General features: G+C 39.9%; 1 protein-coding gene across 1 annotated transcript; it reads right to left on the bottom strand.

Moving 5' to 3' along the window:
- Window positions 1–2,943: 2,943 nt before the first annotated feature.
- Window positions 2,944–80,000, bottom strand: LOC120568596 (netrin-G1-like). Its single transcript, XM_039816209.1, has 8 exons — window positions 79,682–80,000; window positions 72,885–73,531; window positions 46,031–46,206; window positions 45,675–45,899; window positions 21,180–21,352; window positions 13,620–13,646; window positions 12,616–12,660; window positions 2,944–4,774 (listed from the first exon to the last, which is right to left on the bottom strand). The coding sequence occupies exons 2-8, from the start codon at window positions 73,128–73,130 to the stop codon at window positions 4,539–4,541; spliced, it is 1,128 nt and encodes a 375-aa protein (XP_039672143.1). The 5' UTR covers window positions 73,131–73,531; window positions 79,682–80,000; the 3' UTR covers window positions 2,944–4,538.
- Between the last annotated feature and the right edge of the window lie 44,240 nt (window positions 80,001–124,240).

Raw genomic sequence — 124,240 nt, 5'->3', positions numbered from 1 at the left:
CCTCCTGAGTCTTAGAAGTGAAAGGAGGAAGGACAAGGTGTTGCTGTGACAAGGAACAGTGGGGAACATAACTAATGAACAAAATCCTCAGGTCTTTTTTTTTTGTGCACTAAATTTCGACCCCTGAAATAAAGCCTCATGCTGCACTCCAAAATTGTACCAAAAAACATTATCATAAAATGTTCCACTGCTGCCAGGTTCGAATATCAGCATTTTTGTTAAGCTATTTATGAAAGAAAATATATGCATGCATACTGTATGTTCAAAAACAAGTTGGAGTTGCCACAACTTTTTCTGTCTCTAAATCTGGTGTAAAAGAATAGATTGCTTTAAATACCTCCGATACTTCAGCGCAGTAAGCGGGCCATGTAGAGGAATTATAACACTCATTTTCCCTCCATGGCTAAGAATGCCTATGTTGGCAATTTGTTGAACTTGCTCTAGAGGCAGAGCAATGGTTGTTCATCAACCTTTTTTTTCCCCATAATCTGCATTTAATTGCAAGACACTTGGGTTTTTATTTTTGTTTGTGCCAATAGCTAAATACAACCCAAAGCCAGGAGCAAGTGTAATAAAACACCAACTTTATTGCACTAACGTGTCATAAAGGTAATCGTCTTACACACACACACACACACACACACACACACACACACACACACACACACACACACACACACACACACACACACACACACACACACACACACACACACACACACACACACACACACACACACACACACACACAGACACACACACAGCTCTAAAACTTCCTTTTCTCGAACTGTCACCACAAACCGTCTCAGGAGTGCCACTACACATTCTGCAGAGCCAGTTCAGAGACAGGAACCTTGAACAAAACTGTTAAATCAAAGATGGCGATATAGCCTAATTGTAATGCTTTATAGATGTCGTTACTGTATTTGGGGTAAGAGCATAGTTATTTGTCAGTTTTAGTCACATCTACAAGCATAAAAGAGCAATTGACCTTTCACAAAGTCCCCGCCCCCCTTAGTTACTGTTACGGCTATCAAGCTTCCTGCTCTGGCACGTATGCAGTTTACAATAATAACCGAGACAGATTTACCATTGTAATTTTTGGTAATCCTTGAAACAATGGTTCAGTCAGGAACACTGTCGTCATAGATTTAACCATTTATTACAACAAATGGAAAAACAGTTATGCTTTGCACTGATGTCTCTGCTCTTAATAATGCTCCCTGGATTAGCCAAGCAGCATGCTAAGCTGAAACAGGGAGCACAATTCAGAAAACCCCAATTGGTATACAAGAGTGGGCCCAAAAAAAGGTGGAGGTTTTGGTGGTGGAGGCAAAGAACAGGACAGAGGCGCATTAGTCTCATATAGTATTTGGGACTCGCTTCCACATAGTGAATGTGTTATTGTAAACATAGCTTTTGTTTTCCTTTTTTTAATGCAATATGTATCCCCATAAAATATTTTTGGCTTTGGAGCAATGCTAGCCGGACATGCTAATGTTTGCAGGTTAGGTTAGAGCAGAAAAACACAGTGTTTAATCCATTTCTTAGACTTTTGCTCTTGTATTTTTGGTTTGGAAAGGCTAAAAAAAAAGCAGTATATATAATCACTCTTAATACAGCCCAATGCTCACCACTTCAACATGTGGAGAAATTAAAAACACTTGACAGTGCCTATTAGTTACAGTTGCTAACCTATGATTGAACAATCACTGTTTTGGGGAGACGTTTATCAAAGGGTCAATCCTTTAAAGGGCCCATATTATGAAACAAAATCACTTTTTCTGAGATTTGGGGTGTTATTTTGCGTCTCTGGTGCTTCCACACGCATACAAACTTGGAAAAAAAACCATCCATGCTGTTTTGAGTGAGATACGGGTTTCTGAATGTATCCTGCCTTCAGTCTCCGGGTGAGCTGGTCAAAATCGGCAGGGCTGTCTCCGTCATCGTAGATTTGGTGTGTGCTAACCACTTTAGCTAATACCATATCAGCTAGCGGTTTCTCTAACTTCGGTCAGTAAAAGACAAGATTAGCCAGGAGACTTCTTCTAAACGAGGGCGCACTTCCAACTTTTTTAAAGATAATTATTTGGGGGTTTTCCCTTTATTTTGAAAGTGGAAGAGAGATGGTGGATGACACGTAGCAAAGGGTAGCAGGTTGGATTCAAACCCTGCGCCGCTCCAGAACTCAGCCAACATGGGGCTAACACTCTTACTGGGTGAGCTAGAGGTCACCCCGCATTTCCAACTTTGCGTGGAATACCTGCAGATGAGGGATATGTAAGTAGTTCTATACAATTTATTTTGTAGATTAGGGTGAACTCGTGTGTGTTGTAGCAGTGTTTTGCCATTGAGAATGAGGTGGCTAACCGTTAGAAGCCCTAGCTTCTATCTAGTAGTCCTTACGTAGCTACTGCGCATGTGCGACTCCCAACAAAGATTGGATAGAAGTGAGATGCCTCACTCTGTAGCTAAAACTGAGAGCTCAACACACAGGGTCAAAAGAGGAGCTACAGGAGCTACAACAAAAATATGGTGTTTTTTGAAAATGAAACCATGTAAACCTATTCTGGTACAACCTCAAAATACAATTTGAACCTGAAAATGAGCATAATATGGACACTTTAAGGATAATTTTTTTTATTTTCTGAAATTAATTGGCATCATATAATTGCTTCTCGTTTTTTCTCCAGCATATCTGGATGACCATGAGCTTTTTTCTTCCAAAAATGTAATATTTGCTCTGGTAAATAAATACCATCCATTCCTCTCCAATTATGTCACACACTGTATTAACCCATATAAAGTACCTCATTTTAGTTTCCAAAAGTTGCTTTATCTGTCAAAAAATGCATTTGCTACTCTTTTCATCGACAGTGTCATTTAATGAGAGGCACTTACAGTAGACTCTAACACAATTAGGTGTTTCATGACGACCTCGGTAAAGAAATTAATCTCTCAAATGAAATTGGTCTCAGTGCTCAGTATGTCACCCAGTGGGATGCAACTTCATTTCTATTCATTGACCCTCCATGAATTAAAGCTCATTACCTTAGCGCTTCGCTTCTCTGAGGCTCCCGCAGCAGGATGCAGGCTTTTAACCGTACCAGCTCAGAAAACCTTCCCCTTCTTCCATTTGATTCAAGGATTAGATTTGATTACAGATTTGAGATGGACAACCTCTGCGACAGCCATGCAATCTCCTTTTTGTCAAAGTCTTTTCGTTAAATTTACATATAGCAGATGGGATTTTGGCTTGAGATTTTTTATGTTTCATGAGCACAACAAGGATGGTTACAACACATAAAAAAGCAACTGTAGTTATAGAACTAGGAATTAATTTGTTGTTGATTGTTGATATATTGCTACCAGCAACTGTTGCTTCAGTGAATAGGTCAACGATTGGCATTGATAGCTTAAAAAAATCCTTTAAAATGACATTCCGCTATTGTCATTGGCTTGTACCTATCTACAATCAATACACTGTTTTATTCTACACATCTTGTCTCAAATGTCATGTTACTACTTAATAAGATTACTACTGTTCAACAACAAGACAAAGACATGTTTTTTTTCTTTTTCCCTTTGGTGGAAGTGTATTGTGTAAGTGTGTATGTAAACATAGTTTTGACAGCAGCTCTCAAATAAAGAGAACCATGTGCCACACAAGCAAAGAAATAATACAGCCAAACTCTGCACACTCATAGTCCACATCTAGGACAGGTTGGCAGCAATAGAAAACAAGTAATACATCTTTTTGTTTTGCGTAGTCATGAAAATATCTGTTTTATACAAAAATTAAATACAGTTACAGTATGTTACAACTTTCCCCCCCACGAACAGGTGAGCTCAAGCATGACTACAAAGCCTCTGAAAAAGTAGGCCAAAGGATTACTAGAAGTACTACATTGGTACTTGTCAAGGGCCTTGATGATAATAATACATGTGCAGCATTTGGCAAAACAACAGACACCCTTCAGCAAATTAAAATCACCAGAGTCAACAAAGCGCAGGGAGGAGAAGGTGAAGGAAAAAGGGAAGAGTTAGGAAAGGAGATGAAGAGGATAGCAAGTAAGGAAAGAGGCAGTGAGGCAAGATGTTTTAAGATGTCCCCGTCCACATAATCATTTTTTTAATAACTTCAGATGATACTTAGAAATCATGTGTCTAGTTTTGTACAGTACAGTACAGTCTCTCAGTGTGGGTAGCTCTATCTGAGTCTCCAGTCTGCCTTTAATGAAGTGTCAGCCAATGACATAATCACAAAGCGAGGGCTCCAACCGCTTCCTCTGTGACATTATAAGACAGTAGTCCAAGCCTTTCACAAATCCATCTAGCATTCAGTATATGATCAGTGCACAACCTGTTGCAACACTGTCACTCACCACTGTCACCTTGGATATACAAAATAGTTGCTTATATTGTATGCTGAGCACATTGTCACAGCCTTTGTCCTTGATTTGCTTAAGGTTGAGAGTTCAGTCTCAACACATGTGTACTTAGGGTTTTGTTTGAGGATGGGAGGCTGTTCAGGTCTCTCAGCAAAGGGAAACTATCAATAGCAGGAGTACTACAAGGGTAAAAGCGAGCTGGCTGATGGGGGGATGATGGAAGGAGGCCCGTCCAGACAAGTGGTCATCACACTCCTCAGCGCCCTGGCAGCGAGCTCTCTCACACAGGACACCGGTGAAGCCAGGGGAACAATGGCACCGCTGATGGTGGTGGCAAGTGCCACCGTTCTGACAGCGCAGCATCGCGTTGTCACACACCCGAGCTGCGGAGACAAAGCAAAAAGGGCAGGGGAGACAGGAAGGGGTGATTAATAGAGCACTCAGTGATAGGGCGGCAGAGAACATCAACAGGCAAGTTCACGGGGCACAAGCTGCCTCTTCTTGTCCTGTCTGCATCGCTCTGTGTCCTTAGAGCACAGCTGACACATTAGGGAGGGTGAAGCCAAGGACTTTTGTGGAGAAGTGTGGTGGAGAAAGAGGAGACGGATAACCAGGGCACATACTGTTTGCAGCCCATAGCCTGTGAAAACCCTTTTCATGAGTGACTGTTTATGACAAAAGAACACAGAAAGACGTTTTATGGATTTATGGATATTTTTAGGAGCACCAAAGGGACTTTAGAGCAAATAATCCTGGCAAAACAAAAGACCAAAGAAACCATGGCAGTGATGAGGTGAAATTAATGATTAGTGAATCAAAGGATGCCAGAGTATTGTGAAACAGCCTCCCTGAGCAGGACAGGATAATTCAATTTTGCTTCCCTCTGGCACAATGACACTCAACAGAAAGAGGAGAAGACATTGGATGGATACCTGGCTCCACCTGCACCACCACTACTTTTGATATGCAAATAAGCATTTCTAGTGATTCAGCAATTGCTCTGATTTTCTTCTCTGCCTGCGGTTAACCTTACAACAAAAAATACAAACTGGTAAGAGGAAAATAATGTAACATCCAGGACTGCATTGTTCTAGTGGCCACCAAACATTTCTTTGTTTTCATATTGATTGATTAGGATTACAAAAGCTAATATTCAGGATTCTAGACAAAAACTCAAGAATCAATTATCCCAGGAAGCCTCTCTGCTGGCAGAAGTGAATCTTGGAAGAGGCAACATTTGCCAAGTGATTTCATTGTAATTGGATATCTCTCCCTGCATAAATAGAAATCACATTTTTGGTTTTCAGTAATGTGGCTCATGCATCCGAATAAACTCAACAAATAGCCATTGCTTCTGCCAAAACTGATTATAATGGCATAGGTATTGCATTAAACTTAATAGTATTCCCATCCCCCTTACACAGACACCACTGCTGTTTTATGTTTTATAATGTACGTAAAATGAACTCTATAGTACCCTCAGCTCTACGGAAATTTTTGTGACTTTGCAGCTTATTGTTTTGGTTTTCTGGCCTGCAACTTTACTGTTTTGGTTCACTTTCACCGCTCACCGTTTTCGGCAGCAGCAGGCTTTTTTTTAGGCTGTTTCAACTGTTTTTAGCAAAAAGCACTCAAAAAGCACTGTACACTAACTGCCCAGCAGGTAGACAGACAGTAAGCAACTTACTGGTGAACAACAGTGGAGCATTTAGCAGCTAAAGAGCCAGACATTTCCCTCAGAAGTTGGTGGAGACCAAACACGAAGCTAAAAGAAGAGTTAGTATTGAACACCAAATAAATGCCAACGTTGATTTGTGTCTGCTGGATGTGTAAATACAGTAAATAACTGTTTAATAACCAGTTTGCAATATTAACTTAAAGTGTGATAATATGTCAGCATTGTGTTAACAGCTTGTTTTCACTGATCCTAGGTGGCAATAATCAATTATTGCAGGTTTGATCATACTTTAATTGTAATATTTATAATCAAGCCTAACCCTAACCTAAACCTGCCCCACAACACTGCATGCAAAATGAGCTTAAAGGAACACGCCAACTTATTGGGACTTTAGCTTATTCACCGTATCCCCCAGAGTTAGATAAGTCCATACATACCCTTCTCATCTCTGTACGTGCTGTAACTCTGTCCGACGGCCCCACCATGCTCCACACTTAGCCTAGCACAGATCCTGGAAGTAACAGGTTCCAACTAGCCTACTGCACCGAACAAGTGACAAAATAACGCCAACATGTTCCTATTTACATGTTGTGATTTGTATAGTCACAGTGTGTACCAATAAGAAGGTCACATGAGACACAGCCATCTTCTAACCGTATATAAACTGGGAACTATATTCTCAAAAAGGCGAAGTATTGCTACTCTCTGCTCGGGGCTTCTCAGGTGCTGCAAGTATATCACTCCGCCCAAGTAGCAGAAGTAGCACTGCTTCGCCTTTCTGAGAATATAGTTCCCAGTATGTATACGGTTAGAAGAGGGCTGTGTCTCATGTGACCTTGTTATTTGTACACGCTGTGACTATACATGTAAATAGGAACATGTTGGCGTTATTTTGTCACTTATTCGGAGCAGTAGGCTAGTTGGAACCTGTTACCTCCAGGATCTGTGCTAGGCTAAGCTACCGGTGGGGCCGTCGGACAACACGCAAGGAGATGAGAAGGGTATGTATGGACTTAACTAACTCTAGGGGTTACGGTGAATAAGCTAAAGTCCCAATAAGTCGGCGTGTTCCTTTAAGCCCACCTGAAATATGTCTAAGGCTCTGACAGACATTCTCCAAGTCTGACAGTACCAATACTTCTAGTCAGTCCACTCATACCCAATGAACAACTTACTGGTGTAAAAGTGTCTTGAACTTTGTGTCTTGAACTTTGCATGCATGAAAAGAATTATGGAGTGCTGCTGTCCTGTCCTCAGTGGGTTCAAGCATTAATGGCCTTCTGGCTACACCCTAATCAGTAATGTCAAAGCAGCTCATTTTACAGCTAATGGAAAACACCTGCTCTGTGTGTTTTGGTTAAAATTAACATGGGATCAGTTGAGTCTCCATTGTCTAGTCTACACATTAACTTTGTTTCCTGTGGCCGAAGGATAATCTCTGCGTCTTTCAGCAGACCCTTAGGACCATTGTCTTTCTAAAAGCATCGGTAGCCCAATTAGTTTGCTGATGCTGAGGCTTAAGCCTGCGGTGTCTTTGTGGAGCAACAGGGCCCTTCTGTCATGACAAAATACAGAGAAAAATAAGTCAATTATTCTGTGTTGTTTAGAAAAAATCTCACATAGAGACAGGGTATGTGTGAAATAATAAAATGTTGGTATTTTCAGAGTACTATCTATTATAGAGATGAACATGTCGGTAACAGTTTGTGTTGAAACAACAAGTGAGACAAATTTGAGATTTTAGGCTCGACAATGTGCATTTACACGTGCATAGTAATCTTCAATATAACTAATTCAAAATAATAAAATTTAAACATTTACATTGAGATATGAAATATAAAATGTTATCTCATGAAAAAAATATTTTTTATTTGTCATTGTTATGAAATCGTACAGGGTGCAATTCCAGTACAAAGTGTTATCACATCAGCTTCTTCAATTTGTGCATGATTCATCATTAAGCAGAATTTGGGGGTGATAGATAGGAAGGACAAAGAGCTGAATTCAATTTCATATTACTGTGTGTGACTGGAGGCATGATGCAATTGAAAGGTGTGTTTTCTAAATATGATTTTGTCTTGTTGTACTGTACCACATTCTGTAACACACTAGCCTGGGTAAACCCTGACGACCTTCCGGCAAATTTTAGATTTGCTCTGCAGGTCAGTCTGGCGAAAAGCCCATTCAAACCCATTTCCAATGTCCTCAAAATTGAGGCACCAATCACAACCGCTGAGGTGGGCTTTACACCAATCACAACCGTTGAGGCGGGCTTTACGCGACGAGGATAGCGCGGCGACGGCGAGCAGCTTTTTGTTTACATTCAACATGACGGCCACCGAAGCCGTGCTTCACCATGACCAGGCAGGGACCGGCAGGTCAGTCTGACATATGCCGATTTTATACCGGTCAATGGTATAATTAACTGACAACATAAGTTATACGAGTTACAGTTCTCAAGGACGCACGCACACGGACAGAGACACTGGGCTAGATTTACTAACACTAGCGCAGTTTGCGCTGCGTCCGTTTATGCGAGTTCGGTAATAGCGCACGCTATGCTTCCACAGTTTGCGTAGTATTTATCAACCCTGACACCCATCAGGCAATCAGCGTCTTTCTCCGCCCACTATACCGTAAATTGCGCTGTAGCAAAGCGGTACTGGTGCTATGATATGGCTGAGTGCAGACTGCGATATTCCCACTGCTGATGCTATGACTGTTTGAAATGATCCTGATGCCAATATTTGTAATGTAGCGAGGAGTTTACGCTGAGTGGGAGATTCAATTTCATCTTTGATTTCTTCCAGTAACTCTAATATTGCATGTCTGCTTGATCTGTGACGCTAAATTATGTTGTGTTCACTGACAAAGTGTGATTCTTCTGTTAAAAATATTTTCAGCCTCGCCTATGTCTTCGTCTTGCTCAAATTGCTGTTGCCATTTCACCAGCGGCATAAAGGTCTACGAGGAAACTCGATTGCTGGGGTTTAAAGAGGCGGAGAATTTCCCCCGCAGAATAGAGGCGCGCTCTTACTGACAGTCTTTGTAAATACCACGGAATATATAATTAGGTGCACTTTGCGCTTATCCTCCCACCTTTTTGGGTGGAACTCCCACTTTCCCCACGACCCTCCCACGAACGCATATTGAAAGCGCAACTTGGCTCTTCTCGCTCATGTGGCAGACAATCTGCGATTTTACCCAAGTGCGCCCTGTTTGTAAATAGCCCGCATCGGTTACGTCCGTCTTTGCGACCAATTAGCGCCTGGAAACAGGCGCAAACGGCTTGATAAATCTAGCCCACTGTCTCTTTCTCCTTTCTCTCAACTTCTCCGCCGAGTGTGGCGTGTACCCGCTCGCGGTGTGAAGCGCGTGTCCGCGCTATTCTTGCACATGTAGGGAGCCTCGTGAATTAACCTGCAACATATCAGCTGTTTGGAAATTCTTCAGCGTGTGTGCAGAAGATAACAAGTTAGCAATATGCAACACCTGCAGGAGAAAGTAGGGCGTGGAGGGACGACACCAAAAACCAGAATCACATTTTTTTTGTTGGATGTGAAAAGCGTTGGTCTGATTGGTTGAAGGACTATCCAATGGCACCCAGAGGTATTCGAGTGGCGTCCGTTGGTGACGCCCCTCTGGAAATGAACTGTCAATGAACCTTTCCCAGACCCACTCTCAGTTACAGCTGAGAAGGGTCTGGTGTTAACCAGGCTAGTAACACACTGCTGATTGGATTGTTTTGTCAATTAGGACACAGTTAATCCACTATGATACTGAAATACTGGATATATTGTTCCTTCTATTGTGACTTTTTTCAGAGGATCTGGCAGTCTGTTTATGTCGTAAACATACTCAGGCAGTTCTCTAATCCTCTCATCTCAGTGAACTCTTGATGTCCTCAGATACTCTGCGACTGAAGTTTCTGAGAAACAGCTTTTTGCGAAAAATATATTGTATGTGGTTGAAATAAGTTCTAAAATAGCCAACCTTTTAAAATGCATCAATATCAAAAGGTCTGATATTGCACATTACTGAGTTTTGTTGGTCATGCAGAGCCTGAAACTGAGCAATCCTCCAAACCATACGAGCCCAATTAATTCCTACCCTCTAATATGAACCAGGAGTGTTATATTAATTAGAGAGCCCCTAGAGGTGGTAGGAAATACAACCCACAGGGGCGTTTTCCGCTCTAATATCTAACCAAAGAACATGATGCTTAAGTTTTTAAACACGTCGTTTATAAGCGGTCGCAGTTTTGTTAGGTTGAGGCACAAAAACTACTTAGTTAAGTTTAGAAGAAGATCGTGGTTTGGGTTCATATCTGTACTTTTTTTTTTTCAAATGGGACACAAACCCCGGTCTCAAAGTCCTGTGTTTGTTTGACCCATCCACCACTGTAACACAGCTCCTAGTTTTGACGCTCTTTACTTAGTCACCTTACTTCTAGTCTCGCTTTGCCAGACCATCCACACGCTGCGGAGCAGAGGAGGGTCTGGCTAGTCCACATAGCATTGCGGGATGGGAGAAAAATGTGGTCTGGTTTATTGGCATTTCTTTAAACCAATCACAATCGTCATGGGCGTCATAAGCTCCACAAAGAGCTGCTGTAAAAGAGTTGTGCGAGAGAAAACTCAGATTGGACAGATAGTCTAGCTAGCTGTCTCAATTTACCCTGGAGTTTAAAATTCCAACACAAAGAAAGCAGAAGGAAACAGACATCGGCGAAAATACATGCATCCGGCGGAATTTCCTGCGGCACCGGAGCTATTCCCAAAGTGGAACGTCATGGATAGACGGACATAGACTACCTTACTTCCTGCTTTGTTGCTGTCATAGCTACTACGGCCACTAGAGGGCATCGCTGCTATAAACATAAATATGAGTTGAATTGCTGCTTGAACAAACAACTTATGGTGATGTTTTTTTTTCAGGGAAGCACAGTTTCAAACTAAGTCATAGTATTAAAGTTCCCTCTTTTTTCTTTTTACAAGAAATACCCCACAGAGAGAGCAGCACCTCCATTTAATTAGAGCCAGGGAAACGATATAGTAGTTATTTATACTATAGCTATTCATAGTGATTCATTTAATATTTAAAAAGCCTTCAGAACTATAGATTCACCAGTGCAATTAACTATAACTGGAGACAGTTTTCAGATACAGGATCTGCTAATTATATGCTTTGAGACAGAATAGTGTTGCTTCAATTACATTAGATCAATATCTATTGCCACAGTGTCAGGGTAAGCTCACACCATGGCACCATGCCTCCTGTTATTATATTAACATGAAAGCTTTGTCATTAGTCATGACTCAAGGATCTGAAGTTCAATATAAGGTTTCAGCTGCAAAGTAACACTTGACAGTGGCAGGGATACAATACTGCATCTAAAAAGAGAAAGTGCCTGATTTTCCTTTCACTCAAATAAACGTCCTGTGTTAATAAATGTGTGTCAAGTTTTGGAGGATTAGAAAGTTACATTTAAGGAGCAGTTAAAAAAAGGGAAATATTCTCTTTCTTGCTGCGAATTAGATGAGAAGATTGTTACCACACTCGTGTATGCTAAATCTGAAGCTTGAGCCAGCAGCCTGCTAGTTTAGTTTAGCATAGACTTAAAGCAGGCTAATTTGGCTTTGTTGAAAAATATGCACCAGCACCAACAAAGCTCACTAATGTACACGTTGAATCTTGTTTTTTTTGTCTGTACACAACACGCCAAGAAATAGTTACAGCATGCAACCATACAGGGTGTTTATTAATTAGCTTAAGAGATGCTATTAGGCATATGTTTCCCGCGGCTTCCAGTCTGTATGCTAAGCTATGCTATAGGCAAGAAAGCAAATAAACATAAACATATTATATGGATTTGATGCAGATTACACAGGAAAGCAGAGTTGTTTGTAATCCACTCCAGTACTACTGGTTTCTTTTCACCTCTGACCACAGCAAGCATCTTGTTCCCAGCTTTGTGAGTCCAAAGAAGAGAAGGAAAAACCCTCTCTTGATTGTGGAAATCCTGAAAGTCCTCTTTTAATTTTTTGTTCCTCTTCTGGCTGTGAGAGCAGTGGTGCAGATGCAACTTAACACTCACTACACAGGATATCTGGGCCTGAGGATTATCTGGAGATAGCTTGAGATCAATCTACATAACCCCCCCTGCCTCTTCTTTCATTCTCTCTGCTTCTCCTCTTTCCTTTTTTCCTTGTCAACATGGCCGAAGGAGTACACCCCCAGAGAGCATTCTGGGTAATTAAAAAGAGGGCATGATCAAATGGGTTAGGAGGCTGTGGACTCGGTGATCATGAGGCATGTGCTCCATTCCCTACAGTGTTCTCACAACAAAAGGTCTGTCTTGTAAGGACCTGCGTGTTTTTTTGTGCATGCAGGATGAAAGCATCTGGGCTTTGGGAAAACAACCTACTGCATACCTCTATTTGCATATTCTACATTACACTTTTTTCAATTTGCCAATCAATTAACAATCAGTTCTGTCTATGGATTGTTAATGTCATGCTGAAGTTACAAAGCCTATAAGCCTACCTTGGTTACGATTTGCAACACCAAGAGATGAAGCATTTGCTCGATCTGTGTAAAAATGGGAAAGGTTATATATTACACTGAGTTGTCGTATAATTATTAGTTATGTAGTTAAAGCACAGGGACAGCATGCACAGGTTCTTTTTTTTTTACAATAATCTGTGAGTTATCTGGGTTGATATGCCTCAGAACTATTAGTGTTTTGGAGCTGTAAATGGACTGATGTAGAATAGTGTGCATGCAGCTTAAATGAGTGAATCTTCCAAGACATAAGCAGAGACATGTACATATGGTAGCTGCTTTTGTTATCCAGTATGAGGAGTAACCTTCAGGCATCAACATGCTTAAGGATGCATGGTGGGAGCCATGTCTTCATAAAAAAAATTCTTTGGCTTTGGGCAAATATCTGTCTGTGCACTTAGAGCAAATATTCTAGTGTGGAAGGGAGATAATGATTCTCAGTAGTGGCTGCTGATGCAATGGCTCAAACATGCAGGACTCCTATAATATTTAATGAACTAGCAAATTATTTAATCTTAAACCATAGTGTTTTTACAAGTTTTAGCTTATCTACAAACTAAACAGGTATTATCCTGCTGACCATTTTGCAAAACCTGCTGCAGTAGGTATTTCCTACCTCATAGCAATGGATGCCTGGAAACATGACAAAGACCTCTCGGGCTTCCATTGTTTTTAATTGATGCATTACATTCATTTCTGTGCAATATCAAAATAAGCCATTGGTTTCCAATTATTTCCAAGAAAGGCAGAAAAACATCATTTCCAAAATATGAAACAAGACAGCATGGTTTTCAAAACTGTTAGCAGGAATGTGAAGTATATATATGATTCGTAATAAAACATAGTCCTTACAGAAAGATAGACATTTTTTCAATGGGATGAGAAAACTGTACTTGTTTCAAGGGCAGTGTCAGACAAGAGTTAGTAAACACTGAGGGAGAAATCAATTAGTCAGCATGCCAATTTAAAAAGGTTGATCAACTTACGCACTGGTCCATGATTACTGGGAATACCTGTGGAAAGAGCAAAGACACAATGTTTTCATAAAAGCATGGACTCATGTCATTTTACCAACAAGTCCTTCAAGCCATACAACCACATAGGAGTGTTTTCCGTCGTCATACCAATGTCTGGGTTTTAAACACGTTTTTAACGTTGTGAAGCGGTCGCAGTTTGGTTAGGTGTAGTCACAAAAAGTACTATGGTTAGGTTTAGAAAGAGATTGTGGTTTGGGTTTAAATCAGTACATTCTCAAACAGGACACAAACACGGCTCTCGTGGGTGAAAGTCCTGTGTTTGTTTGACCCATCCACCACCCTAACTTTCCTTCTTATGTGGAGTTTTCTTATACATCGTCACCTTACTTCCTGCTTTGTTCCCGTCATAATTACTATGGCTACTAGAGGGCGCCGCCACAATAAAGTAAACATGGGTAGTACTTGCTGCTTGTACAAAAGATGGGGGTGTTTTTCAAGGAGAGTCTCCAATTTACTCTTGAAACTTTACTCATGAAACTGCAAGAGAAAACATTATTGTTTGCCTTGAATAATTCAAAGCCCATCAGCACTTATCAAATTGGTCTCCACTGTGTCCACTGATTAACAGCGGCCATGGCTCTGCAGAGAACCTAGCCACTGCATAGGCCAACACCCGCCTACTTCTGATGATAATAACAGGTCTGCCAATGACAAAATGTCAACAGAATCAAAACTTAATAAAAAAAAAAAAAAACTGAAAAAAGTATTTTCATCAGCGTTTTAATTTATGTTTCGAATAACATGTTGTCAACAGTCTGCTTTTCTTATCTGCTATTTGCCTTAAAAGGTAGTTTTTTTTCCTATCATCTTTGAATCAACAAATCTCTGAATCAAACCAGTCAAACAGCATCTGCAAATAATCATAGTTTTTTTTGTAATCTTCTCAGATTGTCAAGATGGTTGCCAATCAAATAAACCAAAGAATAAGAAAAATGCTTTCAAACATACCTATGATTGATTGTAAAGACAAAGACAAAGACACAGACTAAGACAAAAACTAAAACTCAAAAAGAGAGTAAATCATGGCTTGTCTGTGAGCTGGAGCTGACTTCGGCAATCCTGTTGCAGCCTTTGTCTGAAATATGTGTTATCAGTATCTGGCTGTGGCATTAATGTAATCAGCGGGGGAATTCAACCCCACAATTAGTGCAATTTCTGATCATTTTGTCATGCTTTAGCAATTTATCCTTCTGTGATTATGTTTCAGTGGGGTTTTCATATTTTTTTGCACCCCATTCCTCACTTCATAACCAGTGTGGAGCTGTCACAACAAGTGTTGGGAAGTGCACAACATTGCAGCAGCAAGGAAAGTACAGATTTTATGCTCCAATTTGCCAGAAAGCAACAAGCCGCAACTCCTAACCAGTAGTTCTATTTTGTATAGGCTTCGTCCCTCTAAGAGCTGTCACTATTGGGTTAATCCCTTTGCGCATGCGCAGTCGTGAAGATTTCTTTCGCACCCTTGTGCCCTGCATGGGGCCTCTATTACGTCCGCAGTTACTGTATATCACAGTTGCGCGACCATAGAACTGCTCCCTATTTTTCTTCAGCGACAAGCAGTTTGAAGACTTCGAAGAACAGCGGTGTCCGCGGTGTACCAACCATGGACTGGCTATATCCTGCCACCGGCCCTTCACCCGAGCTGCGAGGTGTGCCTCGACCCCGTTTGCCGGGCTAGCACCTCGCCGGCCGCTGGCAGTTCTGTGGCTGCTTACCGCCGGAGGAACTGAAGTGGCAGACGATGGCAGCCGAGCGGACAGTCGGGTAAGGTAAGGTTACCACTGACACCCAGACAGCCAGGGAGGGGATCTCTTTGGTGGGCATGAGTCCACTGACTCAATCCCCCGAAGACGATTCCCTTGCCGGCTCTCCCTCCTCCCCGTTGGGAGGACTGGAACTCGTAACAATGGAGGATTACGGAGTCCCCGCCGCGGCGACTGTCTTCGTTCCAGGAGGGGAGCACCACACTGCAGCTTTCTCCCTTTTTCTCCCTGCCCACCGCTAGGTTTTTGTTCTCGACCTGTGTGAATGCTGAGTAGCATTCCCCTCTGCTGGGAGATGGACAGTGGTCCCGCCACAGTGGCAGAGCTTGGCCTCCATTCCGCTTCCAACTGCCCCTTTTTTCAGTCGACGGAAGCCCACACCGCCTACCCCTCGAAACCAGGTCCATGCTTGCTTCACTGACCGCACGTACCAGTGTACAACCTAGGTGACCGCGGCACTGAACAATACCGCTTTGCTAGCATGACCGCTAGCTCTGCTGTCTCCGCCATGACTGCTAGGTTTTGGCTGTTCCCCAAGGCTGGGGCAGTCACGAGCTGTAATGTGTAGTGGAGGGGATGCGGTAACACACCTCCTAGAGAGCGGCGCTTCGGCCACAACGGCGACACCGTGATGTCGGCTCAAGGAGACGGCGCCCCGCCGCCTGTGCCTCGCCAAGCCCCGGTCTGCTAACGGCGGCGGCAGTGAGAGTGACGGGGCGCCGGGAACGCGTGTCTCACTCCAGCTAGAGTTGGAAACATAATGGCGCTTTTAAGAGCCATACAGTTCCCTTGAAAAAAAGTCAGTCCGCCTTTGTCCCTCCTGAACATCTTGTGGCCGCTGAACCTCATGTTTCACCTCACACACACGCAGACAGGCTCGCCGCCACGCCCACGTGCAGTGCACGGTCGGAGCCAGCCACACTGTGTCAGAATTAACAGGCTCACACACCCACTCAAAGTGTGTGTTTATAGCCTACTCAGTCTTTCTTTCTTTCTCCAGCTCCCACTGGAATGGTGAGAGTGTTGAGTGAACGGCTTGTGAGAATCGAACTACCATTTTTCACAGCGGCGGGAGTGCACGATACTCACTGCTGTGTAAACAGCTGACACATAAGCATGCGCATGCCGCTCTCTCGGTCACGCTCTACCATAGGCTGTGATGACTGTTGCTATGGCAACAAACAACACGTCATGCATCCCCAGCATAGCGGTGTGCAACACACACGGATGTGCGCACGGCCGCTCTCGGAGCAGGGCGCAGTGTGGGAAAACTTGCTACCCAGGAATGCATGGCTGTCAAAGCTTATCACAAAAGGCTATACGCCCCAGTTTACCAGCCCTCCACCTTTTTTCGACTGTGTGTGGGAAACAACTGTGTCAACTCCGGGGAGATATCTGCTCCGACGTCAGAGCTGGCAGAGCTGCGGGCAAAGGATGTTTTTTTCCCGTGTCCCTCCAGGAGGGACAACAACGGTTTCTATTCCCGTTACTTTTTCACACCGGAAAAGGCGGCAGATTGAGACCCTTCTCAACCTGTCTCAATTCAACCGGTGTATTATGAAGCACCCATTCCACTATGAGAGCCAAGCTGTCAGCGCCAAGGCTGGACGCACTGAGCTCTCTGCTGTCACGCATCACAACACACACAACAGTGTTGGCTCTGTCTGTGATGCATCTCCTGGGCGTGATGTCTGAGTCATGTGGTGGTTCCCCTGGGTCTCCTCTACATGAGGAAGATTCAGAGATGGTTCTGTCGAATGCACCTCGACCCTATATGCCACAAGTGGCGGATGCTGACCATCCCTCCTTCCCTACAGTCGGACCTGGCATATTGGGGAAACTTCCGGACCCTTTCATCCGGGATTCCCCTGGGCATAGCGACGTCACATGTAACAGTGTACACAGACGCCTCACCGGCTGGGGAGGCATGTGCGAATCACAGGTGGTGGGAGGGAGATGGCAAGTTTCTCCCCTCCCCCGCATAAACTGCCTGGAGCTGTCCACGGTGCTGAAAGTGTTAAAGCACTTCACCCAAGTGGTAGCAGGGAGACAACTGTGGGCCCACAGACACCTTTTGTCTCTCAGAGGGTTCTACATTCCCAGGGTTTTGAACCGGCGGCAGACCTAATATTGAGCGCTTCTCCTCGACTTGACATCGGCTAAAAGGGTAAGTGATTTATGCGCGCTGTCGGTTTCACCGTCCTGCCTCTCCATTAAGGTGGACGGGAGCATGGCCACATTGCAGCCAAACGCTTCTTTTACACCGAAAGTTTTAACTAGCTCCTTTCGTTCGAGGATGTTCTCCCTCGAGGGTTTTTTCCCCCTGCCTCATAGCAACGACGCAGAGTATCTGCAGTTATTAGTCATGATCAGACATGGGCCTTACAATCAGTATTAGGCCAATGCATAATCATGACTTGGTTTTTATCAAAATAATATATTATTTGATACATTAAACTGGTTCAGTGGGAATAGGAAGAGCAATTAGTCTATGTTCTGCTTGTGGACCTTGTGTCGCAGTTGGCATTGACTACATCAGCTTCGCCCTTGACCCAATAGCGACAGCTCTTAGAGGGCGAAGCCTATACGAAATAGAACGATAGTTACGTATTGTAACTCCAGATTATATGAGTATAGGCGTAGCCCTCTAAGATTCACGCCACCTGCTTCACCAACCTTGGCTGAAGAAAAATGCTGATGTTGGGAGCAGTTCTATGGTCGCGCAACTGTGATATACAGTAACTGCGGACATAATAGAGGCCCCGTGCAGTGCACAAGGGTGCGAAAGAAATCTTCACGACTGTGAATGCGTGAAGGGATTAACCCAATAGTGACAGCTCTTAGAGGGCTACGCCTATACTTATAGAATCTGGAGTTACAATATGTAACTATCATTGTTCTGTGTGAGAAATGGAGGGCAAGCAATATTGCCCTTTGAAGCCAAGGCACATTCAACAGTCTGATCAATCTCTCAGCCCCAACCCCTCTTAACCCGTTAACCTGCTTTGGAACACATGCTCCCTGCAAAGTTGAGTGTCAACATAATTCTCAAAGTAATTCCTCTTCTGCTCTGCAGGCAACTAACAACTTACTTTTCTCCTTATTTTAGGGAAGTCTTGGATGTGAATCACTCTCAGTCCCTCTCTGCTACAGACAGCTATGGCCCATAGCAATGCAGGGCTCCATTTCAGGCTTTAATTTATTAGATGAAGGGTCACGTATGTTCATATATCTGTACGTGCAGGGATTTGAATATGTAATAGACCTCGCCCTGTTCATACCTGCGAGATAAATGACTTCCATGATTAAAGAGGAAGACTTGATGACAGATGAAAGCTATTAAACCATAATTACATTTTGTACGTTCAGCATATTTGTCTTGATACGAGGCCTGTATGTTTAATATCCTCATAGGAAATATGAGCTTCACATAATGTATAAAGGCATGTTGCAGGACCTGGGCTTTACTTATGAGAGAAATAAGAATAATTCAAGACAAAAGTGTGTTCATTCAACACCTGGGGACCAATATGTTTACGTCACTTCCATGTGCGACATTATTGCATGTTATGCCACTGCCAAACAAGTGCTAATATTGCTTTTGATATAGCTAGAACTTGGTTTCATCAGTTCAGTGCAGATGCGGCCAAGTGTTGGATTTTTTAATAACGGCCTGTCAATCTGATAGTGAGCACCACATTGCAGGGAGACTCATAACACAGAAGAGGTGCAGGGGTAAATCCAGCAATATCTCCTTAGAGTCCACAGACGCTCCAAAAAACAAACTCCCACTCACAATCAAATGTGTTGCGTGTGCAAGAAACAGAGACTCATAACACATATAAGACTTATACAAATGACGGTGTAATCCTTCAATTCATCAACAACAAATAGCCCAAAGAAGAGCAATCAAAAGCACTGTTACTGCACAAATGTACTGACACCAAATCAGTAGATCAATAGCAATAACCCATCTCTGTACAAATCTAATCAGAGCAAAATGTCTGAGAATTCAAGTCAGACAATCAAACTAAGCATCTGAAAAACCTGCTGTCAATCCCAGCAGACTGCTGCCATGCGAGTTTCTGACTGCAAGGCTGAATCAGTGTGAATGGAGGACCAGAGGGCTAGATCTTCCACCATCTGGCCTCGCCAGGCCGTCCACCTCATGTCCCTGAGTGGCTGTATTAGATTTATTGAGGCAATGAGCCCCCTGCCTCAGGCATGGGATTTGATGAATGTGACTCAACTCCCATCCAAGATTATAATGGGGATAATGCAAAAAAGCACCTTCTGCCTCAGAGATACCACGTGAACAGGCAGGAAAATATCCAGCATTAGTTCCCACTTGTAATGGAGTTGAGGTAGGAATACTAAATTCATTGTTAAAGTATTGGAAGGTAGTTATGTTCACTTAATAATGAATGAATAAAACACATCATGATTTATCAATTATTAAATCCCAATAAAACAAACCCAACATGCTTAACAAGTGCTCATATCTAAATAACAAAATAGCTCACCAATATAACTGTTCTAAAAATGACTCTTATGAGGGTTTTCTGATTGGCCACCACAATGGTGAGCAGATGGACTTTGCTCACTTGTCACAGAGATGGCTTGGCTATCATCATGTGACCTACCTATGGAACTTTAGTCAGGTTATAACAGGTGTTCCTGTGGTGGTGGTGGGGGGGGGAGGCAATCGTGAATCCTGTGTCTGTTCAAAGATCCTAGGTGTGAAAGTGGCTTTACTATTCACACAACACAACTTGCTGTCTTGTTTTCACACTACCTGACTGACCGGCGATAGGGGCACACTACTAGCTCTTTCACCAGGAGTAATCCCAGAATGTAGTCCCCAAACTAATGTAAACTCACACAAGAAGTGACACGGGACATGGCGTAATACCATTTGCGAGACAGAATTTTTTTATGTCCACCAGAAACAAGCACTCTGAGTTGTTGGTGGCTGATTTGCAGCGATAAAACAAAAAAGAAAAAGAATGATCAGACAGAGTGCTTTTAGGGGGTGTTGAAGTTGGCACATGTACAGTACATGTACACATACGTAAGTACAGGCGACCCATCCCCTGGTTTCCCCTTAGCCTGTCTTGCGCTCTCATTGGCTGTAGCTTCCACGCAGAGTCCCCGACAGCTCCAGATATTTTAGCCTGCTAGATATCTGGAATGTGTCTGCTTGGCACCAGCGAGCCTCTGGTCTCGCATTTTTTAACAGTTCACACTTTGCACTTGAGCGTGTGCATGTGAGCATCAAGCCAATGGGATGTGCCTCCAATATGGGGCTTTTTTTTGGGGAGCTCCGAAAACTGTTGACAAGCGGAAAATCAGGGCTTTGGTGGGCACTTGCCATAACACGGCAGATGTTTTGTTACACAGAACTGTTTTTTTTTTATTTAATACAAAGTCAATGTAAAGACACGGTTATATGCACATTCACAAAGCAAAAATGATTATACTTATCCTGGAGCTTTATGAATATGCTTCAGTAAAGTACAGAGACAAAAGGAAAAAGGAGAGAAACTAGAGGGAAATAACTGAAAGAACGGTAGTTTCTGGTGAGTTCTGAGTTCAGTCAGAGACTAAGCTTAACACAAGACACATACAGTAGCCTACTGGCACACTCCAACAGACACAAAATGGTGTGCTACTACCAGCACCGTCATACTAGTAAAGCTGCATGGATACTATATCTACTGAACATTATAAATACTGATATACTTACATATATTTGCCGTTCCTTTGGGTATAGGGAGGTAGGAGCCCACACTCCAGGCTCTTCCGTGGTAGTGCCTCTTACAGCGGCTGCAGTCTGGCCCTGTGGTGTTGTGTTCACACTCACAGCCCAGCTTCCCCTTGTCAAACACACAGCTGTTGGCATGCAGGTTACACTTGCACCTGAGACAGAAAGATAACAACAAAAGACGGACACATGAATAGGCATTATTCTGTAGTCATTGAATCAATACCCTCTGGAGGGAACAAAGTCTGCCCTTGCTGCGATGTGTATTTGTGGGTCTCAAATTTTTTGAGAGGGGTAAATTGAAATCCTGGTGGGTTATCTGACTTGGATCGTGCCTCCACAAAGCTTCATTATGCTCTCCTTTAAAAAAAACAAGGCCTCATTTGTCGCTGCCTCTGTGGAGAGAACAGTAATGCAAATAAGGTCACTTTTGCCACTCTGCGAGCTAAATGAAAGGCACTTTGTAGGATTCACTAATTGAGCATAAAACAGGGATCTGATAGAGAGATGATAGCATAAAGAGAAGCCGTGTAGCCTGAGAATTCTCTTTTTTCTTACTCTTCAAAGTTACTCTGTTATTCGGCAAAGGAGCCTTCAGGCAGGAAACCCTACTGGTCGACCGAGCTAGTTTATTAGACAGAACTCTAGCAGAGCTGACAGACACTTGTGACCGGAGAGGAGAGAAGGCCTGACGGCTTTCAACACTCAATCAAATCCAAACCCTCTTTTGACCACATGGAACAAGCATGCTTGTATTTTCAAGCTTGTGAAAAAAACAAAAACAGGTGGGTTGCAGTCTCACTTTTGTGTTTCTAACAACCTGAATGAGCATTATAAATTATGTATTATGTTCTCAGAATATATTTTTATTGTAGTGAGAGTGTTGTTTACTCCCAGTGAAGAGCCCTGACAGAGGCAGACCAGGCTGTTTGTTGTCACATGGGATTTTACAGTTTCATATTCCACGTGTATTCCAAATATAATACTCTGTATTTGATTTTACTCCTTAGAGGGTAAAAGGTTACAACTAGTAACTAGACCTCAGCTTCTTGGGAGATCGGGGGGGGGGTGATACAGAAACAGTTGGAGGGGGACATTGGGTGGATCGGACACACTACCCGTCCCCAGGTGTTTGGGCGGCTCATGGTTTCACATCATGGCTGTTTGTTTTTACGAAGTGCTTCCGAGGGAAGATTTCTCCTGTTTGAGACTGAGGAGCCGGGTAACTGTTGCCTACTATCAGCAGTGAACATGAGACTGAGAAATGACAGCAGCAGTCAGAAATACATCCATTCTAATTGACTTTCTGGCCTTACTATGACATCTTACATTAATGATAGATAGCTGCGGGAAACAAAGGAAACTGTAGCCTGTTCTGTATAGCTGATAAGCAGCAGTAAAACGTCACTGAATAAAGTCTATAGTAATAGCCAAGTAAGCCAACATCTACTATGGTACTATGTATGGTACTATACTACAAACAAATACTAATTATTTATAACATTAGAACACGACTATTAAGATATGTATTTCAATGAAAGATATCTTTGTAACAGCGCATTGCAATTTTATAGTGTATAATCATCATTTACTAAATTATTATGCATACATATTTTTATATAAACAGTGTTTTATAAAAACAGTAAGATATTCATATACATTACAGTGTTTTAAAGCATGTATTACCTGTTTGTTTACATAAAACTGTAACTGTATTTAAACATACAAAATATATATGTTAAATGTTAAACTGTTAACAATTATTCAATAACTGTTTAGTTATTGATGTGTAAAGAAAGGGTTAAAATCCTTATCTGTTAACAACTATATAACAGTGTGTTACAAAAATACATTAACTGTCTGGTACCGATTATAAATGCTAGATAGAGGGGGTTCAAAAGGTGTTGCCCCAAAAGGCAAAATGGGGATAATTAAAGTTAATTGGGAATGTAAGTAAAAATCCCTATTTTTTAAGGGGCATTGTGAGTAATACTTTCTGTGATGAGAGGTGCTCCCTGGTAACAGAAGTGCCTAAAATAGCACAAGCATTAGGAACACCAGAATTAGTATGTAAAAGTATCACGGCAATTTTAGAAATTTTACAGAAGGATGTTGACTGTTTTAATGACTCAAAGTACACACTCACTAAAATCTTCCGCGACCATGCAGGAATTTCCATAAACCTTAGATGACCATGCAAACCTTTCAGCTCAAACCAGTTTACAGTTTGCACCATCATTTGCAGTAACATGGATTTCCACAGGTACAGCAACATCAACGTTGAAAACAACTTCTATCTGTAAAAGAAAATCACCATCTTTCCTTAGGTTAAATGCTGTCTGACAACATTAGCAGCCATAATGGATGTGACTGAATACCAGCTTGCAGTCACAGCAACTAAATGCTAGTGCCTCTCACCCCACATTCCCTATAGTCCTTAACTTTTTAATCAATTAAAGTCCCTTCTCCATAAAATTAATGACTATGTGTAGCTCTTCTGCCATGCAGACAGCAGCAGCTCCCTGAAGTCAAGAGCAATGCGATTTGACCTTCCACTTAATTAAAAACCAGCAAAATCTGGATCATCGAGCCCAACTGGTGCACGTAGCACGCTGATAGAGTAGAGGATGTGCGCTCAGTGGAGCTCTGGGATGTGATGCTTTTGCCGCTGGCATTGTCATATTGAAATCAGAGAGTTTTTGTGTCCCCGGTTTGGGCCACAAGAGAGAAGAGATCCCCTGTACGTCCAGCCTTTTCAACCGGCACCATTATGAATACTCATAAAGTTTTAATGACCTTTTAGCCATTGTACAGCCCAATAACAATTGGTGTTATCCATTATACAAACAAGTGACCCTCCCTTAGGAGACAATAGAGATCATCAAGCGTCTTTGTCCCTCCTTCCTCAATTGTATGTCTTCCGCTGGTGTGGTCAAATGCTCTTGGAAAGTGTGCAAAGAAAAATGTTATGAATGCCTTTTTTGTTTAAGTGTATGTGTGCGCAAGTAATGGGTAGTAGGAATCATTACTAGACACTACTTAAAGGATCAGATCATTAAAATCACAAAAAGCATATTTTCATATCGCTGTAGTTAACTATAAAAATACTTTAGATTTTATTTGTTCAGCAATATCTTTGTCCAGAGAAAAATCCCAATTATTATCAATGTGTTGTCAACAGTTGTTATTGGGGCAATAGTAACAAGGACATCAACAAATCAATCAATCAATCAATTTGTATTTGTCACATGAAATCTTATGAGGTACAAATCCAGTGAAATGTAATCCCATCAGCACCTTAAACCATGATTCATCATAAAGCAGAATGTGGCCATGAGATTGGCACACAGAAAAAGAGTCACCTGGTTAAATGGCACTTCCAGGATCCAGCCAAGTCTCGGCAAAAGGACACCACTGATCCCAACATCCCGCTGGAAATGAATGCAGGCACGGAGGCCACCAAGTCTCAACCACATTGCCTCTGTTAAATTGTATACATTAAATCTCTCAGTGCTGTGAACACTACAAATGAAATTGCCTTTACCTTCTTTGAACTGGTATGGAGGAAGAACTATCAGAAAGAGATTTCTCCAAACATGGGCAAATAAAATCAAAACTATCTGCAATGGTAAATCCCATTCTAGGTAAGTAAGAAAATATAATTTTATTTTGTTTTTGTTTTTTGTATGGACCATAGCTTTTACATTTAAAAGGGAAGACTTGAGGCTTCATATAATTATGAATGTTGGCACAATCTTCTTAGTTCTAAATGACCTTCCTTAATCCTCATATTGAAAAAAAGAAGACACTATAATGTTCTGCATTTGATTTATGCTGCACCTGATGAATAATGTGATACTAAATTGTGGCCTGCGAATTGGCATGGTAAATGTAACAAAGGACAAATCTTTGAAGTGAAGGTGAGGCGAGGGGCTAGTTTATGTTGATATTCTGGAGTAGACAGCAGCAGTGCCCTGTGTCTCCTGCCTAACCTTGATTTTTCCTGGCTGCTTGGCACTGTGTTGACAAGCTCACTATGTCTAACACAGCTTTTCTTCCTTATGACAGCTTCTACTGTAGCATCTCTGATTCAAGACTAGAGAGGAGAACATAACTCGTTAAATAGGAACCTCAAAGAAGAAGAGCCTCAATTGACAGATAATGAATACTTCGGGCCCTATTTTAACGATCTAAGCGCATGGCGTGAAGCGCCTGGTGCAGGTGCGTTTAGGGCGTGTATGAATCCCCTTTTGCTAGTTTAATGGCAGAAAAAAGGGTCTGTGTGCCAGGCGCATGGTTCAAAAGGGTTGTACTTAGTGTCTTAATTAATCATAGGTGTGTTTTGGGCATAACATGCAATAAACCAATCAGTGTCATGCCAGGCATGTTTGTACCTTGGTGCATTGCTATTATGATGGCGGAGAGATTTTCAGGAGACAAAACTGATCTCTTTGTGTGTGAAGTGAAAGCGCGCAAGCAGATCATATACTCCATGAGGTGAAGCTGGCGTTAAAATAACAATTAAATGCTGCGTTATTGACTTTAGACCAGGTTTTTGTTGGTCAATGGCGTGATCACTTTCTGGTGCCTCAAGATAGCAATATGCACCTGAACACACCTCCATGTAAAACCAGCACGCCCATGGGCGCACAGATGGGCACAGGTGCATTTGCGGTTTAAAGGAATTGGGCGCTGGACGGGAAATTGACAACTGCATCGGTCTTAAACCAGCAAACACACTTGTGTCCGGCTTTGCGCTGTGCCGGGTGCAAGATAGGGCCCCTAATTTTTTGCTTTAAAGTTAAACCCTACAGAGAATTCCAAGAAAAATCACATTAAGGCCACTGATTTCATAAAGTGTAAGTTTTGCTCATTTCTGTAAAATATTTGTTCTGGTCTTGGCCACATTTACAGTTATCAAACTTTTAATGGAATAAACTGCAATTTTGCCAAAGTATAATAATCTTTGTTATACATGTAAAGGATACAGCCCTGAGGTAATTGTGGAAGACTAAGAATATGATATGACTTCCATTTGTCGCATTACCTCTCAGAAAAAATTAACAGCTGATACATTACATTGAACTCAGTGTCAAACAATACAAATGTTTGAAAAGGGAGAAATCACAGTTATGAAAGCCATAATACAAGTCTAATAGTCTAAAAAGCAGATTGAGAATGTAGCAGAATTAAAGTTAGAAGTGATTAGTTATGTCCTGTTAACTGTTGCCTTCAAGTAGACATCATTATTTGAAAATCTGCATAAAAAATATAGGGAATAATATGGCTTTGAGAGCTGTATCAAAGTGGATTGATTTTAGCCGATATCTTCCTTCAGATTATCTTACATGCCCTACAAGTCCATCCACACAAGTGTTATTAATAACATAATTAGTTTCCTAGTTAGACCTCTCAAGGTCACTTACTCTCCTGTAGTAGGCCTACCTGTAAAGGTTTGTATTTGTACAGGCCTTTTTCTCAGAAGACATTTTTGACAAAGCACAGGTGTAAATAGCAAACTGTGCTGAATATTATTTTGCTGTGTTGGTTTTAGTGTCCTTGTATTGTGGGACACTTGAATAGAACAGAGCCATCATTAATGTCATTAGCAACACCGGGGCTTTTCCTACTTTAACAAGACAAAGTGACTGCTGTAAAAAAGTCCTGTGGTTTGGTGACCTTTTATAATTCCTAGCATAGCTTTGCGAACTTCAGCCTGAGGTCCAATTAATAGGAATAAATATAAACACCTGTGTGTTGTTATTAATACATGTGTGCAGACCATTGGCATTAAAGGAGAATATAAGCATTGATTGATGTTTCAATTATAACTGGGCTAAGTTTAGATGAGAAGTTGCTTTGACGCCTTGGTTTTTTTAACCATCGCTTCAACAGCATTTCAGTGTAGGTCCTAACTACACATTGATATTATGCTTATGAGATAAAGTCTGCACTCAATGTTTTTTGCACTTAAAAAAAAAATATTAAATGGCATTTTAGGCCTTTATTTGTGACAGGAAAACTTAGACATGAAAGGGGAGAGAGAAGGGGAATGACATGCAGCAAAGGGCCAGAGGTCAGAATCAAACCCACGGCTGCTGCATCGAGGACTGAGCCTTGGTATATGGGCGCGCGCTCTACCAGGTGAGCTACCCAGGAACCCAATCTGAGAATATTGTATGTGAATAGTTGCTGACGCTGACTAACAGACAATACCATACCATATGTGCCTGGTATTTTGTCTTGGTGCCTATAGTTCATCTTGGATTCTCTTTCACTTTGTGGAGGCAATGGTGTGGGTGACCGTATTGATTGTTTGCACCTGTGGTAGGGTATACATCCTGAGGCTCACAGGGCCAGGTCACACACTGATGAAGGGCTGATAGTTAAATGTCTTTCTGTACATTATTCCCCACTGCTATGAAGATAAGGAAAATAAAGATAATAAGAATTGCATATTTTCTAGTATCATCCTACAAAATGTTTTCTTAAAAAAAAGACTTCTCCTAAGCCATTGCTTAAAGCCTGCAAATGTGTACTGTATGCAGACATTAGTTATTGAGAATTTTATAAAATGTCTGTGCAGAATTTTAGACTGGAAAGCCCCTTTTTCCATTCTATTTCCATACCATGACCGCTACTCTGACTGCTAAGACTGACTGAGCAAGACCAGTCTCCCTCAGCTCTATATCTCACCTGTTACCTCATACAATTTGCCCATGGTCAGAACCTGTAATGTGCCTCCATGCTGTATAAATACATACTGAGGTTTCCTGAAACTTTACCCGACAAGACACTTTGAGAGCCTCACATGTGCTGACCAGTGATAGCTCTGACAGATATGGAGAGATCAAGGCTGTTGAGGTGGAAACTTTGGCCTTGCTGAAAGTTTTAGAGAATACTCTGCCAACACCTAACATGAAAAAGAGGCTGTTTGATGTCTTTAAGATAAGAGGAAGGAACACTGTGATACATTTAAGCTACACAAGGACCAAGATAGGAGAATTTATTTTAAAAATCAGGAAGTTGGTCCTGTTTCCATGATGTTTATTACAGTAGTTGTGGGATCTTGTCTCTTACTGTCCTGTAGGAAATGGCAATATATCCTCTAGCTAAACAAAGATAAAACAGAAAACCGAAAAAGCAATGATTATCATGGTCAATTTGAATACTGGTCCGCTGCTATGTGATGGTTATCCAGACCTCTCAGATTTCCTGGAAAAGGAGGCCTAAACCCTTTTTATTTGCCACAGTTTTTTATTCAATTAAATTTGATCCTATTTTTTGTTGCTCTTTTAAAATATTGTCTTAATGCCTTGGTTATGCCCTATGTAAAGCACTTTGGATTGCATGGCCAGTCTACAATTAAAAAAACCAACATGTTTTGTGTTTTTGTCTAAATAGATTTAAAGGGGCTGTACTCGAAATACAAAAACTTTTTTTCAGTATTCAGTTAAATGGAGTTGCTCGCCTGACACATAGAAGATTCTAAGCTTCCGGCTTTATTATATGACATTGTCCGAAAGGATGCCAATACAGGTTATTTGTGCTCTGAGTAGTTTATTTACTCCACAGCAACGTCATTAAATGAGCACACAAAGTGCCGTCAACCAACCTTGCTCACTCATTTAAAGTGCTTGACAAAGTAGCTGCTTATTCTGGCTCTCTGATTGGTTACACGGTATGTTAGTATACGAGGTGAGAGACCACACCGACGCTGCATTATTATGAATCCCACTGCTTTTCTTAAGAACGTCAACAGTGTTTGTGTAATTACTCTCACTACCAGAGAGGGGAGACGAAAGTTCCACACTCCAGCTTTAAAGGTACAATATGTAACATTTCTGCATTGTCTAAAAACGACTATACCTATTTTAAATATTTTAATGAGTTGTGTACTTACACTATCCCAAATGTTTCCAACAATTTTCAGAAATCTGTAATTTTATTTCTGACACGGGATGTTTCGTTTAGTCGCTTGTCACAACTTTTGACCCCTCTAGTGCATACCAGCTTCGGACACCTGCATTATCCCATTCTCCAGCAGAGACCGAGAGACGGGTAAAAAGCTTCTGACAACTTCTTGCCATCCCATTCTTAACCAGAGAGTGGTACACGTGCAGACTGGACTCTGAACTTTTAACCAAGGTACCACACTTTATTTTATATGCTTTTTTTGAGTGAAGTGAACGAAAATACAGTGGACTTCTCTATTTACTCTCAAGCGTTGCAACAGGCCTGCAACAGGGTTTGATATTTTAAACCCGACCATGTCAGCGCTTTCACCTGCGACAGAAACACGTACTTCATATGTCTTATTTAATTTCTCCAGATCAATACAGTGTAGAGACTTACTTTTTTTTCATCCAGAAGCTTTCTTAATCCATCATGGAATTACAGTGTCTTTGTATCCAATAAATCCAAATTATGAATCCAAAAATCAAATCACAAATCTCTGTTTCGCTCCGCAACCTTTCAACCCAGCATCACGTCTTGTTAGCCTTAGCTCCAGCTTTCAGGCAATATGTTTGGTGTCTTTGAAGCCCTTCCAGAAGCTCAGTAATCTGGCCTGGAAGACAGTGATATTGTTTTGAGACTTTGCCCAAGTATTTAATTTAACAAGTATATACAGTACAGGCCAAACGTTTGGACATACCTTCTCATTCAATGCATTTCCTTTGTTTTTATGACTATTTACATTGTAGATTCTCACTGAAGGCATCAAAACTATGAATGAACACATATGGAATTATGTACTTCACAAAAAAGTGTGAAATAACTGAAAACATGTCTTATATTTTAGATTCCTCAAAGTAGCCACCCTTTGCTTTTTTTGATAGCGCTGCAAACCCTTTGTGTTCTCTCAATGAGCTTCATGAGGTAGTCACCTGAAATGGTTTTCACTTCACAGGTGTGCTTTGTCTGGGTTAATTAGTGGAATTTTTTTCCCTTTTTAATAAAAAAAGCAAAGGGTGGCTACTTTGAAGAATCTAAAATATAAGACATGTTTTCAGTTATTTCACACATTTTTGTAAAGTACATAATTCCATATGTGTTCATTCATAGTTTTGATGCCTTCAGTGAGAATCTACAATGTAAATAGTCATGAAAATAAATAAAAAAACGCATTGAATGAGAAGGTGTGTCCAAACTTTTGGCCTGTACTGTATAACTTGATTGTGCATAACAGGGTTGAGATTATACAAGCATTATTACACAAGGAGACCAGGCGAACCAAATATGGGTAAAACTGGCTTTGACCTCTAAGGGTTTTAATATATGACGGCCTGTGTGTGTGTGTGTGCTTGGAGTGTGGGCCCACTGAGTTTAGTGTGAACTTGAACTTAATGTAACCTGATTTAAGGTGTGTGTTTACAACCCAGTCTCACGGCAGTTCGTGATGGCATCACGAAAAGAACGTTTTTTTAAACTAATGTATTTCAGTGGGAAGCATCTTTCGTGATCACAGCACGATTCTTTCTGCCAATTGGACTGCAGCAGAGAAGCTATATATAGCTTTGCTATTATTGGTATTTTTAGCTCAATAACCGCTGTTTTAATCAGCATTTATTCACGACATCTTATCATCTTTTAATGTTATTATTTCGGTCTTATTCTAATGGAAGATGGATTGCTTTTTTTTATTGATATTTTTTTTAAACTATAATGCTACATCTATCAACATTTATTTAGATGTTATCATGCTATGCATTTCTTTTTTTTAATAATATTATTTCGGTCTTATTACCGTGAAATATTACAGTATATAAGACAGAACAGTAGGCTACGATATGAGCCGAGCTGGGCGCATTCAAAGCCGATATCCCACAATGCAATGCGAGCATTCATATCAGAGAATTGGACAGCGATCAGCGGGTCTTTAATGCCAGTATCGCTTCAATGTACACATTTAATCAGTGGTTTTGTCACCAGCAACAACACGTTGCTCAGTTTTGTTCCAGTAAGTTATACACCGTTATAACGTTTACAAAAATCAGCTGAAGACTCCGGAAGTGATGTAGTAATTACCGCTTGGCGGTTAGGAAAGATACAAATACATAATATTCGTAATATTGATGTTTTTGTCTAATGTTGTATTTGAGGATTTAAACAATAAAGATAACAATAATAATAAAATACAGTTTCATGTATTTGTCTCATGTACTGTTTGTCCGGTCGGCCGGCGGCGGCAATCTGAAATGGAATGAAGCCCATTCACGGCAGACAGCAGAAACACAGGAGTCGAACAAATCCAGCCACCCACCCCGGAAGAACTACAAGTACAATAGCTTTATAACAGGTTCTGGGGCGCGTCTCTAGTGGGAGTTGTAGTTTGTAAATATAATGGTATATTTCTCATAAGTAGAAGTTGGCAGTGTAGAGTAGTGTAGTGGTTTTTTGGGATGGGGAACACACTGGTGTCATCAGATTTTAAAAATCAAATCGTTTAACAGGTGAAAATAGCTTATTACCATATTTGACAGTGCTTACAGTGGGTAAACTTTGGAGACCATATCTACATGACAGCTAAGGTCCAGAGCTTTCTATAACAGCTGGTCTTATGTGTATAGAAACTTCTGTTGCTAAATGACAAGCCTTCAAACATGTAGTGGATTCAATGTCCAGTGGTCAATATTTCAAAGCAGGAGTAATGTATCCTCTTCAGACTGACATATGTTACTGTCAAGGTTGAGACCTTTCCAACAATGTGTTTGCTATAGTCCTACGACAACGTTTTAATTTTTACATATGGAGACAACTTTGCAGGCGATACTTTATTGTCCCCAGAGGGATATTTGCATTGAGTTCAAATGCTTCACACATAACGCTTGACATATTGTTTTATCATACAGCTGACATACAGTATACTTACAATAAAAAATCAACATGAACAAAGTGATATGTAGACAGACTGAAGCACATCACATAGCAATAATCTATTGCTGATCTTTCATAAACAGTGACAAGAGCAACACACCACCCTATATCATGAAGCTATTTCAAAATCCCTGCAGCCTCAAGCAACATTATTTAAAGTTATAATTGAGGTAGGTCAAAATTAGGGCTATAGTTTTACTTTACATTGGGGTACCCTATTTCTTCTGCCAGATGATGGCATGGAGAATAAAGATGGATCAGACCATATTCTCTGTACGTGCCTGGAGAGACTGGTTTCTATTCCTCTACACAACCCTTCATGACAGTCCCCCTGACTTTAGATATTGCCATGCTTTCTGGCATAATAAAAAGCTCTGTAATGCAACCTTGTGTAAACCCTCTGATTCACCGTGAGTATCTGCTCTAAATGATAACACACGCTTTGAACACGGGCCTTCCAGCCAAAGGTGTTGTCCATATGAACACCACGGTGCCTATAGGAGCAGAGCTGTTAGATTGGTTCATCATTTATGACCTCTGATACCCTCTGACTCATGTCACAACCCTTTCCTCAGTTTGTGAAATGGTTGAATGAGATTGTTGGCATGGCTCCACAGGTCCCTATTTTAGCAGAATATGCAAAAGTACTTTTGTCTGTGTGTAGTATAGGCTGAGGTAGAAGTGTGCCAAAAATGCCAAAACACATGTTGTGTATGTACACATACCAACAAAGCTATATACATATGTTATTTCAAAAAAGTCATTTATTTAAAAAAACTAATAATGCAGTGTGATGTTAAATCAAACAAAGTCCCACACATAAATATGCTCATGTTTTTTTTCCCTTTGGTCTTTGCTATAACATTCATCAACCGTAAAATTAGAAAATTGTGTTTTTAAATAACGATGCATGGAAAATAAACAGGTGTGTGTACCTTGGTAAATGTTCTTATTGTATAAATTCTCATGTACAACGTGCAGCAATCTTTCACAGATAAACAAAGCATTCCAGCTTCCGTGGCAATAAGACTGAAATAATAACATTAAAAGAAATACATATAAACCATGATAAGATGTCGTGAATAAATGTTGACTAAAACAGCGGTTATTGAGCTAAAAATACCAATAATAGCAAAGCTGTTTACAGCTTCTCTGCTGCAGCCCAACTGGCAGAAAGAATTGTGCTGCGATCACGAAAGATGCTTCCCATTGAAATACATTAGTTTAAAAAACTTGACCCCATCACGAAAATCTTCAAAATATCGTGATGGTATCACAATCTAATAGATTTCTTTTCGTGATGCCATCACGAACTGCCGTGAGACTGGGTTGGTGTTTACAGTTAAAGGGAATAATTATTGTGATTATACAGTAATTGTGTATTATTTTTTGCTGTAACTCAAGTTATTGAAGGGAAAGAGAAAAACAGTTTAAAGGAGACTGTTGTAACTGATGTAATTTCATTTTATATATTTTGTCATTTTCAAAAGTAAATATTGGACGTTAACTGTCTCTAAAAGTGAATACAGTGTGATGTTTGGTCATTTCCTTTACTAAAGGTTTTCAAGTTAAGGTGCTAAAGGTTAGTGTATGTGTTACTTATATCTCATTGCCATATGCTTATTCTTTAAAAGCCATTTCAGTGCATTCTTTTAAGTGGGTTAAGTAAACTAAGTCTAATAATAGTTATTACAGATGATTTAAGGTGGCTAAAGGAACTCAAGACATTTAAAAGGTAAATAGGTAAAAGAGAAATAGTATGACATTGCTTTAGGTATTCTTTATTGTGAATTACGTTAACTGATACAAACTCAAGGCCCTCCAGTGACTAAACTGGGGATAGGTGGGCTACACATGCCACTTTGCAACACAGTAATACAGCAGAGACCTAACGATACTACAATGTGCTGGTTGACAAGTTGCTAATGCTTGTTGGGTAACATTATAAGGTTACAACACCGTTCAACACGCTCAAAGTTATTTTTAGTATGACTGTTTTGGCCACGGTTAACAGCACTGTGCTAACCCACGAAAGTTCTCCAGTAACGTTAGCTGTATAGATAGATGTCTATGAGACTAATCTAATGCTAATTTAGCCAGCTAGCACAACCCGGTCTGTCTGCCTCACTCCGCTGGCACTAAGAGACTTGTCGGGATGAGAGCTGACAACAGCCCCGGGGGACACATCTACAGTCAGCCCCCAGCCAGCTAGCAGCCAGCCCCTATCATTAGGCTACAGCAATCCAAGCCCGGCCAGCACTTAACTCCACGCTAACGGCAGTTTAATGAACCGTCGGGAAACGGACCATATCAGACCCAGGCATCCGAGTCAGAACAGCGGCCATCCGTACGTTACGTCTCCGTTAACATTACCAGTGTTCGTGCCGAAAATCTCCTCTCTGCCAAAATTCTCCCCCCTTTGTTTAGCTGTTTTTACAGTTAAATTTACCCAACAAAAGGTGGGTTAGGCACCAAAACAACTAGTTAAGATTACGAAAGAAGTCAAGGTAGAGATAATTCCGGGCAGGTGCATCCTCTGCACAACAACGGCTATCGGACGTCCTCGCTGCCCCGGAGATTATGCCAGCCATTCCCACCCACACCCGTCTCTCAGCGTCGTTGAATAACGTTACAACAAAGCCCTTTCACCCCGGTGTTGAAAACATCCAAAAGGTGACATTGACATGTGAAATATATTGTCATATAGTGGTTTTAGCTGCTGGCTAATGTTAGCTTGCTTGCTCACTAACTGGGCAGCTACTAATATAAATCAAATCAAGAAAAATGCAATTATGTTGGGGAAACTGTAGCTATTTTATTAGAATGACATGAATAAACATTACTAAACGTAACTTGAATAAAACTTGAATGGGTAATGTTAAACTCATCCGTGAACAGATGCATTCTAATCGGCAATGGTGTTTAACAATAAAAACTACAATTCCCAGAATTCCACGCAACTTCCCAACGTCATCAAAAGTCCTTGTTTACCATCCATTGCTTTGATTGAGAGACCCCTAGTGACAGAAAATTACATATTGTACTTTTAAGTTTGGATATGGTTTAGAAACAGCATTTAGACCTTATTATAAATATTTACAGATAAATACAATATAACAATTAACTGAATAAATGAAATATGAATGTGGGAGGGAGTTTGACTCATGACCTCAGTATTTCTAAAACCCTGTGGTCCATTTGTTGAAAGGTGCTAAACTGGATACTTTCTTGTATTTAAAGAAAATTTTTTTTTATCTGGTTTACTCTTTTGGAATAAACAAAATGAATGGACATTCAAAGAAATAATACAGCTTGCATAATGTGATTTGAAAATACATATGGAGGATAACACAGTTAAATGTTTATAAAAGTTTCCCTGAAGATAAGGAAAGAAAAGACTTAAGGTCCTAACATCAACAACAATAATTTGAGCAGGCACAAGGCATATCCAACATAATGAGTTTGATGCGCTACTTTACATTGACTCCTTTTGCATTCTGCATGGCATTGAACTCTTTTTCGAGGAGAGGAAGGGAGTCACAGAGTTACCTCATTACACCAGGCTATGTCACCGTGAAATTGAAGAGTCCGATTAGGCTTGTTTTCATCGCGCTGTGCTGTGGCCAATTTTGTCATTCTTCGGGATGTAATGTTATACATCTCAAGCAAATTGTTCTCCATCCAAATATAAAGTAGCTACGCCAATGCTGCCCAAATTGTTGGAGAAATATTAGGAATGGATCACAAGTTAATTCCCCCTACTCCAATTTTCTGCCGAGGCAAAATTAAATTTAAATTCACGTGGCTTGGGCCACTGCCACTAAAAGACTGTGATTTATTTCAATGACAGGGCCTATTATTGAGGTTGTGCATTGATGTAGGCATACCGTATGGTAATGTCTACCCACCCAAGCTCTAGGAGGTCCGTCTCATTCATGTGTGATGTAAGCCACTGAGACAAGGAGGAAGCCGTGAAGAAAGTGTGTGTGTGTGTGTGTGAAGAAGCATGCAAGTGGTGCTTACTGCATGTGCTTACCTATTACTGTGTAAAGGGTGAAAGTACACACACACAGACACACACATAAACACACGTATACACCATTTGAACTCATGAAGCCACAGCAACCTTGTCAGTAGCACTGCTCGTAAAGCTTGATCATACAATAAGTGTAGCAAAAGGACATGTTGATGATGATTTTACTATTCATGGCTTCCTGCCCACCAGAGACAGCTTATGTTGATATAATTTCTCTCCATATATTATTTACAAAGAAAGCCTGGGCCTTAATGAGCACTAATTAAACGCTGGAGACTGGGAGATGACTGGCAGAAAACATCGCAGCATGTGACAGACATCTGGTGGAAGATAAGTTAGAAGGCATTGCCAGAGCCAGAGAGAGCCTTACGGAGGTAGCAGAGTAACGCTGGGGGTCATGTGAACCTGCACTTGGAATCTGACTTTCAAACTCTGTCAATCAAGCTGGCTACAGCTGTCATGGTTCACAGGGCACGGGCTTGGAGGATTGGAGGCATGTATGTGTGAGTGTATACTATATGTGAGAGGCTGGATAACAGGCAGTGAGTTTTTGTGTGCATGTGTGGGTGTGTGCAGTTTGTGTTAGCTGATACTGGTATATGTTATGTGAAGGGCAAGACTACAATGTAGCCATTTAAAGGTAGATTCCAGTCCAGTACTAAAAACTCAGTTTACTCTGGCTGTCTTCCCAACTAGTCTTATTTAAAAAAATTTAAAGGTGCTCTGCCACACGTATTTCATTACTTTGTGGTAATGTCTGAAGTTCTACCATGGACTCTGTAAAAAAAATTGTGGAAAAAATGGTTACCTTGTTTCAAGCCATGGTATAGAAAGCCTACAGGAAGACTCACCTCGATTTCTGCCAGTTCTCATTAATATTCAACAAGCTAAGCTGTTTGAATCTGATTGGCTAACAGCTAGCCAATGAGAGCCTGGCTGTCAGAATCCTTTACCCAGCCCAACTGGGCGAGCTAATGAATAGTAATGAGCTCAGGCAATATGATGTCAGACTGACCAGCTTTTGTAATTGGCCTGATTTCTCTGCTTATTTCTTTTCAGTGGCTAGAGCTGACAAAGGAGGTAGCAGTTAATTTTCACATTCAAGACATAACACAAACACATATGGACCTAACATATTTCAAAAAATACAAGTAAAAACGGTATTGTATGGCAGTTAATAACTGTATGGCAGTTGTAATAAGTTTGTATTATTTGTATTACTGTATCTAATTTTTTTTTCTCACATTATTTACTGTTTTAACAGTGCAATTACATTTTCCATTAATCATATCGCACTAAATGCTCTAAAAACTGTTCACAACTTCAACCAGGGCCACGTTCAGCCCCGACAAAACGTAGCAACAAGTTTTTTTTAAACTGAAGCGGGGGTGCGTTGAACACCCTGTTCTGTGCGCAAACACTCTGCCTTTTTTCACATACACGTCTCTGCTGATTGGGTATCACCTGTGACACAGCCAATAAACAAGAGACACATCCAACAAATGAGAAAAAAAAACATATCTCAAAGCCGTTTCATACCGTTCTGAGGAAATCTGTCGTTCAACCAGGAAACTGTAGCAAAATGATGCACATCGCTTTGAGATTGAACGTGCGTATTTGTCATAGACAGTTAAATAAACAATGTGACGCCGTAGATTTCCAGGGAGACCAGTGAAGTCTATTAGAAGCACTTCTCTGGTGATGGCTGAGCGTTACTGCATAGCCTCCAACTGAGCTTGAAGACGTAGATGTGAAGTGAGCAACCAGTCTGAAAGTTGTAAGTCTTCCGGTATTTTATAGAAGATACATATCACAGCTATGTATATGTATTCGTTAGCCTATTTTTACAAGAACACCTGCTACGGAGCCATAACGTGAGATACAAGGTAATGGAGCCTTTTATACATTGTCGTGTTTCTTTAGAAATAAACAATGGACAAATAGAGTCTTTAAACGCTTCAGATGTAAAGTTATTCGCTGTCAAATTGGCGCCAAAATGAATGGCAGTCAATGGGATGCTAACGGCGGGTGATGGCTTGTTAGCAACAAAATGGCTCCATAGGAGGTACGCTTTGAGGAGGCTGGTTTACCCCCTTGGTATTTGTAAAATGTAAACTCCTTCTGCCTTTAAAACCCCCACATTTCCATAAACTGCCTTGATAATCGTTACTGACTTGCTCGTTAGCTATTTAAAAGTCTGTGAAATTCAGAATTTGTACTGCTTACTATTCTGCACGACCTAACCATGAAGTCAGTCTGGTAACTGTCAGGGAATGATTTAAAATGCCAATAGTGGATCAACAATTTAACTTTGCCAATGGCTGATTCACATAAACAGCAGGCTTTGACACAGTGTTCACCAGGCATCAAAACAAAAAGCATCCATCTGAGGCAGCAAATATCCCAAAAGGGACACAGAAATTGCTCAAAGATGAGGGCGAATCTGGGTTCAAAAACCTTTTTGAATGTGAAAATACTAAGGGAGGAAAAAGATGAAACATGGCTGGGTTAAAAACCCAGCTACATGCTGTGCAACTGTGGACCCTCTGCCATATTTGCAACAGTAAAAAATATATGAAATCATTTTCACCCACTGAGCTAAAAATTTCAAACAAATTTCATCAAACTACTCAACAACATCTTTTATGGCGAAATATCAATTTATTTCCTCATGCTGTATCCTGTCCTGCCATTTATAAGTGGCAAGCTCTAGAGAGAAAGAGGGAGAGAGACACACAAACATAGTAAGGAAGGCTATTTCTTCAGAATAGAAGGGTATTTAAATGTGAGTAGTTTAAATGAGGGAGGAACATGTCCTGGCACATTATGCAGTCCATCATATGGTGTAATATCATTACACTTCTTTACTTTCGACAGTTGAAAGGCATATTGTAGATATCCTCAGGGGTTAAAGTGCTCATATTATGCTCATTTTCAGGTTCATAATTGTATTTAGGTTATATCAGAATAGGTTTACATGGTTTCAGTTTCAAAAAACACCATATTTTTGTTGTACTGCACATTGCTGCAACTCCTCTTTTCAACCTGTGTGTTGAACTCACTGTTTTAGTTACCGAGTGAGGCATCTCACTTCTATTCCATCTTTGCAGAGGTGTATAAAGTATTAGAGACCCATACTTGAGTAAAAGTACAAGTGCTCTATCAAAAAAGTGACTTGAGTAGAAGTAGAATTGCTCTTTAAGCACCCCACTTAAGTGGAAGTACTAAAGTATTCAACATTTTTGTACTTAAGTATTGCAAGTAGTTTATTTTAAAATGTACTACTCAAGTACTAAAAGTAAAAGTACAAGTATTGTATTATGTAGTTATTAAAGAAAACAGTCAATTTTTGAATATCATATTGTTGGAGTTCAACTTTTTACTTGGTATTAAGACGGTGCATTACAGGCAGTCAGGGGCATCGGACTGGGGGGGAAAAAAGGGGACTGAGTACCCAGGGCCCTCATGTGAGGAGGGCCCAAAAAGATGCTAGAATTAATAGCTGTGGATGCAGGGAGGGGCCCATAGAAAATGCCTTTCTACAGGGCCCAGAATTTTGAGCTAAGCCCCTGCAGGCAGTCACAAGCTGTACATTGCTGGATATGAAGGAAGTTTCTGAAATAAACCCAAAAAGGTACATTAATGTCACAGCTGTTATAACTTCTATTATCTGATATAACAGTGGGTTATTAATCACTTATTAACAAATACTGAAATAAACTAGCAGCTTCACATCACAGGGTCAAACGGTTAACATTCAGTACTCACTGCAGACTGAAACAACTCAGGAATAGCTTCATCTGCTGCAACAATAGCTAAATAGAAAGAGTACAAAACATCATCTCTGACTTCTGAACAGGCGATCGCCGTAATGAAAAGAAACGCGAGGCGATCTCGGGGATTTCTTTTATATAATTATCGTACGTAACTAACGTAGCCGTAACTAACGTAGCCGTAACTAACGTAGCCGTAACTAACGTAGCCTTAACTAACGTAGCTGTAACTACACACACCGTAACCTACACAGTCTCCGTAGCGCAAGGAATTCACAACAGTAACGAGTAACGATGCAGCACATAAAAAATGTATCAGAGTAAAAGTATTTCATACATAAATATTTCATATCTTATCTAAAACTATTCTTTTGTATCTAAATTGCCTTTGATTATCTCTCATGTATACCTCAGGAAAGATTCAGGATATTTTGAGAGAAATAGCATATTAGCACTTATGGATTAGCTGCCTCTCATTCCCAGGCCCAACTGCAGCCCTGCAGATGTGCAGCTCTGACCGCGCAGCCAGCCGGTAGCGGTTATGTCTTAATTAACCAGCAGACATCTGATCAATAAGTGAGGAACGATGGCGAGGGAGACGTGAAAGGTGGGACAGCCTGCACGGTTCAAGGTTTTTGTTTTCCGTCGATATGGAATAACAGAGATCGATAGCACGGCTTGCCCCGCCACACACGACTCCCTACTCAGGAGAGGTGGGAAAAAAAATATAATAATAATAATCCCCCTTCTATCTTTTCTTTTACTCATAACTTTTCTATCATACAAGATCACCGTGCAGAAAGATTTTTACACAGTTGTTAAAGTGCAATGTGATTCTAAGCCTTGTAAAGCCAGTTTTATAAACTTGTGTTCTTTAACCATTCTTAGATTATTTAAGGAGACATCTACTCTGGTTCTTTTATTTTGTCATGCGTGGCATCTAAAGCTTCCCAGGATTTATTTCTGCATGAAATGTTTTTTACTTTTATCGATGTGCCTGCTTTGATTTCTACCTGCCTTGGGCACTTAAGTCTGGAGTTTAATTATGTTTTTCTCAAAGGCTTCCAAGAGCCTGCAGGTTATGAGCCTCATTCTTAAAGAGACATAAGAGGAAGTAAGAGGAAGTTGTGTCTACGTGCGTGTTGACTCAGCAGGGATACGACTAAATGAGAAAAGTTTATCTACAGGACAATAAATATTTGAATGCAATAGAGCCTTATTCAATTATACTTATATTTTAAATTGTCACATGGTGCCCTTTTGTGTTTTTCCTTAGATATTTCTACCATAAACTGAAGCAGAAAAGGCACAAATTAATGCATAAAAATTCTGTGTTCAAGTGGTTGATGTTGATATTTAAAGGGACAGTTAAAATATAAAACATTCATAAGTTACAAAATGATCCTCAAAAAGTGTTTTGCTTATAGCTAGAGGTAAATCAGATTGATGATGATTGATTTTTCTTCCAACAGTTTCCCCAAATTAAATGATTTATTTTTTTCTGACAAAAGTTTATATATATTGGCAAAACTTCTCATGAACCTTACACAAACTCGGCAAATTCATATTACTTTTGTCATTTCTGAAATATATAATATATACATATTCATAAAATGAAATATAAGTGTACAATGAGGCAAAACCATTCACAGATTATTGTGGAAATATAATTTGATGTTTCTAAAGCATGCCGGTCTCCATCCATTCAGAGCTGTGACATTCATGAACATATCCGCAGGTTACCTGACACTGCAAATATTCAGCATATGATTGAAAGTTAATCAGTGTTTGTGGAGTATTCTGGGAATTCTCGGACAGGATGGTCATTCTGTGATAAGGCTTTCACATTTGGTTGTAGCCAGAAGGCTGCTGAGGCTGGTGGGAACTCTAATCAGTCTCTCCCCACCCGTCTCCATCACCCTCTTTCGAGTGAGTTACTGATCCACCTCTGGACAAAAATCGCATGTTTATTTTCTTTTCTTTCTCACTGCAAACTTTTGGGGGAAAATTGAATTTGATGCCCAGGGGCAGGATGGGAAATTGAGCAAAATAGCTTATTTTCCTCCCATCCAACGTTGCCACTTTTTTTTTAACGAATGGCAAAATAAGATATCTGTGGGAGATGCTGTGCTGGGTAGCAAGCCTTGCAATTTAGAACTCATCAATTCATGTTTACAGTATGAGTGTGAACATTGGAAGAGTGTGTCTGACTGCACAATATGTATCTCTCTGATATGGCTAAATAGCAAATATAACTTGCCACCATTATGAATGAATGAGTGAATGGCATGTGTTCATGGCATGTGATCAAAGACATCAAACATCATGAAGTGTTGTGTCATGTTTTTTGCAGTTATGACAGCTCATGTTCAGTGACTTGCAAAAAGCAGTCAGATATTATTAAAACATACTAGAGATGTCTTAAAATGTGTGTTATTAGAAGCATAAATTGAAGCAAAAATAGCTTGCTCAAAAAAGGAATAGATTAAACCATCAACCTATTTATTATTAAACAGGGCAATGCTATATTTGGAACCACGGCCTGGCAATTCTGAATGTCTCCACGTTTCACTAATGTGTCTCTGATGATTACCATTTAATCAGCTGCAAATGCTCTTAATTACAAGATTAGTCTCCTACCAATTAGCCAACATGCTAATGGTTCTAATCTGCCATTGAAGTCGACTGAATTCTAATTAGGGACTAACTGTTTCAATTCACCGAGGGCCCATCTGATGGGTCATTATCAACCAAGTTATCCTCATATAAACCAACTGCAGCAAGCAACACAGGTCCCATTTGGAGAGCAGCTGTAGAGGCTTTATGGCTACCATGTGGGCCATTTCCATGCATCATGAAACAACAATGTTTCCATTCCCTGAAATTCACAGAGGCATTTTGATGACTCACTGATGAATATATTATACGCTGCAACATTGCAAGCTGCGTTAATGACATAAGGGAAGGTTTTAAAATTGGAAAATTAGGAAAACTTTTACCTTAAGTGGAGATGGAGGAGTACCCAAATTCAAAGAGATTACATACTTTAATTAAAGCTGCACTAATATGTATCTTTTATATCAACAATTAATCAAATTAGTATGTGTAATATGAAAGAGCAGTAACAAACCAACAGAAATCACCCACCTCTGCAGTCCCCATCAGCTCTACAAACATTTTAATACAGTTTTTCTTTTTTTTTTGGTTTTCTGGCCCGCAAATGCATGATTCCATCATCCTCATTTACCAGCTATAAAATCTGCAATTAGCAGCTAGAAAGTTGGATTTTCCCCTCAGTTGACCAGACCAGAGCTAAAAGGAGAGTGAAAATTTGACTAACATTAATTAGAAACATGACTCCAAATGGATGCTAATTTTGCTACGTGTCTGGTGGAATACAGCTGTTTGCTATAAATTTAAAACATGTCGTGTTTGTACTGCTGCCCCCAAGTGCCCAAAAATCACTTAGTGCAGTTTTTTTTTTTCGTCGAGGAGTAAACCTCTATATATGGGCGCGCGCTCTACCAGGTAAGCTACCCAGGTGCCCACACTTAGTGCAGCTTTAATGAAACTGAAGCCATATACGTATCATGTGGTGTCAATTAATCATACAGTTATTCATGTGTTTATTATTATGTGAACATAACTTTACACTGAACTTTACATTGCAAAAAAGTCTCCTTAACCAGGCTATGGAAATAAAATTAGCCACACAAAAGGTTCCCCTCCTAAAACACAGTTCATGTTTCTTATAATCATTCATCCAGAAGAACTAAAAAATTAAGGACATTTCTCTAAAAAGAGCCATTAAATCATCATAATGAGCAATAAAACTTCAAAACTACTTTATCAGTCTCACCTAAATCAAGTCTTTTGTCTTCAGGGAGACCGTTAAACCTGCCTGTTTCTATAGCTAATGGTAATATACCTGTGCACAAAGACTTGACTTGTAGCTAAATTTTGCTTCACAGACTAGTTGTTTTACATCCGACAAAAAATAAAACAGATAAAAACACTTTCAATTTCTATATGTTCATGTATTGTATTCTTATAGCTTTTCTCTGCTGTCTTGTGTCCTCCATGTCCCCTGTATTGTGTGAAGGTAAATAAGCTAAACTGAACTGGTTCCATTAGACTAACAAAAAACATTATTAAACATTGTATCACATATGATTCTGTTAACAACCTTAGCAGCTGACTTCTGCTTGCGATTTAGGAGACCACTGTATATTGCAGAAATGTGTGTTTGAATTGTGGATTGTGATATTTGTGGGTGTAATACATCTTGAAAGAGTTAATTAATTACAATAACAAACTTTGTGTAATTATACAAAGTTTAGTAGTGATGTAAACATATTCATCAAAAGTCGAAGTAATCAAAAGAAAACATATATGTTATTTAAACTGAAAATGTAACCAAAGTTACCTGACCCAATAATCATATATTATGGGATTATGAGATGTCTCTGGAATCTTAATGTGTGTCTGCAATAAAAAATGCAAAGAGACATGTATTAAAACTCTTCTCTTCACCACACCTCACAGGAGGCAACCTCAGCCCTCTGTCCTTGTCGAGTTAGGGTTATAATAAGTAATTTAGGGGAGTAGAGTTCAGTATCTGCTCAGACTGCTCCTTTTTTGCCTTATTCAGGCTAATTTTAAAAACAGAAATTTGAGCTGTGTTGAACTTACTCTGGGCCTTAAACAATTGCTGATTCGCTTGAGAATTATCCTTATCTAAATGCATTTATACAATTCCATTTGTGTTTAGACTGTGGCAGTTCAATTTTCTGGTCAGTTGATGGTGCTTTCTAAAATCATAATCAGCAACATTTTTGATGTCCCTTTATGGAAATGGGAAAACACATCAGATTTTGTTGTGTCAAAACTGGACCATTAGAACAGCACCAAGAGAAGGCAACTTTTTCTCAAAAGAGAGAAAGGGTAGGTTGGTTCATACCAGAGGTGGTGCCATGTACCACGGAGAAGCCCCTGTCTTCAGGTTTTCATTCTAGCCGATCACCTCAGCAGGTGATTTCAATAATGAGCTCTTCCTCGCTACTTGGAGTAGTGTTAATTAGTGTGCGGTGTCTTTTTTTGGAATGAAAACCTGCAAACGGTTGGCACTCAATAGCACAAGGTTGGCCACCCCCAGTTAATACCGATATTCCGTGATAATTATAATGCCATAAATTCTGTAAATCCATCCATAACATCCGTCAATATTGGTAGACTTTATCTGATGCTGAGGACTACAGGAATCTCAGGAGTATTGAAACAGTTCCTCATCACATAATTCCAGCTATTTGAAAAAAGTATTTTTCCGTAACAAAGGACAATTTTAGTTTACAGTAAATTTGAGGCTCTTTTTGTAAAAAAAAAAAGACCTCCACTTAGGTGTTCAGGTTTTGTCAACAACTGTGCAAAGAAGTGCAGCATGCACCAGCAAAGATGAAGAAGCATGCAAACAGGTAAACATGGATGTAACCCATGCATGATTTAAAAGATTGAAATATCAGCTCTGTAAATGTTTCATGAGGAAGGATTTGAACTCATGTTTGTTTAGACCTTAAGGATACACAGTGGTTTTTGGTGAAAAACACTCTATGCAAACATCATTTTAGTTTGTTTACCAGCAAAGTCAAAACCTTTCAAATAGGTTACAAACGTATAAAAAGTAACTGCAAACTGAAGCTGCTGTAAAAGACAGCTTAAGCTTTTGAAGCAACCAAACTTCAAGACTTGATTTTATTCAATGCAAAAACCAGTAGGAAATATAAATGGGTTTACCTGCCCTGCACCTTGATGTCAGAGATGGCGTAGAAGTATCTGGACAGGTTATTCTCATCCACCATGGTGGCTCCAGTGGCTGGCTTCAGCAGCTTAATCCTCAGATCAGTGATGGTGAAGAAGTCCCTTAGGTTCTTGGTGGTATCCAGTTGGCCGTAAAGTGAGGCCATGTTGTGTAGCCGAGGCCCGGCAAAGAGGGCAAAGCGGTCCTTTATCTCAAAACGTACTGTTATTTCCATCAGTCAGTGGAATAGTGTAGTGGAATGGTTCTGGGTTCCATGGTGAAGGCATCCAGGCAGTCGGGTGGGATAGTGGTAATTTTCAGGATGTCGATCGGTCAGATGGTCGATGTTTGCTTGTTGTTCCACGACAGCGTGATGTTAACCTGGAGGGGCTTTGGGTATTTCTTCCATGAAGTGGACTGCCAAAATGTTGTGGGATTGCGACCCTCAAAGTCAAACATCAACTCTGGAGGATGAGCCAGCTCCTCTGTGGTAGCATCACATTCATTGTTGCACATATAAGGATTCTCCTATAAAGAAACAAATAGATACACACATGTAAGTACACATTGCAATCAGGGTATAAAATATGTATGGTGCAACTCTTAGGTATTGTATAGTTATATTTGAAATTTGAAGACTAATTTGAGTGAGTTGTTACAAGATATCATATTTTCAAAGTGCAATGCCCAAGATAAAAAATGTATCTGGGCTTAAATTCAGGGACACTAGCCTATACAATACAGAGAGAAATATGAAATCCAGTGAGTAAATTTTTTTCATCTTAATGCTGTTGAACTCTGGGGATGTGATTGAGTGCTGCTTATTTATTTATGAAAAGTTATCAATAACCAAAGACAAATTACATTTAGATTTTTTTAATATCACAAAAATTGCAAAAACTTTCTTTTACTCTCCTTTTGGTTTTATGAATGGAGGAAACATTCAGATATGTGGATTGTACAGTATGTGTATGCTGTTATATATTAGCAAACTCATGTCTGTCTTTTCAAAAGAAATGCAAAAACAAATATGTTACACCTACAGTTATTATACCTGAAAGCCAGTGTATGTTTCATTAGCTGACAAGTGGTTTAGGGCATGATTTAATAGATTTTTGTGTTAGACTGCTTGAGATTCTTGTTGACTCCTTTGGATTGTAACAGAGAGCAGCCCTCGCTGCTAGTTGTGGAGTAATTAAGTCTAAAAATCCATGCCCATGCTGAAAATATCTGGAATTTTAATCAGTACACCATTGTGCAAAAAACTAGGAACAAACTATGCTTTGTAATTTAAGGAAGGGAAATTAAGCAATTAAAATATCAAAAAGGTATTTAGTTTTGCATAAAATATTTTGAGTGAAAGTGAAATGCTAGGAACACTTGTTGGTTATAAAGCAGCTCGGTGTACTTGTCCCACTCTCACCATTACAAACCCTAAAGCATCTCCCAGGTCGGGTGTTGGTCCAATTTCCCTCGAAAAGTTATTTGCTTTTCCACTGCCTTGTCGGCTGAACATCCAATCATGATTCAAACACCGTACTCAATAGCACTACTATCACATTCAGGCAAACGTGTATTTTATAATCTGCGCAAGCAATGTTGGCCCTAGAGCTGCAGGAGACAGTGACCCTCTCATTATCATGACACTGTGGATACCATATTCTCGTTCAGTGCCATTCCTGCCTACACTGTCACCCAAATTGCCAGTGTAATTGATATTCCTGTGTGGTGTTTCAGCAGAGATGGGAATGGAATCCCAATGAGTGTTTCTTATGAAACACGCAAAGGGACATGCATTTTTCATGGGCCTGTGTCTGCTCTGTACCATAGACATGCACTGAGTCTGGATGTTTGTGTGAGCATGTTAGTTGGGGAGAAAGAGGAGCTCTTGATGTGTTTGTGTTTGTTTGTGAGAGGGATAGAGAGCTCTGAATGAGTTTACTTATGTGTGCACATGCAGTATGTATCTGTGTGTGTGTGTGTGTGTGTGTGTGTGTGTGTGTGTGCGTGTATGTGTGAGTGAATGGCAAAGAGGGAAAGAGAGCGAGAGAGAGCTGAAACAGAGCCAGAAAGCACAAGACACACTTCAATTGACATTCCTCTCACCTCTGCTCCAGGAACAATGAGGTTAAGTGCAGATGAGATTCAGATCAACTGTAAAGTGGTTCGATAATCAGCAATCATCTGACACTCGCACACGCAAAATTATCTAAAGGTGAGAACAGTGCTATCTGCAACATTACTCGCTCATCTCTCCAGTATTGCAGTGCATTCATAGGAGACTGCAACTTTGTTGAGTGAGGATCACTGGCAGGAATACTGATAAGCAGACGCCATTATATTTTATTTGAAAAGACCAATGGCTGCATTTTGTCTTTGAGTAAGGACCCTAAATTTATCTCGCCCAAAGAAAAAATGTATTTAATATTTTATCTTCTTCACAGTAAGACCTTTGTATGACTACCCTGTTTTAGATATCTTGTCAGTCCATTTTATTTCCTTTGGGACTGTGACATGCTATCATCTCCTCAGCACAGTAGAAGCGATAACTATGGGGTGAGGTAGAACAAGACTAAGGAATTGTGGGTCACTAGGACTGATCAGCTGACTCAAGCGTTGCATGATCCAATTAGGAGGGTAATAAGGGTTATGCTGCTAAGACAGAGAGCATAAGAGAGAGTGGGAGGGAGAGAGAATGTATAACAAGTAAACCTTTTTTTTTTTTAAATCTTAGTTGCTGAAAGTATTCTCTCACGCCCTCGCACACCCACACATGCAAAGCCAACATGTAGCTTGAAAGTCCATACTGAAAGCAGAAACACAGAGTAAGAGAGACAGTGATCTGAAAGAAAGAGAGTTAAGGGGTAATAGGGAGGATGTTGGTTGCTTGAGTTTGACCACAGGGAAAATAAATTGTGTTAGTCAACTGTTTGCCAATAATGTGTGCTGAGGCTCGTTATATTCCCTAGTTGTGCTTGAACAGCCTTGGAGGTCTACTCAGAGCTCAGACCTTGATTGTACATGGAGAGGGAGGGAGGAAGAGTAACACAGACGTGTAAGAGAGAGTGATTTCTCTGTTGAAGAGCATACATTTTCACTTATATTTTTTTCATTTGTTGTCACGGTAAGGTTCGGGGGAGCAGCGGGGTGGCTGCCTGCATCTTCTGAAATGGGAGCCTTAGTCACAGACGATATAAAGAAATCAGGGCCAGATGTATGTACATTTGCGAATGTAGCTTTATCAGCGCCATGGCCAACCCGCAGAAAGCGTACGCTGTGAATCTTCAGCTCACGTCGTATTTACCAAATACCAATATTTGTAATGTAGCGAGGAGTTTAACAACTGCTGGAATGGAATGTGAACGGTGAGTCGGAGATTCGATGTCATCTTTGATTTCTTCCAGTAACTGTAATATTGCATGGCTGCTTAATGTTTAATGCTTAATGATTTCGTGTTAACTTAAAAAGTGTGATCCTTGTGGCAAAAACCTTTTCAGCTCATCTCCTTGGCCTATATCTTCGTCTTGCTCGGATTACTGCTGCCATTTCACCAGGAGGCATATGCGAGGAAACCCGCTTACGGCTGGTTTACAAAAGCAGAGAATTTTCACCGCAAAATAGAGGCGCGCTTTCACCATGGAATAGATAATTAGGCGCACTTTACGCTTCTCCTCCCATCTCTTTATGGGGAACTCCCATTTTCCCCTTCACCCTCCCATGAATACATATGCATGCACGAAAAAGCGCAATTTGCTATTTTCAGTCCCTGCGACAGGCAGTCTGCGCTTTTACCTCAGTGCGGCCTGTTTGTACATACCTCGCCATGCTTTTATGCGCATGTTGCGAAACAAATACGCCTGAAGTGGCCGCAAAAGCGTTAGTACATCTGTCCCTCAGACTGCAGCATTGGTGGCTAATGAGAAAAACTATTTCCTGACTAAACAGTAACAAGCAGAGTAGATAGAAAAAACTGCTTTAAAAGCAGATAAATTAGCTTCATCATGCCAGCAGAAATGTTTAGAGACTAGTAGAAAGCAAATATAAATTCAATCCATCATTCTCTCAATGCCTTTCTAACCGTTCACATATGGGAGCTGGCTGTGGACAAACCTTTCATAAAAGCCCTTTCCATCATTAATAACACTCAATAATGTGAAGGCACTTTTCCAATCTAACAAAAAGTGCATGTAAAGTATTTACTTTCTCCTATTAAGGCCCACCATACTGGAATGCCTTTATACAGCCCAGTGAAGTTGGAATGATAGAAGCTTAGACAAAGGTCAGGACCTTTCATTGGATTTCCTGTTGTGGTTATTTAACAACAAAAACAGTACCTTATGAACATCAATACCTTCTGTGGTCATTTAAGACCCAAGGCTAAAGTACTCCGCCGCAGGGCAGCTATTGAAAAACAATAAACCCTCTCAGCTTGATCCTTTACCTGTGATCATGGCTGTGGGAGAGGGATATAGTCTGCAGAGAGTTAAAAAGAAACCAGAGTTTTGTACCAAAATGAGATATCGACCAATTGAAAAACGTTGCCCGCCACATTACAAAAGAATAACTGCCATGAAAGTATAATTTAGCATGGATTACTATTGAAGTTAAAGGTTATCGTAATGCCACTTTTAATCAAAATTTTATATTTTGATGATGTAATTAGATTATTGAAAATACATTAATGCGTTTGAAATATTATAAATGTGTGTTTGGATGTTTGGATGAAAGCCCCTTGCAGATAAACATACACTTACTCGTACATTCTATCATAATTGTTAATGGTAGTTAATAGTAGAATATCATATCACATGCCGTACGGCACAAGTATATGATCCTTATGCAATGCTGCTTTATTCAGTTATTATGTTAGTTATCTCATACAGCATATTTAAAATGTTACATATTAATACGTATTTGTTCTAGGTTTGTAAGTTTAAAGGACCCTTATGAGGTCATGTCATAGCAGTCAGATAGTCTTCCTTAGTCCACACCTATTGACATTACATACAGCACTGCAAGGGCTTCTAATGGCCTGTCTCTTCTTTGTATTGCTGACATCTCTATTGCCACCATGGCTGCTGTGTAACTGAACCCAGCTGGTTTCTATCAGTGCTATATGATCTGTCCGGGGGCAGTGGCTTAGTGCAGCAGGCCTGAGCAGCAAGTCTGTGGCTGGTCGCAGCTAATTATGTCCCGATCTCTGCAGCCTGTAAGGTCAATTCAATATCAGGGTGTCACACAGCAAGAGAGCAAGAGAACAAGGAAGAGAGAGAGAGAGAGACAGGGACTTGAGCTAATAATGTGCATTTAAATGTCATTGTCAATGGAATATAATAATAACAATACATAGTTTAAAGTTTCTATTATAGGAATCAATGAACAGTGACAGATCAAACAACACAGCACAGAATATATCTTTTGAAATATTGACACAAATATGTACTAAAAGTACAGCAATTGATGTTTTCTCTCCTAAATGGACTACACTGACAAGACCCACTCAGAAAACATCCAAGACAAATGCAATGCAATTGCAGTGCAAATACACACATTATACAAAACTCCATGCAAACACTTAACACATTAACACAGACACAATGATGTGATGCGAGGAAGATGTTCAAATGAGGGGCATATAGCTTATGAGACTGACAAAGCATAACCTCTTGTTGATGTGATAAATGATAAATTCTCTGGCCAACGACAGCTCCAGTTGAAGGATGGGTGCAGGCAATCCAACCAATCAGTTTACTTGACAGATTTCTGGACTTGAAGCTCAGATCACAGATTGAATTCACCGCAGTTTTTTACTCTAGTCATCTCCTTTAAGCCGAGCTTGTTATTTCACCATTGTGACATTTTAAAGTTTGATATGAGCTCACTGCTTTGTTTCTTAATAAATCACCCTGAGACACTTTATACTTAGTAAATGCTTTTTAAATTAATTTGGCTTGACTTTTTTGACTGATGCAACCCTTTTCAGGAAAAATATAAATATTGTGCTATCAATAACTCAGTAACCAAACATCCTGGAGGAAATTTATTGTGGGTATAATCAGAAGCCCACAGCATATAAAGAGTTCTCTCAGTACATAAATTGAAAAGCAATTCAGTCAGAAGCCACATCACTGGAAGGGTATAATAATGATAATATTTAACACAGTTTGTCAGCAATTATAACTTCAAATTGAAGGTCAATCCAATAAATACTCATTTAATTTTTATTAATTCTGTATTTGCGAGTTTCCACCAACTGTCCCACCTACATAAAAACAACACATACACATAATTACACCTACATTAATACTGTATATGCATGAATACATGCAATAAATACTGTATAGATAGGTGAGATGCTTGTTTACGATTAAAAGTAATAGCAGAGCCCTTCCAATGCACAGGTGGTTTTTAGGAATCTGAAGTTGAGGATGATAATAATGAAGATGATTGAAAGTATATCCATCCTCTCTCCCTCTTTATCCTCTATTATTCTCTTACCTGACGAGGAATACACAACTCTGTAGCCTTGCATACATTGCATGTTCTTACTAATGTAATGCTCTTATAATAATTTTTAGATTAAAATACAATACATTACTTTAACACAGTACAATTCTGGAAAATGAGAAGTATGATTTGAACTATTACTACTTTCCTGGTTTGTTATTGAGCCCTCTACTGTAACTTACTCGCTACAGAGCCTCTGTGGCTATGAGAGAAGTCTCTCCCACTGGGCCTGAGGTGTTGCTGGATTAATCAGCACGTCATCCCGCTCGGCCTTACACCTCCTAACCTGTCGCATGCCACCTGCAGACCTGTCGCTGGCCCAAACCCCCTCTATCACACCTCCTGATGCCCATCCTTATTCATGGGGTTCACCAGAGGAGCAGAATTTGACAAATGACAGCTTGGCGATATCACTTGTCTGTGATTCAGTGTTTAGGAAGTTGATCCACATCAACAAAAATGGCGATTATATGAGCTCAAGCACCACTTGGCAAAATCACAAGGTGTCGATTTTAAGACCACAATAAAATCTCAACGTTCAATCAGTGCAAAAGGGCAAGCTCTCTGCCCTGCACTCACATGGAACTTCAATATAACTGAGGATGATATGTTGGTGATACACAGAAGCCAAGCCAAAAAGGATGATATCAAGGTAGATCTCGGTGTTTTTCTTTTTTTTTGAAGAGGGAATGCTCAAGTGTACGGCAAACATAGGGACTGGGTGTTGATCCTTTCAGGGCTTGGTATAAGCCCTGACGGAAGAGACAGCTCAGATGAGCCATGGTGAGATATTGGGAGAGTCAGAGCTTTGGCAGAAACTCAATAGAGCTTTAATGACCTGCAGTCAGGGCCAGCAGTGGCTCACAACAGATCCAGGCATTTCATTCTTCTGACCTTCAGAAGAGTGAAGGACAGGAGGATTGCTCATCTGACCTGTGAGCGCACCATCAAATCACATCTCAGGTTGGAGGGTTATGAATGTGAGACCTGACAACAGATAATGCCCATTCGATATCATGCATGTACAGCACAAAAGCACTATTCCAGCCAACCATTGGCTTACATTCATTTTTGTATAGACTGATAATCAATTAGCCCAAACTTTATTGAGTATTGTAATCCAGTGATGGCCAACCTAGGGGTCCTAGGATAATTTTGAAGGGTCACAAGAAGGACTTTTCTTGTGAGATATTTGATACATTAAGCTCTTTAGGCCTCGGACAATTTAAATAATCACAGAAGGAAAAACTGTTCAACTGCTCATAAATGGCAGTAAACTGTGATGATGTTGATGTTTCACATTAATAAAGACGAATGGTCAAAGTTGGTGCTATAGAGATTAGTTTATCTTGACTTTTATTTTCTAGTATGGGTCAAAGGTTGATCCTGTAGAGAAAGATCGCAATACCAATATTGCTAGGGTTTTTATTTGTAGGTAAAAGTTGAAATGACAAATCAGGTTCCTCCAAGTGTCATTTGTGAGGCTGCACACAGCAAACACAATGAAAATATATGCATCAGGTGGTTCAGTAAACAGCACATCAGAGGGTGCAGAGATGATGGCTGTAACGGTGCCATTGTCTGATCAAAACAAAAACACAAACTTCTCCTGGTGCTCATGTTTCGATTTGTCACATGCCAAGCACTCCGCCCTTTGGAACATAGCCCTTGCCAAAGCAGTCCCTTTGAGAACTGCAGTACAGCCAGTCTGGGCTTTTGAAGTACACTGCTTGGCAAATAAACTGCGCCGCGATCCAGCCTTGATTGGAATTCACGGGGCGCCAGTAGACGAGGGGAAACGCACTCCACATTAATTAACACCTGGCCTCATTATCTGTCCCATGTGGCAGAGTCCCACTGGGGTAAATTTAACACAGCCTTATTTATTATCATGGGGGATGGTGGGGGGCTTTCATGTGTGTGCATTTGCTTGCATGTGCTTCACATATGGAGAAGTGAAGCAAAGTAATTTGTACATGTGTATTTGTTGTTTTGTGTGTATTTTTTCATCTGTATGTATGACCATTCCTGTATCTTCCTATATATTAGTGTGTGCGTGGCTACATGATTCTGCATGTGTGAGCTTGGTTGTTTGTGGGGATTAGATTTCCTCTGATGTCAGGATTTAATAAAAAGCTTTAACATTGCTGTAATGAGAGGGTGTTTAATTCTCTTTGCTGGATCTTTCCCTCTCTTTGCGGTGCTCTGTATTCCAAATTAGCTTTAGGATGAAACACTGCCTGCTTGTGTGGTAAAAATTGATATCTCTCTTGTCAAGATACTTTAGAGGGAATACTTAACAAGTGCAGATATTTGTGTTGAAAATAAACACATCAGATGAGTTTTACAAGCATCTCTTTTGATCCTGTATAGATAGATCATGGCACTCACATTCAGGGGCAATCTTTATTTTTGGATAAAACCCATTTGACAAGATTCATGTTATAAAACGTATAACTAATGTAAAGTTTTAAGTTTTATCACACTGCACAGTCTTTGAGAATGTTTTCTAACAATTTAACTTCCTTAAGAACTATTGTTTACATTATGGTTTGTGCATGACCATATATATACATGTTAATTAGTGAGCTTTAGAGCTGTTGGTAGGCATATAGCGAGAGCTATGCCAGCTGTTTTCCCGCTTTTAGTGTTTAGCTAAACTAAGGTAATCACCCCATCCAGCTCTAGCTCCATACTTGATCCTCTCGTATGACTCTTGTTGTGAAGAAAGAAAATGTAAGTTGTTAATGTAACTATAAAATGCTGAACACCTTTAAGATGATTTGCAATTGGTCATCGCTCCAAATTTGTGTGTCAGTGTTTCAAACTATTTTAATCCCGGACGAAAGCACCGTATAAAATGACCATTGTCTCCACGAGTGACTAAACTGATAACTGCAAGGTTAGCTGTCCTTTGCTAAGCTACCAGACTTCTGTGTGGTCCAAATCTTGATTGTCATTTATCACATACGTAAGTAACAATTTACTATGTAACCCAGAATTGTTTACACAAACCCACATTTCGTGATCTACTCTATTTCACTCCTATTCGGCCTTATAGTGTGATACAATTTAAAACAAAATGAAAATCAAAGTGTAATACTTTTGTTACCCCAGAATACCTCCACCCTAACAATACACTGATATTCTAAAATCATTGCATTATTGATTTTGATTCTTGCTGGTTTAATATAAGCAGCTTTAAAAAGCGCAGAGGGATTCTGAGTGCTCTCTCATTAGGAAGAAAATCAGAGGACACAGACTCAGTTCTCAGCCTTTTACAATGAGATGCAGGGGTCATCGCAGAGAAATTGATAGAAACTGGGATGAAATTGAGAGAGCGAAAGGAAAAACGAGAGACAGCAAGAGTGAAATTGCTGCATTGTTCATCAGTGTGTTAGCTCATTGTGTGTGAACTCATCCTCCATCTTTTCAATCTGCATAGTTATTAGAGGCTTTTATTAATTTGAAATGCCAACGCGACGAATAAAGCATTACTGAAATGTCAACCCTTTCACTAAGCATGATAAAATCGCATCAGCCACTTTTGGAAACGGACATTTTTCCCTTCTGCACTTTTATTCTTACCTCTCCCTCTCTACAGCACAGTGTCTTTCACTCTTCCTCAGAGATCGATATGGCCTGACAACATGATGGCTGGGTTTCCTAAGGGGTGGTGGGTCGCAACAGTTGCCTGTCATCTCATCATTATTTCTCTCTTTCAAGTCTTACCTCTTCGACTCATTTCATGATTTCTCGCAAACAAAATTACAAAAACATAAAATTCTGCCGTGTGATGCTTGACCTTATCTAGGGGATGTTAGAGGGAATACAGTGCAAAGTTAATGTGGTACACGTATTAACAGCTGTAAGGTGTAGTTCAACATTTTGGGAAATAGGCTTATTTGCTTTCTTTCCAAGAGTTAGATAAGAATATCAATGTTATGTCTGTGTGTTAAGTATAGAGCTGCAGCTTAGATGTATTTAGCCTAGCTTGGCATAAAGACTGGAAACGGTGAGAAAGAGCTAACTTGGTTCTGTCTAAAGACATTTATCCATGAGTATTTTTTTTTTCATCGGCCTTTCTAAAAACAATTACACGTGTTCTTGCAGTTCCATATACTGCAGCACTTGCTATCTGAAAATGAATTAATTTCTTGATTTCAAGAAAGTTTAACAGTGATAGATTTTTTTTACATACAAAAAACTAGGGTAGTTATATCATCAAAATGTGTTTCATACATACTAGAAACATTTTTCCAACAGACATGTCTGAACTACGGGAGTGTTTGTGATTTATTTAAGGGCCACCGGAGGAGTTTCGGGACCTTTAGTCAAAATAGTCATGACCCTCCCCTCGCCGATAAAATTTTTTCGATGACCCTCCAAAACGATTTGGGAAAAAGGCATGACCCTCCCCCAACAATTTAACGATACCTTCTGCACTGGTTTGCGCTTGGCAAAGATATACAGATTACCATTATTTTTTTACAGCAATGACATACATGATTTAACCTCTGCATTCTCATCTGACGCATCCCACTCCTCTGTTATGGTGTGGTGGTCATTTCAGTAGATTTACTCACTAACGTTGTGGAAACACAATAAGCATGGAAGCTAAATGCACACTTCCTGCATTACTGCATTAGTTCAACACACAAACTGGTTGCTATGGACTCGTCACTAGGCTTCCTCCACGTCACCGTTTAAAGAAAGTGGAATAAACGTCCAAATCTACACAAAACCCGCAATCAATTAGTAAGCTGACATCAAATGTGGCATTTAGGAAACCTTCATTGCAACCTTGGCACGGTAAGATGTCCAGACTAGCAACAGTCATTTTAATTTTTTACATCCTGCTGCTCCCGTCGTCAGCCAGGAAATGTTTTTTTTACTAAAGCAGTATATAAAATCAGATATATTACCTACCACCATTTAGTTGTTTTGTGTTATTTAGCTAAGATATTTATAAAATATCTGGTCATGCTAGACGTAATTATTCCACAATTGTTTTAAACAATGCAATTATCTGTTTCAGCCACCAGGGGGGGCAGTGCTCCCCGTGCCCCACAGCCAAATCATGGGTCAGACCCATCTGGTAGCGAAGGAGGGCTGAGACTAAGAGCTACTTGGAAAAATATGCACCAAACAAGCCACTTTGAAATTTTGCTGTTTCTATGAATACAAAAGTTGGGTAACTCCCCCCAGACTAAAACATGTTGGACGACCCTCCCCTCAACAAAGAATAAAAAGACATGACCCTCCCCTATTTTCCTCCGGTGGTCCATTCCATAAATACCGAACGATCCCTAGCTGCATTTGTTAAGTTGTGACCTTTAACCTGGTGTTTGTTAAATGTGGTTCAGCCGCTTAAAACAGAAACGTTGAATAGACAACCATATTAGACTAATTTAAATATAAAACAACTAGAATCCATACCTAGATTTATCAACATGTTCCAAGGCTGGATTTATACTGTAGTTATTTGCATTACCGGATATGTCAATGTGATTTTGAATGTGTTTTTAGCACATCACCAAACATGTTGAATTTTTCCTTCGCTTGAAATTTCACTACTCAACATTAAGCCCCTGCAAGAGACACTACAAATTTGTGTTATCCTACAATATCCTAATGAATATCACATTCTAGCTATTCTATTACATTCAGGAATAGGTTATCTGCTGTGTTTCCATGTTAAAGAGGCAAGTGTGGCCTTTTTAAAAAGGCTGTCTTGTAACACATACTTTTGAGGTTAAAGCTTTGAAAGAGTTCCTCTCCCATGAGAGAAATGCCTGATTGCTTGACACTTCTCAGTCTGGCCAAAATTATAGACTGTCCTGAGGGAGGGGAAGTCCTTCACATTCACATGCACTTCACTGCTAAGAAAAAAAAAAAAACCTTTGGCAGATGGGTGAGCCAAGTTGAGTTTTTTTGGGCTGCAACAGAGAGCAAGCCTGCCAAATAGCTTTGGAGTAATTCAATTACTGTATCTTTTACAGGAATCCCATTCAGCTTGTCAGACATAAAAGGATGCTGAATGTGTGTACAAACACTGAAAGCTTTATTTTTCAAAATTACAGTGTGGAAAGTCCTGTTACCCTGTTATTTCTTTATTGAAAGGTAGAGCTGAGATGGACATGGCAAATCAGGAGGAACAGGAAGCTCTCTGAGGGGGGTGAGTCAATATCAAGCTAGCTGAGGCCCACGGGTCACCACAACAACGTCATCACTAGGAAAGTACTTCATTCAAAGCTCTGAATTACTGTCACTCTGATAACTCCTGTCTCACTGGTATTGACAGGCACCACACATGCTGAATTAACAAATTGTTGAGGTGTAAGACAAACACAGTAATTCACCAATGAATTTTATAATACTTGTATATAGTATGCCTTTGCCAGGCAAGTGGAAAATATGCTTTGGCATGTGAGTCTACAGCAAATTATTTGAATGTTTCTGGATTACTGGAAGGAAGGAAGCTGAATCATAGTGAGGTGAAAGGATTTCCTTTGAATCATTTCAAAATACTATCTAATCTCCTCCACACTGTAAGAAAAGATACACCATATCTACTCAATAAAAATGAGGCAACAAATTACAAGAAATATTATTAATTAAATTTCACATGGTTTGGTATTGAGTAAATATTAATTAAATGAGACCCTTAATAGTTATCCATTTAATATGAGTATATTCAAATAGAAAACAGTACATAATTAATTATAACCTAAACACAAATATTGAGTTGATTTGAAAAAGATAAACTCCCTAATGTGTAAATAGTACTAATAAAAATGTATTTAATTCAACATATCAATGATATATAATTGAGTAATAATTATCTACATTAATCTGCACATCGATTTGAATTTAATCAATGCAATGAATTAAATCTAAATATTCTTTCTTAGGAATAACTAGTCTATGGCCCAGAAAGTACAGAACTTAACAAATACTCAAATAATAATTTTATTAACAATTCACTTTTGTGCTTTCGACTCATTGCAGTAGTGCTGGGCAGTATACCGGTATACCGGTATTAATTTCCCATATGATATGAATTTTTCATATACCATAATACCGGTACAATACCGCAGAGAATGCTATGGCAGAATTGATCTGCGAGTGACTTCAGAAGAATTGATCTGCGAGTGACTTCAGAACAGGAGCCGTGTTAACTTCGTACCCTTCTCACTCATGGTTGTAAATTTATAACGACAATTCATAACCCACAACTAACTCCCTGTAACAGGATAAAACACCATAGCACACAACTATTTGGGACTTTAACAATTTCTAACACTAATAATTTTACATTTAGCCTACAAATTTACACAGCCGAACGGCATGCTGGGTAACATTATAGCTGCTAGCTAGCTAGGTTGACAGGAAGTGCTTTTCAATTAAAATTTGCCTGATTACATTGATTTGAATTAACTCAATATTCTCTCTATTTGGGATTAGATAAATACAATGCTTATGTTTTATTTAACTACAATGGGTGGATTTTATTCCAAACATTTTCATTTGAAATTGAATTAAATATTTGCCTCAAAATCAAAAACACAATCATATTGAATATATTTTACCTAATACATTAATTCAAATCTACATGACCACAGAATCATTTCTTACAGTGTAATTTGGGTCCCATATAAGTAAATACTACTGAGATTTGTCTTTGTCATTGTCCTTTAAAATTCAGACCTAATGGGAATAGAAAATATCTAATCCCTTATGTCCATTGATCTAGAATAAGAAGTAGTGATGCAGTCAATTCACTTTTAGTTGTCTGATGTAAAATTAAAACTACAATTGGCAAACGTGTGTAGAAATACAACTGTCCAAATCACACAAAGAGAGTTCCAGTTTTGGCATTGTATGATTTAGAAGGCTAGTCTCACAACTAATACTATATGACCTTTACTTTGGTATGAGCAATCCCACACTGTGTGGTTTGGTGAAATGAGCACACTGTGTTTGTTTATTGATGACACAATTTCTGAGTACAAAGTTTTTAATCAGGTACAAATTAGATAGACAATATTAACAACATGCCATGCTTTTTTTCATAGCTTGACCTTCACACCCAATGGAAGCGTCAGTCTGATTGCAGCCATTGATACAAGTCCAGCTGGTCAATAGCTACATTGAACTCGATGCATAGGATAAAATATGTGTCCAAAAGCTGCAAGCTGTGATCACTACCTAATTGTGACTGATAGGGCTGTTTATCTCTACTTTTCCCAACTTGTAAAAACTCAAGTTTTCTTTTTTCCCAACATTGCAACACTTTGCTCTAATTAACCAAAGCGACGTGAAAGTACAATGTGAGATCAATCAATCACCTGCTGGGCTGAATCTGACACATCCTGGTGCATCAGCTTGTTATCAATGTGATTATCAGTGTCGTTTCTAGACTGTTTAAACAATAACCTCACTAAATCTAAATACTTTGCTTTGGAGTAGTACTGCTCGTTTTCCTTAAAATAAAAAAATAAAAAACTAATAATGGATTTTATAAAAGATTAATATTTTCTTCTGACATTAGGGGAAGCACCACAGCTCTTAAACACTGTGGGGAAACAAGACTTCAACTACAATTATGTTGGTTTTACCATGTCATAATAGTAAAATGTGTTCTGATATTTCTGCATCACTTGAATTAAATTAGCCTGGCCCCAGCTGTGTTAAGTGAAAACATGTGTCACAGTTTGACTACATCATGTCAAACAGTGGGCAAACATAACATTAAAGTCCATAAATGTTTGACGTTGTGCCATGCCACCCAGCGGTTTCATAAAACTTGAGTGTAAAATAGAATATGAGAACTGTGCAATCTGTTTCACAGAATGATAGCTGTTTATTATTAATAATATGTATATTGGAGAACTGAATAAGTAAGATAATGTATATATTTGACAATGATTGTATTAGTAATAGACAGTCTGATGTTATTTTAAGTTCAGTTTACAGCAACAAAAGGAAACCTGCATTTGGCTGAGAAAGCAAAAGTCCTGACACCTACGAAAAAATATTCTAACCTGGCTTTTCAAGTATTATGTCTACTTAATTTTTTAGTTTTTAAAGGTTATAGGCTGTCATTTCAGACAGCAACCATGCATTCAAATGTTAAGCTGTTCAGACAGACGGTCTAGTCAAACCACAATGCCCATCACTTTCTTTTATACTGTATCTTTATGCATAATTCATCTGTGTTTGTATTTACAACCCTCTAAGAATTAACCTGTCACAGATCCCAGGGAATAATGCCGACATATCTCTATTTGTCAAGTGCTCATCTCATATGGAGCATCCAACCTCCACATGTTCAAACAAGGCATGGATATTATGCATCATCAGCTGACAGAAAGCAAGGGACAGGAAAATTAAAAAGCCAGGAGACAAAAAAAGTGGCAGGCGAGTGAAAGAATAAATCATGACACCCCCCTCTCCTGGAGTCAGGGGACATGTTGCATGTCATCTCGGTGTCTTGGTACGCAGTGGTGCGATGATGATGTGCTGGGCAGGGCCAGTTCAGAACAGAGTCAAGGGCACGGGGTTGACGGGAAGCTAAACGCTCCAACTGTTTTCTGTCCCCAAACAAATAAATGGATGAATGACACCCCCCCTCCCCCCCTTTAAGTAGAGAGGGTACAGGGATCAAATAGGCAGTTTGTGGCCACAGACAAATTTGTTCCTATTTACTATGTAAAATAACTGTCCGCCAAATTATTTGAGTTTCTGTGAAATGAAATGTATGTGCCCTTAAAAAAGTCCACGATAGAATGAAAAAAGTAGTGTTTCCAGCACGGACTATTTATGGTTGTCATAAATCTCCATTCACTCTACACTACAGAGTAAACTACTTAGTGTCTATTATACTGTATAGGGATTAGTGAATAAGCAAACAATGGACTGATGTTTACAATATCTATACAGTAGGTTAAAAATAAGTTGAGTTGGCTAGTTGGATGAAGAAGTAATCCTCACAGGGTTAGGATCATGTTTAGTATAATTAGGGCACTCAACCCTGTAGCCTAAAAATCACGCTTTTATGCAACTAGTTTGCATTAGCAAATACATTTTTTCAGATATTCGTTTAAAGTTGAGATGACAAATATGATGAAATACAAGTGATGTCAAACGATTAAAATATTTAATCGCGATTAATCGCATTAATGTCATAGTTAACTAGCAATTAATCGTACATTTTTTATCTATTCTAAATGTCCCTTGATTTCTTTTTGTCCCATTATTTTTTCTCATTTTATTGCTCTTATCAACATGGAAAAGTGGATCAGCTTGCTTTGTGCAAATGTTTTTTTATTGAAAACAACATTGGCATATACTGTAGTGTTCAATTTCACACTAACATTCTCACTTGGACCCATTTAGCTATGGCTGCAGTAAGTTTGTTCTAAGTTGTGGTATCCATGTGCTTCTGTCTGAAGTCATCCATTGTTGCCTGGCTTTGACGAGGGGGCGGAGAAGCATCAGCTGTGTGCTTGGCCATCAAGTGGTATTTCAGACTGGACGTGCTGCGATGATAGCTCAGTTCACAGCGACGAAACACACAGATCACTTTGGTCTTGTTAATGGAACCATTTGGCAACTTTTTAAAAGTAAACTTTCCATTCAGAATCTTATTGCCATCCATTTCGGCATCTCACGCTCGCCATCCACTCAAAACGTAACGTTAGCCTACTACTCTTTGGCCGGCTCGCAAGCCCAAACAAGTGTGTGCCTGTTGTTTTGTTTCCGGTCTAGCTAGATCCGGTGTGGTGTTGTAGTTTTTCTAACGTTACTAGTTGTTGCAACAGCATGTGAAAAAAACTACAAAGTTTGCTAGGCCAAAAAGTACGTTAAAGGGGTGATAGAATATAGATAGAATAGATAGAATAGTTGAATAACGACAGTTCGGTGGGTAAATAGGACATACATAGAAGCTCAAAATCCCATTGACACCCCTTTACTATGAAAATCTCATATTTTGAAACTGCCGCTGAAAACGGGCGAATCTCAACAAAGCTGGAAGCTTACGTAAGCATCCCAAGACTTTGTCACGACCACGGGTGTATTAAGAGAATTGTCACGCCCCAACATTTACATAGGCTACACAACTGACCTGAGATCAGGTAGTCTTCTGAATCTAGGTCACGCAGATCTCTGCTATTCCATTACAAAATTCACTTCTGAAACTTTTTTATGCGAGAAATCAACTATGTAAAGCTCAAATATGGGCCGTTTTACGAAAATTGATGGCTAATTGCAAATTTTGTCCGACTGTGTGTCGGAGTTTAGCGCCCGGTGCTGCCTGGGTTGCTACATCGCCGCCCTGCCTGTCCTCCGTCACAGACCCCGGCCTGCTGTGAGCTTGATTGAGCTCGGCCGCGGTCAGCGAGCTTGTTACGCCCGCAATCTCTTACTGCAGCCCGCAGGTTCCAGTTAATCTTATAATGTGTTGAGTTATTTAAACAAACAATCGGGGAAATAAACACCTCTTGTCCGGGAGTCTCATTGATAGAGCCCGCGGTTAGCTGGAGTCCATAAATGAGAGCTAGCTAGCCTCCTCCTAACGAGACCTCTGACATTCACAAAAATGCATTCAATTGAAATCCGAAATCGGACAAGTGTTAGCTAAGCTTTGTAAGACCTTGGGGAACCTGTAATATTCATGCTGTGACGAAATTCAAACTGTAAATATTCTATAGTTATGCCGAAAGTCTAGCTAGCTAGCTGCAATCATTTCCCATTGTATTCAATGGGACACATAGCTAGCTTGCTGCTCCTCCTAATAAGACCCCTCAGTTCATAAAAATACCTTAAATTCAAATCGGACACAACGGTTAGCTTTATAAGACATTGGGATAGATGTTATATAAGTGGCGTGACGAAATTCAAACTGTAAATATACTATAGTTATGCTGAAAGTGTAGATAGCCAACTGCAATCGTTTCCCATTGTTTTGAATGGGACATATAGCTAGCTAGCTGCTCGTCCTAAGAAGACGCTTCGCGTTCATAAAAATGCCTTAAAATCAAATCGGACACAAAAGTTAGCTTTATAAGACATTGGGGTAGATGTTATATAAGTGGCGTGACCGTAAATATATTATAGTTATGCCGGCAGCTGGCCGCGGAGCCCCGTAGTGCAGTATCCAAAAAGGGTGACTTTGCCCTGGGTATAGAGCCCAGCAGGCTGCCACTTTCTCATCAGACTGTGTCAGAGGTGTATAGTCCAGGTGCCAGAAAGTAGAAATCCTGTCCAGCAGCTGTCCCAACCATCACTAAACCAGCTCCTCTACCAGGTAGATGAGCTCGTTAGTGAAAACACCTGTTCTAGATGTAGAGGCAGATCCAAAAACATGGCAGGATTTTTACTTTCTGGCACCTGGACTATACACCTCTGGATTGTGTGGAGCTCCTAAAGTCCGACACGTCTCACCAAATTTGCAATTAGCCATAAATTTTCGTAAAACGGCCCATATTTGAGCTTTATATAGTTGATTTCTCGCATAAAAAAGTCTCAGAAGTGAATTTGGTAACGAAACATTGCAGTGTCTGAAATATGAGATTCTGTCGCATCTCTAATGTGTGTGTATTGGGGATTATCTCAACCACTCAGCGCGCGTCTCTAATATGTGTGTATGGCGATTTGCTCAACCAATCAGCACGCATCTCTAATGTGTGCGTATGGCAATTCGCTCAACCAATCAGCGCGCAACTCATCTAAATATTCAAGAGCATACCATATTTGGAAGAAAAGCTCTTGTTACAAATAGGGCCAAAACACAGGGCTGCAATGAAGAAGGGCCAATAAAATATCAACCAGGCCATTTTCAGCCCAACCAATGCTACATATCCCATTAAGAGACCATAAGGAACAGTGTGAAATACCCTATATAATCATTCTATCACCCCTTTAATCTCGCGCTAATAGAAATGTACGCCGTTAAAATGGGTTTGCGCTAACGACGTTAATAACACATTTAACTGACAGCACTAATATATATATATATATATATATATATAGCGCCTATAATATTAAACAAATGATTACAGCAGCTTAGATAGATAAACCTAGATCAACCTAGACAAAAACTCCTGTCTCTAGATTCTCTTCCTGAACTTTCACGGATAAAAAAAAAAAATCCTTAATCCAGGCAGCAATTACATATCCTCCACAATGTAGCTGGCAAAGCAAGTTAGTAGTGTATAAACAATTTTGTAGGAGAGTTGAGGTTTTAGCTCTTCAGATTTACTACTTATGTCAATGACCTCACAGCCTATGTAGCAAAGGTTACTTTCCTTTCTCTTGTCCATAATCATTTTCTTCATTCATTCAATTTCTCATACTAAAGTCTATTAAATCAATTCTTATGGGCATGTAAGACACAGATTGAAAGTTGACAATGACTCCCGTCATCTGCTGCATTGACTGTCAATAACGTGGCAGTCTCCGAGCAGCTTAGTGGGAGCTCTCGTCTTGTCTTTCCTTCCTAAGCCTCCGAGGGGGCCGTGTGGTGAACTGGCAGCAGCAACTCCTTTCATCCATTCTGAGAGAACTGAATAAAGTTCAGAGGAATTACAAGAATCTTCCCAGTTAGACTCAGAATAGCTGGAATAAGCACCATTACTGAATCAGTCACACAAATGTTTATACAATTGCCAACGTGACACTGATGAATCAGCATGGCTGCAGATACTGTGGAGCATGTGGGCAACTGACACCTAACTCAAAGCTCACATTCATTCATTTAGATCTACTGCCTGATCACTGTAGATGTTGTGCGAGAAAAGAGTGCCTCACAACTTCTTCCTCCAAGATATTTCCCTGCCAGGTTTCAAACCACCAAACCACTGTGTGAAAGGTTCTCTAATCAGCAGGATACTAATCCAAACACTTCTCCACCATGGCAGTCTCAGTTAGAAATGCTTAACGGGGTGGTCTATTTAACAAAACAGAATATATTTACCCAGCAGATTCAGATTGGGGAAATTTTAAGACCCTGTGGCAGCCATCTGCCAAACGCTTATTTATGTTTTGTGGATAAACACGTCCATGCCCATTACTTGGCAACTACAAATGATTTAGTTTAACTCTGAATTGCATGAAAATTAAGCCTCCTCTCTAAATGAAGTCCACGTAATGGCCTGCCACTTTTGCGAATTTGCCATTAAATCCACCAAAGCAAACCTGATTTGGACTTAAGAGAGGGAGAAAAGTGCTATAATTAAAAATACTCTCATGTCTGTTAACCATATCCAAAATGATTATGAGAGGTTTTAGAGACAGATGACGTTCAACAGGCGTTCTTCTGCATTAACAGCTATTGTTCATTAGGGCCCATATGGTGCAATATTGTAATAATTGTCTCGCCTATGACCATTCAAATGGGTCTAATTGGATAATTTGTATTAATCTATAAAAATATTGAATGTCGAAAATGTCTTTTTTCCTTACAACAGAATGCATGACTTAGAAATAATATACATATTTGGAAAAGTAATGCAACTAATCCAACCTTCCCCAAATGACATGTATTTCAATGTATGAGTTTGCATACTGTGTGAGTTGAAAAAGACCTTAAACCGGTGTTGAATGATAGTGAGTGACAATGCCACAGTGCACCACAGGAGAACAGCTTCAATACCAACACATTTTGAAGAGCCCCCGAAGGTCTGCGGCTAAAAATAAAAACAGGGCTAACTCTCTGATGTAGAACACCTGTCCTGTTTATCTTGGACTCTATTACTTGTTCTAAACATTCGAGAGAAAGCAGGCTTAATATTAGAACCAAAACCAAAAGGGTAGCTTTACCATTTCATCCAAAAAGTAAACAACCTCAAACCTTTACTTATAAAAGATCCACTCTTGAATGATTATTGCCCTTTCCATGAGCAAAGGCTGTCATAACTATATTCAGCAGAGCTTAGTTTGGACAAAAAAACATCCTTGAGCGACAGAAATGGGAATCATAAGCACAAGAAAGAGTGAAGGGAGGGGGGACGAGCCATCCAGAATTCTTTGACCATCCGTGATGAGGGAAACCAACTCCTGGGGAAAGTGATTTGACTACTAGGCAACTTGGTGATTGGCTAAAAGAGCTAATTTGCATGCTGCTTTCATCTCCAACAAACTCTCAGGGAGCACCGGTGGATAAGGTCACCAGTGTCTGTCTGCCTGTGTGCCAGCCAGGAACGTAAACAGATCAAATGCACTAGCCGTTTGAGCCAGTGCGGGAGGAACCTGTGTTCTTGATCTTCTGGACAATGATGACCTCAAATTCATGTCAGAGGTGATCCTGGCACCCTGACAATCAGGTGTAGGGACATCTGAACAATCGCATAACAAAACCATTTAGTCAAGTCAAGGTACAGCTTGAATGTACACATGTTAAGCGGTGTAGAATGCTATATTCTATCCATGAGGTGAACAGGATCTTTTAAGCCTAGTTCAGACCAAAGATTTACGTTGAGACTAGTTGAAACTTGCAACTTCTAGCAATGAGCCAGATTGCAGCATTCTAAAACCTGTGACTATCATCTCCATAGCAACCACTCTTTGTACTTCTGTTCTAACTTCCGCTTTTTTTGGAGCTGGATATACCATTTGTTTTGTCTAAATATGAATGTAGATAACGTTAGTGATATTGAGTTGCATTTCTAGTGATGAATTGGTGAAAACGAGTTTCTTTTCTCTGATTCACTGCTTTGCTCTAACACCGCTCGGCACACCCTCTCTTCAGTCACTCTCTATCTCGCTTGACCATATGACGTTACCGTCCTTTCTAGCGGTCGTTGAGGCTCCGTCTAAAAATCTGCCATTTCGACCAGCTGTTTGTAACATAAAAATAAAACAGATTATGGATAATTTTATTTCTATAGTTTGTAGCTGATTTTCCCAGCTGGCTTCTCTATTAGCTGTTGAAAGCGGTAATGTCCCTTACGTTCTAAAACCAGCCTCTGCGACTTGAACAGCTGAGTCGCAGTTAGTTTGAGTTGAGCTGAGACAAGCTGGTTTAGACTGCTGCCAGTTTTCCCTGCAATGTTCTGAAATGGTTTTGTCTCCCAAATCTTTGGTCTGAACTGGGCTTTATGTCTTATGTCGATAATCTTTGTTTTCATTGACCTGCAGTGCTTACTTCAATATCTAAAACACAAATAGTGCATTTATTTAATATGGTGATTTAACTGTCTACTTATGATTGGAATTAGATTTTTTAGTTGACCATTAAACTATATAATGCGTTAATTAAATGTTCTTTCATTCGTGACTAATCGTATTTCATCGCCTCTGGTTAAAACGTAGCTATAAAATTGTTTTTGTTTAGTTTTTTAGATTCATGAAATCACATTTAATTATTTGATAAGGCTTGAGAGAATTTTGGCTAACCAACTGAAAATATTAAGTACATGATACTTAGAAATAATGTAACCAGACTAAGAATGGGAATGCTATCATTTAACAGGTAATGTTTACCATTTTCACCATCTTATTTAAGGTTGCAGTATAACCATGCTAACAATTGCTAATTAGCAATAAATATAAATTACGGCTGAGGCTGATGGGAATGCTATTAGTTTGGCAGGCATGTGGTCATAAACCAAAGTATTGGACACCCTGAAATTCTGACCTGATGATGGCGTTAGATGAAATTCAGGGGATCACCAGGGGAGCATGAACATCTGTACCATTTTTTTTGTTATAGCAATCTATCCAATCAAGACATTTCACTTACAATTACAAAGTTTACCTCATGCAAATGCAAGAGGAAAAGTAAAAGGATCACAAAAGTCATAGGGATTCATCATCTGGGAACCATGAATATCTATACAAAATGTTTTCCCAATCCATCTAGTAGATATTGATACTGTATATGTAACTAGGTACAGTAACTGAAAACTCTGACGATTGTAATGGCCCTGGAGGAAAAAGCATATCTACTATGACTGTAGGACTCTGGGGAACATAAATGTCTTTACAAAATGTCATGGCAATCCATCCAATAGTTGTTGGGACATTTCAGTCTGGACCAAAGTGGTGGACTGACTGACTAATGGCGAACTGACCGAGCGGCAAACCGATTTCCCTAAAGCCAGGCCGCTAGGGTGGCTAAAAATGTCCACAATTGCACCTCTTGTATAGATGGAAACAAACACTCACAGTCCTGAAGAGTCCCACCAGTGGCGGTTCTACATTGAATTACACCCAGGGCGAGACCCCCCCCCCAAAAAAAGAATTACTATATTATAGTGTATATTTATTTTAAGTTCTGATATCTTATACTGCCATATTTTGTGCAGAATTGTTGGAAAATGTTGGAGGTGGAGAGTGTGCAACTTAAAAACTGTTTCCTGTTGTAATTGCAATAGTTAAATAACTGGATTCTCTTAAGTGTGTTTTTCAAATGTTCTAATGAAGGATTTGTGCAGTTGAGAAATATAATTTTCTCTTTCACTTATGTTGTTATAATATATGTGTGTATATTTATATATATATATTAGGGCTGTGAAAATAACGCGTTAATTTCAATTAATTAATCTGAGAAAAAATAACGTGTTAAAAAAAATAACGCAGATTAATCCATTCCATATTGACGTTTGACCCGGAGCCGTTCTAGCCACTATTCGACTGTAAAATGAAGGAGGGAGACGAGAATGTGCTGCCTGGATCATTGATTGGAACATTTAGCTACTTGTTACTTCTTCCTGCCAACCCTGGCTACCGAAATCTGGTGCCACTGATATGTCTGCTCTTCTCTCTGATGCTCTGAAACGGACGATACAGGCAACACAAACACCGCTGCACGTGACGCTAGTTAACACTATACTCGACAGCAGCTAACGTTAGCCTACCGCTAGCTAGTAGCTGGATTAAACACTGTTAAAATGCTGACAGCTAACGCTAAACGGTGTAAAGTTTGACTGTTTTACTGTAGAGGATTCAACACCGGTATGTAACAATCTGCTAGCCTGACAAGCCAGCTGCCACTAGGGTGCGTCTAGATTTCTAGGCTAACAATCTGCAGCTGCCGTCGGAAAAACAACACAGACGGTGCATTCAATGAAACTGGTAAACTACAGCGTCGTGGTGCATTTGAAGTTATTGTAAATGTCCTTTTCCCATCTGGTGGTTGTTTTTGTCGTTCAACAGCAATTTACTAGTGAAATAAGTTATTGTTATAGATTATTATCAAATCATTTCATTTTGACCATATGGCCTTAGCAATAAACAAGCCCTTCTTTAATGTCACTGACTGTTGTTTAGTACCCTTCTTTTTTCTTTTCTTTTTTTACTTTCTTAAAAAGTATCGGTTCAGGCACCATTAATTATGGATGCGATAAATTTCGATTAATTAATCACAGAGTATGTAATTAATTCAATTACATTTTTTAATCGATTCACAGCCCTAATATATATATATATATATATATATATATATATATATATATATATATATATAAATGTGCCAAAAATATATACAATCAGATATATAAAAAAATTTACTAACTATTTAGAATAATATGCAAATAAACCTGACCTTTCTGGCCTTCATTGATGCAAAATCATCAATGATGTTGATGTTATTGTTTGAAATCTTCTCCCCTATTGAATGATTGATACTGACGGAAAGGCCAGCGAGTCGTTCCTGGGACATGATTGACCTCAGGTATGACTTGATCAGCTTTAGTTTTGAAAAGCTCCTCTCTGCTTGAGCCACAGCGATTGGCAGAGAGTAAGTGCAAATTGAGTAAGTGCAATCCTGAGAGCAGTCAAAAAGTTGGGGTAGATCTCTGATAGATCCTTATCATCCCCCGTTCCCCCCCGTTAGGTCTCTTTGAACATTAATGTATCGTTACCATAACCTTATAATTTAAATTTCAACAAATCTCCAACAAAACCTCTTGATTATATCATTGTAACTAGCCCCTAACCAGACAAGATAATGCAAGCAATGGGTAAGCATTATTCTCTAAAAAGTGACCAGTGAGTGACCAGTCTCAATCAACAGCTGAACAAAATCAGCTAATAATACCAATACTTACATAATACTGGTAATTAATCAAGTTTGAAAAGGCACTGGTAGTAGTATCTACAAATGTTTAAATTAAACATTTAAATTCTGAAACAATAACTATACAACATATTCTGCCAAAGAAAAATAAAGAAATATAAAAATATATATAGTCAGTATAAAGTGAAGACTTGTGAAAATAATGAAGGCAATATGTATACTGTATACTGAATATGATATTATATATCCAAAGAAATGAAAAGTGAAACATGGACAAAGTTGTGACAAAGCATCTTTAACTACCAACAGTTACTGTAGTAAAATGAAGTATCAGTCAATTTGACTCTCTCTATTTTGCTCTTTATACTCTGTGTTAATGTTGCGTACTCAGGATAATCTAGTGGACTGATAAAGGTTTCCCTCTTAGTTTTGATATAAAGCTTCACAGAACGTCACACACGACTGGCGAACGGCTCCTTTTTCATCCTACAGTGGCATTAAATGTCTCAGTGCCATCTGGAGCTGAGAAAAATAAAAACTCTCTTTTTAAAGATGCCCATTTTAATTGGTAAATATTTACTTGCAGGAGCTCTCGGGGGGCACGCATGCACACAACTTCTAATAAAGCACTTTAAAGCCTATGGGCTCTTGCTGCTTTGAGTGTGATTCTAAACAAATGCAACCTGGGGCTGAACTGTTGATAATGGTTGATAAGGGCCAATGAAACACAACGCTAAACACTGCGGTGAGCATGCAGTGCATAATAACTGCGCCAGTACAATTACCTTGTCACTGTTCACTGTGTGTGTGTGTGTGTGTGTGTGTCTGTGTGTGTGTGTGTGTGTGTGTGTGTGCAGTGATGAGTGTAGTTTGACTGTGTATGTGCAATCATATTTACAAGTGTATGTTTCTGTGTGTGCTTATGAATGTAGGGCAGGTTGGCAAAATCCAATATCACAATATTTTGACCAAATATGTTATAATATTATTTGAGGAGGAATAAAAATAACATTAAAGTTCTGCAATTGCATGCAGAATTGTGCGAGAGAGCACAACATATATCAAGAGAACCCAAAGAGATTGAAATGAAGGTTTTTCTCCCATTGATAAAAGTGTCCTTTCTATGGCTTCGTAGAAATTACAAAATATATACACACAAGACATTTGTCAACATCAGTAGTGTCGGAAAACTTTTAATTTAACTCAGCTAGACCAGACAGATGAGCTTAGAAATGTTTGTAATTTTACTGTTATTCATGCTCTATTACTTGTATGCTTGTATGCTTGTGCATGTCAGTGTGAATGTGTACTTGTGCCTGGGCATGATTGGGTTTGTGTGTGTGAGTCGATAGATGCCTGTATGTCCTGCCTTTAAGTGCAGTACATGTTTTAGTGTATATGCGTGTTTCATCTTCTTTATCTTTACACCTGCTTCTCCATGATTGTGCATATATTGATGTGTGTCTGTGTCAATTTGTGTGTGTGTGTCTAGCTTGTGACTGCTGCATGTTAGAACTTGTATTCTTATGTGCACACCGGGTCTGTGTGCACATTAATCTCTGCTGCAGCATGGTGCCTTGTATATACTGCTCTCTCTCCCTGACCCAGTATGCTGTGTGATCCTGCCTACAGCCTCATTTGTCTCCATCACGGGACAGGCGAGGTCTCGACTCACCAAAGCGCAGTATGTTTCTGGCGGATCTCCACACGTGATATTTGGGGGGTCGAGGGCCACTCGCAGGTACTTTGTCATGTCGGTGGCTTCTGGCTGACAGGCCATGTAGTCCCACGTCAGGCCCTCCTCTGTATAGATCTGGGACTTGCACACATCATAGTGTCCCCAGGCTGCCGGGTAATGTTGCATGGCATGTGCCACACTGGTGCACACAGCTTGCAGAGTGAACAATGCGGGCCAAAGCATCTCTGATCTAGTTCTGTATGGTGTCTGTGGAACTTTTTTTTTGTCTTTACAGCTGATGCTTCGTCACAGAAATGACAATATTGCTGAGAATTTTCTAAATTAAATGCAGCTTTGAATGGGGCAATGGTGCATTTGGGAACTGTGCCAGCATGTTGCTACTTTTGTTTGAGCAGCTCCAGGCAATGGTTAGCACTCATTCAGTTATTTTGTCTTCGATTGCTGCCACTTCTGCCTGGCTGATGAGGTGTGTCAACAAGGGAGCTTCTTCACAAGTGTTGGGCGTTGATGAAAGGGTCAACTAACGGTCAGATGTGATGTGTAGAGAGGAGTGATAATTCAGTGGCTGTCAGATGTCTTAGCTTGATCTCCTGTCAATTGTGGTTTTAGCAGTAGTCAGCATCCTAAAAGACAGAAGAAAATGACAGTTTGGTGAATTAAACAGACGACATAAACACAGTTATCATAACTGTTAACAGAGGTTCTACATGGTTTAGGGGAATGAGGTGGATATGTACTGCATCTTACAAACACACACACACACACACACACACACACACACACACACACACACACACACACACACACACACACACACACACACACACACACACACACACACACACACACACATAATATATACACAAACACAATGCAGGACTCTGTTGATTATATGTATCCCTCAATAATAACCTTGCCAAAATCACTGTATACAATTCAAATTGAGCTTGTTCTGCAAAGCCTAATCTCCATTTGATTTTCATACAAAAAACGCTTATTTCCATGTGTCAAGTCACTGAATTTAAGTTATTGCTTTTTCCGATTTTCTTGCCCCTGTATGGCCGAATGCAGAGTTGCGTTTGTCCGAATGCCTTCAGAGGCATTTGGGAAATATTAAAGTAAAATTGGGAGACAGAAATGGTCTATTTGAGGGATTGCATGTTTCTCAGAGCTATCACAAGCCATCAGTCAGATGGCCTATCTCATCAGGTAATAGTGCCTGGCAGCAGTCAGGGGAGACCCACGCAATGTCTTAGGTACAACGTGTGTGCAATAGTGGAGAAAATAAAACTGAGCAGCTATATACAGCTGCCTGCAACAGAGTAATGACAGAGTAAATAGGAGTTAAGTTACTGTTGACTGTCAATGTGCTCAGGTGGCCTGAGGTTTTGCCATAGAGAAAGGAAGTCTATATTCTGCGAGTGGCTGTTCAGAAAAATTCACTTACATTTCAATTGAACCTCTGCCTACTTAGGGCACAATTTCAACAAGCATGTACGGGTTATGCTCTTAAAAAGCCCATTACAAGTTTGCAGTGTCACATCACATTTATTCTTACGCAGACTTGAAAATGCCTGGCACAAGCAGCTGGTACATGCATTTGAACCAGTAAGTTTCCGGTCAGCAATTTTCCTCTCTACCCTTCAGGCTACAGCTGCGTGCCTGTGACTGACAGTTACTGCTGAAATAAAATGTTTCAGGTAAAATGGGGCTTGAAGCGTGTGGAGAATCTTTTATGTTCTGAGGAAAGAGCTGTGTCAAGAGATTATAGATTTTATCCAGAGATTATCAAGTCAAATCAAATTAATTAACAGAGGGATTTTAATAAAAAGGTTTGACGTGTGAAAGGAGAAAGACTCAGATCAGATTTGAGAAACAGAAACTTAATGAGTTGCTGTGGCTTGCACATGCAGGCTGGTTTCTGGGCTCCCTGCTTACACATGGAGGCATTAGAATTCAGTATTTTAACTTGGTCAGCTTGTCTTGGACTAAAAATTGTGCCAATTCGAATTAGTTTTGACCACATCTAAGGTAATTACTGCTTTCCTTCTTCCAACCTAATGCCCCTTTTACAATATGACTACAGGCTTGAATGCATTCCAACTGTAATGACAGATGTTCATCTGAGGCAGAAAGATCATCTACACTGCAGACCCTTCAAAGTGAGGCATGTCAGGAGGTATAAATGCCAGACTTCTGGTGGGAGATTTTGGCTCTTTAAATGCGTGCTCATGTCAATCAACAAGATTCCTAAAATGAGGCCAATTACAAATTTGATAACACAGCTGGAACTCTGAGTGATAAATAAGCCATTTCTTTAAGGGGATGCTTGCATCAAAATTCATGAATATAAATGTCAGTGATCAGAGATGCATCACGGAATGGACCACTCTCAACTCACATGGCCACACACGCATGCACACACATACACACGCATGCACACTAGGGCTGAGTGATATGGAGAAAATCAGATAGCATGATATTCTTGACCATATACCTCGATATCGATATTGCGGCGATATTGTAGGGCTGACAATTGGTGCTTTAACAAAAAATCTTCACACTTAGATTTTAGATAAATAATCATCAGTAATGTGGACATAATGTCTAAGTGGGGAAAAGGCAAATAATAGAAAAGCTAGAAATGTCTGGTAAGTTCAGAAAAGTACATCACTTTACTGTAATGCAGCCTTTAACACCAGTAAAAGACAACACTTATGTCATATCACGATATCCAAAATCTAAGACGATATCTAGTCTCATATGACAATATCGATATAATATCGATATATTGCCCAGCCCTAACGCACACACACACACACACACACACACACACACACACACACACACACACACACACACACACACACACACACCTAGGTTTACCACCTTTCATAATACTGAGGTGGACTTTCATTATAAAGACAGTTAAGCAACTGCTCAGTGGACTGTGGTTGTACTGGGCAGCTTGCAGGTATGAATGTGTAAATGTGATATGGGTGTTCCTGCAAAAGAGAGGCTTCCTCTCAGTGAACCTTCCCTGAATAAATAAAGGTTAAAAAGGTTCCTTATCTTATTTTTATTTAATAATTCAAAGCTAATAAGCAAATGGAGCTAATCACGGGAATATTGGATTTAATTAATCGACACTTGGAGCAATGAAAATCCATACATTCCATACAGATGAAAGGATGGTCTCAGGGTACTCAGTGAACCTCTGTAGACAGATACCATTCAACATTAGAGCACTACTAAGGTGACAGGAAAGGGGAAAAAAAGCAATATCAAATGTTTAAAATCTATGTAATGCTCAATAAAGTATTTCACACACAAAATTTGGAAAGCTTATTCATTTCCTATAGAGGTCCAAACATAAAAAACCGTGTGAGAACCATGTGTAATTAAAATTACACAGAAAAGACATAATTGCAATACACACCAAAAGTAGAATGATCTACCTTTGTTTCCTCCACCTTTACATCTATCAAAATGCAAGGAAAAGCTCGGGAATGTCATAATTTCACTGAGAAAAAAATATGAGGTCAGATTCTATATTAAAAGTCATCAATATTTGAGCATCTCTCCTACGCAGGGGGAGAGAGAGCTTAGGGTGACCACCTCACCCCGCCCCCTCTCTCTCTTTTCCTTTACTTGTTTTTGAAGCCTCTGAAACACCCCCTTGTGTCCGCTTGCATTTCATCCCCTGGGCAGCTCAAGCATGGCAGAGTGTTTTAAAAGTCAGCAGGCAGCCGTGCCCTGTGGCTTATATTGGTTACAAACTCCCAGCCAGACTCTTAAAAACCATAGCAGGATGTATTCCTTTCATTTATTCTTTTATAGTAATCTGGCTAAAGTGTGGGGTCGCTCTCTGTCTCTGACAGTGGCTTTCCTTTCACCTCTTGGCTCCCATACAGGGCAAAGTGCACAGGAGCTTTCCATGGTGCTGAAATACAGGATATCATCTCTGCTCCTGTGCTCCACAGTGCCTTTAACACTGACATCAGTATTTTCAAGATGACACCTTTATTGATTTTAGAATAAAAAGTAAAAAAAAGTCTCTGACAGCCTAAACTGATGCTCCCTCTGTGGTTTATCATGCAACAATTTGCTATTTTGTTGTTTTGCCTTTTTGTATCGAGCACCTGAATGGTCAAGATTTTGGATGCTCACACATACAATACCGCCTTGTTGTATTTATTGATTTTGCTGACTTTCAACCAATAACTTCTGATCCATAGCCAGTTTGAGCAGACTGATGCTTTGTGGCTGGCTGATGAGTGCAACAATAAACGGTTAATGCTTCCAACGTTCTCCGTGCCAAGAACAAACCCTTCCATATGAGTCACAGTGGGATCTACTGGCAAGCAGGAGCATGTCTGTACTGGCACACATTTGTTTTCTTATTGTTTTTCACTCCTTCGTTTCCTCTCTCTAGGTCCCTCATTCAATTTCAGTCATGCTCTCTCTCTCTTCAAACCATTTTCCATGTCTTTGTCTCTCACCAGCATTCTTGCTGCCCTATACCCAAGCACATAATTTATTACAATTAATGTCCAAGGGCTGCACCTTTAGCCTCTACAATTGGAGTGCCTTTTTATTTACAACAAGGACTGGCTGGGTGTTCCTGCAAATAGTTTCCCTGAGAGGATGTGGTTGATGTGGTGACAATGTGAGGGTTCCTCAGTGTGGAGCCCAGCTAGAGAGCCAGCCTGCCTGCACCACTGCCACACATGAAATCTGATGCCATACATTATTCAAAGTTCCTCTCCTGAACCACTAACATGCAAAAACACAGAATATGTTGCCCACATTTAAAATCCAGGACATGTAACATTTATGCAACCAGAAACAGAGGAAAGAGATCAAGTCAAATAATTTCATATTTTGTGGCAGTAATGGCGCAGTGGATATGACACATGCCTTTGGTGTGGGAGATCTGGGTTTGATTCCCACTGCGATACATCCATCCTGTCCCTAAGGAAGACACTTAACCCCTAGTTCCAGATGAGAGCAGCCTCTGATATATAGCGATTGTAAGTTGCTTTGAATAAAACCATCAGCTAAATGACGTATAATGTGATTGTGTCAGGTCATATACCCAGTTTAAATTAAGATGCAAAGAAAGCAACCATTTATCACAACTTAGACATGTAACAGAAGCTGTGCTCAGTATGTTCTGGGTCAGATTTTGCGCAGAGGCGAGGCACACCTAAATCTGATTTTACTGACCTGCTGCGCAACAGGTTAAATTCAATTTTATTTTATTTAGGCTATTAAACGAATGAGGATAATGGGAGTACATTTAGAATAACTTTAGATAAAGTAATGCAAATCCAGATTTAGAAGCTCCCATATCTTGCAAAACAAAGACAATTTCCTCAATACAGTGAAACTTATTAAAGAGGAAAATGGTAAAATGCTGTTGAATGTTTTTATTGTATTCCATGTGTGCCACTCATTCTTTATTCATTTAACCCACTTGAAACCTGATTACAGTTAACACAGCCCATGAAACAGCCCACTATAATTACCCTATAATTGCCCATTTAGTTACGATTATGTGACGGTATGCAAAAAGGAAAATGAACAATCTGATAGCTCAAAACTAAACAATACTCACATTTAACTTACACTCCTGGGACGAACTACTCATTCAACAGGTTATTTACAGCCAAGAGTAGTTGCAGAAATATTTCCATACTTCCCAATGTATTCAAATTTCACCGGATGGACCAATAAGGCAGAAAAAGCGCGCATTCACATGAAAAGCACGTTTTCCCTTTCTCTCAACTTTTCTTTAAACTTTTGCGTCTCGCTAAAGCTGCTTTTCCTTCCAAATAGCGTTCCAGGACTCGCTCACATTTAGACCTTTTCTTTCGCGCTTACACACGCCGCCGAATATCGACTGGTGTCCACACAGGCTATTTGGCTTTACGCAGCGCTGCTCTTGGCTCAGCGTTCATCGGAATGGTGCACGAAAGACACTTCAAGTAGCCTTTAAGGGGATTCACAGTGGTTGCAAATTCGTTGAAGTCCATAAACGCGTATTAAAACACATCCAATGGAGAGCCACACTTGGAGTCGTTTGGATAGATTTCTCAGCCCAGCCGAGTTGTGGACGGGAGAAGAGCAAATATATAAGCAATCTTTCTAAAATGGAGCCACTATGTCCAGTTACATACGAGCGCTCCGCCGGGTCCTAAAGATACTACTGACTTGCTTGTAAATCTCAACTTCAACCGTTGTTTTTACGCGGTTGTTAATTTCGAGCAACTGCGCCAAATATTCAGCCTTCCCTAGAGCAATTTATTGTGTTAGGCGATAAGTTTTTTTTTGCCATCAGGGCTGATACTGTGTTTAAAATGCACAACAGTTCAAACATTGTCTACTACAGTATACAGTAATAGTAATTGCAATCCTCACTTGTGGTAAGGAATATCACATACATAGGCAAATCAGACCTAGAGTAAACTGATTGAGTTTTTATTATCACGTCTCAGGAGCATGACGGGGGATGCATGTGGAGAGTAAATCCACCGAAATTTAACAGAGGCAAGTCCTCAGGGCAGAAATTCAAAGTAGGCTTCAACACAATTAGAATGCAGCCTAAGTTGCAAGAATTGGATTGCCGAAGAAATATAAAACAACTATATCTAAAAATACAATATCATTCTATATGCTGAGAACCGCCCGGGGGGTCACAGACACAGATTATTATCAGATCAACACCGCTTCAGGACTCGATGCTTTTGGAAAAACAAAAAAGATCTTACCTTCCATCTAAGAACGTGTGGGATTGGAGCTGTGCTGCAAAAAGAAAAGAAAAAGGAAAGGGAGAAAAACTCCTCCGGCCGGAGTTGTTGGTATAATTATTCGGCGAATTTTGAAGGCAGAGCTGAAAGAATAACTACAGTTAGGTGCGTCTACCAGGCTCCCTTGGCGAAGAGTCATAGATGTCACCCCACAGCCGCGGTGACAGGTCGCTTTGGACACGCATTTTAATTGTGCTGTATTGCCAACTGGTGGAGATTGCACGATAAGAACAACCGCGCCCATCTGAAGGTCACCACAGTAATTGAGTGGACCGTGTCGGTGCATAAAGGCTCAAAACTACTGAGTTTTAGCATCAGGAACTCTAGCTCTTATATTCTCCATTCGTATTTTTAGAGGTGTGTAAAATGATTGTGTTCCTTCAAAGACACAGAGCAAACTGGGACTGTTTTTTTTCTGTTGTGGTTTGTAAATCGTTTAACAAGAAATGCAAATGTGCTGCTCTGGAAAGCTTTTCAGTTTTCTTACGTTATACTGTCTTTACTGTCTGCTAATCTACAACCCTGCATGTTCAGCACCCTGGACAGCTCTTGCGCCCTGTGGGCAACTTCACAACATGCTGGAGTGGGTTTTCAATGAAGAAAGTGACGTATTATTAATTGAAATGATGCTTGAAAGCACTTTGTCACAGTTGTTTAGAAAGAAGTTTGTTATGAATCCTGTTTATTATAGTAAGAAATGTGGGGTTCCCAGTGGGTTACTTCCTTACATCCATCTTTTTTTTCTAATATTTAGTCGTTGTCTTTCTCTCCTCCTCCCCTTACATCTTTTCATCCATTTTATTTCAAAATTTAAGAATATACCCATTGGAATGAACCATCTCGTTTTCATGTGTCCATTTAACCATCTTTGTTATTTTCATATCATCTCTTTCTTTTAGACACAGTATCAGAAAATACTAGTCTACATCAAAACCTCTTTTCCTTGCTCTTCATTACTCTTGTTTTGCAGAATATAAGTGTTTAAAATGCCCCCTAAATAGAACCACAGCCCGTATTGATTTCTGGCAAATTAATATGCAATGAAAGACCTGTAATCCCATTAAAAAGTGACAATGGCATTTCTGTTCTGATAAAGGCAGATTTTGGTCGGGACCGGAGCTGAATCACAACAAGTCTCTCATCCCTACTGAGGTAAAGTGGCTCACATTGTATCAGAGGGCTCAGCCTTTGCTTGGAGCGACTGCTGCTCTTGACATTTCCATTAAATCATTCCTCCAGGAAATACTACCATCCTGCCCTGACAGTCACATTTCCATGACTGTGCTCTGTCATTTTGATTATAAGCAGTATAGATAGATAGATAGATAGATAGATAGATAGATAGATAGATAGATAGATAGATAGGTGCCAATTTCTCAAAAACATTAGGGGATTATGACTACAAGACAAATAGTCTACAGCCATGGCAGTAGCTCTTAGGCACAATGTTGACACGCTAACATGTTCACAGTGAAAATGCTAACACGTTGAGTTTAAGTTTAGCGTGTTAGCATGCTAATATTTGTATTATGTTCAACACAAAGTACGTCTAAGGCTGATAGGAGTGTATTTTTGGTGTAGATTCATTTTCCAGTCATTTGATCATAAACCAAAGTATTTGACAAATAAGAAAATTCTGACCTGATGATTACATTTTCAATTCAATTCAATTTTATTTATAGTATCAAATCATAAAAAGTGTTATCTTGAGACACTTTACAGATAGAGTAGGTCTAGACCACACTCTATAATTTACAAAGACCCAACAATTCCAGTAATTCCCACAAGAGCAAGCATTTAGTGCGACAGTGGCGAGGAAACTAGGATGGCACTAGATGAAAAGTCAGAGGATCACCAAAGTGATTACAAATACTCGGTACCAAATGTCATGGTAATCCCTCCACTCCTCCAAACAGTTTTCGATCATTTCACTCAAAACCACAAATGTCAACCTCCTAGTGGTGCTAGAGGAAGAGGAAGTCAGAGGAACACCAACATCAGTAGGAGTCACTCTCTTAGGACCATAATTGCCTGGAAAAAAATTGCATGGCAATCCATCTAATAGTTGTTGAGTTATTTCAGTCTGAACCAAAGTGGCAATTCCGCATGAGAAATTCAAACAATCACAATGATCTTGTGGGTTTCTGTTTTTGCTTTACCTATTTTTATTCCATAAACATAGGTTCATTGAATTTCAATGTGTGCACACTACAGTAGTTTGAAGTAGTAGGAATACAAATAGCTGCAATAGATGGCTCTCCCCACTCCTTCACAGCCCCCATGGGTCAAAGGCTGCAGGGTCATCTGAATGAATCCACAAAGCCTGCTTGAAATCACATCAGAGAGTAAGGAATTCCTCCATAGCTGCTCCACGGTGTTTCAGCAGTGTGCTACAATGTACAATGAGGATACAGAGGTGGAGTCTGCCCTCTCACCCTCTGCATGTCCTCTCCCTCGGTGCCACCGAGAGCTTACGCTGACAGAGATGGAGGGCTTGCTGTTTGATTCAACTCTCAGGGGTCTATTGATAGTTTCAAAGTGGAGTCCACCTGCCACTGCTTTAATCATCCGTGACCCCAGCTGCATGTTGGAAGACTGCAGAGGGGGACAGGATCAGCAGCCCTTTACGTGTGTATGTGTGTGTGTGTGTGTGTGTGTGTGTGTGTGTGTGTGTGTGTGTGTGTGTGTGTGTGTGTGTGTGTGTGTGGGTGGGTGGGTGTGTTTGTGTGTGAGCAGTCAAGGGAAAGAGAAGGAGAAGAAGGAGGGACAGATAAAGATAGAGAGAGGATGAAGAAACATTCAGATCTAAAGAGATATGATAGGGAGAATGAATGAGTCTTTCCAGCCACTTTTTAACCCCGTTGTCTTCATGTGTGGGTTGAGAGTCTATGCGCTGAGAGTTGGAATAACACTTGTTTGGATTCCACTCAGCTCCAGGCTTCTTCTTTTTTTTCTCATGAAGCATTTCTTTCGGGTTTAAATGTATTATTAGTGTATCTAATCCGATTTTTCTCCAGAGATGGAGCAGAGTAAATCAGCATGCAGGCACAACTTATGGCTGCCAAATTAAATCAATTTATTCCGAAGCCTTTCTTAAGGCCAAGGTTGTAATTATGGCATGCAATTAGAGGGGGTATAAATATTAGATAACTTCCAAATTCCCAGTGAAAGTTAACCCAAAAGTTGTTTTTTCAGGTATTGGTGATTTACATAAAGATCTCAGAGTGCTTCTGGCTTTAATTAAAGTAAAATTCACATACCGCTGACAAACATCACTCATCTATTGTCGAGTTTTGTGAGAAGGTTGTTATAACTGTTTACCTTTGCTGATTGCGTCACCAGAAGTCTACTGATAATTGGAGTGAAACTTTACCTTTAAAGTGACAAGTTGAGCAACCGTGTGGTGGCATATGACAGTGTAGCTTTTCACCAAGTAAAATTTGAGAGGGTTGTTACCACACATAAAAGTCTCAGTGTACAAGAAATATGTGACTTTTCTGGAGAATATGCCAAAGTCACTGCAGTGCAGCTTAGAACAGGAAGTGATCAGGGCAAGGAAGGAGATGGGAGAGTCAGGAAACTCTCTTTGGAATTAGTTCAAGCACTGCTGTGTGTGTGTGTGTGTGTGTGTGTGTGTGTGTGTGTGTGTGTGTGTGTGTGTGTGTGTGCGTGCATTCATGCATTCGTGCGTACGTGCGTGCTTGCACGCTAGGGAAAGTAATGCTGTTTTGAGACATAAGCATAAAATGTACAGTATTCATTAAGTTTGTAAAAGTCCTTATTACTTCTATGGTAAAAATGTAACAGATAAAACGTTCTGCAGTTACTTCTATGTCTTAATAACCTCTATTAGTTACCAGTACAATTAGTTAACTGAGTTACCACAAGACAATGATCATAACCAAATCAAACCATAGGGATTTATAGTCTTGTCCCATTTCTGATTTGTCCATCGATTCAAATTTGCCTGGTGTTGCACTCATTGATGGCAGTTTCCCCAGCTTGAAGAAGCAATTGTCCCATTAGAGCTTTGTATATAGCAGTTCGTTACAGTTACAATTGAAATAGTTGGTATTTAGAATACAGTTACATTGTTGAAATCAATGGATTACATGACGATACTTATCTGTTTCACGAGTTTATTCACTCTGACTAAATCAAGGCAACTCTATGCATTTTCCAGAAGCCCCGATATGAAATCGAAAAAAATAGCTATTTGCGTGATCAGTCGCAATGGAGTCGGAACTGGCACGACAGAGCCAGGACAGGAATAAGTTTCTATCTTGGAAATTCAAACAGCATTTCACATTAAAGAACGAACAGGGAGAATGAAATATAACTGTGCAGTGCAGCCTCTGCTTGCCAGCAACCAACCTCCTTCAGCGTCCAAATTACTCCACCTCCAACCTGAAGAAGCATCTTAAAGTAAGTTATTTTTTTAATTAGCCAAGGGTAGTCGTCTGCTGTAGTTTTACTGGTCACCTTGCTATTTTAACATTGACGTGCGACTTTACATTCTCCTACGTGCTGATTTACTAGCTCCAGAGCCGTTTAAAGACTGACTAGCCCCGTTTGACATGCTAGCTAACGTTAGCTAAAATTAGCTCGTGGTAGCAAGACTGCGGTTACATTTTTGTAGTATGCAGTTCGGGACTACCAATACAATAATCTATCTGCTTGTTCAGGTACACATTCAGCTAGTTGGAATAAAAAGAACACACCATTATAGGCCTGTTTAGTAAGCTGGATGTGATAGCTGCATTCCTACACTTATAAAACGCAATTCAATGTGGAAGTAATCCTGAAGTAATTCAAGTATTCAGAATACATTACTCAGATTGAGTAACGTAACGGAATACGTTAAAAATTACATTTGTGGGCATGTATTCTGTATTCTGTAACGAAATACATTTTGAAAGTATCCTTCCCAACACTGCAAGTATGAATGGGATTGACACAGCTGTACGAAAATAACAACCTTTAAATCAGCATGTTTCTTTGACTTGACAATATTAAAGGGGACTTTCATGAAAACCTCTTTTTCACACTTTTTCAGTGCTTGTGCACATACATTTGGGTATCTGGAGTGCCCAACAATCCACACACTGTGAAATAACACAACCCAGTCAGTTTAAGTGGGCTTCCTAGATCACAAAACATGGGATTCAACAAGACATTCAGATTTGGCTCCCCTTTCCATGTCACATGCAGGCTCATTAGAGTTAACTGCTCCTAGCAACTCCTGCTGCAAGTGAGACAGCGAGACAGATTCCTCACTTACTACTAATTGTTTGGGGCAAAACAAAGCAACATGCTTTTCCTCAATTGTTCTCCACAGTAAAATTGCTGCCATCATAACTTCTGTATCCAAAGTTAAATTGACCTAATTTGGCTGCAAAACCAGAAAACCAGGGTAGTGTGTGCCTCTATGGCTCACGTAACTGGCCAAGAGAGTGCAATTGCACTCTCCATTTAAAATAATTTTCTTGCTCTGTACAAAGACGCACTTGCGCTTTTGATGTGAAAGCCCAGAAACATGAAAAAAAGGTCAATGCAATACATTTTTGATTATAGGGTTAACACAAGTGGTGCTGTTGGAGCAACTGTTACTCAAAACTTAGACCACATTACAGATGGCGAGCATGTCACTGCTTTTTGTTCCCCTTTCATAACTGGCATCATTCTGGATCTTTTCAAAAGTGATTTTCATTTCTAGTCCATACACACCAAGCATCAATAGGATGCTCTGACGGTACCTGGACTTGTCTTTGTTGCAAAGAAGGCAAAGGAAAACAATTGATAGAACCAAATCCAATTTAAAGTCTGAGTAAAATAGAATATTGAGTATTGTGTTTACTACTGAAACCTTTCAAATGACACATCCATCCACAACCATCATCATAATTCTCTATTACATTATAGACAGACAGACAGACAGACAGACATGACTGACTACTCTTTGCACTCTGGAATCAAAAGTCTTGTTGAGTGGGTGGCACACTTCCCTGCCAGGTATGAGAGGTAAGCGGGTGGCACCTCTGCTGCACCAGAACCAGGGCATATAAACAGCTGTAGCCCGGCATCTCTTGCTTTGAGAGAAGCGGGCAACATGCCAACCTCTCTGGGATCTGTGCTACATTTCATAACATGATAGATGGCACGAACAAATAAGTTCATTAACAGCCCTCCTTAATATTTGAGAGGAGATAAAAGTGTTATTTTAGGATGAAATTTATACTCTAATGAGGTGATAACTGTGAACTATTCCCATCTGAGCGATAGGCCCATTGACACATTCAGATTATTTCCTGCCCTTTTGCTTCAATGGACAAATTAGATGCTATTAAGTGTTTAATTGTGGCTGTATGTACTGACGATGGCTTATACTGTACTTGCCACAGGCTTATTCAAATTTTCACGGCAAGATGACTTTAAAATAAAAATGTATACAAATCAAAGTGCTTAACGTGTCATAAAACAACCACTACTAGTTTTGGAGGTGAAAAAGAACATCCCATTAGGTAATAGACTGCAGGAGGCTTTGTGTGTTTTTTTTTCTTTTGCTTTACAGCGTTGATTCCAACAGCTCTAAGTTTTGATTCACATGTCTACAAACCAATGTGAGCCTCTTGACATTTATTAGGTACGGCATGCCAAAAAGTCCACATATTCCCTGAGGTTCTTTTGATTTGTCTTGACAATGTTTAGACTTTTTTATGTGGTGCAGAGGAGAGCAGATATTTCCTTGCAAGATTTTTAGTAGATTGAGAGTACAGTGGTGTTATATTGCAGATTAGAAATGTGGAATAGTTGACCATAACATGTTAATTGCTCTGTGCATTGATCTTTGCCAAGATAACATTTGGTGAATTTTAATGGCTCATTTACTGGGAAACTGTGGCATCAGTTGTTGGAGCATATTGTAAAGTTTATTAAATCACGTCTCTTTGTCAGGGGGAATAAAAAAAACATTAGAATGAATCAGATCAAGACAGTATTTCTTGGCTTGACATTTATGTCTTGACGCTTTTTAGTAGTTGTGTGATCACTGGTCTACTTCAAGAAAGACAATGTGCACGTCCATGTAGTTGCTGGTGCAGGACAAATAAATATTCAAAACAAGTGTAGTCTGCACAACAGCTGGATCGTTATGTGTGCCTTATTTGCACAATTAACGTATCTTTCCAGAGCATCCAGCTGTTGTGCGGACTTCACTCACCACTGGTCTACTTCCCAAAAGGCAGCCTTAGATGGAATATATCCCAGAATCAATTATCTATAAATTGGATTATATTACAGAGAACAGTAGCGCTGAATATGTCTACTAGAGGCTCTCAGAAGACAGTCATCAGAGTGTAACCAACCAACACTGGGCGCATGTTAACAAGGTTTAGCACAGACAAACGTTGCCGCTGTCATTAATTAAAATTCCAAGCAGCCATTTATTATTCTTTGTCACTACTACATGCATCTCTCTATTCAATAGGCAGTGCCATGTTATCCCACAAACATGAAACTATTAATGGATTGGACTTTTCTTGTGTTCTGCCTTATTAATCACCTGACTATAAATTAAGCCTGCACAGCCAGTGCTGAGCTTGTTACTCTCATATATCATGCTATTTGTGTCTGTCATGTTCGGAGCGGTTCATTATTTCCCACATGGACCATTGGCAGCCGACAAGGTAGTCATTGACCTCCACCTAATCTACTTTTGATTGAGGGTAACACATTTGGATGTGGAGACTGCTTGCTAATGTTTAGGTCCATTTAGAGAATATTGACTCAGAAGGATAGAATACACTGTAAAATAAAGTTCATATGTCGATTTGTGTGTCTGTAAATGCTTGACTAAGCATCCACTCACACATGTCTAATGTGCTTTTCATTGAGGTTAACCTGTTGGATGTTTAAAAACCACAGAGACTTGTGCTGCTCAAAAATTAACTCAACTGCTGAAGCTGCTGTAGTATCAGGAGGAAAAAGATCACATCTTCAAAAACTCTAGCAAGCTCAACAAATAACAAAACCTCTCGCTCCCACTGGCTCTCCTACACTGCACTGCATTTCACTTTGAAATTAGAATAGTAGAGAAATTGTCTGACTTGTCTGACTTGACTGCTGTTTCTGAGATTATTACCCTGTTTTTCTTTAGCCACTAAACATGCCTACTGTATGTTATATAATAGTTACAAATTACCCAGCATGGCTTCTGTAGCCTCTGGGAGTCCAGACAACCTTAGTTGTCAAGTCAATTCTCAGAGCAAATCCAGTGGAGTTTGAGGTGAGACAAGGACCAGAAGCCATTACTAGGCTTGCCACGGTAGTCAGTGTTACACGGGCATACACTGATTACATTTCTGTTTAGAAAGAAAACCTATTTAGTCAATTTTTGCCTATTAGCGGCCCTGTGAAACTGCTCTGCTCTATACAGCGTCACAGCACAGAGTAGTATAAGTCAGATTTCACTCATCACCTGACGAGATACGATAGGATCACTGCGCCGCTGACCGAACACCTGAATTAGTTCAAATATAAATATTTCAGGACATAAGATAAATACCTGGTCCATAATATTACCTTCAAGTATTAGTAGTATAAAAGTATAGAGTATAATGTGTGGATGTGGAGTATACGTATGTTGAGTATAAACACCATTTAAAGGATAGGTTGCCTATATTGAAAGAGTTATCGAGTTATGCTGATTTTGGTTGTTCCTCCTGTCCATAGTGATTCCTTCGTAACGTAAGTGATCACAAAATTCCACAGTGATCATTTTGTGGAAAAATGTATTCTGAATTTCAGCCAAAGTTTATGTGAGGCTTTAGCAGTCTGAGTTAGTCAAATCAAGTTGAATATGCCCCTTTCAAAGTTACAGTTGTTATGACATTCCCTTTCCTTTAAGGCATTTTCTAATCACAAACATGTATCTACTTCAGGTCTATCTGTCTGCCTTGTATTCTTCCACTTCCAAGTAATCAGTACAGAGGAACTGACAAATCAATTCAATGTATTTGGATGTCAATTATATCTAAATGTTTCTATAAGTGAAATGTTTGTATCTTAGGAGACAAGATAAAATAAACTGCAGTTTTACTTAATGTGTTGTGAGGAAAATATTTTTGTCAAAAAATGCAAGAAAGCAGCAGTTTTCAAGTTACATAAGTCAAGTCCAGATGCTAAGTACAATAATACTGTATTCATATGAGTTTTATGTTTGAGCAATATGACAATATTTAGTGTACCATGAGATGATATAAAAAGAGATTTTCCTAAACTCTCCTCTTAGCTGTCCCTTTAATATAGTTCGGTGTATGAGGCCATTGTAGGGCAATATGAATGAATGAGCAGGTCTACTTTATGGCAATATGCGCTTTATATGATTTTGGTATCAATGTGATGAATCTTGATTTGCCAGGTGTTTAATTCACTAGATTATTTGATCTGTAAACAGTCTTTCAAATATGTTTTTTTAACATCTTTTTAATATTTTTTTTTTTTAAGATATCAATCATAACATTATTATAATGTAACATTATGGGATAAATGATTTTGCTCCTATGGTCCACTCTTACCCTGACATATACTTAATTTATCCATACCACCTTTCAGTAAATGATGCGTAATGTTTGCTCATGCCTTGTTAGAAAGTAAGAAGCATAGAAGCCTTTATGCATGACTCTATTAACATGTATACCTGCTGAATCAGTGGTTTATTAAATGGTTATACCCATTGCCCTCTAATAATGACTTACTAACATTTACACCTGCGATCCATAAATATTTAAAAAATGGATTTCCAACATTTATAACTGCATGTGTTTATTAATTCAGCCATTCATTGTTATGCTGTCTTTACTCCCAGTATTAACATGCATTGGCATGCCTCCAGCTAAGGTATTTCATCAGAAACTCAGGTGATTAAAAGTAGAGGGGAAGCAGATTTTGAATAGTTGTAATGTCTTATCCACAAGTTTTCTGGAGAATTCCTTGAGCAGACTTTTATGTGGAAGATAACTGTCATCACATATTTTTTTTCTGCCAATCTTATCTCCTCCAAAAACATGATATTTTTGGAGATAGAGTTACTGTATTTTACAGGCTCACGTATCTACCCATAGAGTTCTCTGTTCTCCCTCTATACTACCCCTGATATATACGGTGCCTTTTTTTATTCCACCCACACAAACAGATACATGTGCACACAAGCACCCTGACACCAACACTTACACACACACACACGCATCATTCCAACAAGAATACACAAGTAAACACCGCCCTCAAACGGAGGCATCCTCGTCAAATGTTTCTTGTTGTTTTCTTATTCGGGTTTGCAATGCTCCTTGAAGTAACCTTTCTCATTCTGAGAATCTGCAATGCAGGCTGTCTTCATTTAGGTGTTTGTTGGGTGGGCAGGGTGGAGACTGCATTATTTATGATGAGGCAAACCAGCAGCAAGTGATAGGCACCAAACAGACACGAGAACAGCCCCTCATACCAGAGCGAAGCAATCAAACACAGTCCCTGTGCATTTAGTAACGCCTCATGACACCTCTTTTCATTTTACACATAAAACATTGTATCCTCTCCTACTGAGGGCCTCAAAGAGGACACAAATGAGAAGCTTCAGAATTGGGAGTCCTAAGAGAGCGTGTCAGCAAATGTTGGTGTAAAAGTGTTGCAACTGATTTGTCAGAAAATAAAGGAGTGCGTAGGAATCATGATAAACATTTCTCCAGATGAACAAGGACACCTCTATCTCCACCCCTCATCTGGAGGAAGCATTGTTTTCCGCAGAAACAAAGCGTCACATCAGCGCTGAAATAGGCAGCTGTCTCCTTGATATAGACAGATCTAATGAATTCATATTACAATGCAAATAGCACCTATCCATTATCATCCACCGCGGAATCCTCTTTGTTTGTCGGGATTAACATTAATCTCAGAATCTGAAGAGTGGCCGACAGAGACTTACTTGTGATGTTCATGTTATGGAAAATGAATAAAGCATGAAGGCGAAGTGTTTGGGTGCAGAACAGGCTTTGTGGAGAAGACAGGGATGGGTTGAGAGATGTGGATAGGTGGAAAGGGGGTGTTGTGGGATGGAGGGCGGTGTGGAGGCCACAGGGTCCGCAGTTCAGGTCTGTTGAGAAATCCTCAGTATTTCTTCAGTATGCAAGGCAGGTGCTGGAATCCGGCGAAACCTCTTAAATATTAAACGCCAACCACCTGCAGTTTCTCTCTCTCTTTCTATTCAATAATAGAGTCCAGACAGGAAGCTGTGATATGAGTGATGGTTACATAACAGAGAATAGTACAAGACATGTTTACAACAAAACCAACACCATACCAGCCAATGTGTCTATGTAGTTATCAGGACATATATTCTGATGGATAAATAATAAACTTAAATTGCACTTCTACTTAATCACCAGGTTTCCCTAATATCATGAATGCCTCTTAAGGAACTGGGTGGCAGGTTGTTCTTTTCAACAAAATTAGAATTTCTAAAAATTCCTCATGGTCACAACGGAGTAATAGCTTCAATTGTGTATATTTTACCTAATTAGATAACTGCAGGCTTAAAATTTCCAGACAGATAGATAGTTTGTTGATCTTTTCATTCCTAAAAATTGACTTCAATCCCTGAAATGGATTTTGGTATTTCTCTGGAGGCCCAGTGTCGGCCTCATTTCCTGATCAAAAGAGTTGTCTCTTCCTGTCTGGGACAGATCTGGGATTAAATGGCTACCTTTGATGATTCACTTAGCAAAATTACAACCCTGTCTCCAAAGATTACTCTCCCCGCTGCCCCTCCCCCCCGCCCCCCTCCCCATTTCTGAGGTTCTGTCAGTTAAAATACTTAAATTTAGATGTCAATTTAAAATCAGAGCTTTATTGGTGTACTATTTTACATTCAGAAACATTCACAGACATATGTTGGTTATATTTAGATATAAACACTTATGACAATAAATCAAACATGTACAAACAGAATTTCCCCATGATGGCAATCTCAAATGAAGGCAAGATTTAGTTTAAATATTTAAGACTTCAATACCCAGAGGTCCAAAGGAAGATTATTTCCTAACGCAAAGGCTTTCAAGCGGGGGAGCAGAGTTCATGACCCGAAAGAACTTAAGGGCAAAAAAACAAGACTTTCACCTACTTTTCAGACCCTGTTTACACGTATATGGTTATTTTTACAAACGGAGACATTTCCCTTTGTTTGTACCCTTCGTTTACACGCAATCGGAGAATTCGCCTCTGAAACCGAGTCTTTCTAAAAACTCCGGCCTGAGTGGGGATTTTTGAAATCTTCGTTTGCACGTTTGCATGTAAACTGAGACAAACGGAGGTTTAGGCAGCCGAGAGAGAGAAAGAGGAAGTGATTGGTTGCTGTTGTTGCTATTTTCGGGATTCTGATAACGTGGGCTTGAGCTTCTCGTTACACTGCCACCTACAGGTTTGGCATGCTCTTGACTGCACTGACGGCATATATACACGGGTACATGTAAATAAACACTTTTCTGAAAACTGACAGCTGTGCACAATGTCATTTTTGAAAAACGGAGAGGTTGAAATGTCCGTTTATGAAAATAGCCGGCCATGTGTAAATGTAGCATCACTTACTACTTAAGCGGACATAACTGTCATGTGACCGGTCTTTACATGACCGTAACCCGTAATTTCGTAGGATATCATACAAATGGTTGTGCATACGTTTTCATACGATATCATGTGAAGGATATCATCTTTTATGAGAATATGTGACGTTTAAATGCAGTCAGAGAAAAGGCTACCAATCTCAGTAATGGTTTGCACATTCTGTTTTATTTAAGACAATTATTTGTACTTATGTAACATAGTAATTAAATATTACTGTAAAATACTACATGTGACACCTTTAGTGATTTGATGCTATGACTGTGCTGTGAGGGTGTCTATCCACATTTGAAACAAACACAGAGACACAAGAGTGGGATTGACAAGTGTCAAGTGAAATAGACAGCAAATAAGTGTATTTCCCAAAATGTTAAACTTTTCCTTTAATTTGGACAAATATGCTGCTTTAGTGTCTCCTCGGGGAATGTGGTTTGCAGTTTTCTCTATAACTAAGCAAAAACTTCAACACATGGAAGTTCAAACACTTAAACATGGAAGGCAGGAAAAACAACATTGTGCATTGGCATTGTGGGGAATGGCAGAAACATGTAGCACATAGTTGTGTTGCTTTTATGTCACCAGTTTGAATCTCTTCTCTTCCTTGATGTCTGTTGCTGGAATGCTTTAAAGCAAGGTGCCGTATCAATCTGGACAAGTACCTTGTACTGTGTTTGTTTTAAGTTGCACTTATTCAAAAATAATGGCCCAAAACTAAAATGACATTGAATTATTTTCAAAGGTTGATGTATATGGACTGTTGTGTATTATTAACATTTTTGTAGAATTGTTTTCTGAAGATTAAACCTAACCAAATGTAAAGCATAGCCGTTGTTTTTGTGGTAATGTTCTTAGATACAGGATAAGGAAAAAAAAAAATATAGAGCTGTCTGTATATTTCCAATCTAACTATATCATTCCAGATGTGTAATTAAAAGTGAATCCCATTTTAAGGGGCAATTGTGAATGTGACACTAGTGAAAGGCTATGTGGCCTTTTCTTGGGTAGGGTTGATAGTGGTAACAAGGTCCAACAGGGCACTTTTAGGGTCCATTTCGAATGTCGCCATCATGTCATTGTGTTGCCTGACAGCTGTGAATGACAGAGACAGAGAGGTCATAAGAGGGAATTTCATCCGCTCTCCAGCGACGGGCGAGACGAGACATGTGCACCTCTGTCAAGGCAATCCAGAGCTCGGCTGACAGATAACTGATACCTGGGCTTTAAAAGAAATGAGAAACGAGAGCAAGTCTAGGGCATCATAATCCCTTTGGAAAGGTTTTCCATCTGTCACAAACGTTAGTGACCGGGCTTGGGTAATTTCCCCACAGGATTTACAGAGAACATAAAAAAGAGCCATGTAATGTTCCCCCTACCTCAAAGAGCCTGGCGGGTAGACAGTTGCAGTGGTGCCAGGTATGGAGGGATTTATGGATCCACCCGTTTCATTTCACATGAGAAGCCAGGGTCTATGTTTGCATGGCTTGATAGGCTTCTGTGGATAGCTATTGTTTGCGAGGATCAGAAATTACATCACTTACATCCAGAATTTATTGTGCTATAGCAAAGGTATGATGCCACAATATTGTATTGATTTTAACAAGTTGTCACCACATACAGTTATCACTCCCTAGTTACTTTCGCAATGATGGACATTTGGCTGATGGCAACATGTTCTGAAAATAACCACATAAGCACAACATATCTGATTGGTACAAAATAGATAAAATAATAAGATATTGTTTGTTCATGTCGGAACCTGTTGCTCATAGTGAGAATCTTGTTGAGCCTTTGTGATCTGGTCATGAATAGGGGTGTGTTCTTTTTACTTCTCCCTCATCCTGCCCTGTCTCCTAGAAATTACGTTTATACACACACCAAATATGTAATGCAGAAAGGATTACGTTTTCTGTTAACATAGTGAGGACATTTTGAATAATAATACATGATGAGGCTAGAGATTCTCATCAACATGTAGCACCATTTCTCCTTCATCCATGGAGGAAAAGAGAGTCTGTGGTGGGTTTTCAAGGAGTTACTGCTTTTCTCCTGGTCACTGCTATCCCTATCATGCACCTCATTGAGGGCAAGGCAGCCAAAATACTCTAAGACTGGTAGGTCCTCCATGCCGGTGGTGATGTGCTGAGCACAAAGTCAGATGAGGCAGATCGGGTGTGTGCATGGGTGCATGTTTGAAGAAGGCATCCTCGACTTTCAAGATCTTTTTATGGAAGATATAAAAAACGGAGTGTCTATTTGCACCCCCGGTACGAATAGCCTCAGCCACACATCTGAGCTATTTACACCCTGTGACGTAACAACAAAAAGACGTTGCTCGCGTGCACCGAAATCATGGCGGACGTTCATCTTCCATGACCGCAGAAACTGGCATATTAGGGAAGTTTTGTCTCTACAGTTTATAACAATTGAATTTCTAGCGGAAAATTGATACTACAGTTGCGCTTTCTGTCTTCAGTGAAAGCATACAACCGTTAGTTTGTTAGTTAGTACCTATTTTGTTGTATATAGTATGGAAACCTAGCAACCGAGGCTTGAAGAAACCAAGTGGTAAACAGTTGCTTAACTTTCTGAGAGAACTGCTGGGTGAGTGGTTAGTACACTTACCTTTGGTATGGGAGTTTGGAGTTTGATTCCCCTGTGTGGTGATCATTTTTTTTAAAATTTGGATTGGATAATTTGCATGCAATTGCGCAAGTCAGGACCCGCAGGGTGGTAGGGGAAGACTCTGAAGAATATGCCTGCTCTGGTTGGGTTGGTTAGGTTTAGGCAAGAGGAGTGGGATTGGTTATGGTTAGGGTAAGAATGTCAGGGTGATAATATTCCAAAAAGGTGTAATACATGAGTAGTATGGATAACTGTGTGTAAATATATGCCAAGGTACTGTAAATGCACAGGGATGCAAATAGCATACATTGATATTTGTACCAGACGGGGTATTAATAGAACACATTGCTGTGTGCACCGTCGGGGTACTAATAGCATTCATTTCTAATTGCACCAGGGTACGAATAGCACTTCTAATTGCACCAGGGTGCAAATAGCATACACTGCTAATTGTACCAGGGGTGCAAATAGCATACACTTCTAATTGTACCAGGGGTGCAAATAGCATACACTGCTAATTGTACCAGTGGTGCAAATAGCATACACTTCTAATTGTACCAGGGGTGCAAATAGCATACACTGCTAATTGTACCAGGGGTGCAAATAGCATACACTTCTAATTGCACCAGGGTACAAATAGCATACTGCTAATTGTACCAGGGGTGCAAATAGCATACACTGCTAATTGTACCAGGGGTGCAAATAGCCTCACCCTATAAAAAAAGGCTATTTTGGCAGAAGACAAAGGAATGATGTTGTCAGTGAACATTTTACTGCTATGATATTTAATGGGCAGAATAATTAATTATTATTAAAATATGAGGTTAATAGTCGGATATTACACAAAATACCAAGTCAATATTTTAAGTAAATATATTGAAATCTAAATCTAAAAGTGTAAAGATGTTGTTGTTTCATAATGTAAATTTGATGCCTGACAAAAGTCCATGACTGAAACATTGTTTCTCTAATAAAGTCTTTGCTGACAGTATGCATGAAATCAATGTTTTTTTGTATGAACAGTGAGAGAGAACTAGTTGAATGACGGAATGTCACAACAGCAGTGATCTGCAGCAGCATTCTGGATATTAAGATGTAGGCATGGACAAATCGGCTGTGGGGTCAGGGGTCACTAGGACTCATTACCCTTGACAAGCTTCCCCCTTCTATAATTGGATATTGCATCATAAATGGTGTTGTTCCACAGAAGGGAGGAGACACAGATCTGGCAAAGGATTTGCCTGCGGGTAATATTAATGGGCCATTGCTTTCTTTTGTGTAAAGAGAGCTCCACACAGTTCATAAGCAGTTTTAATCTTTTGAGATGGCTTATAAAATACAAAATCAAAAAAACAGTGTTCATGTCTGTATATTCTCTATGGGATGGTATGTATTTATTAGAAGGCTGTGTAATTTCCTCTACTCTGGAACCAGCAATGTCAACTTTGTATTTGCCAGTAATTGCATGGAAGTGTGCACATTAGTTCACAAAGTTTGTTTCATTATACGAATTTTGCATGTACATACTGTAAGTAATGTTTACAAATGACACTCAAGGTCTCTCCCTGTGTCCTTACTTAGCACCAGGAGGAGACCTTTGCGTCTGAGAGACTGTGGTTTGTGTTTGAGATGTTGTTGTATTTCTATTGGCTTTCCACCACCTACTGTTTGGCAGCCAGGATAGCTGGTGGGTGGCATTTGCTGCTGGAGTGCTGTTGATGTGGAAGAGACCTGTGGATCAAGAAGAGACCTGTGGGTGTGAGAGGCAGATGCCTGGGCCTACAGTGTTGTGCTCTGATTCAAACTTTGTGTGATACAATGTATGTTTCCACCACCTTTGCTGAGAGGCGAAACTACGTGGGAGGTGACATATTTACACGATGTTTGATGTGTGTCAGGTACAGTACAGTCTGGAGAGACCTGTGGTTCTTAGGTACAAAAAAATCGGCAAACACAGTCAATAATAATAGACTATGATGAAAATGTATAAAGCCTATGTAACGAGCAGGCAAAGCCAGGGAAAAACACTAATACATCTTGTGAGCCATGCAACACGAAAGCAAAACCGGTAGAGAAAAAGGGTGCTGTTCTGTTGTCCAGTGTTCAGTTCTCATACATCTATATGTCTACAATTCATCTGCGGTCTAAAGATCTGAGGGGTCGCACAATGATTAACACAATGGGAACCTTTTTTCAGACTTCCAATAATAGGAACAGGAGCGTTTTCCGTCCTCATATCTAAATGTAACAGCGGTTTACACACATTTAGGCACAAACATTACTTTTTCCTCTGTACTCACAAAAAATAAAAAATGCCTCCTTACGCAGAGTTTGCCGCTCTTCTACTTCGTCACTTACTTACTTCCTGCTTTGCTCCCATCATAATCACTACGGCTGCTAGAGGGTGCCGCCACATAAAAACGTAAATATGAGTCCTTGAACAAACCACTTATGGGGTCATTTTTCGGGGGAGGACAGTCTCCTCACAAGCAATACAAATATGCTAAAAAGCATTGACAAGTAGACTCAGCTTTTATATAGGATTCACAAGCCTAAAAGGTAGGGAAACCAGATGACTATAGTGCCAGTCTTATGTGACCACTTATATAGTGGGTCTCTGTGGCATTATTACGGCATGGGGTACAATAACAGTATATGTGTAAAAACAGAATGATAATTGTACACTTGAATGCAAATTCTAGAGGCAGAGCCCCATACACACCCCCAGCTTTCATGTTATCCCACTTTTTTTCTACTTCAAGACAAAGTTCCACTATTTTTTAGCTCAACATTGGCTGAACAGGCAACAATTCTTTTTGTGTGTTTTTTTATGTGTATGTGAATGTGTTTTCACTTTCTACTTACATCATGTCCAGTCAAGTGGAGACTCATAGGTGTGAATTTCTCAGATTATCAGAATGAGAAAGGTTACTTTAAGGAGCATTGCAAACCCGAATAAGAAAACAGCAAGAAACGTTTGACGAGGATGCCTCCGTTTGAGGGCGGTGTTTACTATGTGTATTCTTGTTGGAATGATGCGTGTGGGTGTGTGTGTGTCTTCCCTCTGCTGATCACTCTGTTTCCCCCTCATTTCTTAAGAATACTGCACTCAGTGAGGACATTGTCATCTTCACAGCCAGATTACAAGTTCTTTCTACTAGACTCAAGCTTTTTATCTGGTTTCCCACATCTCAAGTCCCTCATTGTTTGCATCACACTACAGAACAGATCACTGAAACATTACCACACATCCTGAATGGCTGCCATCCTTACAAGGGAATGTACATAGCACGTCATGACAGAATAGTGGATCTAATATTGAAAGACATATCAAACCATTTCTCACCTTCAGTTAGAATGTACAGTAATTATTGTGTAAAACCATCAATGTTTCAGTACTGCAATACTATCTCTGATACCTTCTCACACCTGCTTGCTAATACACCAGATGTTGTTGTGATCGATGATTAGTCCAGTGAGGTGTTCATTTTAGAGGTTGCAGGCACCTTTGATCCTAGCATAGAGGAAGCTTTTTTGACCAAGGTCATTAAATACCAACCACTCCTAAACCCCATCTCAGAGCAATGCTACAGGTGCCGACTATTTGTTTTCATATTTGGCAGCTTAGGACACACATATAGGATGGTTGTAAAATGGCTTCGTCAGCTTGGGATGCCCAAAAAGAGGGCTAAACGGCTAGCAGAGTACTGTGCTTTGTCTGCTATCTTAGGCAGCCGCCATATATGGCGAAAACGCTGTTACTTATACCCATAAGAACAGAGGGGTATGCTTAATAGTATGAAGACCTGCTGTATGCAAATGGCCCATGATTTTGTACATGTATTTAACTGCATCTATAAAATGTATGTCTCTGTAAATTATTCTTTTAAAGTGGACTTAAATAAATTGTTAAAATGTGTGTGTGTGTGTGTGTGTGTGTGTGTGTGTGTGTGTGTGTGTGTGTGTGTGTGTGTGTGTGTGTGTGTGTGTGTGTGTGTTTTAGCACTCACTACACACACATTGCGCTACTCTATCAATGTTTTCTGCCCAATGTATCCTGGCATATGCTCGGGCCTCTGGACTCTAAAAAGGTCAAAGAGTGGGTCTAAAAAAGATGTTCTCCATAAATTATATATTTCGCTGTCAAAAATTACCGATCATGATTTCAAGGTTTCTAATAAAAATTATAAAACAAGTCCCCATTGTTTAAATTAATAAAACTGAAAGACTGAAATAATTTTAGGCTTACCTGTTCACTCTTTTTATCCTCTGCTAAACAGGTAAATGTAGCTCAGAATGGTAATGAGAGCAACAGTGCATGGCCTTGAAATTATACCTGTCTGATACTCACCCTTGAGACACAGTTGAACAGTTCAGCACTGAACCAGAGCGGAGCAGCGTGAATGAATATGCACTTTGACTGGGTGAGTGGAAACCATAACCCCCTCAGCCGGGCAGTCTGACAGCCTCCTGCTGTTCAGCACTTGACTTGTGGCAGCTTACAAAGTTTTTTGTTTTTATTATGTATGGTATGTTTTGGTGGATCACAAGCTAAGCCATTCTGAAATGAGATGAACAAAACTTTCTTGATTAGGTTGTTAAAGGGGCTCAGCCCCCTTCACCGCTTTATTATTTGGACAATTGACAGGGAAGCTATTTGTACGTATACAGTGCACTACAAACCTTGGTCAAACAGTTTTCAGATGTCTTTAACACAAGTTATTTAACCTTTTTACTATAAATTGTGGTCCTTTGGAGTCAGAGCCTTGCTTCATTGTAATTGCAACGATCAGTGTGGTAGGCCTACCTATTAGGGTGGTACCTAACAACTTAAACCTTAAGTGCAGTAGGTGCAGGATGCAAAGAAAATGAATGATGATAGGCTTTTTGACGACAACCACACACTTTTGGAAGTTTCTAGAAAATAGTTTCAAACACACACTTCCTACTATCACTCCGCAAGTTCTTATGACCTAGAACAAGTAGTCCGGACAGGAAATAGCGTGGGTAGGGTTTTAAGCGTAACTGTGGGAGCTAGCATGGCTAGCGGGCTAACAACAACAGTCCACAAAAGTCATACAGCATTTTACTAAACACTTTGCTGTCATTAACATCTACTGTATCACTGTCTTTGCCCCCACTGCAGCCACTCACTATTCCTTCTTTTTGTTGTTGTTTGTATTGTTTCACAATGCAGGAATGAGATAAATAATTACTATTTCTTGAATGAGAGGTCAATGCTAGCCCGTTAATTAAAATGGGCTGGACATTATGGAGCCTCACCATTATGAGTGTCAACATCAAATTAAACGAAAGAGGCGGGTCAGTTCATGACTGGAAGCAAATACGCCTTGCCCCATTCCTTATAGAAATTGATTGGGAGTGAAATGTTGTGTGACTGCACCTTGATTCATCAAGTTTTTATTTATTTTAATGTTATATACTGTATGTGAATACTAAATGTAGAAATACAGAATAGAAACCTAATATAACACTTCCTCAAAATTGTGCTCACATTTGTTCACATTTTACATAGATAATAAAACATGCAAATATTGTGAAGTGGTGCTTTGGCTGTATTCATTTGTCCAAATCAGCACTTTTATCACTTTTTTAGAAATAAAACCCTTACAGTAGGGACTCACTGTAATGCACAGCACTGTAAAGCCTGTCACAATGAACAGAAGCTCAGTCGAGCGAAGAGAGAGGACGATGCGGAGACAGGCAGTGACCTCGTGGGAAGGTACACACCATCTCAGTTCATGAAATGGCTCCAGATGGGAACTGGCAAGTGGCAAAACAGAAGAGAATTGTATCGACAAGCTATGCCTGGGCAGGCCCTGAGCAAGGCCATTAGACATGTCACTGAGTCACCAGGGAAAGCTCCGTCAGTCTGAGATTTCACTTCACCTGAGTGTTGATGGGAGCTCTCTACGGCCATTCCGCCCAGCAGCCAAACACTCAGGCAGAATCCCAATCAAGACGGTGATGAGAAAAACACTGCAAAACTAAAGTAATAACTACCACTAATGAAGGGAATGGATTGGGATAATGGTCTTGTCCCTGTGCACATCTCCCTCTTTTTAATGAGATTATTACAAGGATCTGTTACCCAAATGACTTGTTCTGTCCTTCCGTACCTTTTACTAATTCAAACCATCTATTGTTAGTACCTCAAAGTTGGGAGACTATTATCACCACAGGGCCCAGCATGTACTTTACGAGTTACCTCCTAGCTATCTTTAAAGAAAGGAGACTTAAATGGCTACAGAAAAGGTTATTAGGAGTCATGTGAATTTTAGTAATTTAGTTTAAGTAAATCAAACAAAACAAAAAATTAAGTGACCAAAGAAAGAACATAAATGAAGCTTATATGCAAAGATGCTACAGATGCTTCAAGCCAAGTAATATCACCTATGTTCCTGGTTTTGGTTTAGCAACAGCATTATGTTCTAGTTGGAGTCTGTTGAGTATTTGGTTTATACCATTATAACAGGCATCGCTTGGCCATCTGGAGGCCGGTCTACTTGTGCTTTACACTGGTCGAAAGCTTTTATTTTTGATCGGCCCGTAGAGAGAAGAGATATCATATGATTGTCCCACTTGTGTGTCTTTCATGTGAACACTGGCCATTCATATCTTTGGTCTTTGGCTGACCATCCCACAGAGAGGAGAAAGATCACATGATTTGCTCACTGTTTTGTCTCTCATCTGAACACTGGCCAATCACATCCTGCTACAGCCCACCTACACCCAACCATAGAGACAAAGCACATTTAAGTCCTGCCGCTACCGGCAGGTACAACAACTCCACAAAATGCCTGTAGCTAGCTAAAAACACGATGATTAGCTGGTAGTAAGCTAATGTTAGTTTGTATTAGCAAGCTTAAGAACTTGCAAACATAATAGCTTTAAGATTTATCAACATTCCACTATAACAAAAGTTGCATACTATGTACAAAATGTAACTTTAGCTTAGCCTACAGACTTTATAGTCCCTTGTTCACTATACAAGACATCTTGATGACACCCAGAGCCGGCCCGAGGCATAAGCGAACTAAGCGGCTGCTTGGGGCCCCCAGGCCACCAGGGGGCCCCCAATCGAGTGTTGTTTTTTCTCCTTAACATTCGCCGATGGTCCCATCTGGGCTCGCGTAGTTCAGAATGGGCCCGGCCCTCCCTATCGGTCAGGACAAAAAATCTAAATATGCATCCCTATCAGGATAAATAGAGAACATGAAGTCCTGTGGGATTGAACGTGTTGTTTGGCCCTGAAGCCCAAGTAGTTGTGTGAAGTCACTACCTTATTAAGTCAAAAAGCAAAAGGCTATGAATCTGAACAAATTTAGGTATTGCCCTTTCTGAAGCTGACCATCCCAAAAATGCACCAGAATACAGGAAATCACATCTATCACATTCAAAATTTACAGGGGGAGCACCCCCAGACTCCCCCCCCCGGTTTGCACCCACTTTTGCACAAATAGAGTAGGGGGGGAGGGTCCTTATGCATCTGTGCCCAGGGGGACAGTAGTTCATAAACCGTCACTGTATTAATACATAACCTCACTGTATTAATTTATAATGTAACATTATAGCGTGTATTTGTGTCAATAATCGTCAAGCACAGGTGACTCCGCGTGGTGGGAGGGGGGGCCCCCAAATCAAATTTTGCTTAGGGCCCCCAAAAGGCTCGGGCCGGCACTGATGACACCCATGCCCCACCCTCAACCTTTTAGCCATCTTGGCATCAAGAGTGAGGCAGACTTTTTCACTCTGTGAGTACACTAGCATACTATCTTACTTACCACTCAGCAAAGTGGCAGCATTAGGGGCTGGAATGCAGTGCTCAAAATTTACTTTTTGTCGACCAGCCAAATGGCTAGTGAATGTCTACCAGCATTTGGCTGGTAAATGGTGTTAATTTTGACCCCTACTGAAATGTACATGTGTTGAAGGGGAGTACAAGGATGGGTTGTTTCCGTGTGATTGTGGTGGGCTGGTCTAGTTGCCAAAGGTCCAGGGCGGATTTTTTACCCCAGTCCAGCCCTATATATATATATATATATATATATATATATATATACATACATATTTGTAGATCATTGCAGTGGTCTAGTCACAATTTCAACGTCTTTGACAGTTAAAAGTGAGCTAATCGTCTAGATCACTAGATGATGAAAACAGAACTGGACAAGCTTGCTGCTTGATTATTCTCAAAATCAAAAAGCACACCTATGTTTTTTCCCCAACATGTTGTTGTGCCTTGATCTGCAGATCAATGAAGATAATTACTGTTTTCTTAGAATTAATTGAAGCAAATGTATGGACATCCAATCATTCACATATTTCACATAATAGAAAATTAACAGAAACACCTTAAAGAGCTGCTTAACAGCAGCTGGGAATCTTGATTTTACTGATGTCCAATGTTTTAACTTCTCACCTTGCTGTAGTGATGTAAAGTGTACTCCAGATGTGGTCAGTGCTCTATAGCACCACTGTTGGGTGTGGTAACAGAGCACATGTCCGACCACACTGTGGTAGCCTGAGTTACTCTTCAACATGATCTTGGATAACTTAATTTTGTAGTGACCAAACAGTGACACTTTACAATCTCAACTTTAGAAATATCTACTAGTACATTTTAGGTGAAATGGTTTTTTTTGTAGTTTTTTTTACAGTGGATATCTTCATTTTTTGAAAGATATAAGATTGAAAAGCCAAAGTCTGTGAGGTATGTAACAACTTTTCAGTACTTGGCTGAGGAGATTTAAGTGAGCACTATCATATGTTCAGGGGAATTTATAACTATACATTTTTTACTTCACAATAAATAAAACTATTTTCTAACATTCGTCTAGATGAGTCACTAATAAACACAGGTATTCAGTCCTTCTGATGGAAGGGTGTGTGTGATATTTTGTACCTGAAATGAAGATGAAGGTTTCTTAGACATCAATTCATACAGAATTGGTTGTATTTGTTGATATAATCTTGGCCATTTGCAATCCACTTAATATGTTCTTTTGTGTATAACAAGTCCAGACCTATGCTTAAAGCATGGAACTAAAAACTGACATATTTGAGAGTTTAACAATATGTTACAGACCATTGCCATGTTGTAAAGTGAGCATCCAGCAGCATTACTAGTACATTTTTTGGAGCTCGCTTAGCAATGCTGAGAGAGGTGTCTATTCTGATCAGCTTTACTTGGAGCAGGGTATTTGGAGTGAACACTGTCAAAACCCTCTGCAGTCCTCATCTCAGCCGAAGACAACTCGTGCCATAGCACATCAGTCAAAGACAGGCCTCAATACCTCTGTCGCCACGAGAAAAAATTTGGTGTGAGAGTGTGAATACATAAAAAAGTTTGCAGATGACATTTCTATTTAACGCAGAGAGCACATACACCTGGGTAGACAAGCCTCAATCAATTTTTAATAAATCCCACTATGCTAGAAGTTGTGAATTGAATAAAAGCAAATGAATATAAAACATTTCTTAGGAGAACATTGAAAATATTCATAGCATTTTTTAAATGGTACCAAGACGTTTGGCACATTGACAGAAAGGCATTTTTTAAAGGTAATAGGATTGTTTGATTAATAACAAACAGCAAGATATGAATTGCAATTACAGCACATTTGTCTGTGTCTTGTTACCTCCCTATCCACCCGTTTGCCAGCATCTCTATGCATGTGTGCTTGTCTCTCACCACCGACAGTATGTGTTGGCGTGTGCCTGTGTGTACGCATGTGTTCGCCATCTGACTCCATAAACCAGGGGAGTCGAGGGAGTTGTCAGTGGTTGCCCTGGTTTCCTTAGCAAGAAAGATGAGCACAACCCAAGAGGCTTGTGCAGGAGATTCAACCTGCTTGATTGTAGCAGAGAAAAACATAGCCATCAAAACAAGCTTCCAAACCAGTGAAATTCACCACTAAACAAAATAGATCTGATAGTAGTGGTACTAATCAACACCTCCACCTTTTCTTTTCATGTTATGCACCTTAATGCACCTAACTTATTAATCCCTATCTGATAAGTAGCAGCTATTGTGACAGAGGATTAAAACTCTTCCTCACACTTATCTCAGCTTCTTGGAGGCAGCTTGTTTGGTGTGCTCCCACCTGAACTCTTTCCACCAGCTGATGGATTTTGCATATCCCTAGAGCAGCCTCCTTGGGCTTCGCTAAATGAATTAGGGAGGCCTGAGTAGCTACATTTTTAGCTTCATGCACTAGATGCACATTATCCTGAGCCGTTGAAAGCCTAAATACCTGCTGGGCCTCACTATGACCGTTCAGCTGCCATCAAGAGCCCGCAGAGAGGTCGGAGAGGAAGAGAGAATACACAGCATAGAGAAAGCACGCAGGAGAGAGTGGCTGATGACAGCAAAATCGATTAATTGAATGAGTGGACAACTCTTGCACGGATTGAGTTACACTGCTGTGATAAAACAAAGTGCACATTATGTTTTAAAATGAGTAAAAAATGAGTTAAGCACCTAGAGGCCCATCAATGATAGGGACTGCGTTCACTGCTTCACATCTTTTATAGCTGCAGAAGCTCCCTGTGCTTCGCTGCAGCTCAGACAGACGCAGAGGCACCAGAAGACGCCTTTGCTTTTCCTCCCCGGAGATTCACATCCTCCATCAATATTTAAGTTTGTTTATGTTTAGCTGTTTCACTTCATTGACCATGCTCAGGCTACTTTCATATTTTCTTTACTTATCCTTGTTTTTATAATGCAGCAGCCCTCTCCAGTCTGATATGTGTGTTGTTCTGTGCATAACTCTAATGCTAAAGTATATAGTTATCTTCATCTCTAGTAAAGTGATTCCATAACAGCACTTGTTTACCTTATTTACCTAATTTTTGTTGCTTCCCTAAAAATGTCACATTCACTGCACGCTTAGCATGACTGTAGCCATTATCAGTAGCATAATCAGACATTGCCACGCAATGTTATCCCTAATAACATTCATCACTTAGCTGAACACTAGTTAACGATCCGTGACAACCCTATAACTTTCACAAGAACCTCACTGGTTTGCTGCCAGCTTTATCGAGATAGGGCAAGATAACCAGATCACAGGTGCACTACATCAATCTTTGCTTGTGTCAATGGGATTACATGTCCTCTGTAGCCCAAGCTGTACAGAGGGAGGGATGGAGCAAAGAAGCTGGGGAAATAGGTCAAGCACACTGATAAGGGCAGGTGTTCTTTTGAAGATGTCTTTACTGTCTCTGGGGGACCAAGTACAGCAAAACACATTTCTAGAGAAAGCTTCTGTTAAAATCAGTGCAGCGGTTCAAGGGGTTCTTTCAATAAATGTTTGGTTAAAATCTAATGTGAATGTTACTGCATATCTGACCCTTGTAATTACTGAATTTAGGAAAATGCACCCAGCACCACCTTCGTCCCCCTTTTTCCTAAAGTAACTATACGTTATACGTAAACTTTTAAATGTTTCTGAAACGGTGTAATTTTTCATTTGACAATCATAAATTACATGTAACAGCAAACGAGACAGTGAAACAGTAAAAAGAACGCTATTTTTATATAGTTTTTATTAATGCCTTTGCCCTGGTCCGATTTTCCCCGCAAAGTCACAGAATAATTTTCGGCATATAGACGGCGCTACAGAGCACACAATCTGAAGGATTCGGCGTAACACCGGAAAAGCCTGTGTTAGTGAGTATGCAGGTGAAAGGTAGCAGGAGATTTCTTTATATAGGCCTAATTGTATTTTAGTGTTATTTTAGAAGTTATCTGTTGTAGTTATGGCTGATACTGGGGCAGGGCCATCACAGTGAAAAAGGAAATAAACAAAAAACAAAAAGCTAAAAGGGAAAGGGAAAGACAACGGACGTTTTATTCCTTTTAGTTTGTGTTCGTGTTGGCTTACTATTTTCTTTTCCTTTGTCCCCCTGTAGCATACTTGTGTAAAGCATCCGTGGGTTTCAATCTCCTAAGGCTTTGGCTGAAGACACAGTGACAGTGATACCTGGTTTAGCTCACGATACATCCAAAGTAGGCTAAGTTACCATATGCAACACTTGAAATGCAACGATGCATCTGTAACATATTCTCTTATTGTAAATTAATTATTTTCTGTCTGAGCAAAACATGCATCGCAATTATGAGGAGAGGAGTGAAGCCAGATGGTGGCGCAGGCAGACGCAGCGGCCCGGCGCTCCCACAGCTTTGTGAGCGTGTGTGTAAGAGTGGTTGCTACTGTTCGATACAATCAAGTAGAGCTGCTTCTGGTGGCTGATAACTGCACTCAGGACAAATAAAACTGGAACTTCATTCCTCCAGAGATCCGGCGTTCACTGGTGAGTGAGACTACCATCCCCCCGCTAAGGAGAGGCAGGTGCCGCAGGTACAGGAAGCAGAAGCGGGGAAAGCGAGGAGGACTACGGGCCAAACTTAAAGTGATGGTTCGGAGTAATTTCACCCTAGGGTCCTTTGCACCATGACCTCGAGCCAAACACCCCCCGAGAAGCTTTTTTCACCTGGGTCTAACATTGGGAGAGTTGGCGTAGAGTAGCGTTATCAGCTGAATAGCTTAGCACAGGGGCTAATGGACCCACGTTTGTATCTCGTAAATGACCCCACTAATAATGCCTGAAACATCTACAGTAGTACAAATAGGTTATGCACTCATAAAACGATGGATTGGAAAGTTTGTAAGTACACCAGAAGTTTATGTAAATAACAGTTGCCTGCTGGCTTCTGCTCTCTGCTGCTGCTGCTACTGTAAGACGAGTGCTTAGGGCTGTCTACAAATTACAACACCGAAAAGAGATGCAACAAAAATATTTTTTAATTTAACTTTTTTTTTTAAGTAAGTGCTGTAGTATAGCTAGCAGGAGACAAGTAATAATTGAGGTAAGTTTGTAGACATTACCTTATTTAATCATTAAATTAATAAATAATTTTGTTGTATCTCTTTTCGTGTAGTAATTTGTAGACAGCCCTAAGCACTCGTCTAGCTGCACGTAGCAGCAGCAGCAGCAGCAACAGCAGCAGCAACAGAGAGCAGAAGAGAGCAGGCAAGTATTCATAAACTTCTGGTGTACTTACAAACTTTCCAATCCATCGTTTTATGAATGCATAACCTATTTGTACTAGTGTAGAAGTTTGGTATCATTTCGGGCATTATTAGTGGGGTCATTTATGAGATACAAACGTGGGTCCATTAGCCCCTGCGCTAAGCAATTCAGCTGATAACGCTACTCTACGCTAACTCTCCCAATGTTCGACCCAGGTGAAAAAAGCTTCTGGGGGGGGTGTTTGGCTTGAGATCATGGTGCAAAGGACCCTAGGGTGAAATTACTCTGAACCATCATTTTAAGGCTAAGGGCGCTGACATACCAGGCCGATTATCGGCCGTTAAGACTCATCCAGTCAGTTACTTCGAATGTTCATTTTGCCAACCTGACATGTTCGGTCGTGGCAGGGCAGTCGGGACTCACCCGGAAATGACGAGCAGGATGAGGTGACTAGAGTCTCTCAAAATCTGACGAAAATCTTTTAAACTGACCTTTGTTGAGCTGAAATGAAGACAGATTCAGCAACTGCATGGCCTATTTCTCGCTTAAAATGTTTTCAGAAACATGTTTCAGTGAACTATTTTAGTACAATATGAAATCGTATTCTGAACGACCGCCATGACAGTCTGGCTTTAAATTTACGGAGAAAACAAACCCATGTGACGCGTTCGTCCAATCAGCTGCCGGTTTTCATTTCTTGGGCAACATTACAGATTAGCGCCGCCTGCTGTTATGGAGATGTATTGAGTCTCGTCTCCTCTCATCTTTTTGGTCTGTTCTGTGGCAGTTTTTTGGACCTCGGGGACGTGACTGATCATATTGACAGGGTTTTCTGTCAACGGTCGGGCCATCGGCTATATGGGTCTACACCTTAAAGGGGTAATAGAATGATTATATAGGGTATTTTACACTGTTCCTTAAGGTCTCCTAATAGGGTATGTAACATTGGTTGGGCTGAAAATTGCCCGAATGCTATTTTATTAGGCCCTTAACTACCCTGTGAATATGGCTCTATTTGGAACAAGAGCTTTTCTTCCAAATATGGTATGCTCATTAATATTCAGAATGAGCTACGTGCTGATTGGTTTGAGCAAACTACATAGAAACACATGGGAGACTCTCATATTTCAGACACTGCAAAGTTATACATTGTTTATCGGGCTATTCCATTACAAAATTCACTTCTGAAACTTTTTTATGCGAGAAATCAACTATGTAAAGCTCAAATATGGGCCGCTTTACAAAAATGGATGACTAATTGCAAATTTTGTCCGACTGTGTGTCGGAGTTCAGCGCCGGTGCTGCCTGTGTTGTTGCCTCGCAGCCCGGCCTGCCTTCCTTCACAGACACCGGCCTGCTGTGAGGTACTTGAAGCTCTGTCACGACTGGCAGCCCACTGCACTCCATACCCGCGCAAAGTCACCGTCTCTTGGGCTAATGACAACCAAATGCCCCTGCCCTGACAGAGCTCCAGGGCCTGCAACTCCCCTCTTCCTGCTAGCTAAATGCCCGGTGTATGTGAGTGAGAGCGCGGTCAGCGAGCTTGTTACGCCAGAAATCTCTTACCACAGGTTTCAGTTAATCTTTTAATGTGTGTAATTATAATGTGTTGAGTTATTTAAACAAACGATTGGGGAAATAAACGCTGCTTGTCCGTGAGTCCCATTGATAGAGCCTGTGGCTAGATGTAGATTTGTAGCTACAAATCACGGATAGTTAGCTTCATTTTCGGCGTCATTCCGAGTATATTTACAGTTTGAATTTTGTCACACCACGTATACAACATCTAACTAAATGTCTTATAAAGTTAACAATGTTGTCCGATTTCAAATTAATGAATATTTGTGAAGAGTAGGGCTTCCGTTAGCTGCAACTGTCCCTTCAACCCTAGCTACCTGTGTAGCTACAAATCACGGATAGTTAGCTTCATTTTGGTCGTAATTCGAGTATATTTACAGTTTGAATTTCGTCACGCCACGTATACAACATCTAGCTAAATGTCTTATAAAGTTAACAACGGTGTCCGATTTCAAATTAATGAATATTTGTGAAGAGTAGGGATTCCGTTAGCTGCAACTGTCCCTTCAATCCTAGCTACCTGTGTAGCTACAAATCACGGAAAGTTAGCTTCATTTTTGGTCGTAATTCGAGTATATTTACAGTTTGAATTTCGTCACGCCACGTATACAACATCTAGCTAAATATCTTATAAAGCTAACAACGGTGTCCGATTTCAAGTTAATGAATATTTGTGAATTTCAGAGGAATTCTAAGAGGAGGCTAGCTAGCTCTCATTGATAGAGCTACATCCAGCAGCAGGCTCTATCAATGAGACTCCCCAATTGTTTGTTTAAGTAAATCAACACATTATAATTACACACATTAAAAGATTAACTGAAACCTGTGGTAAGAGATTGCTGGCATAACAAGCTCGCTGACCGCGCTCTCACTCACATACACCGGGCATTTAGCTAGCAGGAAGAGGGGAGTTGCAGGCCCTGGAGCTCTGTCAGAGCAGTGGTTTGGTAGTCCATTACCCAGAAAACGGTGACTTTGCATGGAGTGCCGTGGGCTGCCAGCCGTGACGGAGCTCCATCTACCCCACAGCAGGTTTTCTACCCTAATCCTTAACTTATATCTATTTATGTATTTTATCCTGGCATTTTTTTATGTTCCGTTATGCCGTCAATGCAGAGCTGCTAAACTGCTTTTTGTTGTCTGTAAAGCAATGGCAAATAAACTATTATATTCTATATAACCTCCCGGTAACACTACCTCAGTAATCTACAGTGGCCGATATAGCACCGTAAAGAAAAGACCACACAACAGCAATATGAATTACCTATACATTTTTTGTTGTGCCTCAGAGATGCCCTTTCCCCTGTAGTACCCTGAAGACAATTACACATAGACAGATCTTAAAGGTCTTATCAGTTCCCAGATAAGAAGACTTCAAAGTTGGGATAATGATCTTGTAAAAAACCTGCATGCTTGGTACTGAAACTGATACTGAGAACAGTTGGGAAGCTGCCATCAACACTCACAAACTGAATAGGATAGAAAACTACTATTTCAAATCGAACAGCAAAACATTAACAGGCTCTAAAAGTTGTCTAACTATCAACCATACTGTAGCCGCTAGTCTCGCCAAAGTTTGCATGCAGCCATTAATAGTGGCCACAGGCTAACAAGCAATGAGCTTACTGTCTGACTCTGGTACATGAACAAATTGAGCAGTCTCTTCTGTATTCTTTTATGGGAAGCATCGAGGGCTGCAAGTTTGTTCGAGAGCTGGTATCAGAAGCTGTTGAGTTGAGTTGAATGAGTATGTGGGTTTTGTAGCACCATTGCTAAAAATTAAACTTGGGGGCAGGAAACACAAGCAGTCAGGCGATAAGAGGTTTTAAAACCAACCTGATCTCATAGAATTCCGTGAAATGAACACGGCCCCTTAACTCAAAATCTGTGGCAGTTTCACGGAATCACAAAGCAATCCGTGATTGGCCCATGAAAGAATACTGTGAAATGAACATGGATCGCCGAAAATTCTGTGATGGGCCCAACGGAAGAATTCCTTTAAATAAACACAGCCCCTCAAGTTAAGGAAAAGGTCGTGGGTGGGCTTACGGTTCCGTGACACGCGAGAAGAACGGGATTGTTGGGTTCAGGAAAAGGAGAAAGCGACTTTAGGAAACGTGACATGCGGGACACGATCCCCAGTCTCCTGGGTGAAAGTCCTGTGTTTGACCCATCCACCACCCCAACCAACCTCCTTACGCGGATTTTCGGGCTTTCATACTACTCGCTACCGTAGTCGCTCCTAATGCGTCATTACGTCATCTTCTCATTGACTTCACGCTGGCATTGTTTTCCATGGTGGCCACATGGAATTTTCACACATTCCGTGTCACTACCACTTAATGCGGTGTTAACAGTTCGTAATCATTTCACGGAATTCTGTGAGACCAGGCTGTTTAAAACAAACATTGAGGTTGGTCAAATTTGCCTTCCTTGTGTAGTGATGGAAACAGGTAAGTGTCCAGAACAAACCAGGACGAGAGGCCAATTACAAAATATAAATTGAGTTTATTCACAAAGTCGGCATAGATTAAAACTAATAGGAAAAGGCCAACAACGCCAGCGTGGAACTACACAGTATAGCGACTTCAGAGGGGAAAGTGCAATGGCATCGACACAATCACTTATATAGCAAATAATGCACAGGAATAATTTAGAGGCTATTATTATGCTTTAGGACCTAATACACACAATAAAAGAGCAATAAAACAAAATACCACTGCACACTTTAAAACTCACATTAATGCATGCATTAATGATGCAGGGAATAATACAAGACTTAACACCTCAATCCACACTAGCAGGCAATAAGGGGTCTCTAAAGCTATATCTGAGCCTATAACCCGCCCTAGAATTGCACAGCGCCCGTCAGCGATATATTGCACTTTACCCTTTAATAATATTTAAAAAATGAAAGAAAACGAATAAACCCAACTAAGAAAGAAAACAAATTGTACAAATAAATGCCCATTACTATAAATTAATGTGGGGAAAAAACAATGACAGACAATATTGCAGTCGAAGACAGTCCTTTAAAGGGGTGATAGAATGATTATATAGGGTATTTTACACTGTTCCTTAAGGTCTCCTAATAGGGTATGTAACATTGGTTGGGCTGAAAATTGCCCGAATGCTATTTTATTAGGCCCTTAACTACCCTGTGAATATGGCTCTATTTGGAACAAGAGCTTTTCTTCCAAATATGGTATGCTCATGAATATTTAGATGAGCTGCGTGCTGATTGGTTTAAGCGAACCCCATAGAAACACATTGGAGACTCGACAGCAGGTCTCATATTTCAGACACTGCAAAGTTATACATTGTTTGTCGGGCTATTTCGTTATTAAATTCACTTCTGAGACTTTTTTAAGCGAGAAATCAACTATATAAAGCTCAAATATGGGCCGTTTTACGAAAATGTATTGCTAATTGCAAATTTGGTAAGACTTGTCGGACTTTAGCTAGGAGCTCCACACAGTCTGACGAGAAAGCGGCAACCTCCATACCCAGTGAAATTCACCATTTCCCTGGGTACTGGACTACTGGAATACTCAGGGCTCTGTGGCGGAGCTGGTTGGCTGCCAGCTGCCACCATAACTAGAGTAACTATATTTACAGTTTGAATTTCATCACGCCACTTATATAACATCTACCCCAAGGTCTTATAAAGCTAACAATGGTGTCAGATTTCGATTTTATGAATGTTTGTGAACATTAGGGGTTTTGTTCGCTGCAACTGTCCCTTCAATCCTGTGTGTACAGATTGCGGCTAATTAGCTTCATTTTCGGCGTAATTATAGTATATTTACAGTTTGAATTTCGTCACGCCATTTATATAACATCTACCCCAAGGTCTTATAAAGCTAACAATGGTGTCCGATTTCAATTTAAAAATGTTTTGTGAACATTAGGGGTTTCGTTAGCTGCGACTGTCCCTTCAATCCTATGTGTACAGATTGCGGCTAGTTAGCTTCATTTTCGCCATAATTAGAGTATATTTACAGTTTGAATTTCGTCACGCCACTTATATAACATCTACCCCAAGGTCTTATAAAGCTAACAACATTTTATGAATTTTTGTGAATTTCAGAGGAATTCTAAGAGGAGCCTAGCTAACTCTCATTGATAGAGCACCATCCAGCTGCAGGCTCTATGAGACTCGCGGACAAGAGGCGTTTATTTCCCCGATCGTTTGTTTAAATAACTCAACACATTATAATTACACACATTATAAGATTAACTGGAACCTGTGGTAAGAGATTGCTGGCGTAACAAGCTTGCTGACCGCGCTTTCACTCATACACACCGGCCATTTAGCAGGAAGAGGGGAGCTGCAGGCCCTGGAGCTCTGTCAGAGCAGTGGTTTGGTAGTCCATTACCCAGAAAACGGTGACTTTGCATGGAGTGCCGTGGGCTGCCAGCCGTGACGGAGCTCCATCTACCCCACAGCAGGCCCGGGTCTGTGAAGGAAGGCAGGCCAGGCGGCGAGGCAGCAACACAGGCAGCACTGGCCGCTGAACTCCAACACACAGTCGGACAAAATAAAAAAAAACGGCCCATATTTGACCTCTACATAGTTGATTTCTCGCATAAAAAAGTCTCAGAAGTGAATTTAATGGTAAAATAGCAGATGAACAATGTATACAATTTCTGAGATCTGCACGACCTAGATTCAGAAGACTACCTGATCTCAGGTCAGTTGTGTAGCCTATGTAAATGTTGGGGCGTGACAAAGAGAGAGACTAGAGCCAAATGAGGAGGAGCCTTGACGTCAACTAGGCAGCTCGTTGAGATTTGCCCGTTTTCAGAGGCAGTTTCAAATTGTGAGATTTGCAGAGGAAAGAGGTGTCAATGGGATTTTGAGGTTCTATGTAGAGTTGAGCCGGATACTCGGCTGAAATGAGTATCCGGTACGGATAAAGCACTTTTGCCAAGTACGAGTATTATACGAGTAATACGAATCAATATCTGTGCTCGGATTGAATAAAAATCCTCATTGGGTAGCTGACTGTGTCTGCGTTCGGTGATCGGCTAATCACACAGCACCCCTCCCCTACATACTCGCTCTGCTCACTCACACACAGAACACTGAGAAGAGAACAGCTCTCTCTCACTCTGTCTGTCCCTCCCTCAGTCACTCAGGTTCGCGGGTCTTTTCTGTTAACGTTTAGGGTTTCTTCAGGTTTGTTTTTTACTTCGGTTTGTAGTACTTACTTATTAACCAGTAGAGTTCAGGTAAACGTGGGGTTTGTTCAGACGTGGTGCTTGGTAGAATGCGAATTCTTGCTGTATTTCATAAAAAAAATAAAGGAAGTAATGGTATAAAACTATATTACAAATTAATTAGCCACACACACACACACACACACACATACACACTCTCTCCCTCTCTCTGCCGGTCATCGGAGTTTTTTTTTTTTTTAAGCGTCTGCTGGCTCTAACCAGTTTTTTGAAAAAAAAATAAAATAAAGGTAGTTATAATATAAATACTTAGTTTGCTATCGTGATCAAAACCATTGATCTGAAGCTCAATGCTGATGCTGTCATGTAAATAGTTTTCTAATCAGCAATAAATATAACAATTTCTGATCAACCCATATCAATTGCATGCTTAAAATAACATACCGGTTAAAGCCCCGCCCATTTCAAGACAACCCGATCCACTTCCGGGTTAAATCCCGCCCACTTTCGGGTTAGGCCCCGCCCAGTCCGAGTACAGATACAGATACAGATAATTCATATGATTAACAGATACAGATACAGATAATGCTGTACTCTCTCATCCCTAGTTCTATGTATGTCCTAGTTACCCACTAAACTGTCATTATTCAACTATGACAAGGTAAAATTGGTTTTGCATTCTATCACCCCTTTAAGTCATTTAGGTTTCATTCAGACCAGCAGCATGTTTTAATGTCGTGATGACCGATAAATCATTATCTCCGCTCAAAGTTATCTAAACAGCTGACTGGAATTGTTTTACAGCGCGCCTATACGGCAACCTGTCTTCCGTTACTGCAATCTTCTGCACTCGCAAGGCAAAATGTTTGGCCTTTACACATGTACACCCGCTGCACTTCCTGATTCAGCGGACCGATAGAGAGAGAGAGGGAGCGCAAATTATCGGTGTCCCTAAATAACCTCTGCCCTTCACAGTGCCATGACGTCACACCCATTACACTTGGTAAAATTACCTAAATTGTCTGTTGTAAAACATCACAAACACAACAGTTTACAGACCAACTTTTTGGTTCATCATTGGCCTACTGTACTTACCGCAGTGCACACAGTTTTTCTGTACAATGAGGCATTGTTATTGACATTTTAGGTTTGCTCACTTTGGGTTTTCCCTCCAAATAAAGTGTTTTAGATAATCTTGCTAAACTGTTGGATAGCTGTCTCATTGTCTGATCGCTTGTGTTCTGTGCCTTGGAAAGTACAACGTTATCTTAATCAATAGGAATTATGTGTTAATGTGTTATGTAATGTAGATGTATTAAACAACAATATTCATTTAAGATTCAATCTGATGATGTCATCAGTTAGAAAATTAAGAAAAGGAAGTCAAGTGAAATCTTTCATATTTATATAGCTCCAAATCACAATCTGAACAGCATGTGCCACCCTCTATCCTAAGACCTTTGATTTGGATAAAACATAGCCAAATACTTTACCAAATAAACTTTACCAATAGTAAAATTACAATATGGAAAACCAGAACCACAATAATATCGACAGATTGCAAACATATATGAAGGATACAGCTAGAAAAGTAGTTATTAACTTGGTTAAAACATAGAAGATCTGGTGTCTGGATCAAAACAAAACACAATATTGTAGAATAAAGCAGTTTAAAAGCTAATTAAATTTCATTTGGGAATAAAGAAACACACCTGTCTCCCATTCACTCTTAATGCAAAGGCTTCAGGCCCCCTGATGATATCCCAAACCCTTATGTCCATGCAGGGTTTTTGATTAAACTCTCCTCAACAACAGGAGTGATGTATTGGATTCTTTCTAAATATACAGCATTCCATTTTAATGAGACATGTTCTCAGGTGTAGCCAGAGGGATGATGTCATTGTGATGAAAGGCAAAGTGGTCATGTCTTTCATGTTGGCAATCCCTCCATTAACTAACAGATGAAAGAGCAGCTAAAGAAAAAAGAGAGCTGGTCACGCCGGATAGAAAAGACAAAAGCTAATGCTTAGAAGAGGATTTCAAGGACAGGTGGCATTGTATCTCTGCACTGACAATGAATATGTCGACCCCTCTGTCATCTTGGGAAGTAGCTCTGACCTTGGTGATGGATTTTGCATTTTGCATTTGGCATCCTTTTGACTTTCTTCCAATGCCGACATGAAATAGAATCCAGATACTTTGAAGTGAGGTGTCAAAACATGGGTCCTAGCTTGCTGGTGAATAAGTTATGACAGTAGCTGTTGTGGTCAAAGTTTTATTCTTTTTCTTTGGTTGGAAGTTCAAAACATATACTGTACTGTTAGAAATTATATGATAACATACAATTTAAAAAAATAAAGAAAAATAAATGTTTTCTCTTCCTTTCTACCCTTTTAATCACCTTACAACCCCTTAGATTTATTTTTGTGACCCTTTGGAGGGCCCAACCCCTAGCTTGGGAACCAGTCGACTAAAATAAATGTATATTAAAGGCAGGGTTGGTAACTATTTCCAATATACTTGTAGGTTTCCACTGAGTAAAGCCCTAGTTTGACGCTTTGTCCACTCCCTTTGTCCGAATCCACATCAATTAATCCACGGAACCACTCGTAGAGAAAACATATCCGTTTACTCGGTTAGCAACATAAACATCAGTACAGCAATAGTACGAAAAATAAATGTGATTATTAACGGCAAAAAGGGAAAATAGAAAAAAGAAGAAGGTCAAAAAACTGTGAGGCTCCACTCTATCCTTGCCTGACTGATCACTCCGATAACCCCCTTTTTTACTTTACCTCACGACTCTCGCGAGAGTATTCTATGCAATTAAAGGTGTATACGGTTAAAAGTAACAATGCAATATTTCCAAAATATCACCAATGTAATATAAATGCACTCTAAATTATCCACAAACATTTTAGATAATTAAACAACTCCTTGCATTACTGTAAATATTAACTAAAAATATTACCCCCAATTTCCTCAAAATAAATGAACAATGAAAATTACCATTTAACACATAAATTAAAATCATTTATCAGTTAACTGCATTTAGGCTACTACAATACTCCTTACACCCCGACAGCAATAAAAAGCTCATGGGCTCTATAAAAGGAGTCAAAAGAGATCTGTCATCTGCAGCTGCTGTAATCCTGGAAAAACACGGTCTGCTTGAACAGAACCAATGAAATGCCTCCTTGCCCCGCTGCGTGTACTCTATCCCTCCTGTGTACGTGCCTGAGCTCAATGTGCGTCATCGATGCATTGCTAACTGTAGTCATGTTTGTTTCAAACATTGGTTATGATAATATTAGGTGTTTGCTTATCGGTGAATGAGACATGAAGTAAAATTGTGGCCCTTTCTATGCTCTACTCTGAAGCAGCAATGCAGCGGTGCTCGTGCACGTCTGTGTGTGGGTGGGAGCCCCGAGGGCAGGGCAAGGGGTTAGACGGAGCCCCGAGGAGATGCTACTTTCAAATCTTGCTAGCTTTTCAACATTGGCAACCCTGCCTTTAAGTGGTGAAAAATAGTGCTACCTCGACCAGCTACGCCATTAAAATGCTGCTACACTTAATTATATTATGTCATATTCTGTAATACATTTTTTTTGCAGAACAGCAACACGTACTTTTTCTTTTAATTCTTTAATAACATTTAACTGATTATACTTCTGTACATTTACCTATTGTATGTAGACTTTTGATGCATTAATTGAGTATTCTTTGTTCTCAAGTAAAGTATCTGACTTCTTCCTCCACTGCCTGAGTTATTCTAAATATGTATTCTGTGTTGCTGATCTACAACTGCAGAGTTGTGAGTGGGGGAAACAATCATCATAAATGAGCTGCTACACAGATAAATTATTCCACTCACACACCTACTGTTTAGCCTTCTGGAGGCGTCGTGAACCAACTTCAAGAAAATGTCAGTGACAGGAAGATGCACAGTTAACATCACCAATGAGATACAGTGTGCTCTTCCTCTCAGTGTTTCACTTTAAAATCCAACTCAGCTTTCTATACTAGCACTTGTTTATAAGGGAGGAGTTACTTCCATCTGTTTCTGTAAAAACAAGTGTTAGAACACTCTACATCTAGCTCATTATATTGATTTCAAACAAGCTATCGTGTATAGCAATCTAGCTTGCCAAGAGCTAATTGTCTATTTCCCCAATGTCACATGATGGTGCGTATTCGCTACAACCTCCCATCTCATCATCTCAACATTCCCATCCCACCCCCTCATTAACTGAATAATTTCTTCAGATGCTCTAATGGCTCCTACACATTGTTATGGGGGCAATTTAATTTGTGTGTAAGAAATCCTAATAGACACTCTTGGCACACAGTCGAGTAATTATATGTTTGGCTAAATAGATTATTGGATAGGCTTGCAGATAGATCAGTGCATGTGTGGAATATAGGTATTGTTGGGAAATACAGTAACCTTTAAAGAAATGCAAGCAATTGAATTTACACAAAATTTGTTACATATTTATACTATGAAAATAATTGAAATGTTGCTTGATTTACAAGTTAATGAAACTGGAAGAAATTGCCCTTTTTGGAATAATTAAAGGGTACATTTTCAGGTTTATTCAAATAGTTGGTGTATTTACAATATTACCTACAGCAGTACTATTATATATCTTCATTCAATAAGATGAACTCTCTCTGGAAATCTCACATATTGTTTCAGTTCATACAGGACTACTAACCTCTGACAGAGAAAGGAGTATTTCACTATTGAGGTCAAGCACAATTTAGGTGCAATATAGTCACAATGAGGCTTGTGTTTGAAATGTAATTATTCTTACATTAGTGTATTGATTCACAGTATTTATTTTTAAATGATATTGACCAGACTAATAATGTCCTCAAGCAAGATCCATGAGTGATTGCATTTGTAAAATCGCAGGGTGTGGACAAGTCTGTACACATTGTCATCTCATCATTGTGGGTCTTACGATAATATAGATTTAAGGCTTAAACAACAACACTGACCATTTTAGCACATTAATGGAAGTTTTTATCAGTGGAGCATCCAACATCCTGAGACTGTGTCAAACTGAAATCTTCAAGCGGCAGAGCCTGAATGATTTATGCATTTGTCATTTCTCATTTGTTGAAACAAGGTGTCAACGTTTTTGTTCCATTGGACCAGTCAAGCCTGCAGAGACAAAAAGGTAAGGATAGAGCAAATGCCCTTGAAGGGAAGAGCAAAGTCAACTTGTCAATTTTTCCCGGCGCTCTATTCTCAGTTATGTTGTCGTGAAGGTGCAACGCTAGTAGACAATCACCTTGCGACTCATTTGTAAATCCTCTCTGCCCTTCCAATATTTGATCCCACAGTGCATACATGTACACTGTCAATGCAAGTGCTGTTTTAAAAGAAATTATTGCAAGTTGCTTTTGAAAATACCCACTTATGGCAGAAACGGAGGTCAACTGCTTTAATCCACTTTGACTTTGATAAAGAATTAATTGAATATTTGCATAATTCTTTCTTTGACTACAACATTTGAATGAAATTGCTGAGTGAATATTGCTGTTTGTACATATTTACTCGTAATACAAACCCACCACAGCCAATCTTCTTACTGACTTATAAGAATATTAAATAAGGTAGAAAACTTCAAAGTCAAGCTGCTGTAAAGTGAAAAAACAAACAAAATGAACTCCAACTGAGAGGGATGACTTCAGTTAAAGTCCATATAAACCTTGTAAAAGCAAATATGACACAGGATTTCATCACTGCTTCTCACCCCGTCATCCAGCTGTGATACATGTCGTGATGGTCCTGCATCATGGCTAGTTTTATCCCAATACATTGATTGTAGAATGTACTGCAGTCTAGCAGTAAGAAAAAGGACGAAAAAGGGAATGAAATGGAAAAGGAAGAGAGAAACAACACAACCAGTCGTGATATTTTAGAGTACTTGTGTTGTCCAAAATGTGGCTAGTTCATATGCACATGGCATCACACGCATGCAAAAGTGTGCAAGGAAGTACTGTATTCACACAGCTCAATCTTGCATATACCCACGTACACCCACACAACTTTCTGGGAAGCTTGGCCTCATCCTGTCAGTGCAGACGCTGACAGACAGGCTTTTGCTGTGTGTCAAAGGAAGTGGTCCGGTACAGACTTGCGGGATTCACTAACTGAACACTGAACAGGGGATAAAAGAAGGTGTGTGAGAGAGAGAATGAGAGACAGATAAAGAGATAGAGAGAATGACAGAGAGAAAAAGAGAGGCCGAGAGGGAGAGGAGGAGAGAGGTGTGTGTGTGTTTGTGTGTGTGTGAGAGAGAGAGAGAGAGTGCATGTGTGTGTGTGTGTGTGTTTGTGTGTGTGTGTGTGTGTGTGTGTGTGTGTGTGTGTGTGTGAGAGCGAGAGAGAGAGAGAAGAGAGAGAGAGAGTGTGTGGGGGGTGCCCCAGGCTAAACCACATGTGAAGATGGCAGGGCCTGAGAACTCCCTGCTGCTGGGGAACAAGACAAAACAACAAGCCCAAATGTATAAACTTTAACACCATGTCCTTCCTTGTAAATACATGAGCAATACTCAAAGCTCACTTTGACATTTCACTAACTCAGTTTGGGATAGAGCACCTTTACATTTTGGTTCACATGCAAGTAGTGCTGAATTGAGACACACTAGGCTAAACTGAAAGGTCTTGCTGAATTTTAGACAGAGTAAAGTCTAAAACTGTGAGTGCACTTGCGTTTTTTGCTAACAACCTACAATTATGTGTAGGGGGTTAATTTCTATGGCTGAACACAATTTCCCTTACAATTATTGAGGCTTTGATTGCTTTTCCTGTGGATTTCTCTCCACAGGCTGAAGCAGTGTACACAGGGGCTGTTGTAATAAACCAAAAACAGCTAACAAATTAGCTGAAATTATTAGCTTACTATCTACAGTAGTAACTGACTGTAGCCAAGGAGCACATCATTAACTAAGTGCATTAGTTTGTGGGTTTACAGGTTACATTAACTAGTAGCACAATCACATCATCAGTTTAGGCTAATGTTTGCAGCTCTTTCCAGCTTTTTTTTGAGAAAGTTACACTACAGCAACCCAACTAACCATTACCCAATATAGCATTACATTTGCCAAACCCATGTATGTCCTCATCCTAAAAGCCTTTACTCTTGTGAAGATAAATGTAAAAACATACAATTTGAAAACATGATCAACGTAAGCAGCCAACATTTAATGTATAAAGGAAATAATAATCACATGTTTCCATATCATACTCATAATACTAGGACTAACTATCTCTACACTGTGTTACAAGAACACATACTTCTTTATTTCCATGTCTTCTACATGGATCATCAGCTGATGAGGATGCTGACTTTTTGCCTGGGACATGGAGCTTCAACCTTAGTCTCAATGTTTGATTAATTAGCTAGCTGCAGCTAATGAAATCTGCTGGCGAAAGTCATGATTTTAGACGTCGAAATCGGATGTAAGCGGTAGATACTTGCTTTTGTCTTTTTCTGTCTGGAATACAGAACCCACCATACATTTTGAGAGGTAAACCCTCCTCCATTATGAGTGTAAACTGCATGCTGTGCAGAACGAAAGGTTTGACAGGTTAGCAATAGTAACTAAGGGTCGGTGCAGGGCTTAGTGAATTGTCAGCTAACTAAGGAATTTAAGGAATTATTTTAATAATAATAATAATTTTAAGTTAAAATTGCTTATTTAGATGTGGACCGAAAAAATGCAACCTATATCCTGTAGCACTGTAAGGAAATCGCTCAACATACAGTATTACATCACCTACAGAATTTTTCAAAATCTGAGACAGGACAGAGACACAAGATACTTTGAAAGTCAAAAGGTTAAGGGCATAGGAAATGATTCCAGCACAATGGTAGTCTGCTCAATGTTCAATTATTGCTGATGAAAGGGACATTTAGTGGGGCGGACATCAGAGAGTGGGATTAGTGAAAGTGATTTCCTTGTCCTGGGTTGTTTGACAAAGTCTGCCTGTAATCCTCTTGAAAACTTTGCCATTGGCTTTCCTCTGAGCTAAGGATGGCACACAGAACAGAAAAAAGATGTCCACTTACGTCTTGAGGAAAAGTAATCCAAGCTATAGGCTACACTCAAAAAGTGTAGAGGGTATGTATTTTTTAATACTAATGTATTTTTAGTATCAGCTGAAAATTAAGTGTGACCTAAATTCTAAAGCTTCTGTCTGATTTGTTAGCCAGTTCACTGTTGCCTACCACTGGCCTTACTTCTATAGTGATTTATTGGTTAATGATGGTGAATGGTTGAATTGATTAATTAAGTATATAGGAAGCATAATAAAATACTGAAGCATGGATTAAATGTCATCGCCATTGTCCTCCTGATAACAAATCATTAAATTAAATAGAAAAGGCATCTTATTTTATGCATGTTTTGTTATTCTTAAAAGTAATGATAACAGCAATAATCTAGACAGTGTAGACAATATGCAAAACTGCACTGGGTTATTTTGTATGAGGAGGCCATAAAACAATGCAACAAATATTCCAATGAGCTGATGATCATTACTAAATGAATATTTAATGCAAACATGAATAGGATATTGCTAAAAGTACTGATTCTTTCCTTTCCATAATCATTTATGTATTAATGTTTTAGTAAGGCACTTTTTTGTCATTCTTCCCAAACACTACTTTGACTATTAACAATATATTCAGATGCATTAAATATTATATTCTGAAAATCAAAATGAGATTAGGTGAAATTGGTTTGGGTCAAATTCAAGTCTAATTTCAATACGTGTCTTAAAATGTGATTGCTATTTCGTGGTGGTGTCTCATCCAGTTCAATGATCCAGCCAAGTGGATCCAAAGACATGTGGATTTACGTAAAAGTATGTTTGTGATCTCACGGGTATTTATTGTCTTACCAGACTTCACTTGACTTCTTTCTTAATTTTCTAACTGATGACATCATCAGGTGGCGACAACTTGGAGGAAGCACTACCCTTGGCGTGGCGCACCGCTCAAAAATGCTGCTGAGCGCTGCACTCAAAGTTAAAATTATTTCAACGTTGACCTCATTGTTGATGACCTTTAAAGGCACAACCATGAAATGAGGTAGCCAGAAGGAATGATGACATACTGTATACCTGTGCTATGCCTCTGCCTGCACCATGCTCTGCGCCCTACCTTGCGGTTTTACCTCTGATCATGTGTAGGCGGCTTTAAAGCTGCTCCAGCAGTCAACATTTGTCTCCTTCCACCATGAACACATGCAAACAAAAACAATGTGCCAAATGCAAGTGAGATTAAAACAAAAGGATGAACTGTACATGCAAGTATTTAATATATTGGTATTTTTGCAGCACATAGGGTCCAGGGTATACACTTGTTTAATGCCTTCTAAAAAGAGTGGAAGACAC

Source organism: Perca fluviatilis, chromosome 11, assembly GCF_010015445.1.
Source record: "Perca fluviatilis chromosome 11, GENO_Pfluv_1.0, whole genome shotgun sequence".
In the NCBI taxonomy this organism is placed as follows: domain Eukaryota; kingdom Metazoa; phylum Chordata; class Actinopteri; order Perciformes; family Percidae; genus Perca; species Perca fluviatilis.
The sequence above is the reverse complement of the archived record's forward strand: the minus strand, read 5'-3'. Positions and strand labels throughout refer to the sequence as shown.

What these genes read in the sequence shown, in the direction of transcription:
- LOC120568596 (XM_039816209.1), bottom strand. Translation starts at nt 73,130, where the DNA reads ATGCTTTGGCCCGCATTGTTCACTCTGCAAGCTGTGTGCACCAGTGTG. An exon ending in GACATCAAGGTGCAGGGCAG is followed by an intron (nt 21,353 to 45,674) that starts GTAAACCCATTT and finishes TTTCTGTCTCAG; the next exon opens with GTGCAAGTGTAACCTGCATG. An exon ending in TGTTGCAAATCGTAACCAAG is followed by an intron (nt 4,775 to 12,615) that starts GTAGGCTTATAG and finishes TTGTCTCCGCAG; the next exon opens with CTCGGGTGTGTGACAACGCG.